General features: G+C 43.4%; 2 protein-coding genes across 3 annotated transcripts; both read right to left on the reverse strand.

The window, feature by feature from the left end:
* Window positions 1-9472: 9472 nt before the first annotated feature.
* LOC148529268 (uncharacterized) lies at window positions 9473-17931 on the reverse strand. Its single transcript, XM_088468296.1, has 3 exons — window positions 17353-17931; window positions 13204-14122; window positions 9473-10322 (listed from the first exon to the last, which is right to left on the reverse strand). Exons 1-3 carry the CDS (start codon window positions 17693-17695, stop codon window positions 10118-10120), a joined length of 1467 nt encoding a protein of 488 aa, XP_088324422.1. The 5' UTR covers window positions 17696-17931; the 3' UTR covers window positions 9473-10117.
* Window positions 17932-27372: 9441 nt separating this feature from the next.
* CCS (copper chaperone for superoxide dismutase) lies at window positions 27373-118749 on the reverse strand. Of its 2 annotated transcripts, XM_088468407.1 has the most exons (9): window positions 118509-118749; window positions 114448-114520; window positions 99180-99317; window positions 80319-80496; window positions 66318-66378; window positions 60087-60161; window positions 31038-31141; window positions 28224-28361; window positions 27374-27616 (listed from the first exon to the last, which is right to left on the reverse strand). In XM_088468407.1, the coding sequence occupies exons 1-9, from the start codon at window positions 118542-118544 to the stop codon at window positions 27610-27612; spliced, it is 810 nt and encodes a 269-aa protein (XP_088324533.1). In that variant the 5' UTR covers window positions 118545-118749; the 3' UTR covers window positions 27374-27609. The 2 variants fall into 2 exon arrangements, with proteins under 2 accessions (XP_088324531.1, XP_088324533.1); XM_088468405.1 differs by having other exon boundaries at window positions 27373-28361; window positions 118509-118748.
* Window positions 118750-131558: the final 12809 nt, after the last annotated feature.

A 131558-nucleotide genomic window follows, 5' to 3' on the forward strand; every position in this document is an offset into this window, starting at 1 on the left:
GCATTAGTAATATTAGCAATTGATCTGTGCCAATAAATAATATATTATGCCATTTTGTAAAGAAGGTAACTGATGCGACTACTGATTTGAATAAAAAAATTTTTTTTTTTGCTTTTGCATCTTTTTCCCTTTTACATGGTGTATACAACTTTACGGGTTGTTAATGACAGAAATCCAAGCCTGTCCCCTGAAACAGTGTAACATGTGGGCTTAGCCAGTGAGCGACTCCTCCACGTAGGTCCCAGCCAATGAGCGGCTGCTAATGATTGGCCGGCGGCACGCGATTGAAGCCTGCTCGTTCCCACGAGCAGACGGTAGCGCAGTGTAACAGCATGTAGTAACATGCTGTTACATTGTATCCGGGGCCACGTATTGGATTTCTATGGAGAACATCGTGGGACAGAGAGGTGAGTATTGGATCTTTTTTTTTTTTTTACAGGTTATTCCAAATGGATACTTTACGTTGACAAGTGGACGTAAACATCTGGAACCAGGTGAGTATGTATGTGTATGCATTTATGTAATAAAGCTTTATTTTACAGGTGTATTGCGTGTTATTTAACCATTTCTTTACAGGTGAACTACAGGAACCAGTGGCCCCTTAATGCCCCGCATGCTGGTACTTGTGGTTCTCCAAGTACCAGCATACAGGAGAGGCTTGCTGGTACCTGTAGTTCCACTGTAAAGACAATGGTGAAAAATCTTAATTTTACACTTCACCCAACACAATCAACCCACCACCCAACACCAAGAGGTGGCGGGGATAGCCCCGGGCTATCAGCCTAGGCCAGGGGTGCCCTGGAGAGGGTGACCCCTTTATTGGGGGGGGTTTTTCACCAATTCCCCAGGGATCCCTGGCCTGGACTGACTAATGGTCAGGGCTGATGCTGTGGCTGGGAGGCCCCCCCAGGGAACCCCTGGGTGTGGCATCAGCCCCGTTAGAAAGGGTCTTGGGCTAGTTTTAAATATATGGTGTAACCCACGTCATTTTTTTTCACTGTATATTTAAAACCAGCTCTGTCCATGCAGCCTTGTGTTGGTTCTTACATTACAGGGGATCCCTACACATTTTTTACCCTGTAATGTTAAGAACCTGGACAGGCTGGCAAGCCCGGGGCTGGTTGGTGATTTTGGGGGGGACCTAACTTCATTTTTTTTTTTTTACATATTTTTAAAAGGTTTAACACACAAGCAGCAAGCACATATCTCACTGATATGTGCTGGATGCTAGTTCAGGAGAGATTTGGCAGAGAGAAAACACTGCAATCTCGGGTGATTAACCACCTGCAAAACAAGTTACTTGGGAAAGATATCTCGTTCTGCTTCACCATCGGCAAACTCGTTTAGCCTCAAATCGCCTGTTGGTAAATTGGTAAAAGGGATTAAATCACCCGAATTTGGGCAAATTCCAGAGTTAAATCATTTGAAAATCGGGACCATCTCGAATCTTCGTAAATTTACCTCCTAGTGTGTACACACTATTGCATGCTCCCTTGTGTCATTTGTCACATCTTCAGATCCGCCTGCAGTGTTGGCCAATCTGAAGATCTAGTGGCCGACGTCATGGTTCAGGATGTGGCTGGGGAACGACTTAACGGGTGGTTGTGCAGTGTGTACGGACCGCCTGATACATCGTCCAGTCGCATCTTGCATCACTAGGTACACACTTTGTCTAGTGTATACACAGCATTAATGCCAAGATAAAGCCGCGCTTTCCTGACATGGTTGCATCCGTTACGACCACATCAGAAACTCCCACTGTTGACGGACGGTAATCTTCGAGCAGCTGCAAGGCTTAGGAGGCAGCACCTACCCCTCTGCTTCCTCCAATCCTTCACAGACCCTCATCTCTCCCTGGGCACAGTACAGGGAAATCCCACACATGGCTGTAGGATGAGTCTTCTAAACCAGCGTTCTTGGCAACCTCGGCTGCCAAACTCTTCCCCACAGCCACATTGACTGACTGATCGGCTTCCCAGGAACTGCATCACCCTCAGTCACTGCCCCTCTGCCAGGCAGAGCCGTAGCAGTGATGCAGGACTGTGAAATCCTGCAAGAAGTTTATTTTAATCAAAATATAAAAAAAAATTATAATTTTTTTTTTTTACTTTTCCAAATATGTACAAACTTTTTGTTATCCAATTATCAAATTAAGTTAATAGTTAAAATTCTCCTGAATCAAGGGGATATATATATCACCTAATCTGGATATTGCCAATTATAGTGCATCAGGTTTAAATAGCTATTTAAATAATTTAATATAAAATATTAGCCAGTCAAGTGGTTAAAATGTTGAGTAATATATTACTCATCTAAAAAAAAAGGGGAGGAATGACCACTGTACGTTTCCCTAAAGCTGGGTACGCTCTAAACAGTGTGTACCCAGCGATGCAACTGACGACCCCCGTGCCGACATATTGGGCAGTCGGTACATATTAGATGATCTGTCGCTGCATGGGGTCATCAATCGCATCATCAGATTGAGCTGCATATAGGGCCGACATGACGATGCAGCCAACAACCCCACGTGAGTGCGCAACAGCCGATACAGCGGGTACACACTAGATGATTTTGACGATTTGTCAGCAAATGTGTACCCAGCTTAAGATACAGAATTTTTTTTAAGATCTTTAGAAAGTTAAAATGTTTCCATTCTAACTATTTGCAGGAGATAAAACCTTATTATCACAAACAAATGCGACTAAAAATACACTTGCATAAAAGGCCTGTTAGTTTGACCTTAGTTTTCAAGAATATAATTGTAATTATAAATTAAATGCCAGAAGTTCAAATTGAGAGTTATAGTAAGAACTTACCTTTGATAACTCTTTCTTCGAAGTCCACAGGGAGACCTTGGGGTGTAGGTTGGATCTGGATCCCGGGCACCACAGTTAAAGCTTCTGCTCCCAGGATGCACTGGTCTATCCTTCCTATACCCCACCCCCGAGGCACCTCAGTTTGTAAGTAGCCAAAGGCCGGAGGAGGATAAGAGATAAAAATAAATGAAAAAAAAAAAAAAGACTGGTACACACAAGAATCACACTCACAGGGAAGGAGACGGGAAACAGGTGACCAGAAATATAGCCCATATGAAGCCAAGTGCGACAGGGCGGGTGCCTTGTGGACCCTATGGACTCCGAAGAAAGTTAACAAAGGTAAGTTCTTACCATAACTCATTTTCTTCTTAAGGGTTCATAGGCTCCACAGTGAGACCTTGGGGATGTCCCAAAGCAGTCCTTTTAAGGGTGGGGACGCTCCTGCACTGAGAAAAGAACTCGGCGCCCAAAGGAAGCATCCTGAGAGGCTAAGGTATCAAATGCATAGAACCTTAGAAAGGTCTGAATGGTAAACCATGTGGCCGCCATACAAAGCTGAACAGCTGAGGCACCACGGCAAGCCGCCCACGAGGGGCCCACAGACCGAGTAGAATGAGCAGCAACAGAAGTCAGAACAGGCAGGCCTGCCTGTGTGTAATATAAAACAAATTGGCTGCGCAGTCTAGTCAATTAATAATAAAAAACATTTATTGACATTTCTCAAAAAAAATCACAGTACATATTCAATTAACCATATCCAGCAGTCTAGCACAGCAGTATCGGCTGTCCTGCTATTCAATAATGAAATTTGCAATCTAAAAATATGAAATATAAAAAAGTAAATGAACACACAAGGAAAAAAATGTGAAAATAATGATGAAAATATTCAAATTAGCTGTATAGCTAAATTATTGTAGTCCTGGAACGATATCACTAATGTTCACTTGTAGATGGCAAAGTGAATAAGTAATGGATAAGCAATGTTATCTTCTTGGATAAGTGCCGTGATTGTCACAATAAGTGAAATTTAGCATCCTGAACTTTGGCCCCCTTTTGTTCAAGGACCGGAGGTTGAGGATAGCCTGATGAGACCCATTCGGCTTCTGAACCAGAAAGAGTAGAATAATAATGACCAGTCCCTCACTGAGATTGTGGGACTGGCACAATTACCCCTGCTTGTAGCAAGGACTGCATGGCTTTCTGGATTAGTAAGGCCGTGTTCGGGTCTGAATGAGGGCCTGTGTAGAAAAACTGGTGGGGAGACAATCTGCGAAATGAGAGGACGTACCAATTTGAGACCACTTCTCTTACCCAAGTATCTGTGGTGTTCTGACACTAGTACTGGGCGAACTGGAGGAGTCGGCCTCCCACTCTGGGATATCCCAGAGGGAGGCCCGTCCCGTAAGGCTGAGGGTTTATCCTCGGGCTTTGGTGGTCCAGATCCGCTTAGTCCTGGGTTTAGCGGCTCTAGTGGAAGCAGACTGCCTAGGAAAAGGACAACCCTTTAGGGTTTCCTAGGCCTAGTAGAAGTAGTTACAATCTTGTCAAGGTCTGTGCCCAACAAGATCTCCCCATTGTAGGATAACCCCTCTAGATCTTTCATGGAAGCCACATCAGGCTTCCATGAGCGTAGCCACAGGGTACATCGGGCAGACACAGCCGCAGCTCTGGATGTAAGGAGACTGGCATCTAATGTCACTTTTCCAAAACAGGAAGCTGCATCCATAGTGTAAGCAACAAAAGACTAATTCCTAGAAGCATCTGAGGGAAAAGAGTCTTCAAGTGCGTCAGCCAAGCCCTCTATAGCCACCCATTCAATAGCCATGGTTGGACGGGCAACAGTCCCCCCAAAAAAGTATCGATTTCAGGCTTCTATTTTCTTATCCATAGGATCCTTCAAGGAAGTAACTGTAGGAATAGGCAACGTAGCGTTTTTAAACGCGTAACATGCAAATCCACTGCAGTGGGTGTTTCCCATTTTGCACAATGAGCCACAGGAAAAAGAGTAACCCGAGGTCAGTATGAAACCTCTTACCAGGCGATTGCCCGGCTGCATCCATGATTTCAGCTAGATGATGCTATAGTTTATGTCGTTTAAACAGAGGGTGCTTGGATTTAGGGGCTGGCTCGTCATCTTCTATTAATAAGATGCATCTGACCGCTCACACCAAGGCCGGAATTTATGACACTCTCATCCTCCTCCGGAGGGGCGTCAGGGTTAGAGAGATCAGCATCCGTGCGTGGACTATGATGATAACACAGGAATTGTAAAGGAATTACTGGGTAGAGGTTTCCCACCTTTCAACATGGTTTGTGATGTGAGCGATATATACACATATATATCCCCCCTATCAAATCCTCCTCACTTAAGCCTGCAGCCCATAACTTGCCTGATAGCAGTATGGGAGCAGATGCCTGTTAATACTCCTGCCTTTGCTAGACATAGCTGCAGAGTAAATGGCACGGAGTATAATGCAACCACCGTGTATGTAGGATAGCGTTCCCGCTAGGCTGTTTTAGCAGGGTGCGGCACCCTGCCCTCCTCCTGGAGGGCAAAAAGCACCCTGCCCTCCAGAAGGAGGGCAAAGAGCACCCTGCCCTCACAGGCTGCGGGTGCAGTCTTCACCCGCGGGACGCAGTGTCCCGCGGGTGGAGAAATGTGCGGTGACCCGGTCACCGCCGGAGAATAGACGCCGGGCGCATGCGCCCGGCATCTGTTCTACCTGTCTGCAGCACTTGGGGGCTGCCCGGCATGTCCGTAATTGCCGGGCATGCCCCCAAGTATGATGAAAAAGGGGATGCGTCTTATAGACACGCCCCCTTTTATGGCCACGCCCCCTTTTCGCCCACGCTCACAAAGTTGCCCTCTCTAGCTCCGGCACCCTGCCTGCCGCCGGAGCTAGACTGAACACTATAGGATACTAGTTGGAAGCAATATACTGGTCCTGTCTTATGCCTGGGTAAGCTGCAGGAGCACACAGACTAAATATGGCACAGTGCAACGAATGTATGTGACGAAACCTCACAAATACTTAGTTCTATAAAGGTGATGCACAGGAAAAAAAAAAAAAAAAACAACAGAATACACATGCATGTTAAAGTAATAGTCCGAGAAAGAACATTGGTCCTGACTGATGCTTGGATAAGCTGCAGGAGCCCACTGCCTAAATATGCGACATACTGGTCTTGTCTGACACTTTGGTGAGCTGCAGTCGCCCTTTGCCTAAATATGGCACATTGCAGCACACAACAGTATGTCAGGCCTCACAAATATATATATATATACACATACATACACACACACACACACACACACACGTTAAAAGCCACCTTAACTACATCTGTATTAGGGCAGAATTAGAGGAAGGTATAGATATATACTGACAGTTAGGAAACAAAGACAAAGACAGGCAGCACTAGCGTAAGTCACATACAATGCAGAAAGTATACTGCAAAGTGGCACTACAATCAACTGCCCAGATTCATTGTCTGGGAAGGCTATAGTGCTGCCTACAACAACCCAAGGGAGAGGTATGCAGGGGGACTGGACCACACGCTGGCCAGATATCTGCGATTAACCACCAGAGAAAATAGCCACCGGAGACCTCAGAGGGGTCATGGACACAGGAGGAACAGCTCAACAAAGCCAGGCCGCAGTGGAAAGGCACGCTGAGTTGAGGAGCCACTACAACAGGGAAGGCCGACTCCCCTGGCTGAATATTTACCCCTTGGACGCTGGCTTCCCGCACCTATACTGTCCCTGGTGGTCTAGTGGTAGCGCAGGGTATGGGGGGGCCTGCATTCACCTCAGCGCCTCCGGTCTGTTCCGAGACTGAGCGGCAGCACAGACGTCCAATGGACAGTCTGAAGGTAGTTCAGAAACTACCAGATAATAACATAAAATAGCTTTAGGGGCTAAGTAGCCCCTTTGCGTTAACAGTGACCCGACTCCGGCTGGGCACCAACTCAAACTGAGGTACCTCTGGCACGGGGGTGGGGTATAGGAAGGATGGACCAGTGCATCCTGGGAGCAAAAGCTTTAACTGCGTGGTGCCCAGGATACAGATCCAACCTATACCCCAAGGTCTTCCTGTTGAGCCTATGGACCCTGAAGAATAGAAAATACTAATAAAAAGAATTTGCAATGTGCTCTTACACAGCTATAATTTTATATCAGAGAACACATTTTATAAAAGACTAGTAAACTGCCATGCCAGACTTAAATGCATGCATGTGAGTATAGGATATATTACTGCATTATCTGATTAATCCATATAAAAGAAAAAAAAGGAACCCATTATCTAAAACAGGGGTTTTCAACTCTAGTCTTCAAGGCCATGTTTTGTGGATTTCTTTAATCATGCACAGTTGATTTAATCTAGGTCAATAGTTATCCCACCTGCTTTCAGACAGAAATCCTCAAAACATAACCTGTTGGGAAAACTTGAGGGGTGAGGTTGAGAACCAATGCTCCAGAAGGATCTGAAAGTTTTTTTTTCTCTAAACACTGCTGCCCAACACACACACAGCCATGACATCACCATGATCCTATTGCTTCTCCTTACAATTACTGGGGTAGTATTGTGAGGTAATGTTGAATGATAATGATGATCCACTTCAAAGAAAAAAAAAACCCTCAAGCAATCCATATGCATACCTCCCAACATGACCCATTCCAGGAGGTACGAAATGCTCTATTCCTGGATTTCCCTCTTAGTTTATGATTACACTGTACAACAAATAAAAACTTTTAATTTGTTTCCTTTCTAAAAATAGTCATATTACTAATTTGAGGTGAAGAAAAACTAAAATGATTTCAGAATGTTTTGACTATCTCTATTTTTTGAGCTACACTACTTGCACTATACTGTATGTACATTAGTAATATAGTTATAGTGAAAAGATATTTAAAAATAATCTGATAGTTTCTTGATAAAAAATAAATAAGTTGTTTAATTCAATTACAAATAAGAACACAAAACAAAACAAACATACAGCATACGAAAATACTATGTAATATAGTGGCCTATTCATGGGGGTGCTTTCTCTTTGCTTGTCGCTTGTACTCCTCTTCTGGGGCATCTCTTGTCACTGTACAACAGTAATGATTCACCTGCCCTGATATCTTTGTTCCATTGCTGAAATGTCTTGGTGGAATCGCTCACTATGCTTGTCACTCATTGCACCAGTTATCTTGTGTGGGTAATCCCATGAATCTCATATTTGAATAGGGGAGGGGACAAATAACCTAATCATTTAATTGGGCCATTAGGCCCCACCCCCTTTGCGCGGAACGCAGATTGCTGGTAAGATTCTCTCCGTTCTGCCCACTTCACTAGGAATCCCCCTACATCGTCATAAATGGGCTATATCTCGGAACTCAGAGCTGAGAGTTTTAAATGTCATATTCATTCTATACATGCTGAAATCAATTAGAAGTAACTATTTGCACATCGGAAACATTTTCATTGTTGTGCAGTGTTACCATCACCTGTGATGAAACACCTTTCTTATCAATTAACTGTTCAACACAGGTGAGGGCAATCATAAATTAAGAGGGAAGTCCAGGAGCAGAGCATTTTGTCCCTTCTGGAATGGGTTATGTTGGGAGGTATGCGTATGATACATTGTGTACTTACATTTTCTTTCAATTTAAAATCACAAATGACCAAGTCTATTTTTACTCCTGTTGTAGAGCAAATATATTTGCAATAGCTGCCGTTTAAAAGGTGGTTTGGAGGAAACACTTCTATTTGATTACAAAAAAAATAAAAAGTAAAGCAACCAACTGAAGATTCCATTACACATGCATTAACTAGAGATTTGTCCTTCACATCTTTGCTGCAGTCACGCCAAAAGGCCCCCCCTCAGCACACCAGGTTTCGTGAGACTCTGCTTGGGCATCTTTTTTTGCCGAAAATGCGACTAGGACGAACGAGCGGACTGTGCCAATTAATTTGATATGCAACACTTGTGTATCGGCTTCATATATTGACTCAGGTGCACACAGTCTGCTCGAACATCCTAGTCGCATCGCAACTGACACATTTTCATCAAAAAAATTAAAATAAAAAATGAAAAAAGAGCACTAGCATAGGACCTCGCGGCTCAGTCACGCCAGACAAGTCGTGCTGCTTGGCGTATTGAGGCTAGATATATGATGTCACATCTTTAACATGTTACACAGTATTCCTTATGTATATATCCCTAGCATATTAACTAAAACGGCTTGGTGACTAATAAGAGATCTATATGTCAGCCTCTAAAATAAATTACAGCGAGATAACCAATGGGCTACAATGAGAATAAGATGGAGCAGTACAGCAAGCTCAGGAACAGTATCTCACATGGAGCAAGAAACAACCAACCTGAAGGAACAATTTAGGATATCCATCATTTGACAGTCTATTCTGACTAATGAAAATTAATATCTTATTGGTTGCTTTGAGTTTACAGCACAGGTTCTACTTTAATCATTTGTAAAAGTAACCCTCAAAAGTCAGACAGAAGTTCTGAAAGCTACGGAAAGACGTTTTGCTTGGTTTCTGAACTTACTGTAGGACTACGTAAAATGTAAATGCCCCCATCCCCCCCACATACAGACTTGAAACATTCAGTAACAGTTGACTTCAACAAAACATTTGAAATGTCACTGCTTGAGGTTAATTTTTTTTTAATGTGCTTAAAGAGTCATGAATAAAAAAAAACTTACAGAAAATGTTGTTGCAAGCGAATTGTAGCACTGAAAATAAAGCAGTAAGTGATACAAGGTCTTAAATTACATTAAAAAAAACACCTTGATTTGTAAATTTTACAACATAACCCCATAATAATTGGGCTCCTGCCCATTAAACAGACTCTAAAAGTTCTTTGCAAAGCATAAAATGAGAATATATTGTTCTGCATTTTGTCAACGCTTGTTAACACCATTTATTAATTATGTCTCCAAGAGGGAATTTATATTCTACATATAGTATGAACAGAGTTTATTAACAACCTGGTGAATTCAAATTTATCAGATAGCCAAAGAAAAGCATTTGTGACCAAGTGAATGAGAACACTTCAACCTACACTTTTGGATGCTAGTGCATTATATGTTGAAAACAAAACAAAAAAATGAAAACTCTCATGTTTCTATATAGCTGAGTGGGGTATATCAAGAATTCTACTTGATGTGTTCCCACCCCCTCTCCCTGGAATAGAAGGTATGCACATCAATAGGAGTACAATTAAGCAGTTAAGTAGGTAGGTTAAAAAAAAAAAAAAAAAGTGATAACATTTCTAATTACCAAGGAACACTATTACAAACGGCGCGTATAGCCAGATATTTGTGCTGCTCTCATATAATCATTGTAAGCAGCATACGGAGAATAATCGGATTGCATTTCAGATGTGCGGCGGTAGTCCAGCTGCGATTTAGGCGGCGATTGGTGGAACGGATCCTGAGACTCTTGTGTTAAACGGCGATAATCAGATAATTCAGAGAAACGGCGGTCAGAAGCAAGCCTGTTGTCGAAACATAAAAGGAAGCTTTAATATGAGGGGAAAAATAAATAAATGCAATGAAAACCACAAGAGTTATACCCATATAATAAATAAATAAATATATATATATATATATATATATATATATATATATATATATATATATATGTGTGTAAACCTAAAATTAATTAATAAAATAAAAAAGGTTCTACATGGGCATTATCAACCTATAATTTGCACGGGTTTCAAGAAGTTGCAGTTTTAGTATCCTTTATTTATATGGCGCCATATAAATCAGCGCTTTATAAAGTACATTCTTTCCTAATCACTACTTTGTATAGCGTAATTTCTACATTTTGCACTTTTGAAATTTTTTAGGTTTTAAGTTGAAAAATTTAAGGACATGTATGCTCCAATAACCAGTTTGTTAAAAAATATCTATCTTAGATATACAGCCAGTGTACAACATATATTGAAAGAGCAGTCTCCAACAGCTATTTTTCTATTTAAATATCTATTTGTATATCTTGGCCAACAAGTGCGTATTAATAAGGTTTTTTGGCCTTATTTTAACGTCACATCCATAATCAGGATGTGTGAATACATAGGGCCAAATGTAAAAGCCTGCGATTTGCAGGAGCTGGTGAGATAGGAATTAGATTCAAAGCTGTAATTATTTTAAAAGCAACACAAAATTAGTTTTCCCTTTAAACCAATTTCCGCTTTAAATCAAATCACTATCTCGCCAGCTACAGCATATCGCAGGTTATTATATTTCACTCAGAATGTTAGATTTTTAGAAGCGTTCCTTTTTAGCATGCTGGGTAAATGAGAACAGAACTCCAACATGGATCATCTAGCACTACTGAAATTTAGCCCTCCATGGGGGCAACTCAATTTAGAAAGATACGGAATAGCCCTGGGAAGGAGTTCCCGGACTTATTCAATTGACCAAGCTGTTCAGTCCGACTACAGAATTTCTTCTCGGACCCTTCTAAGGTGAAAGAAGAAATTCGACTTAAGTGCAGGCTGCGATGCGGTTTTTCAGCTTAGCGTGCTCGAATAGCCTCACGGCCGGCACTTTAGATGGAGAATGCCAATTAGCGCGACTAAACACCCAGCTTAAGGCTCGGTAACTGGCATTCACCGGCTTAAGTGGTTGTAGTCGGACTTAACAGCGTGGTTAATTGAATAGCTCCAGGAACTCCTTTCCAGGGCTATTCAGCATTGCTATGAATTGAATCGCCCCCTATGTGAGAAATCCTCCAGCTGAGCAGGGATTCAGAGCTGGTTAATATATGCACTAGTCAAATAGATGAAAACATGCACTGTGTGTTGATTTAATTATGTGTATTAACCAATGTAATCTACTGTACTTATTGTACCTGAATGCATGAACCGAATGCTGCTTGCTCATTTAATTTAAATATTTAAATTGAACGTCTTAACAGCAAGACCCATGTCTTGAAAACAAATTACTAATTCGAAAAACAAAACATGCTCTTACCTACATTATAAAAAGGTTAAAAACCTAAAATAGCACGTCTTGTATGCAAGAACTACTTTTATATGGTCATACAAGCTGAACTGAAAAAAAAACAAAAAAAAAACAAAACTAATAAATGTTTGACATCTAAGATTTCAAATATATGTTTATAGGCTTCCTGACATGATGACTATGCCATGTAAAACTCACTAATGACATCTTGCTAAAGGTGCCCACACACTGGACGATTTTAGGCACGAGAAAGATGCATCGGAACGATAAATCGTTTAAAAACGTGCAATCGTGCAGCTTCCAGGAACAATAACAGTCCGATGAAAGGTCCCATGGGTCGTTTGTCGTATCTTCAGATCTTACCTACTGCAGTTAAGATCTGGCAACCTCTTTATCGATGCACTGGAAATCATCAAGGACACACGATAGGTCGTTAGTCACATTGCAAGATATCGTCTGTCCAGGAGTGCCGGTGAGTTGCCCAGGGAGTTCAAGGGAAATAGTTGACGACATTGCATCTTTCGCGAGTCGTCCTGTGTGTGGGCACCTTAAGAGATCTTATGTTTGGGCAATATCTGTTATTTTTTTTAAGGGCTCCTAGTAACAAGTAATTTTGTTTTTCTGTTGATATGAAGTTTTATCAACAACTTAAACTTACTACAAAGTCAGCGTTATTAATACATTAAGGTTGTATTACCCACCATATCAAGGGAAACCATAGCAAATACAAATAAAATAAAGGTTTCCCTATAGGGAAAAAATATTTTACAATGTCCTAGGAGGAGGAGTCATGACCATTCTCCGACTCCAGCTGCTTTCTTATGAAAGCCGCAAAAATAGCAGGTGTGCGCTTAGCCATTAGTGGTAATGATGCCGACACCACAAACCCTATACCCCTTAGGGGGCGATTTGTCAGCGCAGGCACTCAACGAAGCAATTCCATTGTTGCTCTGTTTGGGTGCAAACAGCTGCCGGAGTAGGCATTTCTGCCGGCTCCACCTGAGGAGACTAGCAGAAATGTGAGAAAAGTCATTGTTTGGACACCTAACCAGGACTTTAGACGGGTTTAGCCATTATACACGGCTAAACCCTGTCTAATTGGGCGCAACAAGCACAATAATTAAGGGGCACCAAAATTGAAATTGCTACTTTGGGCACCATTTATTATGGAGGTCCCTAAAAAAAATGAATCGTCCTCCCAAAGAGACAGAAAGAGTGGATGTTACAAGAAGTTACTTGTTTGAACCTGAAGGATACCTTAAAATGTTTAACTATTCCTTACGCTGTGCATTGTTCATTTCATCTCAGTAGCCGCACATTTAATATTTTCAACTTATCTAACTTTCAGGTCAAGCAAGTATACCTGCAGTGTTACAGCCCTGCAATAGTTGCTGGACTACATACCTTTGATAATCCTCTGCTGATTTATTGTAGGTTTCGGCGGCAGAGCTTAGCGGCGGTGAAAGACGAGAGCGCTCGTATATCGGCGCTTCTGTTGGTGCAGGCTGAGATGGGTAAGCAGCCTGTGCTCCTGTGGTTACTTGAGAAGGCTCATAACCAGAACTCTGCTGCGGACGATATGCACCAGCTAGAGCAGGTGACGACGCAAACGTGTTAGTGGCAGTCTGAGATGGATAAGCGCTAGCTGAGGTCTGAGCACTGTAGGACGGCGCCACCGAGGACATTTGTGACCCATATGTGGTAGACATGGATGCTCCTTGTGTCCCATAGCCTGTAGAACTTTGGGAGCCATAGGAAGATGTGGGTTCTGTGCCATATGCAGAAGACTGGCTGTTGTACCCAGTCTGATATCCATAACCAGATGCAAGAGCAGAAGCTCGGCTTCCATATGCAGAAGACCATGATGAAGTTGGTTGCCCCTCAAAGTTAGATGACAAGGAACCATACCCTGATGTCGGAGAACGGTATTTTGAAGCCAGTGCCTCATAGTATGCACTTGCGGATGGCCTCCGCAGCGGACTTCTGTCACGGGAATAGTATAGTGGGGAAGGCGGACGTGCTCTGCTTTCATAGGGATATCGTGCAGAATCTCCTGCATAGCGCTCAAGTTGTGATTTTAGTGCATAGGCTGCTTCAGCTGCTCTCCTGCGGTCATATGCATCAGCGCGGATCTGTGGTATATCTCTATATTCATGAGACCTACGTGGGCGACTGCCATGAGAGCTACCATTAGAGTTCAGAGGCTTCGAGGTTTTATTGGACATCTCCACGTTAATCCGTTTGCCTTTTATCTCTTTGCCATTCAGATTCTCGATAGCTTCCCTAGCTTCACTTTCTCTCTCCATATGAACGAACGCATAGTCTGATGAAGTAGCATACAGGGGGAGGAAAAGAAATATGTTACAAAACTTTAATCATTTATTACCAATAAAGTTCTATTTCAATTTTCAAATATATATGTTAAATAATAAAACTAATGGGGCATGGACTAAAGACTACTGTGGAATAAAATATGCCAGAAAAAAATATATATTGGTCCCTGATCCAAGCGTTTTTTCTTGATAGCAAAACATTTAAACTCCTGATACTGCAATTTAAAAACTAAAGTAATTCTATATGAGCGATAAACCTAGGCTTCACAACAATTAAGAATTCTAAAATATTTAAATAATTTCAAATGGAATCAACTATAATGCAGATATTTAGCTTGGTAAATTTAGGGCCCGATTCAGCAGTGGATGCAATACCGATATTTACGCAGTTCAAGCGATATGCCAGTGCGCACGCATCGCGAATGCTTTGCGATTACGTACATACAGAGGATCCATTTGCACAGTGAGTGTCATGTGGTCAGCCTTTGGGAGAGAACAGTTGGGGTGGTTAGGTAAACACAGGCGTGACAGTTTATACGCCATTTCATGGGCATACATAAATTAGCCATTGCGATGGCATTCACAGCATGAGAGCTCTCTGCATGCAAGGAAAGCTTCAGTGTTTGCAGCTGGTTTAACTTAAAGTAATGCTGCGTGACTGCGTCGATGGTACCGATGTTAACGCAGGAGACAATGGACAGATATGAGAAGGCAGCAGTAGGAGTCTATGCCGGCTGTGCTTTTGGCAGGCATTAGCATATTATCACAACTGCAATCGCATAGGCGTCCACTGCTGAATCAGGCCCTCAGTGTGATACACTTGGACAGTCTTATCCTGCATGAATGATGAACGCGAATACACACACAAATAATTAAGCTGTAGACATCTGCACTGTAACCGCAGCAGATAAAGAAATGTTATTCCTAGGTCATTTTTGTATAGCAGAATGTCATTTGTTACTGAAGAATATTATTTTATTTGCTAAACTGGCACTCCAAGTACCATATATTGGGCTCATTTCAATGAGAATTGAATAGAGCCGGAAAGGAGCTCCCGGAGATATTCAGCGCGCTGTTTTGTTGGAGAGTACCTATTCTTACACTCCTCGCGCCTTAAACATTGTGTTTAGTAACGAGATCCAACATTCTACCAACTAAACTGCCTGGCGCGATGCCGTTTCCGCGCTGCTAAAGGCAGAAAACAGCATCGCACCTTTAGTTTTTCCGGATTTCTGCTCGTACCCCAGGAGGGATGCGAGAAGAAATCCTTAGCCTGGGTTATATGATCAATGAATTGAATAGCTCCGGGAGCTCCTTCCCGCACTATTCAATTGCATTGAATCAAGCCCATTGAGTGCCAAACGATTTACTGTAAGTCACCTTAAAAATGTGACAGGATTTGGCTAGCAAACATTAATTTGTGCAAACTCTTCCATTATCAGCCCAGACAAGCCATACCAAAGAAATATGCATGTTATGGACACTTATAGAACATGCAATATTTTTTTTTCTTTTCTGCTTAATGATCCTGCACCTTTCACAATTTCTTATGCATCCATAAATATGCACACCGATGGAAGCAAAAATTAGAGAATAACTAACAAGTCAAATAATACAAACTAGTTCTGATTTTGGTCAGTTTAGATTTTATTTGGACCAATGTTTAAGTGTCAGTTTTACCAATTGCTGGTTCCAGATCATTCACTGAAAAGCTGTATGTATCCTAGACAACTACAATAAATATATTTCCTAGAAGTTCGGTGTTAAATAAAAGGTACTTGTGTACTTTACAAACTCATTGCAGAGAGAAACCAATGAATGTTTTAAATGGTACTTGTGTACTTTACGTTCACAAGTACTGAAAGTTGTCCGCTCACAAGATTATATCCCCCCTCTATGCTCACTTGGATGGTAGGGAATGACGCTAGACACTGGCTGATGACATCAGGGTCCTCTCCGTAAAGAGGATTTAGACATTACCATGATGGGATAATAATAATAATGAGTATAGGACACTTGGGTTCTCTCTGCAATGAGTCCGTAAAGTACGCAAGTAACAAATAAAATACTATTTAACATTATTCCCTCCACTATTACACATATTGACAATTGCAGTGGGCCTTAGGTATTTAAGAAACAAAAAGGTGTATTTCAGTATTCCTTCCTGGGTTCTGGTTGCAATTTAATAACAGGTTTTCTTAGGCACTTCTACCCTACTTCTCCCAAAGAGTAACCCCCAATGGGATAACTACCCCAAAACTGCAGAGATGATCATGAACTGTCTAAGGGAACGATAAGTAATCATGGGGGTCAAATCAACTGAGAGCAACAGGCAGTGCTTACATCACCTGGACATACAGTAGCACTATGATCACGCACTTTCCTTTGCAGGCCTATGGGTATGTGAAGGAAATGGCTTAAATTCACCACAAAGTCAGGGCAGCTTAGGGAGCCATTTGTACTGCACATCAAGGGCATTGTCTCTAAGGCGGCCCATACACTAACATTTTTTTTACACTATGTGCACTATTTAGATCGATTGCAACAATCAATCGCGCATATCGTGTGTGGTTTGGCATGCTGTACTACAGCGATGCGCGTCCCTGCCGTCGTACATCGGCATTGTAGATCTTATGGAAAAACCATAAGATCTGCGATCAGTCATGCTGTTAAATAGGTGTACAAAGCATCTTGTAAGATACATCATTTACCATTCACAGCAGCATGCGATGCATCGGGCTGAATTTGAAAACGTACAGAGTCGTACGTTTTCAAATCGCCCCGTGCATGGCACGTATAATTGTACTGACCTCAAGAGTATGCAGTTAGAACAAAAATGTTACCAGAATTATAATAATTTACAAAACGCACAAGACAACACAATTAAGGACTATTTCTAGGGCTCACAAATTGCTTGAAGAGATTGGAGTATTATTATGGAGGTATTAAACATTTGTCTAATTTAGCTTTCTATTGCAAAAGGTAAGAGGGGGGGGCGACGACGACGACATGGTACTGCTGACATGGCAAGATTTCCCTAGCTCCCTGAGGAATGACGTTGGATTACGTCAGGATACATCTACGGAAGGGTATCTATCCACTACCCTGCTGCTGAGGGAGCACAGCCGCCATCTTGTATCAGACACATAAGGAGGCCGCCATTTTACCTCACTAAGCTGCTTTACAGCCGCCCTCTAGCTCCCCTCCCCGATATCATTACCTTTCACCACATCGCACTCCACCACCCGCCCGTACACCTCGAACATGAGGCGGATCTCGGTAACGTCGCAGCTAGTGCCGACGTTGCCGATAAAGATCTTCCACGTGTTCTGGGGCCTGGGCTTGGACAGCTCCACCACCATCTTCTTGCCGTTCAGCTCATAGCCGTTCAGGCCAATGATCGCCTTCATGGCCCGGTCCACCCCGCGCATGTGGACGAAGGCGTACTGCTTCATGACCGCGCAGCTCACCACCTGCCCGTACTTCTCGAACAGCACGGTCAGCTCATCCTGCGTGGTCAGGTCATCCACGTTACCGACGAAAATCTTCATGGTGTCCTTCATCTCGGAGGCTGACTCGCGCGGAAATGCTCGAATGCAACCAATCGCACGGAAATACCCGGCGCCGCTCTTCTCCACTGAACAAAAACTGTAGTGTTATCCCCCCCTTCCCTCAGGGAGCGATATTGCTGGCTGTAGATTATCCCCCTGGCCCAGACACTGGAACGGCAACAAATAAATTTCCGCCTAGCTTTCACTGCGCATGCACCTCCGCCCGTGGGTGACCGGATATTGCGCAGGTATTTCCGGCGGGGGTCATGTGACTGGCTTGTTACGTCACAGTAGGCGTGCACTACCCATTAGAATGGCAGCCGTGGGGATAATTACATAAGTTGGGTTGGGTTCTGTGTACAGAGCTCCTGTCGCCATGGAGACGTAGGGCGCGATATACGGTGGCTGCAGAAGTTAGAAATTCCCTTCCTCCCTCCCCGGCCTTCGTAAACCTCTAATAGAACTGGCATAAGCCGTCACTAGTGTAATTTAGTGGTCCGGGGTGCTCACCATTATAGAGCCTGTTCTCTGAAGCGGGTCTATGATTTGTCAGGAGCTCCAGGACGGACAGGACCGGCCCTCAAAGGAATCTGTCTCTGTCACTCCACCAAGAATTCCTAAACTTCTATTTTTTTACTACAAAAAGATTGCATGGAGTAGGCACATTGTTTTTTTTTTTTGGAAGGATATCTTTGGTTGCTTGGGATGTTGTATTTTCCAATATTAACCATTGGCCAAAGTTGTTCAAAACATTACAACAGCAAAATTTGGATTTGCCCGTGTTTATAAAGTGGCATAGATCATTGGAGAATTCCAGTCCATATATGGAACGCCTCTAAAATTTTTGCAACAGGAAGAAACGCTCTTTATATTATACTAGCGACCCACCCTGACCACACAGGAGCAATTTAATCTTGCCAAAGCCCCTGCATCTCATAACCCATCCTATGCCATATCACCACCGCTGCTGCCTTGCAGCTGGCTGGGGAAAGGCAGGAGAATAATGGATGAGATTTGTATTGCAGCTAACATAAGCATCATCAGTACCATGCCCCCCGGGCTGGGGCACCTGTGCATATTTCCACAGCCTCCATGCACACCCCTCCCCAGCTACCGATGAGCAATGTCCTCTTTGCACAATGTACCTTGTCTTTCTTGGACGTCCTGTTGAGCTTCCTCACCGCGGTGCCTCTGTCCACAAACAGCGCTGATCTCCACGGGAGATGCCTCCAGTTGATTAAGGGCATGTTGCTGAGTGGGAACATTACGCTGGAGAGGGAGTACTTCATGGAGTGGTGGATGGTGTCCACCTGCAGGTTCAGCATAGGGATGGACATCAGAATCTGATGTGTTTACTAACCCTCAATGTTTTTGTTCCAATGGTAGTATTTTTACCCTTTGATGATGGCGGTCGTTTTTATTTTTAAATTCCTGATAGCTATGCCTCCCCTGGCTCCTACCTGTCTACTGTGTCTGCATCAGTGCATCTTCATGGGTTTGTCAGTGACCGTCTCTCACTCTGTCTGCCTCAGACATGACCCTGCTCAGTCCCTGACTCCTTCCCCTATCTAGGCTGCCACTAAGCAACAGGGCACATTACCATCTCGTATTGGCTCTCATAGAGTTAGTCAGAGCACAGCTCTTAGCTCTGCAGCAGCAGTCACTCACAAAGCACAAGTTTTTTCTGGGACTTGCTTCATTCCAAGCTTCAGTTTCAGATACTCTCTTGCTGTTTCAGAACCCTGGCCAACGACTATACAGCAGCTTTGTGCAAGATTTTTTCTGTGACTTCACTAAACTAGTCACTGCACGGCTCCCTTTTGTCACACATGATTCATACACCCAAACCTTCCTCGACCAATGCTGTATAGAATAGTCCAGTGGTTCTCAAACTCAGTCCTCAGGACCCCATACAGGTCACGTTTTGCAGGTCACCCAGCAGGTGCACAGGTGTACTTATTACTCACTGACACATTTTAAAAGGTCCACAGGTGGAGCTAATTATTTCACTTGATTCATTGTGGAGACATGGAAAACATGCACTGTTTGGGGTCCTGAGGACCGAGTTTGAGAACCTGTGGAATAGTCAAAACTCCATCAAAAACTGTCCAGTGGTTCCGGAGATTAGCCCGAACAAACACACAGACCCCTACACCAGGGATTTTATTTTATATACCTTTAGAGATATTTATATAGTACACACATCACACAGCTCTTTACAGAGAATTACCCAGTTCCAGTGAAGCTTAAAATCTCTCCCCTACAATGCAAATATAGAGGGAACGTACAAACTCCACACATATATTGATCGAGTGGGAATCAAACCCAAGGCTTGTGCTTGCTATATAGCCCTGAGGAAGTTGGCTGCAACAACATAGTTTTGATGGTTTCCAGATCATTTATGCTTGTGGAAGTCCATCTGGATCTTCCTGGAGTTGCAGTAACTGCTGGGAGCTCATTTCTGGAACTGGATGTAGTAGAACTACCAAAACATATTTAAAAAAAATAGGCAAAAATCAGATAAGCACTGAAATTGTAAAATGTATGTTTTTATCTTTATCCTAACAAACAATAAATATAATATACTATGTTATTGTAGGCTTTGACTGTGTCTCTAGGTACTTCTGGAATGTTCAAGTATTACAGTTAAATGTAATCTCCAGGATATATTACAGCTAAGGATTAGAGCCTGAACATACAATTATTTTATTATTAAATACCATGTGTATTAATTGTATTACCAGTACTGGACATTTGAATGTGTTAAGCTCATGTCCACTGTCTTGTACACAATATATAATCTTAGACATCGGACATAGTTTGAGATTGTATCATCATACGCGGTCAGCACCAGAGAACACTTAATTTTCTTTGCATACTGCCCCTAGAGTTCCTAGCGCCAGTAAGTCACATAACCCCCAGCCGCCAAGCAACTCTGTCAACCAGAACTGGGGCTCACGATCTCGGCAGCAATAAGAAGACATGCTACAAAGCATTGGATGCTAAGAGGTAAGATAGGGAGAGTTTTTAGGAAAAGTCAGTACCTCCATTATTGGACTCCTGTGTCATTAACATTGGCTGCCATATAGACAATGGAACGGATCTCTCCACCTACCCCTTTAAAAGGGGCTATAAACAACAATAGATTATTAAAAATATTTTATTTACTGCATGCATTGTGGAACTCAACACATTTACGACACATATATATATATATATATATAATAAAAGCGCTCATTTATAAATATTGCAACTTATATTTTGTCTTAAAACTGAGCTACTAATTAGACATATCAGCACGGAATATCTTATTTTAATTAGAAATGACAAAGTGTAAGTGGGGGAACAACTCTTTATCGTCACACGTGGTGTGAAAGTATGATCAGTGAGAGACAGTGCTCTCAAGCTAAAAATCTAGTGGATCCTTTAGGGAGCACCCTTTGTACAACAGTAGGAGACTGATATAATCCCAATAATATTGCAGAGAATCCTTGAGGATTGCTAGGTTTCCTTAAAGGAGCACCTTTAATACAAATAGCACTATGCGCTACTACACTTCTCTATCAGAAGATTGATAGGACTCTTCTCTTGGGAGATGTATTCCACATATGTGGTGTGCAGTCCAGCCAGACTATAAGGGAGCTGTATGTACTAATCAAAAGTCAGTGGTGGCTTCCTTTGGACACATGTGTAAAGTGAATTCAATTCCACATTACAGTTTATTATGAAGCTGTAGAAGCGGCAACAATTCTTTCTGGAGACCAAAAATGCATTGTATAATAATTTGGCTACTTTGTCAGCAGGGATCATCAACGTCGGACTCGATTGTCAGTCCGCGCCCTTTCAAGTGTATCCCATGATGGTGGCCCTGGTTCAAGTGTCTCAGAAACTGAGATTTAAAAAAATATATAAATATACTTGTGCTAGTCACATACTGTATCAACACCACAGATTTATTTGGCAACCATACAAATTATACCTTGTTTTTCTATTTTCAGAAAATACTACTGATTCTAATACGTAGAAAAGAATGCCCATTCTCGTGCCTAAAACATGGTATTTAGTCGCGAGAACTGGCATTCTCAGACTTAAGTGCCTGCTGCGATGCTGTTTCCGCCACGCTAAGGACAGAAAGCAGCATCACGCCAGTAGTTTTGTTGAATTTCTGCTCCTGGGGGGTATGCAGTCACATTGCCGACAGACGGAAATCCCGGGCGTCGATGTCCGCCGCCCGGCAAAATGCCAGCGACGATATCCTGATAGTGAACATCTGATGGAGAATCTGTGCAAAAAAAAAACTTCTGTGGAGGATGCCTCCTGAAAGTGAGGGCATACCAGAGAGACCACTTTTCGGACCAAGGCATCTGTTATTGTCTGACACCGGTAATCCGCAAATTGAAAAAGTCGACCTCCCACCCTAGGATGCCCCAGGAGGCGGCCCGCCCCGTTAGGCCAAGGGTTTGTTGCCCTGCTTAGAAGCTGGACTTTTTGGCTGCCCAGACCTCCTAGTGTGTGGTCTTGTGAAAACTAGCCGATTTGGAGAAAGTATTCCTTTGCTCTTCCCTGGGGACGAAAGGGGCAAAAGAAAAACTGCTTAGATTTTACAGCAGCCGTAGAGGGCAGCCCTGCTGATTTTGAAGCCGCCAGAGTAGACATTTTGTCTTAACTGCTCCAAAAAGTATCCTTCCCTGGAAAGGTAAGGTTTCCAGAGCCTTCTTTGATCCTGTATCAGCATTCCAGGATCTTAACCAAATGGCCCTGCATGCTATTACTGAAGCTGCTGATGCTTTAGAAGCTAAAATTCCAGCATTCACTGCAGCTCTTCCAAATACTAAGCTGCTTCCCTTATATGGAAAATATACATCATCTGTTTTCTGGTAGAGAATCTTCCAATGCCCATGTCTATTCCTCAAAAGCTCTGGCTACCCAAGCTCCAGCCATAGCTGGACAATTACCTGCTCCAGAAGCTGAAAAAAAATTGTCTTAAGACATGTTTCAAACTTTGTCTGTATCATCCTTCAGAGAGGATGCCGATGGAATAGGCAATGTAGCATTTTTAACTAAGTGCAACTAGGTACATTCAGAAGCTGGGAAAGGATACAACGATGTTAATCTTTTATTTACATAAAACAGTTTATACGGGTTACCCCATTCCTCAGTGAGCTGCTCAGATATAGGAAACTCTGTTTTGACCCCCTTTCGGTGGTGATTAAATAATGGAGCCTTCTCATTAGGAGCTGGTTCATCATCCTGAATATCTAGGATTGATTTAACCACCTTCCCCAAAGGAGGAACATCCACTGTGGATGGAAGGTCCTCTCCCGAGCTGGACTCTGGAGAAGAATCCTGTACATCAGCTGATTCCTCTGATAATGCACCTGAATCCAGAAAATGAGCAGATCATCTGCATTTAGGCACTTTAGTAATTACCTTCTTGTTTTCAATATTTAACAATCCCATACTCTGACTAGAGTGTCCGTAAACATTCCCCTAGTAAGGATCCATAGGAGGTACAAACATAGCATGCTGTTAACACCCTATACAAGAAGGCAGAGTGGGAACAGTCATGCGATCCACAACCTACTTCATTACATGAGAAAAAGAGGATATCCAAGATGGCTCTTGCATAGGCAAATTGGGCTGATGTGGTAGCTCTTTATAACAGGCAACACACAAACAATCCTTAATAACGTCCTGAGAGGACAAACTTGTCATACAGGATTTACATGAAATCAACAAAGGAGCCGCTGTCTCTTGTTTACCTTTATCTCTTGACATATTCAAAGTAAAGGAAACAATACAAATGCAATGTGACAGCCTTCACAAATACCATTAAATGTGAAGTACCCAAAAGGAAAACCCCCACCCCAGAGGGATGGAAAGAAAACAGTGCTAGTTATATTTGAGAGTCAGAAATTAAGGACAGTATCAATACAGCAGCTAGCAAACAGTCACATACAATGCATATGTAATATAATCGCAATATACTCTGAATCAACTACTCAACTGCAAGCAATGGTAGGATACAGAGAACTGTGTACCTTAGCCAAAGGAGAGATATACATGGAGACTGACCCAAACCCTCCTGAAACAAACAGTAGCAAACAGATGGTGGGCTGTGAGAGTCTAAAATACACGTGGAGGGTAGGCAGGGCGACCCAGACAAGCAAAAACCTTATGGAAGGAAAAAAAGCATCGGGGGTGGAGCTGCCAGGGGAGTATCTACCTCCCCTAAGCTGCATCAACCAGCTGGGTACGCTGGCCTCATGGCAGCAGATATCGTCTGATGCCAGGGATCGGCAGCAGATGCATAAGGCCCCGGCGGTCTAGTGAGGACGTGTACAATCCCGGGCCCTGACAGCAGCGGCTTCTGGTGTGTCTCTGACACCAGAAGCAAGGACTGCTACAAGCAATTCCCCATAAGCGAGGACTCTGCTTACCTGACAATGCCGTGCGCAGTTGCAGTCCAGGTCCCAGCGTTACTGCTAGCAAGTTAAGCTGAGACCCTCTGAAATCACCAGCCCAGTTACTGGCGTTTTGGCCCAGCGGAGGTAGATGGAGTTGCAGTATCTGCGTCTTAATACAGATGCTGAGTACTGCTAAATCAGAACATAAGAAATAAAATAAAAGCTTAGGACTGCCTGAGCAGTCCAGTTAGAAAAGGTGCATCTTGATCCTGCAGCACCAAACGTACAACTGAAGGCCTGTGGCTAGGGCTGGGTTATATATGGAGGAGAACCTAGGGCATCCTGGGAGCTGAAAGCTTTAACTGTTTGGTGCCTAGATCTCTCCAACCACATTACCCCCATGGTATACCTGTGGATCCCTATGGACCCTGAAGTGACACTTGTCACTTCAGGCCTACATTCCTCCTTCTCCATGTCTGATTGTGGACAGGCAACTTGAAGTCGCATCTGCATGCAGACGATCAAACTAAGTATCGTAAAGTCAATGAGTGTAAGCAAAGGGCAATTGCTGCTATATAAATTAAGGTTTTAACACTGTCAATTTTTTTTTTTTAAGAAGAGTATGTGTGGTATGCACTACAGCGGGTAAAATAAGTATTGAGCACATTTTTCTCAGTAAATATATTTGTAATGGGGCTATTGTAATGAAATTTTCACCGAATGTCAGCAACACCACATGCACTCCACACATGCAAAGAAATCAAACCATAGATGTCCATAAATTAAGTTATTTGAAATGACACAGGGAAAAAGTATTGAACACGCTTACTGAAAATTTAATACTTCGTACAAAAGCCTTTGTTGGTAATGACAGCTTCAAGACGCCTCCTGTGTGGAGAAACTAGTCGCATGCATTGCTCAGGTGTGATTTTGGCCCATTCTTCCACACAAACAGTCTTCAAATCTTGAAGGTTCCGTTGCCCTCTTCTGTGAGCTCTGATCTTTAGTTCTTTCAATAGATTTTCAATTGGATTCAAGTCCAGTGATTGGCTGGGCCATTCTAGCAGCTTTAATTTCTCTCTGAAACCAATTGAGAGAGTGTCCTTGGCTGTGTGTTTGGGATCATTGTCTTGCTGAAATGTTCACCCTTGATTCATCTTCAGCATCCTGGTAGATAGCAGCAGAATTTTTTCAAGAATGTCACAGTACATTTTTCTATTCTACCTTCCTTCAAGAATATGAAGTAGGTCAGTACCGTATTGCTGAAAAACAGCCCCACACCATGATGTTCCCTCCTCCAAACATCACTGTTGGTATGGTGTTTTTGCAGTGCCATTTCTCTTCCAAACATGGTGTGTATTATGGCATCCTTCAATTTTGGTCTCATCTGACCAGACTATATTCCAAATGTTGTGCAGCAAACTTTAAACAAGCTTAAACATGCTTTTTCTTCAGCAATGGAGTCTTGCGTGGTGAGCGTGCATACAGGCCATGCCGGTTGAGTGCATTCATTATTGTTTTCTTTGAATTCCAGGTCTTTCTGAAGCTCTCCACAAGTGGTCCTTGGCTCCTGGACAACTCTTCTGATAATTCTTTTCACTCCTGTCAGAAATCTTGCAAGGAGCACCTGGTCGTGGCTGGTTTATGGTGAAATTATGTTCTTTCCACTTCCTGGTTATGGCCCCAACAGTGCTCACTGGAACATTCAGAAGTTTAGAAATCCTTCTGTAACCAATGCCATCAGTATGTTTTGCAACAATAAGGTTGTGAAGGCCTTGAGAGAGCTCTTTGCTTTTACCCATCATGAGATGCTTCTTGTGTGACACCATGGTAATAAGACACCTTTTTATAGTCCATCAGTTGGGACTGAACCAGCTTATATTAATTTGCACTGACAAGGGGCAGGATTGCTTTCTAATTATTGGCAGATTTCAGCTGGTGTCTTGGCTTTCCCATGCCTTTTTGTACCTCTTTCTTCATGTGTTCAATACATTTTCCCTGTGTCAGTTATGGGACAATCTCAGGCATGGAGATGTATATAGAAACACCAGTGACTAGTATAAAATCCTGTGAACACACCTGGCTGGTTTGCAACCTGTACTAAGGCACATCTGGCTGGTTTGCAGCCTGTACTGGGGGGCACATCTGGCTGGTATAGACAGCCGGTATATATTTAATTACAAAAAAAATAGAATATTCAGCGCTAAACCTCTCTAGACATGTGGGATGCACTAAAGGTGCCTTAAAATTGGTATATGTGTCATATATTCTGCATAAAGTAATATCGACAGACTGTGATAGCAAGTACAAAAAAGTGTTTTACTCTGTTAATGAATAGAAATCATACAGTATATTGCCTATCACTTTGAACAATACATACATGATCAACTTTAAAATATATATTTATATATATTTTAAAGTTGATCATGTAAGTGCTGTTCTAGCACTTGACTTGTCAGTAAATCAATATCCTCTATATAGGCGCACTTAGCTGTACTGAGACCCTTGTTAGAGATAGGGATTGGTAGAATTGTCAGTGACTGCATGTGTGGGAGAGAGAATAGCGGCGTCCCGCTATCTCTTCCAATACGTGCAGTATAATTGTTCTGATGTAGAAAGTCTAGTTTTAGTCAGATAATGGTTATGGGATGCTGTTGGTTGCCAGGGTGGAGGAGAACCACTCAGACTAGGGTGCATGAGCTCCGGACTAGGGTTGTATTGGCTAGAGACGGAGTGAGTGATACGTCTAATTAAAGTCTGTACCCTGCACTCCGGCTGTGTAGCCTTACAGTCCCCTGTCTTGGGAGGTGGAACCGCTGGATGCGACAGCTCACGATCTCAACCTGCTTCCGCCTCCGTTACAGAGATTCACCTGTCTTCCTGTCGCTGCTCCGTGTCCTCTGGTCGGCGGATGCGGGTGCCCATCTTCGGTGTCCTGGTGCTCTGTTACTTCCTGGTCACGTGTTACTTGCTGCTCACATGGTGTGGCTTTGTATGGGTCTCAGTATGCAGTGCCTCTGTTCAGGGAGTAACGGGGACATGGAACCAATAGTAGCTTGGGTGTATCTCCATTTCGACCAATGTATGGTCTTCCTCTGGGAGTTGTAATTACTGTACATGCTTTTTAATTGTATTTTTACAAAATCTCTACTAAATCTGGTCTTTCTCCATGGGTGGTTTTTGAAAATTTTTATTAATATTAATGAATAATTTGTTGCTGATCAAATGCTCTCTGACATTTGGGTATGATATTAAAGAAAGGAACATGATGATGTTAGGCTAATATATAGAAAAAATACTTAAGTACAGTATAAACGAAGTTTTTTTTGTTCTGTTAATCAAAGATCCATTTTATTAATCTAGAATACATTACAATACTCGGATTTAGAAATTTAATTTAAAAAATACATCTTAATACAACTTAGACAATGCATTGCATTATGGAGGATCACATATCATAGACACACACATTAGCTTAAGAACACACTTATAAACGACACCTCCATGTTGCTCTTCAATTTATATTCTGTCATTAAAGAAAAAAAAAAAAAAAAAATCAGCTTTAACAAATGGAATTGCAATGAAATTCTATAGTTTACATTTCTTGTTTAACTGAATGACTTAATCCAAGCACTTGTTCAAATAGAATTAAAAAAATAGGTATATTGAAAAAAAATATATATAATTACTCTTCCATTTTATCCTGTTTCAAGAAAGTTAAAAAAAAAAAAAAAAAAGGTAAATTTTAAATACTTTTGGTTTATCTTTTTTTTTTTTTTTTTAATTTGCATGGCAGAATGAGTGGGACTATAGAATTTTCTTGTGAGCACACAAGAAAATTGTGCGTTTTAGACTAGGTGAAATTGGTATAAAGTAAATTAAACTGTCTCTTATGTCCACTGCTTCAATAGAAGTGAAGGATTTCCTTTCAGTAAACAATGTCCCTCCAAACATAATGGGTGAGTTTTCCCTCTCTAATGGTACTCCGTAAGTACCAAGGAACCTGGTGATAATAGTCGCAGACTGTTTTTGTGATTACTCAAGTAATCTGGGTGGATATCTTATGAATTTACTATAGGATTATATTAGGCAAGATTAGAACTCTGTACAGGTTAAATTACAGGTGAGCGTACGTTGTCTGCAAGTTTTTTCGGCCTGGTCCAGCAATTGGATAATCTCTTTCCTCCCAAATGGTCACTCCATCACAAGAACAAATTGTCTTTGCATTTTCAAAAAGACCTGCAGAGCGTGCAATGATACCAAAAGCCAACCTGGTAAAGATGACAATGATGTTAAGGTACAGAACTGTGTACAGAGCAAAAACACAATATTTAAAGCAGAGATGCTCACTGATTTTTATCCTGCCTCCCAAGGGTTGTTGATTTCTTGCAACCACAAAGAGAATGTTTTGCCTATTTGGGAAACATGGAGTCCGAAAAAAAAATTGAGTCTGCATTTGGAGTTCTATGCCCCTAAAAGTTGCACGTCTTTGATCTAATAAAAAAGGCAGACAATAAACTTTCTTTTGGAAAGGTATCATTATTGCAAAGACAAATAGTTTGCACAGAAATTTCCCAATTTGAAGTCTGTCATATACTCTATGAAATCTTTATCCTTAGGGACATTATTTACAGTGTTGGTTTTTGATACCATCATAACATTTAATTTTCAACCCAGTGCGGAGTTAATTTGTCTTTACGTTACAACGATTTCCCTTTAAGCTTCTGAAATGAAAGCTTGTTTTTAATAATACCTCTAGAAAGAAATCAGTAATACTGTTTAGTTGAATTTTCTAACGTTGTCTCATCCTATTTTCTTTTTTTATTGAAAGTGATCAGATTATCAATTAATTTGGTCATTTAAATTTAACTAATGAATAAACGGTCATCTATACATTTTGTTATTATTTAGCAATTTGAATTACAAATTAAAAGAAGATTGAGATGTAGCATGTGTGGCCATCTTATGTGCTTGAAGACTACCTGGACGATTCTCATTTACATTATTGTCATGTATCACCCAATGTGTATTACCTTTTATTTCCAAAATTCCTTCGTTCAGATTATAGACATGGAGGGGTATTCAATATGAAACGAAAACTTCGCTGTCGAAGTTTACGTTTCATATCGGAGATTTTACCTGCGTTAAAGTATCGGGCGCGCGCCCGCTTATCCCCGTATTCAATATGAAATTAACGAAAACGGGAGCCTGCGAACTTGGATTTGCGTAAAGTTACGAATCTTTCCTTAAAAAAATTTTAGGACCCCCCTAAAGTTGTAAAAACATGGGGGATCACTATGGGTACCCCCGTTTTAGCCTTTAAATGAAAGTCAGGGATTTAAATAGCCGCAGCAGGTGTTTTTTCCCGACATTGAAGAAGTGTTGCAGAAGAGCACTTAGGTTATTTTTTTCATTTTTTTAAGTGGTGCCATCAATTTTGGGGTACATGAAAATGGGTACTAGCATATTTTTAAGTCCCTAAAGTAAGCTTTTAAAAATTCTGCATTTGTGCACCTGCCGCTATACATCTATTCTACAAAACACCTGCCGCATACTTGCAGAACAGCCCTGAACCTATTTCCCTATTGTTAATCATTTAAGAGGTGCCATCAATTTTGGGGTACATGAAAATGGGTACTAGCATATTTTTAAGTCCCTAAAGTAAGCTTTTAAAAATTCTGCATTTGTGCACCTGCCGCTATAAATCTATTCTACAAAACACCTGCCGCATACTTGCAGAACAGCCCTGAACCTATTTCCCTATTGTTAATCATTTAAGTGGTGATATCAATTTTGGGGTACATGAAAATGGGTACTAGCATATTTTTAAGTCCCTAAAGTAAGCTTTTAAAAATTCTGCATTTGTGCACCTGCCGCTATAAATCTATTCTACAAAACACCTGCCGCATACTTGCAGAACAGCCCTGAACCTATTTCCCTATTGTTAATCATTTAAGTGGTGCCATCAATTTTGGGGTACATGAAAATGGGTACTAGCATATTTTTAAGTCCCTAAAGTAAGCTTTTAAAAATTCTGCATTTGTGCACCTGCCGCTATAAATCTATTCTACAAAACACCTGCCGCATACTTGCAGAACAGCCCTGAACCTATTTTCCTATTGTTAATCAATTTTTTCCCCTTTTTTTTTCACCCCAATTTTTAAATGAATTTTTTGGGGTGTCCCTATTTTTTTTAAAAAAACTTTTTTTGACACAGTTCTTTTTTAAATGTCATTCCCAGGGGTGCAGGCCATTTTTTTTAAGCCTGCACCCCTAAACCCCAATTCTGAACTTTTTTTCGACACCTATTCAATGGTGAAAAGTTATCCCCGTTTTTTATCAAAGACTTTTCTAACCTGCGAAAAGTCTTTGAAATTGAATACTGTGTAAAACTAAAACCTGCGATAATGACGTCATAAGTGCGATATTAACGCAAAAACGATGTTATCGTTCCCATATTGAATACCCCTAATGATGTACACAAACTTAAATAAAGTGTTTCAAACCTCAAAGAGACACAAATCTTAAACTATTTTAAATGTTTCCTATTTAACAAACATTCTAAACACTTATCTACTTAACATACCATATTCAATAATTCTAGAGATAAACCTGAAGTTAACTATACTCCTGCACCGGTTCTGTCTTAACAGTGGGCATCATAAAAAGTACTTTAGATATTTGTGAAGAATGTGATAAGACATTTCCATTAAATATTAAAACAGAAAAAAAAGTTTTCACCAACTGCATTTATTATGTACTTTAATGTTTCAGTATATTTAAATGAGATGACACAAGTCATGTAGTGTACACTTGAGGAACTGGGAAAGGATATGGTTTAATAATAACAGGAAAAAAAACTCCACACAATATAAAAAGGAAAAAAATAGAACAATGTATAATGGTGACAGTGTCCTACATTCTAGCATTTTATTTAAATTTCTTACCCTTTGCCAGAGTTGCCTGTGACTTTAGAGCAAGGGTGATTGCCACATCCAAGGTCGTCTTCTCCTTCATCCACCATTAATGAGCGGCCAATGACATTCCATACCTTGAAAGCAATTAAGCAATAAGCAAAAGTGTTTAGTATTATGGCAGTTTTCTTTTACAGGGGTGGTTCAATAAATAAGGTAACAAGACCACTCTACTTCATTCTAATTCCCTGCCAGGCCAGAGCAGGTAGATCACTGCTTCCCCTCACGCCATTAGATTGTGCCTCATATCAGTCATACTGTCTCAACATCAGTTGAAAGATGGCAGGGCTGGCGGAAACATGGTCAAACATTGATGTGCGTAGTGTGATCAGTTTTCTGCGTCTAAAAGGCACATCAGCAGCTGAAATTCATCACCAACTTGTCAAGATGTATGGTGATAACGTCATGCCACGGAAACAAGTTTGGTGCACTGCCTTTGATAATGGCAGGACAGGCGTTTAAGATGAGCAGCCATCCTTCTGGCTAAGCACGTGCACCAAAGATGAAGATATGTGCTGCATATAAGGGACATACTGTGAATGCTATAAGCTATTGTGACACATTGAGCTGGTTGCGGAGGTCAATTCATCGAAAATGACCTGGGTTGCTGCGAACAGGTGTCATATTGCTGCACGATAATGCCAGGCCACACTCAGTCAACCGCACGTGTTCATTTTTAAAGCACTAGCATTGGGACCATCCTCCTTACAACCCCGACCTGGCACAGAGTGATTTCCATCTATTTGGACCATTGAAGAAGCACCTGGTTGGAAGGCGACTCGCAACCGAAGGTGCAGTTCAGCAAACAGTCATGTTCTGGCTTCAGGCACTTGACACTGATTACGTCTATGCCGGGATAGATGCCTTGGTGTACCATTGGAAAAAATGCTTAGACAAGTATGGGGACTATGTGTAAAAATAATCTCTACCAAGGCCATACTATTGATTATATGGAATCGGTATGTCATACCGCCGGACGTCAGCACGGCGGATGAAAGGCTATCCCTAACCCTCTCACCCGCCTAATTCTCCCTTAGGGGTGCCTAACCCTAACTTCCCCCCTAGTGCCTAACCATAACCCTCCTGGGGGGGTGCCTAACCCCAAGTCCCCCCGGGAGACCCTAAACCTAACCTAACCCAATATCCCCCCCCCCCCCCCGCCCAAAAAAAAAAAAAAAACACAGAAGGTTTAAAAGAAGGAAAAAAAATAGATCAACTAACCTGATCACGTGTAAGGATGTTCTGCATTCATAATTTTTGAATTGGTCAAATACAAAATTACACACAATACATACAAAAAAAAAAAGTAGACATATGTATGAACTTTTTAAAGGGAGTTATATTTACACATTTTCTCTTCTGTTTTACTGCATATGGATTGAATGACTTTTGCTCTGTTGTAAAGCTCATAATGACTGTCTAGGTTTTAATGCTCTGATTTGTTGAGAACTTCACAAGTAGAGTAATTGCCACATCCAAAGGGTCATTGCTGCCTCACAGCACTGGACTCAGGAGTTCAATTCCTGTCAGGGATCTAGATCTGTGTAGTTCAGTTTGTATGTGCTCTCCCTGTACGCGTGGGTTTCCTCCAAGTGCTTATGGTTTGTGGAAAGGTTTGGGGCTATGACTGTGCTAGTAACAAATAATCAGGTATGACAGATTAGTATTGGTGATTGATTAGATGGAGATAGGGTCTGGCTGAAATAAAGAACTGTTACCATTCAAGTAATTTCCTTTACATAATCATTGGCAGCCATAACATATGGGTTACATCCTTAGAATACAGTGTGAATCCGCCTTCCCTTTGGTGTCTAATAGTACTAAAAGCACCTCACTAAAACAGCCTGCCGAGTGCCTATCCCATGGGTGGGGAAAACTGCGGTGTTGCGATCACCGCCAGATAGTCACAGAGAAGGGAGAGCTTGGGGGCAGTCCGGCATATCCGTAAGTGCAAGGCACACCCCCAAGAGTGTTGAAAAGAGAACGCGCCTTAAAACACCCCCCCTTCTTTTCTTGTGACCACGCCCACTTTTCGGGCAGGCGCTGGAGTGCCCTTTCTTTAGAGCTGGGGTAGCCCTTGAAGTAATACCCCGTGGCCCACCGACCGGGGCACCGTGGAGTTGTTCCCCGTGGCCCTCAGACCAGGAAGTAGCTGATCGTTTCACGTTGTCAGCCGTTACCGCGCACCTCCTTACCCCCAGCTGCTGGCATCACACTGCAGCGCAGCACACAGCAAAGTGCGGCTTTACTTTCCCAGGCTGCTACACTATGCCGCTGCACCATTGAGTGTCACTGGACACGGGGTGGTCTGATCACCATTGCTGCTGACCGGGAAGCAGGGAGACAGCGCTCCTTAAACAAGTGACACGCGGTATATGTGCAGGTGGCAGGGGATGCTGGTGCTGAAGGGGTATGGCAGAGATTGGTGGCGGGGATGCTGGCGCTGAAGGGGTTACCTACCAAAGCTACAGTCTCTGCTGCCAGGAAGTGACAGGATGTAAAAAAAGGTAAAAACAGACCATGTTTTGTTCAATAATATAATAAGGTCTTAAGCTGGCCACACACTAGACCAACTTACATCCAACCAGTTGATTGGTTGGAATGAAAATCTGGTAAGGAATAAAAGCAAATGACAATCAGCAATTTACTCCCAAACGCCGGAAAATGGACAAAAACTGTTGTTTGAACAAATTGTTTAGATCAAACATTTAAACTTGTCTGAACGACCATTTTCATCTGTTTTCTGGCATTTAGGAGCAAATTGCTTATCATCAGTTACTCCCATACGTTACCAGATTTTCATTCCAACCAATCAACTAGTTGGATGGTTGGATGAAAGTTGGTCTAGTGTGTGGCCAGCTTTAGAATCCTCTAAATGTAAAAGTCTAAATACTGCAGTATAGCTTAGTGGCCCTCGTGCTTCGTTGAATTTTTTTAATATGGCCCACACGGTCTTAAAGGTTGAAGACCCCTGCTTTAGAGTGACCACTAGGGTCCATGCAAGTCTCGTTACACACAGTGCGCACTCAAGCTGCATAAGCAAATCGCACGCCCATGCAACGGCATTCAAACGGACAGTCACACCTGCGTTTCACTAACCACTCCTCCGTCACCACCCGCATGGCCTGTCACTCACTCTGCAATGGATTCCAGTGTGTCCATAATCTCAGTGCGATCGCCGCGCATGCACAGTGCACATGCAACAATCGGAAGACCTGCGTACGCGCAGGGCCTGTGTAAGTTCTCTCTCTCTCTGTACCCTTGGCAAAGGTTCAGCCTAGCGCCCCCCTTACATACTAAGGACATGTACTTCCTGCGCACTATTGCTTCCTCTGCCCGTGGAGCTGGCACATGGTGGGGATGGGGTACAAACTGTGTGGGCGATGAGTCAGTGCCCCACCCCAACCAAAGAAAATTACACCTTTCACATTCCCTCAGTAAAGCTGCCAGTTACAATTAAGGCCCGTATTCAATTAGTTTCGCACCCGCGATACTTTTTAGTATGCCGCACTTTTCACCGACTTCGCATGTTTTAGCAGCGGAAACTTAACGTGTGCACCCCCGCTATTCGCCGTATTCAACTTCAAAGGATGCGAAAACGTGACCCTGCGAAACTCAAACAGGCGAAAAGTGCTGTTAGAAATGGGGAAATCAGCCTGACACCCCCCAAAAGATGCACTAACATTGGGGATCAGTATAGATGTCCCCGATTAGCCCTCCTGGAGCTATTTGGGGTACTTAAGTGCTTTCAGTTGGCTCTATATAGCGTCTTTGCACAAGTGGTGAAGAATAGCATTAAGCAGTTTTTTGGGGAGAAAATAGTCCTGTCAAATTTGGGGTACATGAAAATGGGTGTAAGTATGGTTTAAAATTGCTAAAGTTAAGTTTTAAGTGCCGCCAAAAACATCCCTTCAGCAAGCACCTGCATGCCAAAAAAAACACCTCCCCCATACTTGGAGACCTCCCAAAAGTCTATTTTGCTACTTTTTATGTGTGTACCCCCACCTCGTACATTTTTGCCCCCATTTTCAAAGTCAATTTCTGGGGTGTTAATCACTTCTTTTTTTTTAGGGATTTTTTGACGCAGTTATCCTTTGAGGGGCTGTCCCAAGGGTGCAGAGTGGTTTCCGCACCTTTGCACCCCAAAACCGCAATTCTGCACTTTCTCTGCCTGCTATTCATAGGCGAAACTTTTCGCCTATTACACGGCATTGACTTTCCACGTACGCGAAAAGTCTTTGCAGTTGACTACGGCGATAGTTTTCCGCCTGAGGAAATTATGTCATCCACGATACTTTTTTGCGGATTCGGACTTTTCGCGGGCAATTGAATACGGGCCTAAGTTGCATTATAAAGGTGTTTTATATTTATATATCTATATCTATTTTTTAAATGTTCTTCCCTGCTGCATAGATACCTCTCTGGTTCTAGTTTATATTTAACCAGCGCACTGCCACACACAGCATACAGTATATTATATAATCACAAAATGTTTATTATATATATATATATATATATATATATATATATAAACACCACATGTATTTTGAGTGACTCAACATGTGTTAATGTATATTATATATATTAATTAACAAGAAATCTGTATTGTGTGTGTGTTGTGTGTCAGTTAGTGTAATGGTGCTACAGACAGTATATATTATACTGTCTACAGCGCCATTACACTTACTGACACACACACACAAACATTGCTTGTTAATATATTATATTACATATTGATTACAGACTGACAGTCCACAGCAGTGCTCGTTCCCTCTCCCAGGCTCTCAGCCCAGCCGGCATCCATTCCCGGCTCCTCGCCTCTGACTCAGAGGAAGAGCAAAGGGGAAGTGTAGAGCTAGGGGGCGGGTGATTGTCTCATTGGCTTGCTTTCACAAACAACAAGTGAAAGCAAGCGCTGGCATCCTGAACCCAGCCGGACAAAGGGCAGAGTAGACGCTGCGGGGGTAGTGAGGAGACAGTGTGCTGCACTGCCGGTGCACACTATCTCACTCTCAGTCACTGACAGAGCAGTGGTTACGGCTGGCTACTCCAGTGCCACGTCCGCTGCTAGGACTTGACACGGGCAGCCGTGCAGGGTCGGTGCCACCATTATGATCCATTTAGATTACACTAACAACATAAGACAATTTATGGGCGGTGAGCGACCAACCATTGTCTCATTTTAAGATGCATTAATATATCATTTTAGTGTGCTCTGGGAAAAGTTTTTGCCTCTTGGATCTTTGTAAACTTCCTTTATGAATATTAGTTTTTCCATTCTTTTTACACAACATAGACTCCATTGTTGGTTTAATAAATATTTCTTCATTTAATTGGCAAGTCCTTTTTTGAGTTACATTTTAACAAAGTTCGTCAATTTGAGTATTATTCTGGGACCAGTTTTCTACGGAAGTCTGTGGCCACAGATGAGCAGTATCACTCCTGGGCACGGAATGTTGCTTTTATTTGTATGTTGATATGTTTATTTAAGGTTTATACTAGTAAAGGGACCCGGTTCACCTCAGTCTGCCTGGTACTCCGTCCCATCCCTGCTCTAGCCACTGCTCCATATCCCACTCTGGGCCTGATTCAGACCCGGACGCTATTTGCGGCCGCTCGCTCTCAAAAAGGGGCCGGATATTTAAATTGAGCGCTCGCTCTTTACGGTGTGAGGACGCCTCTATGTCTGTGCGAGCGTCCGCTAAATGCGCTCGCTATTTTTTCAAGACGCCCCTTTGCCGTTCGCAAATCACGTCATCTCCTGTTTTTATTAGATTAATCGGGAACATCGAACAGCATCTGAACTGCTCGCAGTGCTTGAGGTAGGAATTACTTCCCGCAATCACTGCGTGCAGTTCAGGCTAAAAGACAACCAAGTGACGTGATCAATGATGCTCCTTTGCTAATTATGCACTCCCATGAAACGCCTTTTTGACCGTTGGGCACGCCTGCGTTCGCACAACCACTCCCCCGTTTTCAAGCACCTTCCCCCGTTGCCACCCACAAACGGCACATTCAAAATAGCAGCCCCTCTGTGTTTTACGAGCGCACGATTTCTGACCGCAATGACTGGTTTGCGCATTGAGAACCATACACATGCGCAGTTGTGCAACCATCGCCCAGAGCGAGCGTGCGGACGCTTACGAGCGGGTCTGAATCAGGCTCTCTGTCCCATTCCACCCCATACTTACCCCATTCCTGGCGAATCCTCCTCCTCTGTCCCGTATTCCTAACAGATGGAACTGAACATGCATGGTGGAGATGGGACCGCCCTTAGCAGATTATTATATAGGAGGAGTCAGTGTCTCTTTATATACTTGATTCAAAAGTTAATTGTATTGGCGATTTTGTTTATTAAGAAATTTATATATTTGTCAGCACCTTTATATTTTGTCTTTGAAGGGGGAATTCCAGGCTCCTCTTTAGAGGCAGCAGACAAACAATTAAATATTTGTATATGTAACACCTGTTTTATCTAATTCAACTTTGGACCACAGTACAATAGTACATATAATAATTGTGTTTTCTGGCTGTAAATAACACTTCAACAAAAAAATGGTTGTCCATCTCTTCCCACTCTTTATTAATGAGATCTTTAATCACCCGGTGTACTAGATATTCACTTCTGGCTGGCCACCTTAACTCTATGAGATAATTTGTCTTTCCGCTAGTATCCCATAACATGATTTTCTCCCTTTACACTATAAAACCTCTCATTATCATTACATAATAATAGTTAAAACTACTTCTTATTAAGAAGTCTATGCAGACTAGTCTGATTATATTATAAAAAGAAAACTGCTAAAAAAGCTAGTACGTGAATTCCCTGCTGACCATAGTCTCAACGGACATCCATACACGTAATTAAAGTCTAAAGGTGCCCATCCACTAGCAGACATGAAAGCGACTGCACAATTGCGACATTGTAATCATGTAGTCGTTTGTCAGTCTGTGATGAGCCTGCACTGAACGAGCAGTTGTTCAGTGCAGGCTCAATCATCTGCAAACATGCTCAACCTGACGTTATCGTCAGGTTGACCAGCATGTTTGAACGATGATAGATGTCTAAACGATCAGCGGGCACGTGCATCGCATCACTGGTCGTTTTAGATATGTTTGCAAACGATTTATGAACGATTGAATGATCGTTATCGTTGTAGTAGTGGTAATTTTTGGTGCAGCTCCAACAGTTAGTTTTTAACAATTAGTAATGAGTATCCACAGATCTATGAGGTTTCAATTCTCAATCCTCTATTCTATAAAGGAAGGTTTGTTCACCTTGCCATATGACCAAATTCAGTGGTGCAGAGGTAATGATATAGATTGCTGTTAATACAAATAGGGCTAAGCAAGTTCTAATCAGTCAGATGGACAAAATAGGGTTTTTTAATTTCTAATTTTTAGTATAACAAGATGAATATCTTTGGTGTAGTTCTAACATTTCAGTCCTTCTCTAATTCAGAAAGAGGAGAACTGGTATAAAAGGAGAGACCTTGTCCAACCTCACTATACTCTTTGATAAAGCTTCCTGGACTGGAAGCGAAACGCATCAGTGGATTGATACTTACTGCTACTATTTTGCTTTTAAACCTGCTGGACATTGCCTAAGGATTGCCTCTGATTCATGAGAGCCGCCAGCGCTACTTTCTATAAGCACCGTGAGTACGCTGCACTTGGATCGTGTGCGGAGTAAGGTGAAGGCGGTCACGAGTCGATTTCATTATAGCCTCTGAGCGCGCTTGTCCTTGGATCACCTGTCAGCGGTCTTCAAACGGAAGACGCTATACCAGCAGCACTATCTACTGAGCCCAGTAATTGACCGATTGTTATCAGACATGGAGATCACAAAAAGGGTGACTCAGCTCTCCAATGCACAGAGTTGTTTAAACGCCTTAATATTACTGGACCTGGAGGTCAGAGAAGGTGAACAAAGACTTTAATTACGTGTATGGATGTCCGGTAAGACTGTCATTTTCTGGATATATATATATATATATATATATATATATATATATATATATATACATACATACATACACACACACACACACACACAGTCAGGTCCATAAATATTGGGACATTAACAGAATTTTCATATTTTCTCCTCTATTCACCACCACAATGGCTTTGAAATGAAACAAACAAGGTGTGATTTAACTGCAGACTTTCAGATTTAATTTGAGGGTAATTACATCCAAATCAGGTGAACGGTGTAGGAATTACAACGGTTTCTATATGTGCCTCCCACTTTTTAAGGGGCCAAAAGTAATGGGACAAACTAAACAATCCTAAATCTAACTTTCACTTTTTAATACTTTGTTGCAAATCCTTTGCAGGCAATTACAGCCTGAAGTCTGGAACGCATAGACATCACCAGATGCTGGGTTTCATCCCTGGTGATGCTCTGCCAGGCCTCTACTGCAAATGTCTTCAGTTCCTGTTTGTTCTTGGGGCATTTTCCCTTCAGTTTTGTCTTCATCAAGTGAAATGCATGCTCAATCGGATTCAGGTCAGGGGATTGACTTGGCCATTGCATAACATTCCACTTTTTAGCCTTACAAAACTCTTTGGTTGCTTTTGCACTATGCTTCGGGTCATTGTCCATCTGCACTGTGAAGCGCCGTCCAATGAGTTCTGAAGCATTTGACTGAATATGAGCATATAATATTGCCCAAATACACTGCAGAATTCATTCTGCTGCTTTTGTCAGCAGTGACATCATCAATAAATACAAGGGAACCAGTTCCATTGGCAGCCATACATGCCCACGCCATGACACTACCACCACCATGCTTCACTGATGAGGTGGTATGTTTTGGATCATGAGCAGTTCCTTTCCTTCTCTTCTCATCACTCTGGTACAAGTTGATCTTTGTCTCATCTGTCAATAGGATGTTGTTCCAGAACTGTAATGGCTTTTTTAGATGTTGTTTGGCAAACTCTAATCTAGTTTTGTGGCTCACCAATGGTTTGCATCTTGTGGTGAACCCTCTATATTCACTCTTGTGAAGTCTTCTCTTGATTGTTGACTTTGACACATATACATCTACCTCCTGAAGAGTGTTCCTGATTTGGCCAACTGTTGTGAAGGGGTTTTTCTTCACCAGGGAAATAATTCTTTTGTCATCCACCACAGTTGTTTTCCGTGGTCTTCCAGGTCTTTTGGTGTTGCTGAGCTCTCCGATGCATTCTTTCTATTTAAGAATGTTCCAAACAGTTAATTTGGCCACACCTAATGTTTTTGCTATCTCTCTGATGGGTTTGTTTTGATTTTTCAGCCTAATGATGGCTTGCTTCACTGATAGTGACAGCTCTTTGGATCTCATATTGAGAGTTGATAGCAAACTAATTCCAAATGCAAATGTCACACCTAGAATCAACTCCAGACCTTCTACCTGCTTAATTGATAATGAAATAACGAGGGAATAGCCCACACCTGTCCATGAAATAGCTTTTGAGTTGATAGTCCCATTACTTTTGGCCCCTTAAAAAGTGGGAGGCACATATTGAAACTGTTGTAATTCCTACACCGTTCACCCGATTTGGATGTAATTACCCTCAAATTAAATCTGAAAGTCTGCAGTTAAAGCACATCTTGTTTGTTTCATTTCAAAACCATTGTGGTAGTGAATAGAGGCCAAAATCTGAAAATTCTGTCAATGTCCCAATACTTATGGACCTGACTGTGTGTATGTATGTATATATATCTGCTCCCACAGGCTGCATAGCCGGTGGCTGCCATAGTCTGTGTTAAGATTCAAAGTGTTCTGATTATAAGTGTAAATACAATTTGATAACTAAGTCGGAGTTACGCTGGAGTTAAACTGGAGGAAAACTGAGGGAAAAGAAACTCAAAACCAAAACACTTTCTGAACAACAAGAAGCAGCATACTTATGTGAATGAACAAAATCAACATCTTCTGCTGTATGCATATCCAGGCAACTACTTACTGCACTCACTGCTTGGACACTGCAAGTACTCCCCTGTCTGTGTACTGCTCTTGTTGATTGATCTTTGTTGATCAGAACACTACGGACTGGATCAGCTCGGGTACATTGTAATTTTGTCCTCATTCATTTTGTATTGCCTTTTCCAATTGTGTCACATCTATCCACTTTAATCATTTGTTTATAAACTAATTCCTGCACCCACTACTCACATACCTCTCCTTTATAAATCACTTTTGGAGCTGCGCTCATACATTAGCAGCACTGTTCTTTACATGTATTTTTGAACATTTAACAACTTTAATCCACACTGACTCTATATCTCACAGCCTCCACTCCAGTTTACATCTCAATTATTACCTTGTCCACAGCATGAACACCCTTACTTCACACAACCCCCATATTCTATGTCCACATAATCCTCTACTTTATCCATCCCTCTCTTCCCCCTCCTGTTTCCTCCACTTGCTGTTCTTCCTTTTTTTCTCTCATCAGTCTGCTTCCAACCCTCTGCTTCTTTCCCCCACCTCTCCTATACCTCCACTCTCAACCACCTCCCTCCATTGTCTTGTTACCCCACTACTAAGCCCCATTCCCTCCTCGTTCTGTCTGTCACCTCCAGGGCTGCCAAGAGAAATTCTGGGCCCGGGTACTGCAACATCCTGTGGGACCACATCATGTATGGCTGCACCCATTTGTGAGTGGGTCTAGCATGTGAGATGCACCCACTCACAGGAGCATGGCATAGCACCCAGCAGCTGGAACTAAAGTAGTCACTACTGTATTAGGATGGCAGGACAATCCCATAATAGCTGCATTTCTTGTCAGGCTGTATATAGATGCTAAAATGTAACACACAAATTAAAGTGCATCTACTTTACTTTGTACATCTCTCATGTAAATAACACAAACAATCTATTTTCTATCATAGAGATAGATGTATGAAGGACTTAATTTTTACATAACATCAGGTCGTCTTATACACACACATTCCGCAGCACATATCCTAACCCACTGCTCCATGCTCCTTCTTCACTATCTACCCCTCTGTGTCGCCCCTGTCTGTCTGCCCTTCCCCTTTAGAATGTAAGCTCTCACGAGCAGGGCCCTCATCCTCACGTGCTTCTCCTCCCCCTACTTATAGTATAATTTACTCCTAACTCCCTACAATGGCACCTACCACCTGGTTGCTCATGTCCTGCTGCTTGTGTTTTGCAGCTGAGTTTATAACCTTGTCCTTGTCCTGCATTGTTTTGTATTACTATTAACTGTTTTTCTTGTGTGCTCATTTATGTACTGTGTAAGGCGCTGCGGAACCTTTGTGGCGCCATATAAATAAAGGATAATAATAATAATATATATATATATATATATATATATATATACACACACACACACACACACAAGAACAAACAAAAAAAGTCAGTGCGCTAGTGCAAAATAGTCAATGACATAGGACAGGATACCACAGTCCTGAAGTGATTTCACAGAGACACACTGGACTGTGTCTTTTTGGTTTCAATTGAAATCTTCATAGTGCACAGGCCAGCAGCAATCAGCCGGCGTCTTCCCCTCACACAGACCCAGATCCGAAGGGGTAGAAATCTGAAATATTAGAGCACAAAAAGGGGGCGCCACATCGTGCATCAAATATAGACAAAAGTTTTATTACATAAAAAACAGACTCCAGGTCAGTGTGCGTACCAAAGTAGGCGGTCTAAAACCACCGCAAGCATAAACAGTGAAATAACAATAAGGCTGGTGTTTCACCCGAACGTCTCCAGGATCTATTCCAGCCAGTCAAGCAGTAACAGAGGGTCACGCCAGGCCAAGCCCCAACATGTTTCGTCCTTGGACTTCGTCAGGAGGCTGTCTGGCGTTGTTCAGAAGAGGGTTTAAATAGCAGTTCTTGTTCCCATTAAGCAGGTGTATCTTCTTATACAAATTAATTAACTGCTTGTCACAGATTGCAACAGTGTTAATTTAAAAAGTAACAAACTACTACAGCACATGTATGAACATATTTGCATCATTACAAAATATGATTAAAACACAAATATGCTATCTAATAATAACAGGATACTAAAATCAATGTATCTGAAAGATAAAAAAAATAAAATAAAAACATGTTAAAACTGCATACACCGATATATAAACCAAAGAAACTACATAAAATAAGGAATAATCAGTCCCATTATAAACAAGTGGACAAAGGTAAAACAATTCATTCCCTTAAAAACGGGGTAATATCATACCCCTCATTTAACCCATTGGGGTGCACAGTATTTAAGGTGATAATCCAAAAGGATTCTCTTTTGGCTAATATGTTTTCCCTATTACCACCCTTCATATCTGGTCGAATATGTTCCAGTCCCATAAATTTCAACGCTGTTGGATTATTACTTTGGCATTTTTTAAAATGCCTGGGTACACTATGGTTTTCTACACCATTTTTTATATTTCTAAGATGTTCTAATATCCTAATTTTTAAAACTCTTTGTTTTACCCACATAAAATTTTCCACACCCACATATTAATAAATAGATTACAAAAGTGGTGTTACAAGTAATGAAATGTTTGACCTTAAATTCTTTTCCTGCATTGCTCCTGAAAATTTTTTGTCTATTCAAACCATTAGGACATACTTTGCAGTTACCACAGGTGAAAAATCCCTCAGTTTTCATGAAGGATCCAGATGCATTTGTTCCCCTATCAACAATCATAGGAAGCAAACTAGGGGATAAAAAAGATTTCAGAGTGCGAGCTCTCCTAAAACAGGATTTTGGTACTTACCGTTAAATCCATTTCTCCGATTCCACAGGGGACACTGGAGCTTCATGACAGTGGGGTATAGACGGTGGGTTGAGTTGAGCCTGGCACTTTAAAAATCTACAAATGTGACTGGCTACACCCCCTCTATGCCCCATCAGCCCCAGTTTGAAAGAACTGAGCCCGAGAGGAGACGGAGAACAGACTGAAGAACAGAGAAGGAGAACAGGAAAAGAAACACAATCCAACATACTGACACACTGCAAGAACACAGCAGGCTGCAGGGATTAACAGTCACACAACCATAACAGACCAAACTGCAACAGAACTGAAGCAGAACAAGTAACTGATAAACAGGCAAGAAGCACTGGGTGGGCGTCCAGTGTCCCCTGTGGAATCGAAGAAATGGATTTAACGGTAAGTACCAAAATCCTGTTTTCTCCTTCATCCACTAGGGGACACTGGAGCTTCATGACAGTGGGGACGTCCCAAAGCCACCCTCCTGGGGGGGGGGGGGGGGCTGGGGGGCAAAGAGTGCTGAACGCCCTGCAAGACACTGCGACCAAAACTTGAAGCAGAAGCCGCAAAAGTGCCAAATCTGTAGAAACGTACAAAAGTATGAACCGAAGACCACATAGCTGCTCTACAAAGCTGTGAAGCAGAAACACCTCTACGTGCCGCCCAAGAAGTACCCACAAAGCGAGTAGAATGCGCAGAAATGGATACCGGCGGTGGTCGAGCAGAAGCAACATATGCCTGACGAATAGTCAGACGAATCCACCTGGCCAAAGTCTGCTTAGACGCAGGCCAGCCACGCCGATTGGCATCATAAAGGACGAACAGAGCCTCTGATTTACGTAGTCCCTCTGTATGGGCCACATAAATGCGAAGTGCCCGAACCACATCCAAGGAGTGAGAATCCCCGGAAGAGTCCGACAATGCTGGCACTACAATCGGCTGATTCAGATGAAACTCCGAGACCACCTTGGGCAAAAAGGAAGGGCGGGTACGAAGTTCCGCCCGATCCTCGTGAAAAATCAAGTAAGGGGAACGGCAGGACAAAGCTCCAAGTTCAGACACTTGTCTGGCCGAAGCCAGGGCCAATAAAAGGATCATCTTCCAAGTCAAATACTTCAATTCCACATCCTGTAAAAGGCTCAAAGGTGGATGACTGAAGAAAAGATAAAACAAGATTCAGATCCCAAGGAGCCGTGGGTGGCACAAAGGGGGGCTGAATTCTAAGTACCCCTTGAAAAAAGGTCTGAACCTCCGGAATAAGAGCTGGAAAAAAATAGAAAGAGCAAAAATCTGCACCTTAAGCGATCCCAAGCGTAGGCCCGCATCAAGGCCTTTCTGAAGAAAAAGAAGAAGACGCAGTAAATGAAAGGAGGAAGTGGAAGATCCACGACCTTCACACCAGGAGATATAAGCCCTCCAAATGTGATGATAATGTGCTGATGTTACCGGTTTTCGAGCCCTAAGCATGGTAGGAATGACCGCCATAGGAACACCATGGCTTCTTAGGACGGCGGTCTCCATAGCCACGCCGTCAAACGAAGCCGCCGTAAATCTGGGTACACACATGGACCCTGGCGTAGAAGGTCCGATCGCAGCGGAAGAGGCCAAGGTTCGTATGCCAGAAGGAATAATAGATCGGAGTACCAAACCCGACGAGGCCAATCCGGAGCCATTGGAATGACGGTGGACGACTCTCGTTTGATCCGTTTGAGAATCCGAGGGAGAAGCGGAAACGGTGGGAACAGGTATACAAGGCTGTACGGCCAAGGGATCAGTAAAGCATCTGCTCCCACCGCTGCCGGATCCATGGTCCTGGAGCAGTAAAGGGGTAGTTGATTATTTATCCGTGATGCCATCAGATCTATCTGTGGTTTCCCCTATCTGCAAACGAGCTGACAGAAGACCTCGGGATGAAGGGACCACTACCCGGGATGAAGATCCTGACGACTGAGGTAGTCCGCTTCCCAGTTGTCGACTCCCGGAATAAATACTGCCGAAATGACCTCTACGTCTTTTTCTGCCCACAGAAGGATGCGACTGGCTTCTCTCATTGCCAGACGACTGCGGGTTCCTCCTTGGCGATTTATGTATGCCACTGACGTGGCGTTGTCGGATTGTATCCGAACCGGAAGTCTTCGTAACAGAGGTGCAGCCTGTATCAAAGCTCTGTAGACTGCCCGCAGTTCGAGAACATTGATTGGTAAATGGGATTCCTGCTGCGACCAAAGCCCCTGGAAGTGATTGTCCAGAACCACAGCTCCCCATCCGAGGAGGCTGGCGTCCGTGGTGACCAAGGTCCAATTCCAAATTCCAAAGCGCCGACCCGCTAACAGATGCTCCGTCCGAAGCCACCAGAGCAAGGATATGCGGGTCGGGGGAGACAGACGCACCAGCCGATGAATCTGTAGGAGGGACCCGGACCATTGAGACAGAAGATCCAGTTGAAAAATTCTGGAGTGAAATTTGCCGAATTGGATGGCCTCGAAGGAAGCCACCATTTTTCCCAGGAGACGGATGCAAAGATACACAGACACTTTCCTGGGTCTGAGCACCAAACGAACCAGCTCCTGTATGGCTATGGCCTTGTCCCTTGGCAGGAATATACGAAGCAGAACAGTGTCTAGAATCATTCCTAGGAACTGAAGTCTTTGCGACGGTATCAACTGAGACTTCTGGAAGTTCACAATCCATCCGTGTTGAGTGAGAATCTGATGTGTAAGGGACACTTGGTGTAAAAGGACTTCTGCCGTCGGAGCCTTGATGAGTAAATCGTCCAGGTACGGAACTATCGTCACCCCCTGAGAGCGCAAGTGAGACACCATGACGGCCATCACTTTGGTGAATACCCTGGGAGCTGACGAGAGACCAAACGGCAGGGCCTGAAACTGGTAATGAGCTTCCTTGATGGCAAATCTGAGGAAAGCCTGGTGAGGAACCCAAATCGGGACATGCAGATAGGCGTCCTTGATGTCTATCGACACCAGAAACTCTCCTGCCTCTAGTCCCGCAATGACAGAATGAAGAGACTCCATTTTGAACCTGTGAAATGAAAGATACTGGGTCAAGGATTTCAGATTCAGAATGGGTCTGACTGACCCATCCGGTTTCAGAACCACAAAAAGGTTGAGTAAAACCTTTGTTGTCTTTGTGCAGTGGGAACCGCCACAAGAACCTCGGCCAGCAAAAGTTTTTTGATCGCTTGACGCAAAATTAGTTGCCTCAAGGGATCGACGGGAAAACCTGTTGTAAAATAACGCACAGGAGGAGTGAAGGCGAACTCGATCTTGTATCCCTGAGATACCAGATTCCGAACCCAAGTGTCTGGAGAAGTCCGTCTCCAAACGTCCGAGAAACGCTGGAGACGAGCCCCCACCTTCGGATTTCCGAGATGGGATGGGAGCCCGTCATGCCACAGGCTTGTCTGCTGGCTTGGGATATGGACGGCGGGCATTAGTCGCTTGACGTCCTCTAGCACGGCCTCCTCGCCCCGCTGAAGACGAACCTCGCGGTCGTCCCTGAAATCTTACAGATGCTCGAAAGGAACGAAAGGAAGGTCCCCTAAACAATCGACGCGGAGGAGGTGCTGATGAAGGTAGAAAAGTACTCTTACCTCCAGTGGCCAGCGAGATCCACTTGTCTAATTCTGGACCAAATAAAATATCACCTGTGAAAGGCAAAGCTTCAACCGCTCTTTTTGACTCAGCATCCGCTTGCCAGGCATGAAGCCAAAGTGCCCGGTGAGCAGAGACCGTCGAAGCAGAAATCCTAGCACCTACCTGGCCGATATCTCTGGAGGCGTCCCCTTAAGTATACTGCAGATTCCTGAATATGTTCTGCCAAGGTGATCAGATCTGCCCGCGGAGTGTTGGATTTAAGACCCTCAGTCAATTGTTCCGCCCATTTTTCCACAGCCTTGTTGACCCAAGAGCCTACCAAGGCCGGCCGGAGAAGTGCACCTGCAGCCGTATAAATGGATTTCAAAGTGGTTTCTAATCGCTCTGAGGTTTCTTTTAATGTAGTAGCTCCTGGAACAGGTAACGTGGTCTTCTTTGACAACCGAGAAACCGAAGAATCCACAGGTGGCGGGGTCTCCCACCTCTTTCTATTTTCCGCTGGAAACGGGTAAAGAGAAAAAACGCTTAGGAATCTGGAATTTACGGTCCAGATTCTGCCAGGCTGCCGTCATCTGTTCGTCCAACTGGAGAGAAACAGGGAATGTGACAGCAATCTTTTGTGACTTGGCAAATAAGGAGTCTTCTAACAATTCTGGAGCTTCCAGGCCAGAAATCTTAAGATCTTCCCTCACCGCTAGGATGAGTGCATCAATGCCTTGCATTGCCTCAGGTTCTTGTGAGTAAGTCTCTACGTCTGATTCGTCCAGTATCTCCCCTTCCTCCTCCTGGGACGAGTGATCAGCTGCAGAATCCTCATCTGACTGGAGAACCGCAGGAAGAGCCCTCTTCTTAGATGGGCGACTTACCGTAGCCTCGGGAGCTTTAGACGCAGAACCCATAACCTGAGCAAGGCTATTCACCGAGCGGGCTAAATTCTGAGCCCACGCTGGTTCTGGTGCTAGAAAAGGGTGAGATGTGCTAGGTAGATCTCTGGCGGCCTCCCGTTCCCTACGGGCAGCGGCTAATTCAGAAGAAAGATCCTCCATGACCCCTGCCAAACTATTTATGAAGGAGGGAGTGACAGACTGAGTGTTAGCAGTCTCTGCTTCACACCCATCGCACAGGGAAGACCCTTCGGAGCGAGCATGGGTACATTTTTTCTTGCACTTAGTGCAGGCAAACAGTTTTTGTGAAGCAGCTTTGTCTGTTCTGGAAGTCATCATTTACTCACAGACAGACACCACATACAACTCAGTAATGCAGAAAGAGTATAAAGAGGAGCAGAATTTCAATAATAATGCTACTCAAGTATAAGGAGCAGACAGAGCAATATAGGGAGGAGCAGTATGTCAATAATAATGCTACTAAATTAGAATAGATAGGATAGTCAAAGCTACCCTACTGTAAGATTACAGACCCTTGCAGCTGAAGCTGTCAGTCTCCTTCCAGGGAGCCCCCGTTATCAGTACACGGTCTGGCTATACTGAGGCACCACTCCCTTGTGTAGAGCGCGCCAAACTAGTAGAGAAGGAGGAAGAGGAGGAGGGACACTCACTATGCAAGCTCCTCCCCCCTATCTATAATGGCCGCCGCTATTATATACGCGCGACTAACCTCCTTTACAGACCCAGCGGCTGTGAAAGCAGTCACAGTCGCGCCACATACTAAACGTGCGGGGGCCAGAGATATGACCGCCCCAAGCAGTACTGATGTACGCGCCGGTGCCTTCACACAAGCACCGGCACGGAGAGGTAGGACCGCCGCACTGTGCAGAGCGCGCCTCTACCTAAAAACCAGCGCCAGTGTTTTTCCTCAAACACCAGCGTGACACTAACAGCCGTGCGCTGTTAAAAGCCCAGCAAATTATTTATACCTCTCCTGCTAGCCAGGAGGAGAGGTGTGCATACTCACAGCTGCTGCGGCCAGAGCGCTGGGCAGTGAGGGGAGAGCGGGGACCCGGACACAAGCCGGTGTCAACTGTGGCGGGCCCCGCTGAGTCTGATGACTCCTTTAACTGCAGAAGAGCAGCCTCCCCTCTATAGGGTGACCGGACACAGGCTGTAGTAGCCGTGTGGTACCCTCTCTGGCGGCTCCCGCACTGCAAGCAGACTATCACAGCCAACAGTCTGCCTGTCCTCTTGCTTGAATTCTTTCTTTTTTCTTTATATAAATTAATATAAAGGGCTGGAGACAGCCCCTGTGCACCGGCTCTACTCGGGCACATTCTAAAAACTGGGGCTGATGAGGCATAGAGGGGGAGGAGCCAGTCACACTTGTAGATTTTTAAAGTGCCAGGCTCAACTCAACCCACCGTCTATACTCCACTTTCATGAAGCTCCAGTGTCCCCTAGTGGAAGAAGGAGAAAAATAACGTCATGTTTTTCTGGCATAATAGTAGATAAAATTGGATCCATTCTTATAATGTGCCAGTGTTTATTCAAAATTTTATATACCTCCTGACTAGAAGAACTAAATTCAGTGATGAACGAACATTTAGTATTCTCTGTATCCTTCTTCACTACACTTGTATTATTTTTATAACTAATTAGATTTTTTCTTTCTAAAGTCTGGCTCTTTCAATGGCAGCATTAATTAAAGCAGCAGGATAGCCCTTTTCTAAAAATCTCTGCCTGTAAACTTCAGCAAGTTCATTAAATTTAACAAGGGAACTGCAATTACATCTCAACCTTACTAGCTGTGAAAAAGGTACATTTTTCTTCCATCTATTATGATGGCAGCTACGATAGTCTAAATAACTATTGCAGTCTACCTTCTTAAAAATGTGTGTGTCTGTAACACATTATTACCCTGAGCACATGTTTCAATGGTTAAAACCAAGTCTAAAAATTCAATTTCTTTATTATTAAAATTCGATGTAAAACTAAGATTAAAATCATTAATATTCAAACACCTTACAAAATCATCAAAGCTATCTTTATCACCCCTCCAAATCACTAAGATATCATCGATATAGCGTTTAAATAAAATATTATCATGATAGGGGTTATATGTCAATATATGTTGTTTTTCCCACTCTCCCATGTATAAATTCGCCAGACTGGGTGCGCAGATCGTCCCCATCGCACAACCGCAAGTCTGGAGATAAAACTCATCTAGAAAGGTAAAATAATTGTGTTTGAGTGCAAATTCAAGACAATATCTTATAAAAGTAAGTTTAGTTAAAGTCATCATGGGATCCAGCTTTAACACATTAAAAATGTTGGTCAAGCATTTCTCATGGGGGATAGAAGTATATAATGATGCCACGTCAATTGTCCCCCAACAATAATAGTCTTTCCAATTAAACGTATCTAATATTTGCAGGACATGTGTTGAATCTTTGATATAGGTATCTAATTGGACTACATATGGTTTTAAAAAAATATCCACGTATTCTGAAATTCTGGCACTCAAGGAATTTATCCCAGACACAATCGGGCGACCCGGCGGTACGTCCCGATTCTTGTGTACCTTGGGTAAATAATATCTATTTGCTATACGCGGATATATATTAAACAAATAATCATATTCATCCTTAGTTAAAACTTGTGAATTTAACCCATGGTCCACCAAAACTTTTAATTAATTTAAAAACTCTTTTGTAGGCTCATACATTGATATGTTTTCACAATTAGTAAAGAAGGATTTTGAGCAATTATGCAGCACTACTGTTAATCAGAGGAAGAATTTAACAGCAGCAGAAAATCTTTCTTTGAAAAAATTGGTAGACAATAAAAACTTGGTTATTAAAAAGGCCGATAAGGGAGGGGGTACAGTCATTCTAGACCGGGCTGATTATGAGAAAGAGATGTTTAGACTTTTAGCAGATGATAAATCCTACATAAACTTAAAGGGGATCCTACAAAAGAGTGCCAGAAAAACCTGACGTTATTTTTAGGAGAGCTCGCACTCGGAAATCTTTTTTATCCCCTAGTTTGCTTCCTATGATTGTTGATAGGGGAACAAATGCATCTGGATCCTTCATGAAAACTGAGGGATTTTTCACCTGTGGTAACTGCAAAGTATGTCCTCATGGTTTGAATAGACAAAAAATTTTCAGGAGCAATGCAGGAAAAGAATTTAAGGTCAAACATTTCATTACTTGTAACACCACTTTTGTAATCTATTTATTAATATGTGGGTGTGGAAAATTTTATGTGGGTAAAACAAAGTTTTAAAAATTAGGATATTAGAACATCTTAGAAATATAAAAAATGGTGTAGAAAACCATAGTGTACCCAGGCATTTTAAAAAATGCCAAAGTAATAATCCAACAGCGTTGAAATTTATGGGACTGGAACATATTCGACCAGATATGAAGGGTGGTAATAGGGAAAACATATTAGCCAAAAGAGAATCCTTTTGGATTATCACCTTAAATACTTTGCACTCCAATGGAGTAAATGAGGGGTATGATATTACCCCGTTTTTAAGGGAATGAATTGTTTTACCTTTGTCCACTTGTTTATAATGGGACTGATTATTCCTTATTTTATGTAGTTTCTTTGGTTTATATATCGGTGTATGCAGTTTTAACATGTTTTTATTTTATTTTTTTTTATCTTTCAGATACATTGATTTTAGTATCCTGTTATTATTAGATAGCATATTTATATGTTTTAATCATATATTTTGTAATGATGCAAATATGTTCATACATGTGCTGTAGTAGTTTGTTACTTTTTAAATTAACACTGTTACAATCTGTGACAAGCAGTTAATTAATTTGTATAAGAAGATAACAAGAGATATGGTAAGAACTTACCTTTGTTATCTCTGTTTCTACGAAGTCCATAGGGTCCACAGGGTTGACCTTGGGGTATAGCTGGATCTGGATCCACGGGCACCACGCAGTTAAAGCTTTGCTGCTCCCAGGATGCACTTGGGTCCGTCCTCCTCTATACCCCGCCCCGGCCACAGGCACCTCAGTTGGTAAGCAGCTAAGGCCGGAGGAGGAGACTAAACAGAGAGAAGGAAGACTGGAACACACAAGAAACCATACTCACAGAAATGGGAGACGGAAAACCGGTGACCAGCCACACAGCCCATTTGAAGCCAGGTGCGTCAGGGCGGGCGCCCTGTGGACCCTATGGACTTCGTAGAAACAGAGATAACAAAGGTAAGTTCTTACCATATCTCTTGTTTTCTACTTCAGGGTCCATAGGGGGTCCACAGGGTTGACCTTGGGGATGTCCCAAAGCAGTTCAACTAAGGGCGGGGACGCTCCTGTGCTGAAAGGAGTACCCGGCGCCCAAAGGATGCATCCTGAGAGGCGAAGGTGTCAAACGCATAAAACCTCAAAAACGTCTGAATTGAAGACCAAGTAGCCGCCTTACACAGCTGAACAGCGGAGGCGCCACGTCTAGCAGCCCAAGAGGGACCCACAGAACGAGTGGAATGAGCCTTAACAGAGGCTGGCACAGGTAAACCCTCCTGCGCATAAGCCTCACAAATAACTGAACGAAGCCAACGGGCTATCGTTTGCTTGTTGGCAGGCCAACCCCTCTTGTGAAAACCAAAGAGGACAAACAAAGAATCCGACTTCCTAACCGAAGCAGTCCGGTCCACATAGATTCTAAGTGCCCGGACCACATCCAAGGAAGCCTCACCAGCCGAAAGATCAGGTGACTGAAAAGCTGGCACAACAAGTTCCTGATTAATGTGGAACTTTGAAACCACTTTGGGCAAAAACTCAGGACGCGTGCGGAGCACTGCCCTGTCCTGGTGAAAAATCAGAAAAGGAGGGCGACAGGAAAGCGCCCCCAATTCTGAAACCCTCCTGGCCGAAGCAATTGCCAGGAGAAAAATGGTCTTAAACGTCAGCCACTTGAGCTCCACCGACTCAAGCGGCTCAAAAGGAGGACCCTGCAAGACCCTCAGTACCACCGTCAAGTCCCACGGAGCCACCGGAGGCACGAAGGGAGGCTGGATCCTGAGAACACCTTGGAAAAAGGTGTGAACGTCTGGCAGTGTAGCAATCCGTCGCTGAAACCACACGGACAAAGCAGACACATGAACCTTCAGAGAGGCCAGGCGTAAGCCGATGTCCAAACCCGATTGAAGAAATTCCAAGATTCTGGAAACCCGGAACACCTGCGGATCATAGTTTCTGGATTCACACCATTGAAAATAAGTGCGCCACACCCTGTGGTAAATCCGCGCGGAGGCAGGCTTGCGTGCCCTAAGCATGGTACCAATCACTGAACTGGAGAAACCCCTAGACCTCAAGACGGCTGTCTCAAGAGCCACGCCGTCAAAGACAGCCGACCCAGATCCGGGTAAAGGCAGGGCCCCTGAGACAACAGGTCCCGACGCTGAGGAAGAAGGTACGGAGCGTCGATGGAGAGGCACCTCAGATCGGAGTACCAAGGACGTCTGGGCCACGCCGGAGCCACCAGCACGAGCGTGCCGCCGTCCTGCTTGAATTTACGCAGAACCCGAGGAAGTAAGGATATCGGAGGAAACAGATACGCCAGGTGAAACGTCCATTTCACCGACAGAGCGTCTACCAGACAGGCGCCTGCGTCTCTTGTCCTTGACCCGTAAACGGGCAACTTGTGATTGTGACGGGAGGCCATCAAGTCCAGCTCCGGCAGCCCCCACCTGTCCACGAGTAGCTGAAACACCTCTGGGTGAAGCGACCATTCCCCGGGATGCACATCGTGACGGCTGAGGAAGTCCGCCTCCAAATTGAGGACTCCGGGAATGAAGACTGCCGAGATCGCTGGAACATGACACTCCGCCCAAGCAAGAATGCGAGACACCTCCGACATTGCTGCCCGACTGCGAGTTCCCCCTTGGTGGTTGATGTACGCCACCGTGGTGGCGTTGTCGGACTGCACCTGAACCGCCCTTCCGTGAAGAGCGGGGCCGGACGACTGCAGGGCCCTGTACACAGCCCGCAGTTCCAGGATGTTGATGGGGAGAAGTGCTTCTTCCGCGGACCAACGACCTTGAAGCGATAATGAGCCGGTCACTGCCCCCCAACCCCGAAGACTGGCATCCGTCGTGAGCAGGACCCAGTCCGGGATCCAAAAGGGGCGCCCCTCGACCAGATGCACCGTCTGAAGCCACCAAGCCAAAGACTGCCGAACCTCCGCGGACAACACCAGCATCTGAGAGCGGATCCGGTGAGGTAACCCGTTCCATTCCGATAGAATCAGCCCCTGCAGGGGCCGGGAATGGAACTGGGCAAATTCCACCATGTCGAATGTCGACACCATGGACCCCAGAACTCTCATAGCTGAATGGACCGACAGGCGGCAACTGCTCAGGCAACTGTGTATCCGCAGCTGCAGGGAGGAGACCTTCTCTGGAGTCAGGAAAATCCGCTGCTGACGAGAATCCAGCAGGGCTCCCAAATGAACCATCCGCTGTGATGGAATCAGGGAGGACTTCTTCCAGTTTATCAACCACCCGTGTGCTTGAAGACAAGCAATGGTCAGGTGGAGATGTCGAAGAAGCACCTCCGGGGAGCTCGCCAGCAGCAGAAGATCGTCCAGGTACGGCAACAGACGTAGACCCTGACCCCGAAGGTGGGCAGCCATAACCGCCATCACCTTGGTGAACACCCTCGGAGCCGTGGAAAGGCCAAAAGGCAACGCCCGAAATTGGTAGTGATGTTTCAGGATAGCAAACCTCAGATACCGCTGATGTGCCGGTGCTATGGGCACATGGAGATATGCGTCCTGGATATCGAGGGAGACCATATAATCCCCGGGTTCCATCGCCAGAATGATGGAACGTAACGTTTCCATCCTGAACCTGGGAACTCTGAGGTATCTGTTCAGAGACTTCAAATTCAGGATAGGGCGATGAGAACCATTGGGTTTCTGTACCAGAAACAGAGTAGAATAGTACCCCGTCCCACGCTGAGACTGCGGAACGGGAACAATGACCCCTGCTTGTAGCAAGGATTCTATAGCTACCTGAATCTGACCAGCTTTGGTCTTGTCCAGAGAAGGACTCGTACAGAAAAACTGGTGGGGCGGCCTGAACCGAAAAGACAGGGCGTACCCCTGAGAGACTACTTCTCGAACCAAGGCATCCGTGGTGGTATTGTGCCAACACTGGGCGAATTGGAGAAGTCGGCCTCCCACTCTGGGGTCCCCCAGAGAGAGGCCCGTCCCATCAGGCAGCAGGCTTATCCTCCTGCTTGGAAGAAGGGCGCCGAGCACTCCATGCCTGCTTCTTGGGCTTGGGTGCGGCCTTGGTCGCCGAATGTCTCGGGAAGGACTGGCCCTTGGCCTTACCCTGAACCCGAAAGGACCGAAAGGCAGAGCTCCTCACCTTAGCCGGCGCAGAGGCCGAAGGGAGAAAAGCCGACTTGGACTTAGCCAAAGTATCCACTATTCTGTCCAAATCCGGACCAAATAGTAAATCACCATTAAAAGGCAAAGCCTCCAGACCCTTTTTTGAATCTGCATCAGCCCTCCAGGACCTCAGCCACAGGGAGCGCCGAGCAGATACCGCTGCAGCCGACACCCTAGAAGTGAGCAGGCTGGCATCCAAAGACGCTTCCCCAATATAGGAAGCTGCATCCCGCATCTGTCCCACTAACGCTCTCTGGATATCCGGAGCCTCATCAGGAAAGGTATCCTCCAAGGCATTGGCCCATGCCTCAATGGCTTTAGCCACCCAGGAGATAGCCATGGACGGGCGAGCCACCGCCCCGGAAAGAGAATAAATGGACTTTAAACAAGTCTCCACCTTCCTGTCCGTGGGATCCTTCAAAGAAGAGATAGACGGCAATGGCAACGTCGCGCTTTTGATCAAGCGGGTAACGTGGGAATCCACCGCCGGCGGAGTTTCCCATTTCCTGCAATGAGCTTCAGGAAAAGGATAGTTCGCCGCCAACCTTTTCTGTGGATGGAACCTCTTACTAGGTAATTGCCAGGCCGCCGCCATATGATCCGATAATTGATCAGACAGGGGGAACACAGTTGAGGTCACCTTGGCCTTTTTAAAATTAGGAAACTTCGACCTAGGAGCCGGCGCATCATCCTCAACATGTAGGATAGCCCGCACCGCCCTAACTAAGGCTGGAACATTAATGGAGGACAGCTTCCACCTCCTGCCCCATGACATCAGAGTCAGAGTCCTCATGGATTTCTCCATCATCTGAGGACACTTCCGAGTCCGACAACTGCGCAGCTAGTGAACTCACAACCGGACGTTTAGACACCCTTGGTGGCACATCCCCTTGCAACATAGACTGAAACGCCGAGGATGAAGCCGCCAGACTCTGTACGGAGCTGGATAGAACATCCACCCAAGGCGGAGGAGCCGTCGGAGCAACACTCTGCAAAGGCACTACAGACTGACACGTCCCTGGGGAAGACTGCACATACACAGGCAGTCCCGAGTAAGGACCCACAGTCTGGGCCCCGGGGGAAGACCGCAACATTTGTGGAACCCTCGGGGAATGGGAGATGGTGGGCTGCGGTAACGCCCTAGAAGGGACCGCTGATGGGACCGATAACCGGTCCGCAATAGACGCCAGCACCTGTGAAAACATCGCCCAAGGAGGGTCCTGTGATACAGGGGGGTTGGAGGGGCCCGGTACCAGCTGGCACCGCCCGCACAGACCATCCTGAGATAAGTCCTCCCCATCAACTCCAGCAGCACAGCGTCTGCAGGAAAATAACACAGGAGCCACAGAGCGCTCAGTCTCCTCATCCGACATGATACCGTAAATACACAAGAAATAGGTATCACCAGAGGAATTACGGTTTTAACACCCACGCACTCACCAGTATGCGAAACAACAGCCCAGATATGGTACTGTGTAGCACACAACAGTATGTGACTGACCCCACAAATACGTGTTTTATATATGTGAGGGTCTCAGAAAAACGCCCTTCCCCCACACACCTGCCGGGCCGTAGGAGAAGGAAAGGGATAGGTATAAGCTGACAGTAAAGGAGAATAAGTCACAGACAGGCAGCACTAGCAATAGTCACATACAATGCAGAAAAGTTATACTCACTGCACCTTCCGCTACAATCAACCGCCCAGATTCAGTGTCTGGGAGGGCTATAGCGCTGTGTACACTGTCCTTTAGCAGGGGAGAGGTACACAGGGGGACCGGTCCACTTGATACCGCCTGGGAGTCTGCGATGTGCCAGTAAAGATGGCCGCCGGAGACCTCAGAGGAGGAGTGGCCGTAAGATAAGAGCAGCTCAGCGACGCCAGACTCCTAGTTGAAAGGCGCGCTGAGCTGAGGGGAGGAGCCGCTAGACAGGGAAGGCTGCCTCCCCTGGCTAGCAATTAACCCCCGGGTTGCCGGTCCCGCTACCAGCCTGATACCCTGGTGGTCTAGCGGACACGCGGGGTATTCCTCAATTGAGGGGGAGCCCGCCGCCGCCGCTAGCGCCTCCGGTCTGTCCCCAGAGACCGGAGGCTCCTGACTGCATTAAAGTATCCGCGGGCCGCCGCACGCGGCGACCCGCGGCTTACCTGATCCCCGTCGCGTCCGGCAGCAGTCAAGGGAGTCCCCAGAGCCCGGCTAGTACAGGCTCTGGGGTCCCGCCGCGATCCCCAGAGCTGTACTGGCGTCGCGGCGCCAGCGGGGAGAAGGAGCGGCAGCGTGGACGTCCTAAAGGACAGTCTGATGCTGCCGCTCTAAAAGTGTAAAAAAAAAAAGAAGAAAAAAATAAAAAATTTCTCTTTTAAAATAAAGCTTAGGGGCTGCTTCTGCAGCCCCACTGCGACAGGGTGACCCGACTCCGGCCGGGCACCAACTAAAACTGAGGTGCCTGTGGCCGGGGCGGGGTATAGAGGAGGACGGACCCAAGTGCATCCTGGGAGCAGCAAAGCTTTAACTGCGTGGTGCCCGTGGATCCAGATCCAGCTATACCCCAAGGTCAACCCTGTGGACCCCCTATAGACCCTGAAGTAGAAACACCTGCTTAATGGGAACAAGAACTGCTATTTAAACCCTCTTCTGAACAACGCCAGACAGCCTCCTGACGAAGTCCAAGGACGAAACATGTTGGGGCTTAGCCTGGCGTGACCCTCTGTTACTGCTTGACTGGCTGGAATAGATCCTGGAGACGTTCGGGTGAAACACCAACCTTATTGTTATTTCACTGTTTATGCTTGCGGTGGTTTTAGATCGCCTACTTTGGTACGCACGCTGACCTGGAGTCTTTGTTTTTTATGTAATAAAACTTTTGTCTATATTTGATGCACGATGTGGCGCCCCCTTTTTGTGCTCTAATATTTCAGATTTCTACCCCTTCGGATCTGGGTCTGTGTGAGGGGAAGACGCCGGCTGATTGCTGTTGCTGCTGGCCTGTGCACTATTAAGATTTCAATTGAAACCAAAAAGACACAGTCCAGTGTGTCTCTGTGAAATCACTTCAGGACTGTGGTATCCTGTCCTATGTCATTGACTATTTTGTACTAGCGCACTGACTTTTTTTTCTATATATATATATATTATACACACACACACACACACGTCCAATACAAACAAGCTGCGGCACTCGGAGATATATGAAAAAGTATTTTTAGTACAAATTACATTTCGTACACATACCATGTGTGTGCGTGTGAAATGTAATTTATACTAAAAATACTTTTTCATATATCTCCGAGTGCCGCGGCTTGTTGGTATTGGACATGTGGATGGCATTTTTCCTGAAGGCACCGGAGTAGGTATACATATTGAGGAACAGAGTGCCGGTCAGTGTTTGGCATATATATATATATATATATATATATATATATATATATATATATATATATCACATACATACATATACATACACACACATACTAGCTATTGTAGCAGTTTTATTTTATAATCTAATCAGACTAGTCTGCATAGACTTCTTAAGTAGTTTTAATTATTGTATATTGTTACTTTTTATGCATATTATATAAAGAACTATTTCTAACTTTACATCTGGTGTCTTGATCTTGATTTTTGCCATGTCCAGTCAATTATTTATTAGCGCAACACCTATACCTTTTGTTTGTTTTTGTGATTGCCTTGGTAATCTCTTTGGGGTTTTACGCAGACCCTTTGGTGTATATTTTTTTTAATTATTATTATTATTCATTAGCGCCAAGCTGGGATTTTTTTGCTGTTTTATCAGCAATAAAGGACCTGGATTCTTCCCAGATCGCTCCTCAAATGACCAATCAAGCACAATAAACGAACACAGGGACCCACTAGAAACAGGCTTTACATCATCTAAGGCCATACCGATGTGTGATCTGGGTCTCTTCTGCTTCTGTATAATATATAAATCCTTTGTGAGAAACTTACCAATCTGGACTCACCAGGAGCAGGGAAATCGCTTCCTCGGTTGTGAGAAAGGAAAGAGGAATCAGAGGGAAGTAGGAGTCACATATATACCTTCTGTGATGTGGGGTTCTTTTTCTTGTCTCTACACAACTGATTAAGTAGTTAACTCATATGTCATGGAGTTGGGAAGGAAAATCTGTATTACTAATGTTGGCTCAATGGCCCTATTTGTACATTTATCCTAATCACCCAGATCTGTTCTTGTAAGTTTAAGTGCATCCCTGAAACAACATTGGAGCCAGAACTTTCTATTGAAAGCTAAAATGCAAAATATAATTAGGGGCTGTAGTTAATGGATGAAATATAACATTTCATGCAGTAAATATCTAGCAAACTCATGTCAGGTGACCCCTTTACCTTCACACGTTCATTCGTAATCCTAAATGCTGCTCGTCCATCTTCAGCCAAGATGTTTCCCAGGTCCCCGACATGCTGAACAAGAAAGGAGGAATGTATTACTGAATGGAAATTACAATGTGCAATAAAATGGTATTGCTATTAAGCTAGCCTGGAATTGTCCACCTCTTTCTTTCATAATATATTGTGTCACTCCTGGCCCACCACCCAGGGTCTCTCTAGCCCCCTCCCCTGTGTCTCTCCAGCCCCCCTCCCCCACCTTTCTCATCTTATTTAAACAAAAACACAGGATGAATCATTTATTGTAATATATAATGTCCTCACTGGCTTGAGAGTATACATGGATTGGCTGCTTGGGACCAGCCTTCCAGGACCTCACATCTTAGACAATTGCTGCAGACAAGAGTTTGGTGGAAGGACAAGCTGCATGATATTATGAGGGATGTGCTGTTATTGTTTGATGTTCTGGATGTCAGTCAGATCGCCCTAACCTGAATGGTATATGATATAAAGAGTATCTTCTCTGTGTGCACACAAACACATTTAGGGGGGAAATCCAATTACGAACGGGAAATTTATTAAAACAAAATAAATAAATAACCATGGCGCAGGGGTTTTACCCGCAGCTGCAGGGTTTTGCTATTCAATTAGGGAACTGAAAATTTGACGTGGCGATTTCTACATCAATCAGTCTTTTTTCTCGCACCTCCAGAGCAAGTCTGATTTTTCCTAAAATCATTAATTTTAGGAAGAATCAGCGGAACCCCGGCGGCAATTGGAAGTCTCCAATCAGCTTAATTAGTCCTTAATTACTCACCTTCTGAAGCGGTGTCTTCATCCTCCAGCATCGGGAGCCGGTTCTTCTGCAGCAGGGTATGAGAGTGTGTGTGTATGTTTTTGAGCGTTTGTAAGTGTATGAGTGAATGTGTGTGTATGTGTGACGTCCCCCCTCCCTGTAGCCAGAACCGGGAGAACTACATCTCCCAGCAACCCTTGTGCCTCCCAGCAGCCCCCTCCCCAGTGACAAGATGGAGGGGAGGCCACCGGATGAGGCTTGGAAAGGTATCTTTTGTTTTTTTTATAATTTTTTTTTTTACAATCCGCAGGGTTTTCGGAGCTGAAAACCCTACTACCCCTTTGTTTTAATTGGATACCGTGGGTATCGGAAGCGCGCATGCAAGCAGTAATCAAAAATTGGACACGAGGGGCGCAAGTTTTTTTTTTTTTTTTTTTACCTCACGCCCAGTTGAAGTCATATTAGCCTAATGAAAACAAAAATTTTCATGAGAAGAATTGGGCTTAATTTTTTCCACTATTCACAAATTAACAATATTTCAATTGAAACATGCTACCAAAAAGGAGATACATTTGTGCCAATACCATATGAACTAGCTACAGTCTTTCTTACTAGACAAATAAAAGTAAATGGACACCAGTCTCCTGGTAAAAAACATTTTCAAAAATACACAGAATATTTGCTGGGTCAGGTGAATATAGCCATAAAACATTGTTTTGTAGAAGAAACATTAATTTAATACCTCCTTCCTATACAGTGCAGACGGAAGGTATTCACAACGCTTCACTTTTTCCACATTTTGTTATGTTACAGCCTTATTCCAAAATGGAATATTCATTTTTGTCCTCAAAATTGTACACACAATACCCCATAATGACGTGTAAAAAGATTTTTGGAGATTTTTACAAATTTAATATAAACAAAACAAAAACACTAAGAAATCACATGTATACATAAATAAACAGCCTTTGCTCAGTACTTTGTTGATGCACCTTTCGGCAGCAATTACAGCCTCAAGTCTTTTTGAATATGATGCCGCAAGCTTGGCACACCTATCTTTGGGCAGTTTCGCCCATTCCTCTTTGCAGCACCTCTCAAGCTCCATCAGGTAGGATGGGAAGCATCGGTGCACAGCCATTTTCAGATCTCTCCAGAGATGTTCAATCGGATTCAAGTCTGGGCACTGGCTGGGCCACTCAAGGACATTCACAGAGTTGTCCTGAAACCACTCCTTTGATATCTTGGCTGTGTGCTTGGGGTCATTGTCTTGCTGAAAGATGAACAGTCGCCCCAGTCTAAGGTCAAGAGCGTTCTGGAGCAGGTTTTCATCCAGGATATCTCTGTACATTGTTGCATTCATCTTTCACTCTATCCTGACTAGTCTCCCAGTTCCTGCCCGTGAAAAACATCCCCACAGCATGATGCTGCCACCACCATGCTTCACTCTAGGGATGGTATTGGCCTGGTGATGAGCGGTGCCTAGTTTCCTCCAAAAATAACGCCTGGCATTCACATCAAAGAGTTCAATCTTTGTCTCATCAGACCAGAGAATTTTGTTTCTCATGGTCTGAGAGTCCTTCAGGTGCATTTTGGCAAACTCCAGGTGGGCTGCCATGTGCAATTTACTAAGGAGTGGCTTCAGTCTGGCCACTCTACAATACAGGCCTGATTGGTGGATTGCTGCAGAGATGGTTGTCCTTCTGGAAGGTTCTCCTCTCTCCACAGAGGAATGCTGTAGCTCTGATAGAGTGACCATCGGGTTCTTGGTCACCTCCCTGCGCCCTTCTCCCCTGACCACTCAGTTTAGACGGCCGGCCAACTCTAGGAAGAATTCTGGTGGTTCTGAACTTCTTCCATTTACGGATGATGTAGGTCACTGTGCTCATTGGGACCTTCAAAGCAGCAGATATTTTTCCGTACCCTTCCCCAGATTTGTGCCTCGAAACAATCCTGTCTCGGAGGTCTACAGCCAATTCCTTGGTCTTCATGCTTGGTTTGTGCTCTGACATGCACTGTCAAGTGTGGGACCTTATATAGACAGGTGTATGCCTTTCAAAATCATGTCCAATCCACTGAATTTACCACAGGTGGACTCCAATTAAGCTGTAGGAACATCTCAAGGATGATCAGTGGAAACAGGATGCACCTGAGCTCAATTTTGAGCTTCAGGGCAAAGGCTGTGAATACTTATGTACATGCGATTTCTTAGTATTTTTTTTAAATTAAATTTGCAAAAATCTAAAAAAAAAAAACTTTTTACACGTATAATACGCCAAGTGTAATTGAGAAAGCCCACAACCAAAAACACACATTCTTACTTAAGACGAAGAACGGGTTTTACATTTGTTTTTGTTTAAAAGCAGGGAAGACAACATATAATGCCCTCATGTAATACAATTATTATGAATGAGGAATTTATGTGGTAAAGCAAGGATAAATCAGACATGTTGTAATTTCTGTGAAATATGTCCAAGAGATCTTCCCTTATAGCCATCACTAAATACTGAGCTATATACAGGTTGAGTCTCCCATATCCACATATTCCGAAATACGGAAATTATTTTGGCATGACTGAGATAATGAAACCTTTTATTTTTGATGGTACAATGTATACAAACTTTGTCTAAGGCACAAATTATTAAAAATATTGTATAAAATTACCTTCAGGCTGTGTGTATAAGGTGTATATGAAACATAAATAAATTTCACTTCTGTACACAATCTTTGCTTGAGCCACAAAATTACTGAAAATATTGTATTAATTTACTTGCAGGCTGTGTGTATAAGGTGTATATAACATATAAGTGCATTCTGTGTGTACATTTGGTTCCCATTCCCAAGATATTTGATTATGATATGCAAATATTCCAAAATATGGAATATTCCAATATCCAAAATACCCCTGGACACAAGCATTTTGGATATGGGAGACTCAACCTGTAATGTGCGATTTGTGGGGACTACACTGAACTGCTGAAAGGATAAGGCCATCCAACATGAAAATAAAAAATAAAAATGGTTTTGGGTGCAGCTCCCGAATTTAGAATAATTTTTTTTGTTTTTACTTACATTACATTGTCCCAATGCAGAGCACAGACACGAAAGTCTCAAACAGTTCTCCCGTGCAATCTCTCTGTATAGCGGTTATAGTAAAACTAATGGAATCCTATAGATTGTAAGCTTGCGAGCAGGGCCTTCCTACCTATATATCTGTCTGTTATTACCCAGTTTTGTTCTATTAATGTTTACAATTATAAAGTGCAACGAAATATGCTGCGCTATATAAGAAACTGTTAATAAATAAATGTACATAGCGAGAGGCACTGAAAGATTTGTTAGCTTGAAAAGATCTGGCTTAGTAGGAGAGAAGGTCACAACTCCAATCATCACGCATTTTTAGGGACCCGAAGGATTGTGGTAACGTCAAGGCAAATGCAACCCAACTTTTTTTCTTTTTTTTTTTACTTTGTGCAGTAAACTCCGGTCAAAGCTACATTTTATTAGTTGCACTTAAATTAAATGTATTAACCATTTTTCTGTCACACCTCAGTTGTTCAGGTCAGAGCTCACATTTTGCATTCATCAAAAGCATGAATTAAGAGACTTCAAAATTCATTTATATAACCCCAAATTACATATTCTCTGAAAAAGAGACATGTTATGGAATAAAACTAATATTTCTGTATGCAATTTTTCTTCAAATATATATTTAAAAATAAATAAATACGGGTATACACTAGACAATGAGTGTACCCAGCAATGGCAGATGCGACTGTTAAATAGATCGGGCGGTCCGTACGCACTGTATGATCTGGTATACGACCGCCCGATAGGTCATTCCCCCGCCGCATCCAGAAGCATGGTGTCGTTCCTCGTATCCTCAGATTGGTATGCACTGTAGGCCGATCTGAAGATACGACGAACAATGCAACAGTGTGTACACACTGGACGACGTGGAAGATTTGTCGTTCCAATTTGTCCCAAAACATCCAATATATCATCTAGTGTGTACCCAGCTTAGCCGCGATGAACCAGAGTCTTTTACGGCAGCCCAGTGGCAGGCTGTACTTGCACATAGGGCTGCATACATAATTTAGCAATTTTGGCCCGATAGAGGGCTACAAGGGGTGCAAGAGGTGGGGTCGTTCCTGCTGGCATTTGGACAAAATTGCAACGGCAACACGCACCAGATTCGTACTCCTCATGGCTAATTGGATTTCCCCTTTAGAGGCGGATGCTGAGGTAGGATAAAGTAAAAAAGAGCAAGTAACTTTGTACCTTGGTAAAGCCATGCAGCACTGCAGGTGGTACAGATTTAATATGTGCAGAGAAATTTACATTTGAGAGGGGTGTGTCCAAACGTAAATGTAAATTGCAGTGTAAACATAAAGCCATCCAGCATGTGTGGACTACATGCACCAGCAGCCAGAATTTACCCTGCATGCAAAAACAGTAACTTTATTTGCATTGCAACATGGTTTGTCCAGGTACACAGCTACTTTCTTTTTTTTTTTTTTGCTTTGCTCTCAAGTCAGAATCAGCCCCTTAAAATGCAGATCATGACAAAGACTGCCACAGTTCACCAAGTTACTTCCACTATCCAAGCTACTTAATTAGCAATAATTAAGTGACCCTTTATTCCTTCACATACACAAGTCTTAAATATACACAATATACATACCCCCCCTAAAAATCAATGTACGACAGTAACAACAACAAAAAAAAAAACACAGCACGATGCACAGAAATACAAGCACATTATCAGAGACACACCGATAGATACAACGCTTTACTAGGTTTTCCACATTTTTTTTAAAATGTATTTATATTAAAAAAATAATAATATCCAGACCACATGCCCTATGCCCAAGCTCACATATATATCTGTGCTTTTGGCAGGGCTGGTCTGTTTACATTACTGTATAATTAGGTTACCCCGCTGGTCATAGTATGAGTAGTGACAAATCCCAGGGTGTGTGAGAGGGGGGTAGATTTTTGTGGGTGTGGGTGTGTGTGTGTGTGTCAAGGGGTGTTTAGGTAACAAATAATTAGAACAAAAAGTTCTCTAATTTAAAGATTAACTAAGTATGCCTTCCTTATCCCAGATGATAACACGTCTGATTTGTCTAGCTGCTACAGTATATAAATAAATGCTTCTTACTCTACGGAAGCAGACTTGTTATCCCTCATTTTTGCATTCATCCTTCTTGTTGTCACATCAAAATTATGGGTAGCCTACAATTTGGTAGCTTTGATGTCTTCTCAGTCAGTGACCAGCTAATCATAAATGATGTTTGGGTTGTGTAAACGTGTCATATGTGAGGACACGTAAAAAAATAATGTTGGCCACGGCTGCTCTAATTTATTTCCAATTTAATTTACTTTAATCAGGAGTAAATACATTGATTAAAGCAGCCGAGAATGAAGCTACTCACCCTGTCATGGTCTCCAGGACCTCCATGTGCATTACCATCAGGATTAAAGTGTGCACCACAGCTATTCCAAAATAAACAGTAATGGGTTATCTATGGCAATATGCAAGTCAGTATAGTGTTAGAAATACCAGAGTAAACAATGTCTCTAGAGTATATTAACTCTGCTATACATGTTTAGATAAACTACTATTTAAATACAATAAAGATAATGGAATGTCCAGGTGTCTAATATTCTTTCAAATTAGTGTTACTGTAAATAGAAAATAATTGCTAAAGAAAATAAACCTTAGCCATAAAGTTTTATGGTCTTTATTTCTGTAAAAAATACAGGGATGTAATTTATTTTGCAGAGTACTACTTCTCTGTACATTTGTATTGACCATCATTGGGAGAGAACATTCTGAAAGAGGTCAAATGAAATTGATCCTAAATTAAATAAATAATATATATTATTATTAAATAATTATTCTATCCCATCTTTGTTTCAATGAACCCATATTTAAAATTAGGTGGCCCTTAGTGGTTATTATAATACCAGCCTACACTACAGAAATACTTGTATTGCAAGGGAATGAGAGAAGTGCTCAATCTCCCTTATCCTAGCTATGACACACTCAGTCACATGAAAGTAGGGAGACTCCTCTTTCAAACAATGTGCTCTTTTAGTAGTTATAGTCCCGTAATCACCAGACTACAATGCTCTATATCAGTGGTTCTAAAATTCAGGACCTCATTCAGAGCTGGACGCTATGAGCCGTTCGCTCGTACGCATTCGATTGTTTTAAACCACGCATGCGTCCGGTTCTCATTGCGCATGTGCGGCCGGATCATTGCGGGTATTTTTCGTTCGCTCGTATACACAGCGAACAGGAAGTGACCTATGTCATTTGATTGACAGAATGTTCCGTTTATGGGTGGTAACGGGGGTGGAGATGAGAAAACGCAGGCGTGGCAAGGTGTTTTTTGGGCGTACATGTATTATCTTGTGCGAACGTCCAATTTGGACACTATTTTGTACACGTCACTGTGTGATCCCATTTCCGTTAAGACTGCTCGCTCAGCTTGTGGTCTTGTATAGTCTACCGCAATGACGATGGTCTCCTCGTTCTTCCCCGGACTCATCGATGGTGTTGCGATTAATCAAGTGAGGCAACAAAAACAATTAACTTTTAATAGCTAAACAGCTTGTAAGGTGTTTAGCAAATAGACCTTTTTTAGTAGCTAAAAACCGAACGCAGGTGAACTACTCAGCTGCTAATTTCTGGGGCATACAATCAATTAGCTAACAAATTTTTTTGTTTTTTTGTGTGCTTTTGGCATATTTGAAAGTGTTTATTTTTACTGCAAACAATATTTTACGCATGTTTGGTTTTTTTCAATTTTATTTTTTGACCAAAAAAAAACACTCGTCCTTTTGTTTTTGGATAATTGTTAATAAAAACTCAAATTGTTTTTAACCCTTTTTTTGACCAAAAAATAGTAAATATTTCTATTTCCGTTGTATTGTTTGTAAGTTTGTTAGAGGGATTACCTTTTAACCAGTTTGTGAATAAATCAACAATAGAATTTGGCAAATTTGGTTACAAAGTTTATGTTTTTTTTTTATTTTTTGTGTTTAAAGTTTTTTTTAAAGTAAACATTTTTTTTCAGGGAACAAAATATAGAAATCATTTTGGCCACACCCCAAAAAAATAAGTGGCATTTGAAACACAAATAAAACAAATAAAAACAATTCACAAGAAAGGAAAGGGAGGTTTTTGGCATGCAGGAATATGGGGCAAACACAGAGATGGATTGTGGGGAAATTAGCCAGTGCTGTCATCGCCTTTTAGGCCGTTTGGCTGGGGGTTGGAGGGAGCCTGAACGTGTCCGGGAAGTCCTTTGGCTGGGCTGGCCAGAGGCAGATGTTGTGGCCTCTGGACTAGGCATAGGGCTAGGCACATTTGGAAGGATGGCTGTTGTTGTGCCAGAGGTGGAGGGTCCTGATGTTCCTGCAGGAAGGGAGGCCGGCTCCAACATGTGTTGGCGAACGAGCTGCTCCAGGGCATTTGCTATTCTCACGTTGGCCCCAGTATTTTCTGCCAGGGTCTTAGCAATGGTCACATTGGCCGCAGCACTTTGCTCCAGGGCGTCCGCCACCCGTAGCAGATTGGCGTCCATCCTCAGCAGAATCTCGGTCTGCTGATCCGTTTTAACATTGAGATCAGTGAGGAGGGCCACTGCCTGCGAGGGGGAATGCCCTGGACTGTCTGCCACAGGGTCCCCAGCCGGATCTACTGCTTTCTCCCCTGCAGAGCCAGAAGAAATTCTGCGGCCAAAGCTCACCTCTGGAGCAGACTCATCCGCCTGTGTCTCTGTGAGAAAAAAGAGAAAAGAGTAAATTATAATCTAAATATTGTCAAAAACACAGTTCTGAGTTGTTAACATTACAACATTTACCTGGGGCAACATGAGGAGCCGCAAAGTCTGGCATGTCGTTATCCATGTTCGACACGCCAAACACCTCCTCATCCTGCACACACCCCTGGGCCAGCTCCTCCAAATCTGTGAGCTCAAGTGACACAGGGGTGGGACCCCCACCTGTCCCCCCTGCATGCCTAGCCCTATCAGCCAGTTTTTGTTTAAGCCGATATTTGAAGTCGCTCCATCTGTTGGTTTAAAATTTGGCATTATTCCGGCAGTATTTTGACCTGTAAACACTTTTTACTAAAATGTAGTTTTTATGTACTGGCCGTTTGACCTCCCGGGTTGAACGTTCAAACTCACCCATTGACAGCACTGGCTATGTCGTCCCACAGTTTCCATCTCTGGGTTGCACCCATATTCCTTGGTGCCTGTGCCAGGTTGTCATTGCACATTAGCACCAAAACCTCCATCTCCTTCCTTGTGAATTGTGGCTGCCTTTTTTTTTTGGACCTAGTTTGCCTACTAGGGCCAGCAGCCTCTTCCATGGCATCCTCCACACCTTTTTTTTTTTTTTAAATGTTAAAAAATTTTTTTAAGTAAAATGTAATGTTAAACATACGCATTTTCCCATCAAAATAAAAACACTTACATGGTGCCTGTTGGCTAGTACTTTGCTGCTCTGTACTAATTTTTTTTCCTCAATGTAGCAGACCGATTTGGGCCTTCAGTGACGCTTTTAGACATGCGTCAGCATTATTCGGCCGCATCATTCCTTGTGCGCTCCTATTGTCCGTCCTTAATTTTAGCGGGAAAATAAAGCCTGTTTATGGCTTGGTGTGACTCGAGTCGAGGTGGCATTTTATGATTGTTGGAGGCTTTGCGTAGTAGTGGATTGTTGGTGATTTGTGGTTGTGTAGAAGGAGTAGTTTTTTTTGCTATTATTGCTTTTTTTCTTACTTGTTTTGTTTCCGTTAGCATTTTTGTATATTTTTTGGCTTTATTTTTGAATTTTTGAGTAAGTTTTTCAAAAATCCACCTTAAAAAATTTCTAAATATTTTGAAAATTTTTTTTTACAGTTATTTTGGCAGTGACCCAGTGACGTTTTATAACTTTGGGATATTTGTCTGTTTTTGCTCAGTGTTTTTGGTTTCATGAATTTACAAATTAGATGTGTTGGTCTTAGCATATGTTTTGCTAAGTAATGTTTTTTTTTTTTCTGTGAACAATCATGTCTTACCACTAAATGTAGCGTACTATTTAGCGAATTAATGTGTTTTTTTAACTGTAACAGTAGCGTACTATTTAGCAAATTAATGTGTTTTTTTAACTGTAAAAGTAGCGTACTATTTAGCGAACTAATGTTTTAGTGGTTTTAACTGTAAAATTAACGTACTATTTTGCAAAATAATGTTTTTTAGAATTTTTCTGTGTAAAAACATGTCTTGCCACTAAATGTAGTGTAGTATTTTGAGAACTAAAGTGTGCTCCCTTCTCTATTTTTTTCGAAAAAGATATTTGATTTCAATCATAGTTTATTAAATTAATCCTAAAAAAAATTTCTACTTTTGAAATGTAGGTTGGTTTTCCCATGACACGTCCCAGGCCTGTAAGCATCTTTGGTTTGCTTAGAAAAGATAAGTATATTTTTCTTAACACATTTCTCTAAAACAATAACTTCCTGGCTTAACATTTCAGGTTGATGTTGGTCGTATTATATTGGCCATGGTTCCAGAACCCGACCAACCTCAACTTCGTCCCAGGCGTAGGCCTCGTAGGTGTGCAAGGCCCCAGATATATAGAACACGTGTCACCCTTTTTGGAATGCCAGATGATGAGGTGTTAAGGCGATACCGTCTTCCGCCACAACTCATCATAGACACTCTCTCATTAATAGAGAGTGATCTTGAACGGCAAATTGACAGTCCTACAGCAATACCACCACTTACGCAATTAATGTCGGTGTTACATTTTTGTGCCTCAGGATCCTTTCAAACCACTGTGGGAATAGTCGCTGGAATATCCCAATCCTCCTTTTCAAGGATCCTGAGGGCAGTGATGGAGGCACTTTTTCAACACCTCCATCATTTTATTAAAATGCCATTGGATATGGGTTCCCTTAATGTGGCGAAGGCTAATTTTTACCAAATTGCTGGCTTCCCACACATCATAGGGGTTGTGGATGGCACTCACATACCACTTCAGCCTCCAGCAAGGCTGGAGGCCATATTTAGGTCCCGAAACCACCATTACATTCATCGAGTGAAAGTGCTATGTGATGCCTCCCTCCAGATCCTGTCCCTGAATGCCAAATTCCCCGAAGTGCACATGATTCCTTCGTCATCCGGCAATCAGGGATTTGGCACAAATTAAACAACCTACAAGCTGGTGATGCGTGGCTTCTGGGTAAGTTGACACCTTCTGTTGAAACCAATGCAAAGCTTGTTACACAATGGTCCTGATGTTTTTTTTTCTATTTTCACAGGAGACAGTGGTTACCCTTGCATGCCCTGGCTGCTCACTCCTTATTTGGCTCCCACACCAGGGCCACAAAGTCAGTATAATTCCGCACTTACAGCTACCAGGCAGGTGGTGGAGCGCTGTATCGGCCTTTTAAAAGGCCGATTCAGATGCCTCCACCGCTCTGGTGGCGACCTCATGTATTGGCTGGCTATGGTTTCGAAAATTGTGGTCCTGTGTGGGATATTTCACAACATCGCCATAAGGAGTGGTGTCCCAATGCAGCCAGAGGATGCCTTGCCTGAGGACAGCCCCCCCGAGGTTGGTCGGAGGTCAGTATGTGGGGGGGCCATACGCGATAAAGTTGTGGCCAGATTTTTTAGGTAATTATTTCTACAAAAAATTTTTATTGCCACAATGTAGACATGTAATATTTTAAAGTACACTTTTAACTGGGTTTTTTTTTGTTTTGTTTTTAATCCCTCAAATGACCCTAAAAATCCATGCCTACTACCTGATCAAAACAAATGACTTTATGTGGACACATTGGATAGAACTTCGGGAACAATGATTTCTTCTCCTCATTTGTGGATTCATGTTGGCATGCTACTTCTTCAAACAGTTCCTGATTCTTGATTTAATTTTGGGGTTGTTTGGACTTGTGTGTGTGTGTTTCCAATGTTTGTTTTTATTGTGTCAATTCACTTGGCGTTTATTATTTGTGTGCATTAAATTTTATTTTTATGTTAAAAAAACATTTCCTTTGTAAATTACAAGCAAGTGTAACCTGGTCCAAAAAATGCAAACTTGCTTAATGGCTAATCCTGTAATTTCTTAAATTGAAAACGTTTTTACCCTGCTTTGTGGCTAAAAACAAACACCAAAAGGTATTATGGTGCATCAGTATGTTTTCTAATCTAGGCCTAAGCAGGTTTGTTTTAATTTTTAAATTACCCCCAAAAATGAAAAAACTATTTTTGCCGTTAATTCTAAAAAACCTATTGGTATTGTTAGGTGTTTAATGTGCCAGCTTACATACTTACTTGAGCTTTCTACAATCAAATTTACATTTCTTAAAAACTCAGGGTAAAAGTAGACTTACATAAGGTTCAACAAGCTAAGATTTACAGACAATGAATGAGACTTAAATTAATCAAAATACATTTTAGTTTTTTAATAATTTTTTGGCCTAAAAAAAAAAGAAAATAGTGGCGCAGGAGCGCCAAAATATGGTCCAAGGCCACAAGCATGGCAACGACATGGCCCCTCAGAATCACCAAGCCAGCAGATAATTCAGCGTTACGCCTCTGGTCCTCTGTGGGTTTAAAAAATGTGCGGATTACTAAAATTACACCTTAATTTACATGTTAAAAAACCACTTAAAAATCAGACTATACAAAAACAAAACATGACCAAAACAAAAGGAAGGCAAAACGAAAAGATTCTAAAAAAAAAAAAAAAATGGACAAAAAATAAGAAACAAAAATATAAAAAAAACTAGATTTCCAACTACGCAAAAATACGTCATTTGTTGGTACCGTAAACAAGAAAGACACAAGTATGAGTGTTTGGACATGTGTCATATGTGTAAGGGGAAAACATCCTGGAGATTGTTTCACAAAGATATATATAAAAATCATTAGAAATACTTTACAATTTTGAACTGCACAGGCAAAAAGGACAACATCAACCAAAATTAAAATAATGAAAAAACAACCATAGTTTAAAAGGGAAACATACCGGTCAAAATGCTGACTGGGCCTGTAGCCCCGAAATCCTCATCAGAGGTGGGCCAGTGGATCACGGATAGAGGAGGGATAATTTGGGGGGGAAGTTGAGGGTGAGGAAAAGAGGGGGGGGTGGAGGGTGAAGTTTGAGGGATGTGAATGTGAGGAGAGGGAGGGGACTCACGGTCGGCCAGGTCTGGGGTGGAGGGGGAATTTGGGGAAGTGTGGGCTGAGGATGTTTGGGTGGGAGTGGGGGATAGGGTACGAGCCCGACGTCTGCGCCGTCATAGTCTGCGCTGAGCCCCTAAATGATGTTGAAAAAATAATTTTTATTTCAATTTTCAATTTTAGTGCAAAAATTTTAGACACCAAAAAATAAAAATAAAGAAACAGAGCTATACTGTAAACATGCACACGCAGGTAGGTCCAAAATAAAAAAAACAGGGCTATACTGTAAACATGCACACGCAGGTAGGTCCAAAATAAAGAAACAGGGCTATACTGTAAACATGCACACGCAGGTAGGTCCAAAATAAAGAAACAGGGCTATACTGTAAACATGCACACGCAAGTAGGTCCAAAATAAAGAAACAGGGCTATACTGTAAACATGCACACGCAAGTAGGTCCAAAATAAAGAAACAGGGCTATACTGTAAACATGCACACGCAGGTAGGTCCAAAATAAAGAAACAGGGCTATACTGTAAACATGCACACGCAGGTAGGTCCAAAGTAAAGAAACAGGGCTATACTGTAAACATGCACACGCAGGTAATTCCAAAATAAAGAAACAGGGCTATACTGTAAACATGAACACACAGGTAGGTCCAAGATAAAGAAACAGGGCTATACTGTAAACATGCACACGCAGGTAGGTCCAAAATAAAGAATCAGGGGTATACGGTAAACATGCACACGCAGGTATGCTTAAATTTTAAAAGTACAAAAAAAAAAAAAAAAAAAACTTACTTTGATGTATCTGCAGACGCAAATTGGCCAACAGGCGTGGGTATCTGCACCTCTGATCCGACCACCTGCGTTCCAGTTGGCCGATATTTCTGCGATAGCCGATGGAACGCAGGCGGCGGCGCACCTCCGCGTAGGCCAGACGCTTGCGGAGGTTGGTGATGGGGGGCGAATGGTCAGTGATTCTCTGGTCCATCACCTCAGTGAGGACCAGCAGCTCACGCCTACAAAACGCGGAGGCTCTCATGATGGCAATGATATTTATTTTTATTTTATTTTACACAAAACAGTTTTAATAAAGGTCCTAGAAAAATTTTGATTGGCTAATGTACTTTGTAAATTAACAGGAACCATTCTATTGGTTATTGTATGAGTCATGTGACCTACACCCTCACAAATATAATGTGAGTTATGATAGGCTTTATGCAGTGACATGCGTAAGCTAATTTAAATATAAAAAATAAAGTTGTAAAATCGGCCTAAAAAAAAAACCGCAAAACAATAGTAGCATTCAAACAAACTTAATTTTGAACAACCATCGCCTTGGTCCAACCGTACGTATTCTGCAGAAGCAATGACACACACTAACAATAATAAAGTTTATTGACATTGAAAAAAAAAACGGATTGCAAACATGTGAATAACAATTAAGGTAATTAATATAGTGATTGCCATTAATCGATTCAAGTATGTTTGCTGAATGAAATAGCAGGCAATCGAAAACTGACAGGGCCACTTCCGGAAGTGACTTGTGCGAGCGTTCCCTGCAACCAAAGAGGAGACGGATGGTCGCTATTTTGAACGTTCGCTAGCTAGAGGAGGGGTTGGGAGACTATGGGGCGGAAAATTAGCTACGAGCGAACATACGACCGAACGCTTGAATTTAAATATTTCCACTCGTATGGCGGACGAGCGAACGGCCACTTGCGTCCGGCTCTGAATCAGGCCCTCAGTCCTCAGGACCCCACCCAGTTAAAATTTTCCAGGTCACCTAGCAAGTGCACAGGTGTATTCATTACTCACTGACACATTTTAAAAGTTCCACAGGTGGAGCAAATTATCTCTCTTGCAATTCTGTGTTGATCTTAATCGTTTTATTCGCACTTTGTGTCGTAAATGATACTTTGCCAAGAAACATCTTCCAAAACAGGGTGATGACTCTCTACCTATCCTATTGGATAGTACTGATGATTCCGCAATAATTGCTCTTGAAGAATTATGGTGTGAAAATAATATTGGGGATTTTAGTATTAGGGAACCTGATACCCCGATTAAGATCTTTGAGTTAGGAAAACATCAACAAAATGCTTTAAAATATAAATCGGAATTCTTCCCTATTAGAGATAAAAGCAATAGTATAGAATCATTTTATAAAATTACTTTGGAAGATTTCAAGGAGTTATGTTTACAGAAACATGGCAGTACGCGACATATGTCTAACTTATCTCGGCAAGAGAAACAGGCCCTGAATACCCTTATGAAAGACCCCTCGCTCATTTTTAAGGAGGCAGATAAGGGCGGGGGGTCTTGTTGTTATGGATCGCACTTATGTCTCTGAGGCTCAGAGACAACTGAGTGACTCTACATTTTATTCTGGGTTAATGGGAGATCCTACTATTTCTTACGTAAAAGAGTTTAGATCATTATTGGACTCTGCCATTGCTTTGGGAATCATTTCTAAAACTGAATCACATTTTTTACACATCCCATTACCTACTGTATCCACTTTTTATTTTCTCCCCAAGATTCACAAGTCCATCACATCACCTCCTGGTCGTCCTGTAATTTCGGGTGTCAATTCCTTCACTTCTAATCTATCCTTCTATGTGGATTTCTTTCTACAACCACGTGGGAGTACACTTAGGTCACATTTAAGGGATACCACTCACTTTTTGAACCAAATACAAAACATCAAATAGCAATCTTCCTATGCGTTTCTCATCTTAGACGTCACAGCTTTATACACTCACATTCTACATATTAAAGGCCGTGAGGTAATCGCCAAACATTTGGCTGAGGATGGTGATTTAAGTGACATATTTTGGATTGCATTTCATTCATTCTTTCACACAATTATTTTTTATTTCTGAACACGTTTTATTTACAGGTGATGGGCACAGCCATGGGTACCAGGTTCGCGCCCAGCTATGCTAACCTCTATATGGGGGGACTTTGAGGAGCACCATGTGTGGGGTGGCAGGTGGGCTGCGAGCCTGGTATTCTATGGCCGGTATATTGATTATTTATTTTTTATTTGGGATGGGGGATTACACTTCTGCACAGTCATTCGTTTCAGATCTTAATCACAATTCCCACAGCCTGCAATTCACTACTTTTCATACTAGTAGGATTCATTTTTTGGATGTGACTCTCGAGACTGTGGATAACATGATTGTGACTTCCAGCTATATGAAACCAGTTAATACTAACGCATATTTACATTTTAAGAGTGCACATTTTGCACCTTGGAAGCGCAATATTCCTAAGGGACAATTCATGCACCTCAGGCGTAATTGCACTGATACTATTACCTTTTCTAAACAAGCTGGTGAGATGATAGAATCTTTCAGACAGCGGGGTTATCCTGACTCTCTATTGGACTCTGCATATTCTGATGTTATGAGAATGGACAGAAAATAACTACTTACCTCCAGAAGATCTAAAGAGAAATTAAATATGGTGGAAATAATGATAAAGATTTGTCCTTTATATGCAAGTTCAATAATAGTTCTCGGGAAATCAGGGATATTGTAGTACGTAATTTTAGGGTATTGAAACAAGATCATGTTCTGAGGGATATTTTGCCTCCAGTCCGCAGAATTATATACCGTAAGAATAGGTCCCTTAAAACCATCTTCGCTCCCAGTCATCTGAAGAGTTTAAAGAATGATCAGACTACACATAAAGTTGGTTGGTTACCCGTGAAGCCGAATGGATTCTATAGGTGTGGGAAATCTAGGTGCACTATGTGTTGCCATATGGATAGACGCACTGTAGAAGTTGGTATACCTAATTCTAGCGACAAACATTCGTTAAGCAGTTTTATGAATTGTGATTCTAAATTTATTATCTCTCTTGACCTGTCAGTGTGGGTTTAATTATGTAGGTCGAACCATTAGACCGCTCAGAACCAAGTTCATGGAACACCGTCGTGGTATCATTAATGGCAATCTTTTACATAGCGTTCCATGTCACTATAAGAATATACATAACGGTGACCCCAAATGTTTGAAGATTGTTGGATGGTTGCATTCCTCCAACAGCAAGGGGAGGGAACCGGTTCAACAGATTATGTAGTAGAGAGGTCTATTGGATGTTGAAATTTAATTCCCTGTACCCTGGTGGCTTGAACGAATCAATGGAACTCAATTCTGTAATTAGTTGATCATTACATCATTTATAGAATTTTATTCATCATGTATATAATTTTTTATTTATTTTTTTGTATTTATGGTTTTTTTTTTATTATTATTTTAATGCATTTTGTCCATGTATTTTTATTGTCATCTTTACACTTTTAGATTAGTTTTATTATAGTTTTCATTTCTGTGTACATCTGGATAACCCATATTATATTTATATATTTGATTTCCCTTAGAGAATTTAATATCAATATTAGTTTTTACTTTATGTCCTTCTCTGATGATCATATGCTGATTGGTATGTCTTTTGACATGGCAGTTATGTCAATAGAGCAGAGTTATCTATTTATTTTTCTCATAGATATGTTTGGTTTATACCTTCGATAGTAAGATTTAATGGCTTGTTTAAATATTAATTTGTCACCCGGTCATGTGACTTCGGCCATATACTCACCCTATTGTTTAATTGTAGTCATTTGTCTCTCCTTTACATGTGGTCACATGATTTGTTATCATGTGACTACATGTGTTATTAGTTTAATGTGGAGAATATTCTTCTACATTCCCCTTCACGTGCAGTCGCGTGATTTCCCATCACGTGACTGCACGTGACTTTCATTCACATGCGGTCACATGATTTATCATCATGTGGCTACATGCGTCATACACTTAGTGCGGAGAATGTTTACCCGCATCTTCCTTCACATGCGGTCACGTGACTCTCCGTCACGTGACTACAAGTGACTTCTTACGTGTTCATACGAGTCATGTAGTAGCCTTGCTTTAAATGATCCTAGTGGCCTGTGGGTACCCACGTGATAGTCGGGTCAGGTGATCGAGTGACGTCATCTGGTCATATGATTGTATATACGGAGATATTATAATTTATAATAAAGTTTGGTAGACTCTATAAATGTTTTTTATCAGGTGTTGAGTAAGATTGCCTTCATTTTCTATTAATTACATAAATGATTAGGTGGATTTAATGCAGTTTTGATGGACGGTGTTGGTTTTAATTATGCAATTAATTAACCTCAAGTGCAACCATTTGGTTGATTACCTCTGGTTATAAAAGAGGGCTAACTATGGACACTGTTTCATACTCCTGAAGAAGCTGGGTGGTCTTCTTTACCCAGTGAAGCGCGTTGAGACCCCTCTGAACTCCTGTAATACTGCTGGACTATAATTTGTACTCTGCTCTACTCCTCCTGGACCCCTTTGGCATATACTGGAACTTTCCATGTGGATTGATTACACAGCTCACCAAGTGTTGCATCTGGAATGCTAAGAACTGTGCTGGTGATTTACACACCACCTCATGGTAATTAAGTGTTGCCTTCATATATCTATTCATCTGTATGGGACGTATTGGAGGTTGTCCTAGGTCCAGCTGTTCATTACACAGGAACAGACATTCATTCATCTTGTTCTATTGTGAACTTTTATTCATTCATTTTTTATATGAGGTATTTCTGTTTTTTAAAATAAAACTTTGTGGTTTATATTACACCGTCCATCTTATTCAGCGCTGGTTTTTTGTGTATATAATTCTGTGAGGAGACCTGGAAAACATGCATCGTTTTGGTCCTGAGGACAGAGTTTGAGAACCTGTGCTCTATATTACAGAGAGCATTAAAAAAAAAAAGGGATGGAGTTGATTGTAATGCCCAGATCTCCCTGATCCTGGCTTCAATAAACTCAGGGGGTGCCCTGATTTGATAAGTTATGTTGTGTAGTTTTCAAAACCATATTCTTAATAGGCTACAATATTATTTCCTATTGTGTGTTTCATTAATACAAAATGCAGATTTTATTATGAAATCCGGTGACTGGAATCTTTACTTTTGTGGTTTTGGAAAGATGGATTAATACTGAAACAAAAGCCACACGTACTGTGGTCGTGGGTAGGAAAAAAAATATACGGCTTTGATTTTAGATCACTCCCTTGCAAATTCAATTCAAAACACTTTTTTTGCCTTGCAATAATAGAAAATGTAAAAAAACTAATGGTATTTTCTGACATTTGAAAGTAGTCTGGAAACAATAGGGTATATTTTGTGTGAATACTGCATAAAAAAATTAGTGATATTGATGTTTGAATGTGATCAAGGTGAAAAGTGCCAAAATAGGCTCAGCACAGGGGTGACAAACGTTATCAGTACAGGTTGGGTCTCCCATATCCAAAATGCTTGGGACCAGGGGTATTTTGGATAACGGAATATTCCGTATTTTGGAATATTTGCATATCATAATGAAAGATCTTAGGAATGGGACCCCAATATACACACAATGCATTTATGTGTTATATACACATTATACACACAGCCTGCAGGTAATTTTATACAATATTTTCAATAATTTTGTGGCTCAAACAAAGTTTGTGTACAGAAATTAAATTGTTTCATATACACCTTATGCACACAGCCTGTAGGTAATTTTATACATTATTTTTAATAATTTGTGCTTTAGACACTATTTGTGTACATTGAACCATCAAAAATCAAATGTTTCATTTTCTCAGTCATGCCAAAATAATTCTGTATTTCGGAATATTTGGATATGGGAGACTCAACCTGTACAAGAGTTCAGCAGTGGAAAAATGGGATAAGCCTTAGATGTCAAAACTGGATAGTTTATTCACTTTGACTACCAAGCACACATAACTGTGTTGTGTATATATAGTTACATTACTTGTGTATTACGCATATGTAATTTTTACATTAATTTTTTAAAACTAGTTTAATAAATTGTATTACTTTCTCTACATGGGTTTCATTATTTAGCCAGCAGCATTTCAGCTGCCATAGTTTAAAACATTCTCTTGCTTAACGCTATTTATGCCCTTTTTCTGAGCAAAATACTATAAGAAACCATAGCAACCAAATATCAGCATCCCTTATTCTCATAGCACGAATAGATTTCTGATTGGCTGCCATGGGTGGCAACTTGCTCGAATATTTGCAAAATGCTCTATTAATATATTCATACATGGCTTTAAGACTTACACCATGACAACACACAATGTGGTTAGATCAACTGCATGATTTGTACATAATTGACTCTGATTAAAGTAAGTAATTACCTCTCATATCCTCCAGAGAGATCACCAAATTCATGTATGTGAAGGCCGTGGAGACCAGAACTTAGGCCATCAATAGTCCCATCAATGACACAGGTGTTCTCAGATACCTGAAGAAAGCGAACAACTCCCTGTACCGAGCCCTCTCCTGACATCATGACTACAGCTGCCCCATGGTTTTCTATAATGAAAGCACGAAATATAGATTTACTAGGTGGAAAAAAAAAACAACAACCATCAAATAAAACAAAGAGAAGTCCAGCCCTCTGGCACAAGACAAGTAAAGCATTTACCACCTGGGTACATACTGAGTCACATTATTTAATTTCTAAATTACCAATGCAAGTTTTAACATGTTCTTTGGAATATTCTAATAGAGAGTATCTAGCAAATGTTTGCAAGCAGAAAAGCTTTTCTTTTACAGAAATATAAATTTTTTCCTCTTAATGTCCTGCCAAACTCCCTTAAAAATTTGCATTTCTTAGCTTTTTTCATGACTTGGGCGGAGGACTTATTATTACCTAATTACCACCCTTGATTGTGTAAATTTGAATCCTATTAATACTTGTGTTTGGTAGAACGGGAGAGCCAGACTGGCTGGAAAATATTTGATGCTGTCCTACAGATGGCAAGCTTATGAAAAGGGCCCTCTCAACTTTCTGTCTGTTAACAACTAGTTTTGTTCTGTTCTATTACTAGGTTACCAATTATAAAACTCAAAAGAATATGCTAGCGCTATAAAAATAGGTTAATAATAATTAATAAATGCAACCCAAATCAGAGAGGGTGGTGTGTGGGGTGGTTAGCATCTCCTAGTCTTGGACCACATCTCGATCTGTTGAACTGAATGCATGACCGGATATCTCCATTTAATCCTACATGCTGGGTTATACAGAAACAGACATGCATGGAACTGTCCCTATTTAAGATTTATTCAGGATGTCCAAATACTGCAGATAATTTCATGCTTCCACTTCTAAAGCTACAATTACTCTGAGTGTGGGAGAAACTCTTTGATATTAAGAACCTTTTACACTCCCATTAACAGACTTCTTTATATTGAGCCTGGCTCTCGAGTCCAAACTTTAATTTTATATTAAGATACCATTTAAAGTAAGTGTTATGGTAGACTTAACTTTGTTAACTCTATTTCTTCGAAGTCCATAGGGATACCATGGGGTGTGTGTGGTTGGAGTGATCTGGGCACCAAACAGTCAAAGCTTTAGCTCCCAGGATGCACCGGTTCTCCTCCACATACACCCCGCCCCCAGCCAGACAGTTTTGTAAACAAGGCAGGAGAGAGCAGAAGGAAGAACAATGTACACAAGAAACACACACAAAAGATGAAGGAATCCGTGAGCAAAAGGACCAAAAATACCCAATGGACCCAGGTGCATCAGGGTGGGCGCCCTGTGGACCTTATGGACTTAAAATAAACTTAAAAGAAATAGAGTTAACAAAGCCAAGTCTACCATAACTTAATTTCTTCTCCAGGGTCCAAAGGGATCCACAGCAGAAAGGAGAATCCGACACCCAAAGGAAGCAGCCTGAGAAGCAAAGGTATCAAAGGCATAGAACCTGAGAAAGGTGTGGACGGAAGACCATCTGGCCGCCTTGCACAATTGTTCAGCAGAAGCGCCATGTCGAACAGCCCACGAGGTCCCACAGACAGAGTAGAATGTGCTGTAATCCTATTAGGAACAGGATGATCAGCTTGCGTGTAGGCCTGAGAGATTGTCACGTGAAGCCAACGAGCCAGAGTCCGTTTGTTAGCCTATCTTGTGAAAGCCATACAACACAAAAAGAGAATCAGATTTCCTCAAGGACTTGGTACGATCCACGTAGATCTGAAGAGCACGAACCACATCCAGAGAGCTTCCCCTGCAGAGAGGTCCGAGGACTGGAAGGCCAGAACCACAATCTCTTTGTTTAAATGGAACCGGGATACCACTTTAGGAAGGGAACCAGCCCAGGTACGGAGGACTGCTCTGCCGGGTGAAAGATCAAGTAGGGGGGGAGAGACAGGAGAGCGCTGCCAAATCAGAGCAGATAGCGAGGAGATAGAGACTTCGTTGTCAGCCATCAGAGTCCAGAGGTTCAAACAGAGAAGCCTGTAGAGCCCGGAGAACCAAGGACAAATCCCAGGGGGCCACCGGAGGGACAAAGGGAGGTTCAAGAAGGAAAACCCCCTGAAAGCATGTTCTAATATCAGACAGGGGAGCAATCCTTCACTGGAACCAGACTGATAGTGCAGAAACCTGAACTCTATGGGAGGCCAGGCGGAGGCCGAGCTCTAACCCAGTCTGTAGAAAGGCAAGCACCCGGGAGTCCCTAAAAACAGGATTTTGGTACTCACCGTTAAATCGGTTTCTCCGATTCCACAGGGGACACTGGAGTCAAGACTGTGGGGTACAGATGGGTGCAGAATGGAGCCGGCACTTTAAGAATTGGACTTGCACGGATTTTCCGTGAAGTATGAGCCTTGCTTGCTCAAGAGCCCTTAGAACCTCCCTAAGTTCCAATATGTTTATTGGAAGCACGGACTCCTCTATTGTCCAACTTCCCTGTAAGAGGTGTGAACCAATCACTGCACCACAACCCCGTGGACAGGCATCCGTTGTCCGAAGGACCCACTCCGGGATCCAAAAGGGGCGGCCCTTGGTAAGGTGACTTGGGTGGAGCCACCAAGTCAGAGACAGACGTACCTCCGGAGACAGTACCAATGTCTGGGTTCGTATCCCGCATGGAGATCCGTCCCATCTGGAAAGGATCAGTGTCTGTAGAGGTCGGGAATGGAACTGGCCATACTCCACCATGTCAAAGGTTGACACCATGGAGCCCAGTAACTGCACTGCTGAGTGAATCGACACTCGGTGACTGTGCAGGCAATACAACAATGCCCCCAAGATGTAGCATCCTCTGAGGGAGTCAGTGAGGACTTCTTCCAGTTAATCAACCAACCGTGGCTTTGTAGCACTGTTATTGTCAACTGTAGATGATGAAGTAGTAATTCCAGAGACCTGGCTAGCAATAGTGGGTCGTCCAGGTAGGGCAACAAACTGACCCCCTGCAGCCACAGTTGGGCCACCATCACTGCCATAAATTTCGTGAACACTCTGGGTGCCGTGGACAGTCCAAACAGAGCCTGAAACTGGGAGTGTTGTTGAAACACTGTGAACCTGAGGTACCTCTGGTGAGCCAAAGCTATTGGGACATGCAGGTAGGCACCCTGAATGTCCAGAAACACCATAAAATCCCCAGGTTCCATAGCCAGTATAACTGACATCAGGGTTTCCATTTTGAACAGACGCACTCTGAGAAACTTGTTTAAGGACTTGAGGTTTACGATAGGCCTGTATGCACCATTCGGTTTTGGAACCAAAAAAAGTGGAATAATAGCCCATTCCCCTCTGGGGAGTATGTACCGGAACTATAACTCCCTGTAGGAGCATAGATCGTATAACATTCTGCAGTTCCAATGCCTTTTCCTGATCCATCTGAAGTCCTGTAGGGAAGAATTGATGAGGAGGTCTGTATTGGAAGGAAAGGGCGTACCCTTGAGAGGCCACTTCCCTTACTTACCCAAGTGTGTGTTGTGGTATGCCACCAACACTGGGCGAACTGAAGAAGTCGGCCTCCCACCTTGGGGTCCCCCAAGGAGAGGCACGCCCCCTCAGGCTGAGGGTTCAGCATCGGGCTTGGCAGCTGGATGCCTGGTTCTCCAAGCCTGCTTCTTGGGCTTTGTGACCTTCTTAGCTCCTGGCGGTCTGGGAAAGGACTGAACCTTGGCCTTACCCTGAGGACGGAAAGTCAGTCCTTTCGGAGTTCCAGATCCTGATGGCATTGGAGCCGAAGGTAAACAGGCAGACTTGGCAGCAGTCAAAGTGTCCACGATTTTGTCCAAATCTGGCCCAAATAAGATCTGGCCATTAAAGGGTAAACCTTCTAACCCTTTCTTGGGATCAGCATCCGCTCTCCAATATCGCAATGAAAGAAAGAGCGTCTAGCTGACACTGCAGCCTATGAAATGTGAGATGTTAGGAGACTAACATCCAAAGCAGCCTCATTCACATATGTAGCAGAGTCTCTGAGGTAACCTACCAGTTCAATTTGTTCACTGGTAGCCTCTACAGACAAGGACGCTTCCAAGGCATTTGCCAAACGTTCCATGGCCCTGCCCTGCCCCCCCAAGAGGGAATAAATGGACTTTAGGCACACCTCCACTTTTCAGTCCGTAACATCCTTTAGTGATGGCATGGACGGCATAGGAAGTGTCGCACGTTTGTCAAGGCGTGTAATATGAGAATACACCTGAAGAGTTTCCCATTTAGAGAAATACTTATCCTCAAATGGATAAGTGGCTTCCAACCGTTTCTGCGGTTGAAACCTCCTGCCTGGAGTTTTCCAGGCTTCTTCCAGATGTTCAACTAGTTGATCCAACAGGGGAAAAGCAGTCGCTGAACTTTTCACTTCCTTAAAGAAAGCATGTTGGATTTGGCTGCTGGGGTATCCTCATCCCCAATATCCATAGCCACACGGACTGCACGAATGAGGCTGTGTACATAAATTTTTGACTTAGGCTCCGCCCCCTTTTGAGGGAGCTCTGTATCAGATAAGTCCTGAATTTCCCCATCATCAGTCGACACATCTTGATAATACGTGGACTGGGAAGACAGTACCTCCTTCCTAGCAGGGCGCTGAAAAGACTCCCCTGTAAAACCTCCATCAGGTTTTGCACCGTATTGGAGAGAGTATTAACCCAAACAGGCTCAGTCTGGTAGGGAGTAGGTTGCAAGGGCATATTATGAGCCACAACCAACTGTCGGGGAATCCCCTGTGACGTAGATGGCATAGCAACCTGCGGAGCGTACCCCAATTGTGGGGCCACTGGAAGTTCAGCAAGCGGACCCATCAGGGTAGTTAGTGCTTGTGCAAAACAAGCCCAGGGCGGCTCTTGAGAAGAGCTGGGCCCAGCAGGTAATCCTGCATTTCTGGTACACAGGGTACACAATCCTCCCACAATAATCTCTCCCTCCTTTTGTCCAGCAACCTGTTGCAGGACTGTGTAAGGGGGTTATCAGGGTGAGCAGAATCACTGCCAGAGATAATGGGCGGAATTCAATTGTTTTCGCGGCCTGCATCTCCTGTCTAAAGTGACATGAGATCGTGGGCCGCTATGCAATTGTTCCAGATTTTCGTGCTGATCGCGCCCAAAGTGGTTGGGTTTAGCCGCGTAAAGCAGCTAAACCCAACCAAAGTGCTGGGCGCGATCGCGAAAAGTGATGTTTGGGCGCCCAAACATGTCACTTTTCGCACATTTCAGGTCTCATCCCCCATGGGCTGAAATGTAGCGCTGGCAGCTAATTGAGCCCGACAGGAGCAAGAATTGAATAGCTCCGTCGGGCGCGATGGGGGCAGGAATCAATTGAATTCCGCCCATTGAATGTATGTGTCAAACTCCTCAGCTCAACTTAGGCTCCGCCTTCACCACTGAACTGTGAAGTAATTTGTTCCCTCAGCAGCACTGTCACCGCAAGGGCTAGTGAAAGAGAAAGTACAGGGATAGCTAAAATGGCTGTCCGACTGAAACTCTTTCTCTGACAGCGCTAGCAACACACACATACAATGCCAGGAAAATCTGCACTATTATCAACTAACTAGACCTTGTGTCTAGTAGGAATAGTGCTACATACACCGACCTGCTTGGAGGAGGGGTATGTAGGGGGACCCAGGCTCTGCAGCTCCCTGTGAGACTAGCGTTTTATGCACATTAAAAATTGCCGTCAGAGGACTCACAGGGGTGTGCCTGAGGGAGGAGAGCTGCCTGCAACCGCCAAACCGCTATGGAGAGGCGTGCAGTGCAGCGGGGGTGGGGACGGCTGTGCCATACAGGGAAGGCCCACTCCCCTGGCATGCTATTAGCCCCTGGGATGACACAACGTCCGCTTTTGTTAGCAAAAAACCCCCAGACACCCGCCGCGATCCCTAGCGCAGTGCCAGCATCTCGGCGCCGGCAGGGTGTCGGAGTGGCAGCATAGGCGTCCGCTGGACAGCCCATGCTGACCACTCTGCAGTAAAAAAACAACTACTATTTTCTGGGCTGTCAACGCAGCCCTCTTGAAGTGACACGACTCAGTGCCGAGCACCTACGAAACTGAGGTGCCTTGGCCTGGGGGCGGGGTATAGGAGAGGAGCCCGGTGCATCCTGGGAGCACAAATTTAACTATTGAGGTGCTCGACGACTGACGTCATCAACCTATACCCCAAGGTCTCCTGTGGAGCCCTATGGACCCTGCAGTAGAAATATAATTGATGACATTCTTTTGTGTAGTATCCATCTTTATTTCTGTTTGTGGAGTCTGTGTATGCCATTTATTATCAGTACTCATTAAGTAGGGTGAACACAATTATATGTGATGCCCCTCTTTTTCCCTTACTGCTAGAATAAGGGCAGGTGCAATAGACATACTTGATTTTGTTGCTTTAAATAGATTCAGGCAATACGGTCATATGATTAAATGGGTCATGATTACCAATTGCAACAATTCAGGTATGCATAATTATATTTAATGCCTCTTTCTTTGCTGCTAGAATAATCCTATTCCCCTCTATTGCTACACAAGGGCATGTGCAATTTAGTCATTTGATTTCAGTCACAATTATGCTTTAAATTTTACGACTTTGTATGTCTTAAACAACGGTCATAATTTGATTACCAGAACCAATATTTATCTTAGGAAATGCACTACTACTTCCTCTCTTATTTTTTCACCCATATACAGGTTGAGTCTCCCATATCCAAATATTCCGAAATACGGAATATTTTTAGCATGCCTGAGATAGTAAAACCTTTGTTTTTTGATGGATCAGTGTACACAAACTTTGTTTAAAGCACAAAATTAAAAATATTGAATAAGATTACCTGCAGTCTGTGTGTATAAGGTGTATATGAAAAATTAATTTCATGTATTTACGCAAACTTTGTTTGAGCCACAAAATTATTGAAAATATTGTATAAAAGTAACTGCAGGCTGTGTGTATAAGGTGTACATAACACATACATGCATTATGTGTGTATATTGGGGTCCCATTCCCAAGATATTTCATTATGGTATGCATATATTGCAAAATACGGAATATTCAGATATCCAAAATGCCCCTGGTCCCAAGCATTTTGTATATGGGAGACTCAACCTGTATATCTTTTGTATATTGTTTGTTTACGGTCTCTACCGCGATTTACTGTTTTATAAAAGGTATGTTTCGACTAAAGGTTATATTTTAATCATAACCGTATCATATTATCAACTATATAAAGAGTGCCCCACAAAGGGAGTTTCTTAATTTTTTTGCCTGTGCAAAACTAAATTTAATATAGTTACATATCAATTCCCGGGAGCACCACCAACTTTGTACTATTGACAAGGATATTACTCCAGTTTAATTTCATTATTGTTGGTACATCACTACTATATCAAATAGATCCTGTGCATAAATCTTCCCCCTAACCCTTTTCCCTTGAATCTTACGTAAGGCGCCCTGCGTATCGTCTTGACCACAGAGTGAGAGAAACCCCTGGCTCTTAAGAGGGATGACTCAAGAACCACGCCATCAAAGACAGACGAGGTAGGTCCGGGTGTAGGCAAGGACCCTACACTAACAGAACCTGCCTAGGAGGAAGTAGAAAAGGAGTGTCTATGGAGAGACACCGTAGGTCGGTGAACCAATGGCGCGTGGACCAGGCTGGGGCCATTAGTATCACCATGCCACCTCATTGCTTGAACTTTCGGAGGACCCAAGGGAGGAGGGAGATCAGAGGAAAGAGCTATGAGAGATTGAAGTCCCACCTCACTGCTGGAGCGTCCACAAAGGCGGCTGAGGGGTCGCTGGTCCTGGACCCATACCTGGGGACCTTGTGGTTATGACGTGAAGCCATGAGGTCTACTTCTGGTAGGCCCCCATTTGTCCATCAGGAGTTGAAAGACATCCGGGTGGAGAGCCCACTCTCCGGCGTGTATATATCCTGACGGCTTAGAAGTCCACTCCCCCGTTGAGGACTCCGGGGATGAACACTGCAGAGCTTGCCAGGAGAGGACAATCGGCCCAGACCAGGATGTGTGCCACTTCCCACATGGCTTGCTCGACTTCGCGTATTTCCCTGATCGTTGAAACAGGCTACCGCAGTCGCGTTGTCGGAATGGATTTGGATCAGCCTACCCCGGAGAAGGTCTTGCGCCTGAGTGAGTGGGCTTTACACTGCTCGAAGCTCCAGAATGTTTATGGGCAGGTGACTTTCCTGGTTTCATCACCGTCCCTGAAAAAGTATGACCACCGGTTACCGGCCCCACATGCGAAGGCAGGCATCTGTAGTGAGAAGCTCCCAAATTGGAATCAAGAAGGGGCGACCCTTGTTCAGATGGGACAACTGCAGCCACCATGAGGGGGAAAGCCGGACCTCCGGAGAGAGAGGGATCGTCTGGGACCGGATCAGCTGATACGGTCCATGCCACCGGGAGAAAATCAGTTGTTGAATGGTCCTGGAGTGGACCCCAGGACCTGCATTGCTGAGTGAATAGATACCCTTCAACTGTGAAGCAAGTTGCACACACGCAATTGCAGTGACAAAATGTTTTCCGCTGGCAGAAAGATCCTCTGTATTCGAGAATCCAGGAATGCCCCCCAGATGTACCATTCGCCGTGTTGGAGAGAGATAAGACTTTTTCTAATTGACGAGCCAGCCGTGTGTTTGCAGGCAGTCCACAGTCAGCTGGAGATGGAGTTGTAACACAGCCGGTGACTGTGCCAAGATTAGGTGGTCATCTGGGTATTGCAGAATCCTGAATCCCTGACGCCTGAGGTGGGCCGCCATAACTGCCATTATTTTGGTAAAGACCTGAGGGGCTGTTGATACACCAAAGGGCAGCACCCGAAACTGGTAATGTTGCTGCAGAACAGCAAACCGTAGAAACAGTTGATTGGTTGGAGTAAGAGGCACATGCAGGTATGCATCCTGAATGTCCAGAGAAACCATGGAATCCCCAGGCTCCAATGCCAGGACAATTGATTGTAGAGTTTCGATAAATTTGTTGAGGAATTTGAGATTCAGAATAGGCCGATGAAACCTGTTGGGCTTCTGAAAATCAGTTCCTCGATGAACCAGTGTTATCACACTTTAACTCAGCAGGGAAGTGAATGGCTTCCTGGAGGGCCAGGGCCTTGATAGAGTCTGACAGGGCACCTGTACAAAAAAAATTGCTGGTGAGGACGCTTCAGAAATGGGAGAGCATATCCCTGAGAGACCACTTCTTGGACCCAGGCGTCTGTTATTTGACGCCAAGAGTCAGCAATTCAGTCAGCCTCCCACCCTGGGATCCCCCAAGGAGGAGGCCCGCCCCATCAGGTGGTGGGTTTGTCGTCAGACTTGGAAGCTGGACGTCTGGCCAACCAAGACTGCTTGGCTCGCGGCTTGGTGGTCTTCTGAGAACTAGGCTGCCTGAGGGCGAGTGGACCGAAAAGAGGATGGCCTAGGCTTAGGGGCAGCTGCTGATGGCAGAAAGGCAGATTTGAGGCTTCCACAGTAGCCACGATTTTGTCCAACTCTGCGCCGAACAGCCTGTCTCCAGAGAAGGGTAAGGATTCGAGGGCCTTCTTGGATTCCATGTCCGCTTTCCAGGACAGTTGACAAAAGACCCGGCGGCCGACTACCTAGGTCGCAGATGCCTTAGAGGCAAAGAGTCCAGTATCCAACACAGCTTCTCCCAAATAAGAGGTCGCTTCCTGAATATGGGAAATGTAGGCCAGTTGTTCCCTGGTCGCGTCTTCCAGTGCTTTTGACCATCCTTCGATAGCCTCAGCTACCCAGGTCGCGGCCATAGGCGGCCGAGTAATAGCAGCGGAAAGCGAGTAGACTGATTTGAGACAAGTTTCCAGTTTTCTATCCATGGCATCTTTAAGAGAGGATGCAGACAGTCAGAAGCTCTACGCTGCTTTTACAGAGCGTGCCACATGCGAATCAACAGTGGGAGGGACTTCCCACTTTTTGCCCTCTCCCTACTGGTGAGTGTACTAAGTCGCTAGCCTTTTTGGGACCTGGAACAGTTTGCCAGGAGTACCCCAAGCTTCTCCCATGAGCTCAGTGAGCTGTTCTGATTGAGGCAATCCAGCCTTAACCACCTTTTGACGTTTATACATCGGAGTTTTAGGCTTAGGGGCCGGTTCAGCATCCTCTATATTCAGGATTGATTTAACCGCCCTCACTAAAGAAGGGACATCCACTGTTGAATGACAGTCTTCCTCGTCCGAGGACGACCCAAGGACAGAACCATGTGCATCATCTGCCTCCTCAGATAATGCGTCAGAATCCGAAAGCTGGGTGGACTGAGAGGATGAGACAGTCCGCCTATGTGCTTTGGTGGCTAACAGTCAGTCCGTCTGTAACATTTGCTGATAGGCAGCAGACATTTGAGCCATATTCTGAACAGAGTAGGCATAAACATCCACCAAAAGGAGGATGCATAGGGGGTACAGATATAGTAGGCTGTAATAGCTGTGGGTATCCCATGGTGGGAGGCATCATGGGGGCTGATAAGTGGTGCACTAGCTGCATCATAACCTGGGTAAGGAGGACACCCAAGATGGCTCCTGGACAGGGGCTGGTATGATGGACTGGGGAGGTGGTACATAACAAATAGCACACAGACCATCCGGCACAAAATCCTGAGGGGACAAGCCCACTGACCAGGATCTGCAAGTAACCAGCACAGGGGCCTCAGGCTCCTGTTTACCCTTAGAAGACATCATAATAGCCAGCCTGCAGCACACAATCAATATATGGCTAGTAATGCAGTGTGACACCCTTCACAAATACAAGTAAATGTAAAGTAATAATGAACCCCTAGACACCTGGTAGTTGAGGGTTAAACAAGAGCAGCAGGGATAGATATAACCGACAATCAGAAAGTTTTAAGACAGTATATCACAACAGCAAATCTAGCACAAGCCAAATACAATGCATATAATTCTACTTAGAATAATGGGCACTCAATCAACTACTCAAGCCTCAAAGGGCTGGTAGGATTTGTTCGCTGTATAACCTGGCCCCAGGGAGAGGTATACAGGGAGACTGGACCCGAATCTCCAGCGACCTCTAGCTACAGAAAAGCACTGAATAATGGCTGCTGATAGACTCATATTAGGGAGGAGGGTGAGGAGGAGCAGCTCAGAGGCAGGAAACCTCTTGTGAGAGATCGCGCTCTGGGCTGGATGAGGGGCTGCTGGGGGAGAGCCTACCTTCCCGCTGCTGCATCAACCGTCGGGTACCGCGTGCCTCTACGTGGTCCCCGAAGCAGCTTTCAACTGCCCTTGTGGTCTAGTGGGGGAGCAGATGAACCAGTCGCCCCACTACAATGTCCTCCGGCAGGTCTCTATCGACAGAGGTAAGGACTGCACAAAACGCAAGCGGGGAACCGCCTTACCTGTTCTTCTCCATATGTCCGGCTGCAGCCCCGGGTCCGAAGTGGAGCGGCTAGCAGAGCCCCCCTGGCCCCCGCTGTAATCACCGGACCACTCACCAGTGTCGCGGCGCCAGCGTAGGTAGTTGGAGCAGCAGCACCAGAGCCCATTGGAACGCCTTAATGTTTACACAGATAAATAAAACAAAAAAAAATGATCATAAAAATAAAGCTTGGGGCTGTCTAAGCAGTCCCCGCCTAAAAGGTGCGACTGGTCCTGCAGGCACCAAACTTACAATGGTCTGCCTGTGGCTGGGTATACAGTGCATCCGGAAATTATTCACAGCGCTTCACTTTTTCCACAGTTTGTTATGTTACAGCATTATTCCAAAATGGAATAAATTAATTTTTGTCCTCAAAATTCTACACACAATACCCCATAATGAAAACATGTAAAAAGTTTTTTTTGAGATTTTTGCAAATTTAATGAAAAAAAAAAAAAAAAAACTAAGAAATCACATGTACATAAGTATTCACAGCCTTTGCCATGAAGCTCAAAATAGGTGCATCCCGTTTCCACTGATCAATTAAGCTGTAGGAACATCTTAAGGATGGAGTCCACCTGTGGTAAATTCAGTTGATGGACCTGATTTTGAAAGGCATACACCTGTCTATATAAGGTCCCACACTTGACAGTGCATGTCAGAGCACAAACCAAGCATGAAGTCCAAGGAATTGTCTGTAGACCGTCGAGACAGGATTGTCTCGAGGCACAAATTGCACTCACACATCCCTTGTTTTGGTGTGTCTTACCTCTTCTAATCATAAAGGGGGTATAACTTCATACTTTTTGAACAAAACCCAGAGAAACTTCCTGCCCAACTCAGATGGGAAATTGACCTAAATAAGAGGTTGGAGGACGAGCAGTAGGAAGGATTTTATTTAATTGATTTAAAATGTCAGGTCCTATCTGTATTTTTGTATATGTTCATCCCTTGTTGCGTTTCCTCCAGGTACTATGATTTCCTTCCACAATCTAAAAACATATTAACTTCAAAATCTCAGTAAAGTGCTGCAGAATGTGTGAGCGCTATTATAATCTTTTAGTTATATGGCGCCACAAAATTTATGCAACACCATTCAGAGTAAAACATAGCATTATATAAATAACAGTTTATAAAATAAACTCTGCAGTCTGTTCAGATTTTGGTTGGTTTTTTTTAGTTGTTTGGCATGACCTGTATTGCGATATGTTATTTGCAAGCTACGGGTACTTTATATTTTACATTAATTTGGTTGCATTTAAGTGAACTTGTTACATACTTGAAGGATGTGTCTTCCCTCCGAGCGTTTAACTTTCTCTCTCGCCCCTTTTTTATGCTGAACGCCCCCCATCTCCTTTTTGAAAATCAAATAAAAACAAAATTTAAAAAAAAAAAAAAAAAACTTTGTTTGATTAGTTTTTTTTCCCCTTTTTCAAAACAATAATAGTAAACATTTGAATGTGTTGTCTACTAATTCGACAACTGCTTACTAATCAATCATGACCTTGCATATAACAAATAAGGCGTTCCACACCAAATACCTTTGTTACTTGGATCATAGCTCTACTGAAGCAGTATGGACAGGCTTGATACCGAATGCTCGAGCTGCAAGCTCTTTGCTTCGGAAAACGAGGAGGCCCTGTTTGCTATAAATAGGGGGCAGGAATAATTAAGGAGCAGTTTGCTCTGCTGTAGCCTTTTGGAAAGTATTTCTAGCAAACTTAACATAGCTCACATTAGGATTTATACTGCCCTCCTATGGTAACTGTGAAAGTGCCTGATGCTTGAGACTGCGTACTGAAAATGATTGAATGACATGTCCTATTTTGAACCAGTGTAAATAATAGGGGAATTATAGTACAATTATTTTGAAGTGCATTTACACTATACTTTCTATAGGTCATTTTTTGGTAGTATTTGAGTGTCAATCTAATTAGGTGCGAATTGCGAGAAGCGACTTTTGTTTCTTGAAACTCGCAGACTTTGCATCAAAGCACACTCCCGAGAATTATCCAATTAAAAATAACTATTCACACTACTCGCAACGGAGGGGTGCGAATTGACTGCCAAAAGAGATTTGAGACAAGTGCATGAAAAAGTGGGGAGACCATCCTGGAACCACCAAAATGGATATTTTCGTTAGCAGGACCATATAGAAGAGTGTGTGTCGGCATTATTATTATTATTATTATTATTAGCATTTATTTATATGGCGCCACAAGTGTTCCGCAGCGCCTTACAAAGTACAAAAACAAATTGTATACAAGTGACTTACAGAACAATACAATACAGGACATGGATAATATATATTGCTACATTAGTGACCATATCACCCAGATAAGCAACAGAGCATAAGCAACCAAGTGTTAGGTGCCCTAGTGGTGAGTAAGAAGTAAATGACACTATAGTAAGGAGAAGCACAAGAGGGTAGATGGCCCTGCTCGTGAGAGCTTACATTCTAAAAAGGTGGGGGAAGACAAACTGGGTTGACACAGATGGGGTAGATGGGGACGAATGAGCATGTAGCAAGGAGTTAGAATGATAGCTGGAAGGCTTTGATGAAGTAGTGGGTCTTGAGAGCCCGTTTGAAGGATTGCAAACAGGTGGAGAGTCTGATGCGGAGTGGGAGAGAGTTCCAGAGGTGGGGAGCAGTGCGGGCAAAGTCTTGGAGGCGGGAGTGGGAGGAAGTAATCAGCTGGCATGAAAGGCGGCGTGCATTAGTTGAGCGAAGAGGGCGGAGAGGAGCGTGAAGGGAGATGAGATCAGAGATGTATATGGGAGAAGATTGGGTGAGGGCTTTGTGAGCGAGCGTGAGAACCTTAAATTGGACTCTGAAAGGGAAGGGGAGCCAGTGTAGGGCTTGTAGGAGAGGGGAGGCAGATACAGAATGTTTGGAGAGGAAGATAAGCCGTGCAGCAGCATTGAGGACAGACTGGAGAGGAGAGAGATGGGATTTGGGGAGGCCAGATAGGAGGAGGTTACAATAGTCCAATCTGGAGATGACCAGTGAGTGTATGAGGGTTTTAGTAGCATCCTGGGTGAGATAGGGTCTGATCTTAGAAATATTTTTGAGATGGAAACGACAGGACTGTGAAAGGTTCTGGATATGTGGTTTGAAGGAGAGGGATGAGTCCAGGATAACTCCAAGACAGCGCACCTTGGGACTAGATGAGATAGTTATTCCATCAATTGATAAAGAAATAGTGGGAAGTGAGGTGATGTGGGAGGGTGGGAAGATGATTAGCTCTGTCTTAGACATATTAAGTTTAAGAAATCGCTGGGACATCCAGGAAGAGACAGCAGAGAGACAGTTGGAGATACGAGTCAGAAGATAGGGGGAGAGATCAGGGGAGGAAAGGTAGATTTGAGTATCATCAGCATAGAGATGATACTGGAGGTCAAAAGAGCTGATGAGTTCACCTAGAGAGGAAGTATAGAGGGAGAATAGGAGAGGACCAAGAACAGAACCTTGGGGAACACCTACTGTAAGAGGCTGTGGAGGGGAAGAGGAGTCGTGAGAGGAAACTGAAAAAGATCGGTCAGAGAGGTAGGATGACAGCCAGGAGAGGGCAGTTTCACGTAGACCAAGGGAGTGAAGGATATTCAGCAGGAGAGGGTGGTCCACAGTGTCAAAAGCAGCAGAGAGATCAAGGAGAATGAGAAGAGAGTAGTGGCCTTGGGATTTGGCAGCAAGGAGGTCATTGCTGACTTTTGTGAGGGCAGTTTCAGTGGAGTGGAGAGAACGGAAGCCAGACTGAAAAGGGTCAAGGAGGGAGTGGGAGGAAAGAAAAGTGGTAAGGCGGTTGTAGACAATCCGCTCAAGGAGTTTGGAGGCAAAGGGGAGGAGAGAGATGGGACGGTAGTTAGAAAGAAGGTTAGGATCAAGGGTAGGTTTTTTAAGAATGGGGGAGACAAGGGCATGTTTGAATGCAGAAGGAACAGTGCCTGATGAGAGGGAGAGGTTAATGAGGTGGGCAAGATGGGAGCAGGCTGAGAGAGAGAGGAAGCGGAGGAGGTGGGAGGGGATGGGATCAAGGGGGGAGGTGGAAGGGGGGGAGGACCGGATGAGGGCCATGACTTCCTCTCCAGATACAGGGGAGAAGGATGTTAGAGTTGGTAAAGTTGATGGGGAGGGGTGACTAGGGAAAGGAGGAGGTGGAGAGCTGGGGGACTGATTGGATATGATGTCCTGACGTATGGAATCAATTTTAGATGTAAAGTAGGTAGCAAAGTCAAGGGCAGTGAGCAAGGAGGGGAGACGAGGAGGGGGTGGGCGAAGGAGGGATTTGAAAGTAGTGAAGAGACGCTGGGGATTAGAGGACTGAGAGGAGATGAGGTTCTTAAAGTATGACTGTTTAGAGAGGGAGAGCGCAGCACTATAGGATGAGAGCATAAATTTGAAATGGAGAAAATCTGCCTTAGAGCGTGATCTTCTCCACTGTCGCTCAGCAGTTCGAGAACACTTTTGCAGGTATCTGGTGCATTTGGAATGCCAGGGTTGAGGAGTAGATCTGCGAGTGTGAATAGTGATCGCTGGGTCAACAGAGTCCAGAGCAGAAGTAAGGGAGGCATCGTATAGGGAGGCGGCTTGTTCAGGGCAGGAGAGAGAGAGGATGGGGGAGAGAAGTGAGTCAAGCAGGGAAGAAAAGGAACCTGTGTCGATAGTGTCAATGTTACGCTTAGTAATGGAGGCTTTTGGAGGTAGAGGAGGGGAAGGAGAGAGGGACAGGTTAAAAGAGAGAAGGTGATGGTCAGAAAGAGGGAATGGGGAATTGAGGTGGTCAGAAATATCACAACGGTGTGTGAATACCAGATCAAGCACATGGCCACTCACATGGGAGGGTGAGGAGGTCCATTGGGAGAGACCAAGTGACGATGTGAGGGAGAGGAGTTTGGAGGCAGAGGATTCTGTGGGGATATCAATTGGAATATTGAAGTCACCTAGGATAATGGAGGGAAGGTCTGAGGAGAGAAAGTGAGGGAGCCAGGAAGCAAAGTTGTCAAGGAACTTGGAGGGAGGGCCAGGGGGACGGTAAATGACAGCTACTTGGAGGTGTACTGGGTGGAAGAGGCGTATAGCATGGACTTCAAATGAAGAGAATGTGAGGGATGGTTCAGAGGGAATGGGTTGGTATGAGTAACCAGGGGATAGAAGGACCCCAACACCACCACCATGGCGACCCCCAGGTCGTGGGGTGTGGGAAAAGGTGAGGCCCCCAGAGGAGAGAGCTGCAGCAGAAGCGGTGTCAGAGGGTGAAATCCAGGTTTCAGTAATAGCCAGGAGATTCAGGGAGTTGGAGATGAAAAGGTCATGGGTTGGGACCAGTTTATTACAGACTGACCTGGCATTCCAGAGGGCACAGGATAGAGGGACAGAGTTTGTTGGAGAGATTTGAATGAGATTATCAGGGTTGCTATAGCGTGGGGGTGAGATTAATTTGGGGGACCGAGCTGAATAGAGTGTAGCGATGGTGCGGACTCCAGTGCTAGAAGGGGAGCCAGTAGAAGGTGGGCAGGAAGGGAAATTAATGATGTGTGGATGGATGTGGGGTAAAGTGACATGGAGAGGGGAGTGGGAGGAGGGATTAGCAGTGAGGTTGTAGGACCCCTGTGGAGTATAAGAGAATGAAAGTGGAGTAATGGGAGAAGATGGGGAGGAAGGTAAACAGAGGAGAGGAGATAAGGGGAAGAGGAAGTGGAGGAGACAAGGGGGAAAGGATAAAGGTGGAAGCAACGGGCAGAACAAAAGAGTGAAGGTGGGATTTGAAGAAAACATGGTAATAGTAAGGATGATGTAAATAGGGGAAGAAAAGTTAAAAGTAGGAATGAAGACAGAATGTAGGAGAGAGCAGATTTCCAGAAACGCAAGTAATAGTGCAGTGTGGGAAAAGAGTCTGTACTGCAAAAGTTTATTATTGAGTATAAAAAAGTGGAGATTTGGTGGGAGCAGAAATTAAATAGTAAAATATACAGTGGTAGGAGCTAGATATAAGACTTAGAAAAAGAGCTAAGGTAAAAGTACATTATTATAGAGGAAAACTGACATAACACAGATAAGTATGCATTAGGATTATATGTAAAGCACAGAGCCAGCAGCAATAGTAGCAAGGGAGGCACAAGGTTTATGCAGCCACCAGACAGGGAGTTCAATAATGAAAGTCCTGGTTATGTGTCCACAGGAGCTAGTAGTATGGAGACTGTGAACTCACAATTGTTCATTCCACTTTGTCCAATTAATTAGGTTGTTGTTTGTAGTTTGGTGGGTTTCCTTCTGTTTCACTGCTGTTTAACGCTGATATAACGCCAATTAATCGATTTAAAAAGAAGTTGACACTTTTAAAATAGGACACTTCTAAAGATAGGGCACCCAGCCAAGGCTTAGTCCAGCCTTCTAATGAACCTTACATAGGAGACCTAGCATGTGAAACCACTAATTTCTAACAACCCCCAAAACACTCCCACTATTATTGCAAGCAATAAATTACCTTAAACAAACAAACAGAACATACCATTAAGCTAGCATCTGGGTCTATATACCTTGCATTGAACTAAGAAAACACAAACATAAAACTATATTCTAAACCAACAACTACAGATACTATGCAGTGACATACTACTTAATTTAACATTACATCTAAGTTAATTGTTCAAAGCAGTAGTCCTTTACAAGTATCATGCAGCAAGAATATGCTGGGAGCAGTAGTCCTTTACCTAGTACAGCTCGGGCAGGGACAAACAATTATAATGCAGCAAGAATATGCTGCTGGGAGCAGTAGTCCTTTACAAGTATCATGCAGCAAGAATATGCTGGGAGCAGTAGTTCTTTACCTAGTACAGCTCGGGCAGGGACAAACAATTATAATGCAGCAAGAATAGGAAGGTAATGCAGGTTTTTAAAGAAAAAAAAAAAAAATTTAATTAATAAAATATTGTAATTAAATTTGGGGTACCTAAACTATCTAAATAAGTTGATTTTGGGGTAATATGAGGAGTTTTTTTTACCCCAAAAAATTACATGTAATTATGGGACTAATTAAGCTAATTGGAAACTTCAAAATGCTTAGTCATTAAAGTGGGGGGGGGGGGGGAGGGGGGGGGCTTGGGTGTCCAAGAGGTTCAGCACAGTGTCCCAACATTTTAACCTTAAAATAAAGATTTACCTTCCCATCTCTCACCCCCAGGGAGGTGCGAGTGGAAAGATGAGAGTTCAGTCTGACTGATTCAGTGAGAGTTGCTAATTGGATTGCAAAATGAATTTGCTATGCAAATTCGAAGAGGAAATAGCAACTCTCACCTAATTGGATTGACCCCCTTTTCAACTAAATAAAAAAATACAGAATAATAAGGACTTCTATAAAATTATAACATACGTGTTTCATTGCTTCCCATTCCTTTTAACACTGCCCTACGTCCTGTGCTCTCAAGCAGCCTCTGCACCTCTAATGCTGGCAGCGTGGTCTCCATGGTTACAGCTCCTGACTCCAGGTTGACAGTCACGTTCTCCACGCCTGCGGATGGAAGCAAATAAAAGGGTAGGAACAGACAGCAGAGAACCAAACAAGAGTTGCAGAACTGAATATTAGATTACCTGAACATTATAAAAATTGTACTTCTCAGAATGTAAAAAGGCACTAATGTTTACCATTTAGATGGATTATACTGTACTTAGATTTCTACTGTACAAAATGCCATTTTGGTAAAACATTTGGTGAAAACAGATACTTTACACATGTTCAATATTATCTGTAGGTACACTAATTAAAGTGCACCTGTAACCTATGTATACAACAGGCAGACATACTGGGAGCTGAACCATTATGTAAAAATTATGAAGCTTATTTACAAGTGTGTACCACGAGACAGGTTATGGCCAGATAATTTACTAGACGTAATGGTGCATACACACAGTACGACTTTTATGAGCGATTTCAACCATATCGTTCACTTTTTTGCAGTCACCAACCTGACAACGATGCACGTTCCCGCATGAACGATAACGAGATCTATGGTCTTTCATGCATACAGGCCAACTTGGACGATTTTGTAAAGATTTGCCTGTAAAAAGATATCTATGATATTTAGCTCACTGAAATATCTATCAATCAGTGTGTACAACCAAAATCATTTGACCTGCACTACAGAAAGTTGGAGGGAAATCTATCAACGATATCTATGGTTGTTCAAGTTGTTCCGTGTGTATGCAGCATTATGCTGCCCATCCAGTAGACAATTGACAGGCGATTGCACGATAACGACGTCGAATCGCTTGCAAATCGGGCACTTCAATCATCGGGCAAACATGCTGGTCAACCTGACGATAACGTCAGGTTCAGCATGTTGCCAGATGATTGAGGAGTCTGCACTGAACGACTGCTCGTTCAGTGTAGGCTTATTACAGACATAGAAACAACAGCACGATTACAATCGTAATCGTGAAGTCGTTTCTATGGTCTGCTAGTGGATGGGCAGCATACGTCTCATGAGTATTTGCCAAGTGCTCATTAAAATTTCTTCAGGCCGCAAAATTGTTACATCATCTGTATTTAGAGGAAAGATGCCTTTGTTCAAAACGCAAAGGTGCCTATCCACTAGAAGACAGGCAAAAGACTGCACAATTACAACATTGTCGTTTGTCAGTCTATGATGTGCCTACACTGAACGAGCAGTGGTTCAGTGTAGGCACAATCAACCATCTGCAAACATGCTGAACCGGACGTCATCGTCAGGTTGACCAGCATGTTTGCACGATGATAGATGTCTAAAAGACCAATTTTTTAAACAAACTGCAAAATGATTTCCAAACGATTATCGAATGATATCGTTATCGTTCACTCACTTTAATAGTTTCATCGATAGGCACCTTAAGATTAGCGAGGAAACATTAGCCATGGCAGGACAGCATCAACCATCTACCAGTATTTGACATTGTTTGTGCCATCAACGTACTTAGCAATATGGCTCACCAGGGACAGAGAACAATACAGCCAATATATAGTGCAATAATAATAATAATGCTAATTAAAACAAAATAATTGTGCAATAATCAAACACAGACAAGCTCAAGGAGAAGGGGGGGGGGAACGGACACTCACTCGAATATCAAAATTATAATTGCAATACTAATATTAAAAAAATTAATATGTAGAGAATATAAAATTCAGATATACTTCAATTACTATCATAGTCAAAGCGGTCTATAGCTTTTATTTATTTTTTAAAATGCAGTTTTCAAGAGTCCATCAACAGTATAATTCCTCTTAATCATGCAACTAAATCAGTCACAACCTAAAGACATATTGGCAGGTTAATGGACTTCTGACAAACATAAAGCCCCATATTTGTGAATGATAACGACATCTTTAATCGATATATCGTTCAAATTGTTCAGTGTGTATGCAGTAAGCAATGAATGATGCGCGCTCCCGCGGGTCGTTAACGATATCCCCAGTCGTCTGTACATGCAGCGCAATCTGGGGATATCGTTAACATTGCCATGCTGCCAAATGCTGCATGGCCCTGCCCTACCACCTCCGACTGCTGGAACCCGCTCCACTGCCAATATCGCTCAATACACACATCGTCCAGTATGTACAGGGTTTTAGAGAAGGTGTGTGTATAAACAAGGCATTATTTTAGATTTATTGAGATGAATTGTGGACACCGTCAGATTTTTAGGAAAGCTTTGGACACAGCACACGTGAAGGACACGCAACAGCAAACAGACGGATCGTTTATCCCTGCACTGCAGTAAGCGGAAGACTGAGTGAACATACACGTGAAGGGAACCAGCCGGCAACGCTGCGGCGAAGATTGGAAGGTAAGCATAGATAGGGAAAGTTAGTTACGAGTGCCACCTTCCACCACACGGACACTGAAATGGCTTATATCGGAACCCTATACACTGCTTGTCCTAAAAACTTACAAAAGTGGCTATTAAACATCATTTAACCACCTTCTTTTTTACAGGTATTGTGCTACACTATCCAATTTCAAGCGCTTGATTTAGCTTTTATAAGATTTTGTCAATCGGTATGGTAGACCCACTAACACCTTGAGGTCGTAGTTCTTTGTTGCTGTCAGTGTGCCAGATCCCTGTGGTCACTTACTGGGTCTGGCTACACTGGAGTCCCGGTCAACAGAGGGTGGGAAGTCCTCTGTTGAGCAGCGGCTAAGGAATGCAAGTGGCACGGCTCCCCTAGGGGAGTGCGCACCGACCTAAAAGAAAATTAAAAAAGACAGGTGCGCCAATCGTGACGTCATGTTTGGCGTGATATTCAAACTCTTCCCTATAAGAGGGAGTCTCTGGGCACTAAACAAGTGCCAGAGTATAGGCTCCCAACCTTACTTCAGCATTCCTTTATCAGTGTTTGCTCCTGCTTAATCCTGACCTCTGCTTGCCATGACCCGAATCAGTCTCCTCCCTGGTACTCTGGTTCTGACCTCAGCTTCGTTCCTGGCCCTGATATTATCGGATTCCTTTTACTGTTTTGTCTGTCTGGTATACACCACTGTATCCAAAGTACACAAGCAACTGTACTAGGTAACCTAGTCCGAGGGGCGGGACCTGCGTGTCAGACGCAGCCAAGTCGAAACCTCCTTGCGGGGGTCCCTGGTGAATACCGCCGGCACGTTAGACTCCACGTCTCAGTACTAGGTCTCGCCAATCCCGAAATATAGACTAGCATCCACTACCCATCCGTGAGTTGTGACAGGTGGGGCCTGCTGGCGCTCCACTGCACCAACATTACTCTCACAATAGCATATAAAAGTCCTGCTGCTGGCAGCCCTATTTTACAGTAGCAGCAAGTCTGCAGAGCAAGGGATAGGAGGGAGATAATAGAACAGTGTGAATAAAGAAATCATAAAGATATGAGCTGCGCAATTCTATCACCCACAAACACATAAGTACGTGCATATGCAGCACCACAGGTGTCCGTTATAGCAACATAGCAAAGATTGCGTGGTGTAGGCATGCTCTGTGCTGAGTCCTGCTAGGTCAGGGCTACTATTGGGTATACATTTACCAGCAGGAAGCATGATTAAAGAACTGCTCAATATGTTATGGGCAGTGCTGTTTATACTTTGGGCACTTACTAGTCTGATGTGGACATTACTAGGTATTAAGAAAACACTACTAAGCATTCTAAATGGATTGTTGGGTATAAATTGGTATTACAGAGTATGACTTAAGCACAGCTAAGTATTGTATAGGTCGTTGATCCATACTGGGCACTACTGACTATGATTAAACAAACCTGAATAATATAACAACCGCTGAATGATCTCTGAGAGGTTTGATGAGAGCATTGTCAGGAGCGTAGGAAGAAAAATTTTCATGGTGAGCAAAAGGCCAAGGACTACTATAGGGCTTTTTCTCGTGGTTGGTATCTGGTTTTACAACAGTTGTAACAGTGACTGTAGATGTACAAATTCTACGTTAATTCAGCAGTGTTTCTGAGGTTGGCCAACCGCAGTTTCAGTTTATTTTACTATAAAAATGTATTTATACATTAAATTATTAATTTTAACTACCAATTAGTACAATACCTGTTAAAAAATTAAATTAAAATTGTTCATCTTACAAATTTACATTTTTCAAAGTCATCAACATAGTTTTTATTCAGACTTCGCCGACAGCCTAATCTCATTTGATTGGGAATATTTTTAAATCTATAGTCACTGCCTCACTGGTTATGGTATGTGCTAAATCATCTGGTATGGTCTACGATATGGCGACAATGAGACTGCTGCTAACATTTTAAACCGCCCGCAGGCCGCAATAATTCGCTCTCTCTGTTCCATTGTTATACAACTTCAAAGAACAGTCAATGGGAAGTGCAGCTTCCCGATCTCGTGCGTCTGCTTATGCTTACTGGAAATTGTTATAGCAAAATGAGTGGGGCTTCTAAGAAAGAAAGAAAGAAAAAAAAAAAAAAAAGAGTTTGCAAGAAGAAAAAGTACTCAGGACAAACATGAAGATAACTTCGTTTTCGGTAAATAGAAATAGCATGGGGTAATGTGGTTGGAGAGATCCAGGCACCAAACAGTTAAAGCTTTCACCTCCCAGGATGCCTCGGATCCTCCTCCATATATACCCCGCCCCCAGGTCTTCAGTTTTTTAAACAAGCCTCAAGGAAGAACAAATCGTACACCAGAAACTCACACAAGATGAGGGAATCTGTGACCGAAAGAAAAAATACCTAATGCAGCCAGGTGCGTCAGGGTGGGTGCCCTGTGGACCTCGAAGAAAAAGTTATCATTGGTAAGTCTACCATAACTCTTAATTTCTTCTTCAGGGTCCACAGTGATACCATGGGGATGTCCTAAAGCAGTCCCCCTAAGGCAGGGGTCAGGGAACTTTACCTTTTACCCCAAAATATATTTAGATATGCCGACGTTACCCCCTTGATTTGAAAAGAAGGAAATCATGTAGTAGTGCCCCCATAGTTATGCCCCTGTAGTGCCACTTGTACTAAAAAATAAATAAATAAAAAAACACACACACTTATCTTAATCCCCGCTCCTGCATCCGCCGCCGTCCTGTCCGCCCGGCTGCTCCTCGGAACTATGGGAGAGACGTCATAACGGAGAGAGCCGGAAGCTGGAGTTCAGAAGAGAACTCCAGCTTCCGCTAACACTGCGCTGCAGGGAAGGAACCGGGCGACCGCTGGTAATAATTTCTCAGCGGGCGTCCAGCTTAGAGCCTCCATGCGGCACAGCCGGGCATGCATATGAATCATTCATATGCATGCCCAGCTGTCCGTCCATTACCCCCAGGAATTTCATTTTTACCCCATGTGGGGTAATTTACCCCAGTTCCCTGACCACTGCCCTAAAGTTTGTACGCTCCACATAGATACAGAGAGCACGAACTACATCCAGAGAGGCTTTACCTAGAGGTCTGGAGCCTGAAAAGATGGAACTACAATTTCTTAATTTACATGAAAACGGGACACTACATTAGGAAGGAAACCCTTCCTTGTACGAAGAACAGCTCTATCCTGGTGAAAAATCAAGAATGGGGAGGGACAAGAAAGCTCTGCCAAATTAGAGAATTTGCGTGCAGAAGAGATAGCGAGGAGAAAAAGAGTTTTCGCTGTCAGCCATTTCAAGTCTACAGAGTCCAGAGGTTCAAATGGGGGAACCCGTAGCCCCTTAAGTACTAAAGACGGATCTCACAGTGCTACCGGTGGGACAGAAAGAGGCTGAACTCGCAGAACTCCCTGGGAAAAAAAAAATTCTAACATCTGGTAATGAAGCAATATTTCTCTGGAATCAGACTGACAATGCAGAAACAACACACAAACACAATCGGGCGCTGTGGCTTTGAATAGGGTTATAAATCTGAAATCCGTATGCAGCTCTCTGAGGGGTGGCTAACCCCTAGAATAGGAAAGACCAGAATTGCAACAGAAGAGAGTGCAATCGGATAAACAAAATGATTTAATAAATATTAAAAAGTTTAGTAATATCTATTAACAATAAGAACATCTATACAATGATTCATAAATTTAAACAAATTAAAACATTGCAACTAAATGCATGCATGTATCCAAGACACTGATTTGATAAACTGAAGTTCAAACCGTATATACATAATATATCAGAGGGTATCACATTGGTCTTGAATAAGAATCTGGGGAGAAAAAAAAACCTGAAAAAGGTAAAAAATAATGCATCTGAATTGTTCTCCAATGTATGAATAATTAACATCCATGCACCGATGTGCAATACCTTAAATATATATTATAGTTCCATGCGGATAATGAAAGAACAATACCAATTTAATCCAAAGTGTGAATTATTAAAGTCGCTTGTGACAGCACTGTTATATGGGCTGTTACACCAATAATATTGTGTACAATATGAGCTGACCTGTTTGAGGTATCTCCCGGTCTTTGGGCACCAGGAAGATAGTCGTGCAGGTGGTTGGCTGGTTTGGGGCGCTCTTATGCTTCCTACTCTGAGTGGCAGCGGCAACTGGTAACAGACCACAGTACTTTGCGGTCAGAACTTCTGTGTGGTGAAAAGAGAAATAAGGTGTTCTAACGCGTTTCTCGGCCCTTGTCTTTATGGCCTTTTCCTCAGAGGTAATAGCTCTGAGGAAACAGCCAGACAGACGAGGGACGAGAAACGCGTTAGTACACCTTATTTCTCTTTTCACCACAAAGTACTGTGGCAGCGGCAACTGGTAATAGACCACTCGGACGGAGTAGGAAGCATAAGAGAGGCCCCAAACCAGCCAACCACCTGCACGACTATCTCCCTGGTGCCCAAAGACCGGAGGTTTCACTCCAACATTGGAGATCAAGTTTTCCTCTACACGGCGAATATTCACCACCGGAGCGGCATTCCGGACACTGCCCTCGGTTTCAGCTAGATGTAAGTGGGGAGATACATCAAACAGGTCAGCTCACATTGTGCACAATATTATTGGTGTAACAGCCCATATACAGTGCATCCGGAATTGGAGAACAATTCAGACTCATTTTTTACCTTTTGGGGTTTTTTTCCTCCAGATTCTCATTCAATAAGACCAATGTGATACCCTCTGATTATATAAATATATCAGGCTGAACTTCAGTTTATCACATCAGTGTCTTGTATACATGCATTTAGTTGCAATGTTTTAACTTGTTTCAATTATGATTCATTGTATAGATTTTCTTATTGTCAATAGATTTACTACACTTAATATTTATTAAATCATTTGGTTTATCCAATTGCGCTCTCTCCTGTTGCAACTTTGATAATGCAGAAACCTGCACTCTCAAAGCATCCAGGCGGAGACCAAGATATAACACAGCCTGGAGAAAAGCCAGTAGCCAGGAAACCCTAAACACCTTCGGGTCATACTTCCTGTGGGAACACCATTGACCAAAAGAACACCAAACCCTGTAATAGATAAAAGCAGAGGCCGGCTTCCGTGCTCTATGCATCATTTGAATCACAGAACTGGAAAAACCGTTTGCTCTCAAGATGGAAGATTCAAGAGCCACACCGTCAAAGCCAGATGAGGTAAATCTGGATACAGGCAGGTACCATGTGTTAACAAATCCTGCCTTTGAGGATGAGGATACGAACTGCCTATGTATAGATTCTGTATGTCGGTGAACCAATGACGTCTGGGCCAAGCCGGAGCCACTAGTATTACTGTTCCGCCTTCCTGCTTGAATTTCCTGAGGACTCTTGGGAGGAGGGAAATTAGAGGAAAGATACCCCAGCTTGGAAGTCCCATCTTACTGCCAGTGTGTCCACGGATGCTTCTGATGGGTCTCTGGCCCTAGACCCGTACCTGGGGACCTTGTGGTTGTGACGTGATGTCATGAGGTCTTTGTCTGGTAGACGCCAATTGTTCACCAAGAGCCGAAACACTCCCGGGTGGAGAGACCACTCTCTGGCGTGCATGTCCTGACGACTTAAGAAGTCTGCTTCCCAATTGAGGACTCCCGGAATGAATATTGCCGAGATAGCCGGAAGATGACGTTCTGCCCAATCAGAACCTTTGTCACTTCCTTCATGGCTGCATGACTTCACGTGCCTCCCTGATGATTGAGATAGGCTACTGTAGTCTCGTTATCTGACTGAATCTGGACCGGCTTGCCTTGGAGCAGGTCCTGTGCCATGATAAGTGCTTTGTACACTGCTCGCATTTCTAGAATGTTTATTGACAGAGATTACTTTCCTGATTTGTCCATCTTTCCTGAAAGGTGTGATGACCTGTCACTGCCCTCCATCCACGAAGACTGGCATCTGTGGTGGGAGGCACCCAATTTGGAATCCAGAATGGACGCCCTTTGTCCAGATGAACCATTTTCAGCCACCACAGGAGGGAGAGACGAACCTCTGGAGGGAGAAGGATCCTCTGGGACCTTATTAGCGGATACTGTCAGTTACAGGTGGAGAGAATCAATCTATGCAGAGGCCTGGAATGAAACGGAGCATACCCCACCATGTCAAAGGTGGATACCATTGATCCCAGGACCTGCATCGCTGATAGAATGGATACCCTTAGCTTGCGTACTCGCAATGCTAGTGCCGCAATCTTGTCCTCTGGCAGAAACACCCTTTGGGCCTGAGAATCCAGAAGTGCCCCCAGATGTACCATCGGCTGTGTGGAAGAAAAATGATGTCTTCCAATTGATGATCCAGCCATGCTTTTGTAGGTAGGCTATGGTCAGATGAAGATGGTGTTGTAAAATAACTGGAGTTTGTGCCAATATCAGAGGATCGTCCAGATATAGTAGTATTCCGATTCCCTGACACCTGAGATAGGCAGTCATGACTGCCATTATCTTTGTAAATACCTGGTGGGGGGGGGGGGGTGCGCTGATAAGCCAAAGGGCAGTGCCTGAAATTAGTAATGTTGTTGTGGGACAGCAAACCGTACAAATTGTTGGTGGGATGGTGTAATAGGAACATGCAGATATGCATCTTGAATGTCCAGGGAAACCATAAAATCCCCAGGCTCCATTGCCAAAATAATTGACCGGAGAGTTTCCACCATACGGAACTTGGGTACATGAATAAACCTGTTGAGGGTTTTTAGATTTAGAATAGGGCGATGAGACCCATTTGGTTTCTGAACCAAAAATAGATTGGAATAATAAGCTTTTCCTTGTTGCAACACAGGAACCGGAATTATTACCCCTGCCTGCTGGGAGTGAATGGCCTCCTGAAGGGCCAAGGCCTTGACCACACCTTAAGTAGGACCTGTGCAAAAAAACTTCTGGGGAGGATGCCTCCGGAAAGTGATGGCATATTCGAGAGACCACTTCTCAGACCCAGGCATCTGTTGTTTGATGCCAGTAATCCGCAAACTGAAGAAGTCAGTTTCCCACCATGGGATCCCCCAGGAGGAGGCTGAGGGTTTGTATTCCGGCTTAGAAGCTGGACGTCTGGCCGGACAAGACCTCTTAGTTTGTCGCATGGATGTCCTGCGAATATTAGACTGCCTGGAAGAATATCGTTCCTTTGCTCGTCCCGGATGACGAAATGACCGAAAAGAAACCTGCCTAGATTTTATTGTACCAGTAGATGGCAGACCTGCAGACTTTGAAGCCGCCAGAGTAGCTATTATCTAACTCTGCTCCAAAAAGTATATTTCCATAGAAAGGTAAGGTTTCCAGAGCTTTCTTTGATCCTGTATCAGCTTTCCAGGATCTTAACCAAAAAGGACCCTGCGTGCCACTACTGAAGCTGCTGATGCTTAAGAAGCTAAAATTCCAACAACTACTGCAGCTCCACCCAAACAGGAAACCGCTTCCCGTATGTGAGAGATATACATCATCTATTCTCTCCATACGGAGGGTGTAACAAGGCACGCACCTCAGATCATCTCCACACGGACCAGTCTCCTCCCTTGTGAGTAGAGCCACCAAACAGTGTGGGTGGACGGCGGAGGACCACGTGACCTCACGGGAGCGTGGGACTTGCCTGTCCCACTGATGCTGGTGATTCCGGCAGGCAGCGGAGTGTATCGTCCATCTATTGGGAGCTGCACAACGGAAAGGAAAATGAAGCATCAGGACAACAGGGTAAGTTGTCGGAACAGAGGGCATGGGACGCCGCCCCTCCAGAGCACAACACCCGAAACATTGGTATCTATTTATATATATTTTTTCAGATCTCACATGAGTTCTAGACATTCATCTTCTGTATAGGAAATTATTTGGAACATATTGACTTTGTTCTTTCTACTTATATCATCAGGGGTTTATTACTAAAACCCTGGATTATTACACCACCTTCTGATCAGGAAATTGAACTGGAAATATAATCCCATATACCTCTACACCATTTCCCCCCCCCTCCCTTTTTGCAACATGCCACATATTGCAGATACATTAGGGATAAGGTAGCACTGTGACTATCCAGAGAATTTTATCTGCTATAGTTATTTTACCCAATATTTACAATAAATACCTTTTGACTGATAACCTTGGTTACTAGTTCTACATCTTAACACGAGCAGGGGTGCTTTACACCTGGTAAATACACATATAGAATATAGAGAATTAAGTCAAGCGCAGGTATTAGTGTTTAAAATTATTCTATGCTATATAATATAGGAGTTGGGATAGACTCCTGAATACCAGCAACTTATATATCAACTCCAGTGTGTGCAGGTTCTAACATTCTTATTTAATCATCTGTTCTCTGGTAGAGAGTCTTCCAATGCCCCCCGTCCATTCTTCAACAGCTATGGCTAACCAGGCTCCAGCCATAGCTGGACGAATAACAGCTCCGGATGATGAAAATATTGCCTTAAGACATGTTTTTCCCATCTGTAGAATCCTTAAGAGAAGATGCTGATGTAATAGGCGATGTAGCATTTCTGACTAATGGAGCGTATACATTAGACGATATGCTCCCTGAGCGATATCGTCTAGTTTGTCCCCGGCAGGGTGTGCTCAATGTCGTTCATGACATTGAGCACACCCGCTGGACGATATCATTAACGATATCGTTCAGCACCAGGCTCTCTCCCCCATTCCCCAACATGCAGCAACATGACGACATTGTCAGGTTGGCCTGCATGTTTACTCGATGAACGATAATGACGAACGACCCTCGGGAAAATGCGTAGTCGTTATCGTTCATCATTTTTATATTAAAAATGGACGATAAAGTTCAGTCATCTAATTTAATCGGCCAGTGTGTATGCACCTTTAGTGCCTCACGTGAGCATCCACAGTAGGAAGTACCACCCACTTAGTACATTCAGAAGCTGGAAAAGGATACAACAATGTTAATCTTTTATTCACATAAAACAGTTTATCCAGGTTTCCCCATGCCACTTCCATAAGCTCAGTGAGCTGCTCTGATTTAGGTAACCCGTTTTAGCCACCTTCCGGTATTTAAAATACTGGAGCCTTCTTACTAGGGGTTGGGTCATCATCCTGAATATCTAGGAATGCTTTACCGTCCTCACCAAAGGAGGAATATCCACTGTGGACCAGTCCCTGGAGAAGAACCCTGCGCATAATCTGATTACGTGTCTGATCCATATGCTGAACAGACCAATAAAAACTTTCACTTAGGCGCCTTAGTAACTACCGGTCTCCTTGCAACAGCTGACTGAGCCATACTCGGACTTGAGTGGGCATAAGCATCCATCCATGAAGGATGTATAGGAGGTGCAAACATAGCATGCTGTGGATACCCCATACAAGCAGGCAGTATGGGAGTAGCCATACAATCCATAAACTGCTTTATAACCTGAGACAAGGACGACACCCAAGAAGGCTCTTGTACAGGGACTGGTATACTGGACTGGTGAAGTGGTTCTTTATAACAGACAGCACACAAACCATCCTTTATAAAGTCCTGAGAGGACAAGCCCGCCAAAAAGGCTTTACATGAAACCAGCAAAAAGACCTAAAAATATCTGAGGAAGCCGCTGATTAACTAAAAAGGCGGAGAAACACGTTATATTATCCCCACTGTCCTTGGAAACTGTACAGTTGGACTGCCTGATAGGTGTACCAGATCCAGGAGAAAAACAAAACACCTGTTAACTATCTCCAGACGAGCTGTGTGATCTATCATACCAAGCAACAGCAGGAGAGGTATAAATAATCAAAACCCAATTTACTGGGACTATGGATTGTGCTACTATGTGGCTATTGTAAAGAAACTTTTCAGAGAATATATAATATCCATAAGGCTGGAAAGAGCTGGTAATATATTGGATTAAGTCTGGGTACAGCTATCACAAGTATTTATTGGAGATCACATACCTGTGTGAACAAATACAGAGACTGTAAAACAATATAATCTGCAACCAACGGGTTTGGGAAAAGGATGTTGTTATTAACCCATATTCTTTAAAAGACTGTAGAAAAAATATAAAAAGGTGTTTTATTAATACTGGAGTGTTATTTAAGCATATTGTTTGCATTTTTGAAATATTATATATCCAAGAAGTATTTATAAAGGAAATAGTAACTGGATAGTTACCTCATTAATTGTTGGAAGCAATTGCCCATTTCTTTTTTTATAGTATAGAAAAGTATATGAATTATTGGTTTTTAGCTATGAAATATTCTTAATTGTTTTATTTTAATAAATTGAAAATCTATTCCTACCAATCAGATAGCGCTTTCTTTTTGTGAAGTTTCATAAAAGTTGGTAGGATATAGAGCACTATATACCTGGTCCATGGGAGAGGTATACAGGGAGACTGACCCAAAACCTCCTGAGACCAACAGCTACAGCAGCGCACCGATAGTGGACTGTGGGCCTGATTCAGCAAGGATCGCTATTCTGCTAGAACGCACGCACCACAGTTGCTAATATTAGTGGTGAAATGCAAATGTTTACAATCGCATTGCGATTACAGCCTAACATAAGGACGCCCACTTCCCCTTACACACATCCGTATACTTGGGCAATACAGCGAAATAATCAGTAACATCGGGCCCATATGCACAGTTAAGGCAGGTCAGACCTCACTCAGGAATTACTAACTTCAGCACACGCAATGAGTCCTCATGCCGTGTATGGTATTGCAGTGGATAATTTATGCACGCCCCTGCAACGGCGTTGTAGCGTACTGGCACGCCTGCGTTCACCCGCCGCCCCCCCGTCACCAACCACAAACGGCACTGTCAATCAATGTGCTCTTGCTCTGCATAGCCTCTGCAAACGCATTTCCCATTACAATCGCTAGTACGCGCACTGCGAATTAATCGACCAATTGCATGCGTCTTTGCTACTGCGATCCTTGCTGAATCAGGCCCTGTAAGTTTCTCATATACACGAGGTAGGAGGAGCGACACAGACGCACTAAAACCTTTGAAGGGGCTGCGTCTGGGTCCGGGTAGGAGCTGCCGGGGGAGCGCTTACCTCCCCTAAGATGCAACCGTCCGGGTAAGCTGGCCTCGTGGCAACAGAAGCATATACTGCCGATCCCCGGCGTCAAATGATAAGGCCCCAGTGGTCTAGTAAGGACGCAGACGCTCCGGGCCCTGACTGCAGCGGCTTCCGGTGCGTCTCCTACTCCAGAAGCAAGGACTGCTGCGTGCGATTCCCCTTAAATTGAGGAATCACCTTACCTGACATCACGTGCGTCCGGTTGCAGTCCGGGTCCCAGCATAGCTGCTAGCAAGCTCAGCCGTGACCCGCCGAAATCATCAACCCTGTTACTGGTGTTGCGGCCCGGCGGAGGTAGATGGAGTCGTAGTATATGCGTCTTAATTCAGACGCTCAGTACTGCCAACCCAAAAACATAACATAAAAGCTTAGGACTGCCTGAGCAGTCCCGTTACAAAAGTGCGTCTGAATCCTGCCGCACCAAAAGAACAACTGAAGGCCTGTGGCTGGGGACGGGGTATATATGGAGGAGGACCCGAGGCATCCTGGGAGCTGAAAGCTTTAACTGTTTGGTTCCTAGATCTCTCCAACCACATTATCCCCATGGTATCCCTGTGGATCCCTATGGACCCTGAAGAAGAAACAGTCTTTGCCCACCCAAAGGAAATCATGGGAGGGCAATTGCCCCCTCTGGCCCCCCAGTTCCTACGCCCTTGCTCATTGTGGCTATGACTTGGTCAGGCTTTGCAAGATACAGTAACACTTCTGGGTGCAATATCTTTGTAAATGCTGGGTATAATATGTTGGGTGTAATGTGCATCACAAACTCTAGCTCCCTGAATAATCTCTACATAGTATAAAATAAAGTCCCTGGTAGGAGTCTGTTTGTTTGGGCTAATCTCGAGAATTACCAGATGGATTTTTCATGCACTATTGTATATAGAACATTCGTAAATTCAAAATTGCTCCTGTGCGAAGCCGCAGCGGGTCCTTAGTAATAAATGTACAATACTTACGGATTCATGCCAACCCCATAAAGCACCTTGCCAGCATTGTAATTATAATTTACACAGACTGTATTTTTAAAAACTTTCCCAGTGATCTGCTGTAAAATATTTGAAGACTGACATAATAAACTATGCATATGAAGAAAAGAAAGATTGGTGTCATTTATTTGTAAACGGCCAGAGCGCACATAACAGAGGTACCTAGGAGGATAGGCAAAGAGAAGGGGGACTAAAGGGGATGTAGTCAAAAGGTCAACAATGACAATATCGACATTCATAATCTCGACACCAATTGTGACCTTTATGATGTCGATAACGCCAGAATGTAAACAGGCAATGTTTCAACAGATGAAATGTCGACATACTGGCAGGAGGGTCAGGGTTAAACTACAGGGAGATTGCAGAGACCCAAAGCCGCGCTGGACTCTCTGCAACTATCGGGAACACGTTAAGTCACCGCTGGGCCACCAGGGACAATATACCACACCTGACTAAAGGGGTGTGGCCAGTGCGTTTCACATAAGCTGCAACAATCTGCAAATCCCTACACTGGATCCCCATAACTTCCAGAATCTAATCAATTTGATTTCTGTGTGAGGTCAACAGCCAACGTGGTGGGTGCCACTTCTACATCTGTACAATTTGGTTTTCGAAATACATGTCTAAATTGCCCAAGCATACAGCTGATTAATGATCATGCCAGAAAAACGAAACTGCACTATGTGTGAGCTATAAGTAAACACATATCAATATATTGAAGACACAAACATGAAGTCACCTTTAGCTGAACGCAATTGTAGTATTTGTTACTTACCTTTTACACCTTGTAATGAGCTCTTTACTGCATTGACACACTTCTCACAGGTCATCTGAACTGCAAACTCCAGCTACCAAAAAAAACAAAGAATATTACTACTGTTTGTTTGTATAGTGCTACCATATCACGGAGTCCTTACCAGAAAGCATTAAATCATTCAATTCAGTCCGTGCACAATGGGGCCTTATTGTCTAAATCAGGGGTGGGGAACCTTATTTCTGTCGAGGGCCATTTTAATATATATAACATTACTTGTGGGCCTGGTGCAGGCCACGCCCCCTCTGTGTGATGTCACATGGGGTGGGGCCACAATCGCTGGTGATTACAGCAATGCCCGGAGCATCCTAAGGACCCATCAGGCTGCACTGCTGCATATATTCTGGCTGCAGGGTGCCATTCTAGGCACCCTGCTAGCCAGATTAGGCTAGCAGAAAAAAGCTCAGAGGGCCAGAGCAAATGATTCCGGGGGCCTTATATACGGCCCCCGGGCCTGAGGTTCCCCTTCCCTGGTCTAAATTGTCTACCACAAACAAACTAGGGTTCATTTATGTCAGAAACCAATCAGCCTACCAGTATGGCTATGGGAGAAAACCCCACACAAGCACAATACACAGATAGTAACCTGATCAGAACCAAAATGTCATAACCCCAGTGCCATAGAAACATAGAATTTGATGGCAGATAAGAACCACTTGGCCCAACTAGTCTGCCCCTTTTCATTTATGCTTTTGGCAACTTCAACCCTATTTGCTCCTTACGTCTCTCAAGGATATTCTTATGCCTATCCCAAGGGTGTTTAAATTGTTCCACCTGCCATAATGGGGCAATGCTCACCACTGTGCCACAATAAGAAAAAGATTACAAAATTGTTGCCTAACCCAGAGGTTCCTAAACTCTGCCATTACAGTCCAGGTTTTAAGTATATCCATACTTGAGTCCAGATGGTTAAATCAAATGAACAGAGATACTAATTAGGTCACCTGTGCTCAAGCATGGCTATCCATAAAACATGTAATAGACAAATAGAGTGATCCAAAGCAGCGCGATCCCCAGGGAAATGCTTAAAGGATGTCCACCTTGATAAAAATTCCACTTAAAATAAAAGAGAAGATGTGCAGTAGGTCATACTTCTGAATACTGGAATGCTTTAAATGTTCTGGAGTCTGCCTTTTGAGACTCACCTCAACAAAATATAATGCTTTCACATAAAGGTATCTTTTTCTAGTTAGAATAACGTCCCAACTTGAACCCCTCAGAAAGAGCACTCACCTAGGATCAGGTGTAAGCGTTCCCATAAAGGTTTCTTTGTATATGTAACCAGTAGCTCTCATGTATGCCAGGTTGAAAAAAGGAGTTATCCACCAGAAGCCACAGACAATGGGATTTAATAGTAAAAAATGGAGAAGACAACTCCAAAAACAAAAATTAAAACATTTAAAACAAAATTCCCTCTTCCAAAATAATGGAACGAGGTAGCAAAAGAATGCAGTATAATGATACTTTACATAAACACCAACGCGTTTCTGACCATGGGTCCTTCCTCAGGGTGTAATTAATGTGAAAACCTAAAGGGTATATATACCCTAACCTAGATCACATGACATAAATGTATACCAGTTCTATACAAATTACGGAGATCCATTCCATTCTCTCCTTTCAATGGAGGAAAGACTGTATATATTATAATCAATATCCTATTGGTCCTAGCACACCAATCTATTATTAAAATTCCATAATTGTAAAATACAATATAAACATCCAAATCGGTTTATATTTAATATTAAAAATGTGTCCAGTCCGTTTTTATTAGTGAATCCAGTTCATGTTTTGGGACTCCTTGATCGTCTAAATGTTCTTTTGGGCGCCAAAACGCCTAGGGGGATCGAGCAAGCGGGCTGATGACGACTTCCTGCCGACGGAGATAGCGCTCCGGAAGCAGTCCGTCGGCAGGAAGTCGTCATCAGCCCGCTTGCTCGATCCCCCTAGGCGTTTTGGCGCCCAAAAGAACATTTAGACAATCAAGGAGTCCCAAAACATGAACTGGATTCACTAATAAAAACGGACTGGACACATTTTTAACATTAAATATAAACCGATTTGGATGTTTATATTGTATTTTACAATTATGGAATTTTAATAATAGATTGGTGTGCTAGGACCAATAGGATATTGATTATAATATATACAGTCTTTCCTCCATTGAAAGGAGAGAGTGGAATGGAATGGATCTCCGTAATTTGTATAGAACTGGTATACATTTATGTCATGTGATCTAGGTTAGGGTATATATACCCTTTAGGTTTTCACATTAATTACACCCTGAGGAAGGACCCATGGTCAGAAACGCGTTGGTGTTTATGTAAAGTATCATTATACTGCATTCTTTTGCTACCTCGTTCCATTATTTTGGAAGAGGGAATTTTGTTTTAAATGTTTTAATTTTTGTTTTTGGAGTTGTCTTCTCCATTTTTTACTATTAAATCCCATTGTCTGTGACTTCTGGTGGATAACTCCTTTTTTCAACCTGGCATACATGAGAGCTACTGGTTACATATACAAAGAAACCTTTATGGGAACGCTTACACCTGATCCTAGGTGAGTGCTCTTTCTGAGGGGTTCAAGTTGGGACGTTATTCTAACTAGAAAAAGATACCTTTATGTGAAAGCATTATATTTTGTTGAGGTGAGTCTCAAAAGGCAGACTCCAGAACATTTAAAGCATTCCAGTATTCAGAAGTATGACCTACTGCACATCTTCTCTTTTATTTTAAGTGGAATTTTTATCAAGGTGGACATCCTTTAAGCATTTCCCTGGGGATCGCGCTTCTTTGGATCACTCTATTTGTCTATTATATGCGATTTTGGAGGAGTGGTGCTCCTAAGAGTGGACTAAGCTGCGGTCTGTGGGGCGCAGGTTGCATTAACCAATAAAACTTTCTTTTATCCATAAAACATGAACTGTAATGGCAGAGTTTGAGAACCTCTGGCTTAACCTCTACAGCACAGTCCTCAGGACTCCAAACAGTGCATGTTTTCCAGGTCTCACAGAATCGCAAGTGAAATAATTAGCTCCACCTGTGGATCTTTCAAAATGTGTCAGTGAATAATGATTACACCTGTGCACCTGCCAGGTGACCTGCAAAACGTAGACTGTTTGGGATCCTGAGGACAGAATTTGAGAACCACTGCTCTACAGTATTCAACAGCCTGTGTTTCATCACCAATCAGTGGCCTTTATATTACTATAACTTTCTAGATATGTTAAAAAAAATATAGTTTAGATACCCCACCTGACTAACAAATGGCTAAATACAGTTACAAATTCGGGGGAGGGAGGGTTAGGGTTAGGCACCACTAAGGGAGGGTTAGGATACTTACCTGCATCTGTCGGGATCTTCATCCTGTCGGGCATCCGCTGTCGGGATTTGAACCAGCAGCTAAACAATCCCATTCCTTTGGGACCTTCTACCCTAACCCAAACTCTTACAGTCGGGATGCTAACCACAGGATTCTGAATGGTGTCAGGATTCCGACCGCCGGGATGCCAACTACATCTCATTAAATAGTCCCCATAAAGAAAGAGCAGAAAGTCGGGCCATAAGCAACTAGCAAATTTTAGAAAAATTCAAAATATGTATTTCATTACTTATTTCTGCTGATTCACTTCTGTATCTGCTGATGCATGCTCTTCCTGAGCACCAGTCATTAGACAAATGAAAATGACAAAGATGCCCGTATATTTATTTGTTAATATTTGCTAGTCACTTCAGTTATGTTAAATCATGTATTTATTACCATGGACAGAATTACTGCTGCATGTCAAACTGGTAATATAAGGGATAGCATCCTAAAGATAAATACAATGAATGACAAAGGAAAAAAAAAAAACATCATAAAAAAAAACCCGACAATATAGTTATGTCATTGCATCACAGACATGAAATGTGTCATTATTCCCCTCTCTGGTTACTGAAGTGCCCTACTAACAGGCCATAATAATAGTACTAAATCCACCTCATGGCTACATAGAGGAAGGGTCAGCAGTAACACACAATCACCTTGCAGGAGACCCCATAGCTCCCTGGCAGCTCCATGCTGATGATCTCCTGACTCTCAGCCTCAGCTGACCTGCTTCACCTTTGACATCACTGCTTCCGGGTTATGACGTCCTGATAGTAGATAGCTGAATAGTCAGCCCAGCATTACGGCGGTGATTGATGTGTAACGTTTTAAGCAGATAATTCGTTAGTTATATCCTCGCTTTCCTGGCCTTAGAAAATAATTATATTAAAACACGATGGAACAGATTTCTGGTTGCACGGTCACAAGAGACCCATCTGCACTTTGACTTACGGTCTCCGTTAGGTGTCGCGAGCTACCTCCAAAAACATGGCGCTTGTTATTTGTTTATTTACACTTCTGTAATCAGATTGCCGAGTGGCACTAAAGCGCTTTCTTGTAGTAAATTGTTATTAGACCCTTATACAGGGTAACGTAGTTGAACCAGATATACACTTTTTAAACCGTGAAAGTCTCGTATTACAGAGAAACGTCATCCAGCTCTCCCATGCAAATAATGACATAAACTTGCCACATTGAATTTTTTTTTCTGCTGGTAGGAAGATTGTGTAGTGCTACAATATTTTACAGTGTTCAAATAACTGTAAGTGCTGCTTACCACAATATTGTGTTAAACTACAGCGCAACAACAATTCAATTTATCATCGATTTTAACGAGGCTGAAATTAGCTTCTTATTCACTTCTTATTAACCCTGCGTCAGGCGCAGCTGGCCTGGCAGGCGCCACAAAGCTGTTCTCGCTAACCTCTCCACCTGCCCCTCCTAGTACCTTCCTATCTCTAGGTGCTGTTTAAAACGCCCCCTAGTCAGTTTTCCTGCCGTCTGCGTGGATGCAGTAGTGACCTTCCCGGCCTCTCAGGCTCATTGCGCCCGAACTCGTCTGACTTTTGAAGGTACGTATTTCTTTTTATTTTCTCACAATTTTGTGTAGTTTGCTCATTTTATGAATGAAAATTACAAAGGTTGTGGGTATTTTGCGGAAATAAGTAGGTTTGTCCAGGGTGGTCTTTTAGGCACACTGCGCCTCTTAAAATTTAGTATTTTTTGTTTTACTTGCTTTAAGGTTAATAAATGTGGTTTTGTGAATCAGATTTCCATATATTCTCTCTTTGTACATCCTAATGAAGGTCACTGATCACTTTAAGAACGTTAGAATTGAGTTAATTAGGTGCTAATGATGATTTTATAATAGGCGTCTATCAGGCGCACTGCGCCCGAACCTGGGAGTCCCAGAGGTGCGCCTGACGCAGGGTTAATGCTCCAGCTCATATATGTCTACCCTCCCGGAATGCGTGGGAGGCTCCCGATTTTTCGAGTAACCCCCCACACCCCCCAGAGGGGTAGGCACTTTTCCCGCATTCTGCCCACTTCTTAGTGAAGTGGGCAAAATGGGGAGAATTTCCGTGCGATCGCGGGTCTTCATGCAGAGGGCGAGGCTCATGATTTGCATTATTTGGTCCCGCCCCCAATTTAAATTTGAGCCAATCGCGGCACTTTGCAGAGAGGTGGCGGGGCTTAATGACGTGAATCGTCAGGCCCCTTCCCCCGTCGCCACCCTTCTGCTTCTCTTACCCAGGCTTCTCCCAGGAAGAGAAAAAAAAGGTAGGCAAGTATGCTCCAGCTACTTATCCACTTCTTATTCGTGTTCCAGCTCCTTATTCACTTCTTATTCCTGCTCCAGCTCCTTATTCACTTCTTATTCCTGCTCCAGCTCCTTATTCACTTCTTATTCCTGCTCCAGCTCCTTATTCACTTCTTATTCCTGCTCCAGCTTCTTATTCACTTCTTATTCCTGCTCCAGCTTCTTATCCACTTCTTATTCCTGCTCCAGCTACTTATCCACTTCTTATTCCTGCTCCAGCTACTTATTCACTTCTTATTCCTGCTCCAGCTACTTATCCACTTCTTGTTCCTGCTCCAGCTACTTATCCACTTCTTGTTCCTGCTCCAGCTCCTTATTCACTTCTTATTCCTGCTCCAGCTCCTTATTCACTTCTTATTCCTGCTCCAGCTCCTTATTCACTTCTTATTCCTGCTCCAGCTCCTTATTCACTTCTTATTCCTGCTCCAGCTCCTTATTCACTTCTTATTCCTGCTCCAGCTTCTTATCCACTTCTTATTCCTGCTCCAGCTTCTTATCCACTTCTTATTCCTGCTCCAGCTACTTATCCACTTCTTATTCCTGCTCCAGCTCCTTATTCACTTCTTATTCCTGCTCCAGCTCCTTATTCACTTCTTATTCCTGCTCCAGCTCCTTATTCACTTCTTATTCCTGCTCCAGCTCCTTATTCACTTCTTATTCCTGCTCCAGCTTCTTATATATAGTGATATTTATTGTGAGCCACTTCATGTTCTTTATGAATAGACCCCATTGAATTAAATCAAGTTAGATCATTAAGTTTACATTGTAAAAACAATAAATTGTGTCTCTTACACAAATGTAACACTTGGAACCCACAGAGGGTGGTCACATATATATGCCTTGACCAACAAGGATTTGGGCATGAATAGGTCGTTAAGCGGGCACAGGTAACAGATTTTGTCATTCTGAATAAGTATTTGTAGTTGTGCAAGGGTTAAATAGCCTTGGTCAACAAATGTGACATTTGGAACCCACAGAGAGTGGTCACCTACATATGACTCACTTGCAATTTGCCTTGACCAACAAGGTTTTGGGCATAAATAGGGCGGTAAAGCGGGCAAAAGCACCAGATTTGTGTAATTTTTAATAAGCAGCTGTAGTTGTGCAGGGGTTATTTTAAATAGGCTTGCTCAACAAATTTCACATTTGGAACCCACAGAGAGTGGTCACATATATATGACCCACTTGCTATTTGCCTTTACCAACAAGGTTTTGGGCATGAAATAGGGCGGTAAAGCGGGCACAGGGACCAGAATTTGTCATTTTGAATAAATAGCTGTAGTTGTGCAAAGGTTAAATTGCCCTGGTCTACAAATTTCACTCTTGGAACCCACAGAGGGTTGTCACATATATATGACCTACTTGCCATTTGCCTTGACCAACAAGGTTTTGGGCATAAATAGGGTGGTAAAACAGGCACCAGCACTGGCGTCACAAGGGGGGTGCAGGCCGCACTGGGTGTCAGCATTATGCCAGGACGTGGAGAGAGACTGGGCTGCCCCAGCAGCTGCAGGAGTGCTGGGGCAGCCCACTGTGTGCAGAGAAGGGGAGGTGGTAACGTCCCCAAGATCGGCACACATAAGGGGCGTGGCTTTGCGGGCGATGTCACGCCCCTTCCCCTGAAGCCACGCTCCCTTCCGGAGCATGCGCCTGCGGCACGCAGAAAGACTCAGTGCATCCACACCAGGTGTCACAGCTGCTTTTGGTGCCTTCTTCACATTTTTTACATTATGGTTTGCCACTATTTATAGTTATTTCATAATCTATAATTATATTATATTTTGAATTTTTATTGATTTTCTTTTTTTGTATGGCCATATATGAAATTATTTTAATGGAAGTTAAATAAAATAATTTTTAAGAGTTATAAATTTTTTCATTACCGACAGACATCGGGATTTAAAATGAATGTCTAAGGCGCTTATGCAATTGGAATAAGATGAGCAGGATATTATTACTATTATTCTGACTTGAAGACAACCGATTTGCACTATGGAGGCATGTTTTATTTTCTCCACATAACGACTACTGTCAGGATTTCAGATCCATCCAGATCGATTCATTGTTGCTATTGCAGCCACTTTAGGACCACGGTGTTGATTTGTGTCCATTGTACTGATCTCACCTATAAAGGGTGAGTATATGTCTATATACTTTCTTTCTTGGTTTTTATCACAGATTTACACTATATTTTTTCCATTCTCTTTTTTTCCCCAAAATAATACTGATCCTTGGGAGCGCCGGACTACTTCTATACAAAAAACTATCTTTAGCCAAATCTCTATTGAAAGTTCCAATTATTCCAGGCTGCACTTTCTTTCAGTTCATTTATAAGAGCCACAAAAGGTACCAGGCAAGGTAGCTCTTTTGGGAGTGCTACATCAGTTACCCTGGGTGCAATAAGCAACGCCTAGAAGAGATGACACAAAATGGGGGGAGTTGCATTGTACTATAGGTAGAAGCTGAGCCCTTACATAACTGTCAGTTCCATGTATTTTTCATCCCACCCACGGGCGTACCAGTGGAGGCAGCCATCTTGGGCACACTACAAAGTTTGAAATGTGTGGGATAAGCTATACAAAAATCTATGACATATACAGGCTGGGCGGTAGTGGAGCAGCTCCCACGCACGGCTTACATGCCTCAAGCCAGAACCCCAGACAGTATGTTTTTATTCTTGAATATAACTATTTTAAATTGCAATGTTTTTTATTACAAATAAAAGTTTATTCCGATTGGCATCATCTATCACAAGCTCTGTGGGAGACTGAGGGAGGCACCTCCCCTGGCTTACTGGCACCAGGGACATACTGCTGTAAGGGACCTTCCAATACTCGCAACTTCTCTATAATGGACACAGCCAAAGGTTTTTACTTGCGCAACATGCGCTTGCCCTTCACTGTCTGAAAACACTCTCCCACAGTCCCAATGGCCTAATATCAGACCTCCACAGGTTGGTCATCGCACCTCACATAAGACGTTTTAATTGGCCCTGTTGGATTTGCCTGTTTGGTGTGTACTGGACATGAAGGCTGACACGAGTCATGTTCACAGCACTACAGGTAAGTTGGAGCCCTTTAGGGCACCCTGCTTTATTGCAAGGCCAAATGGGTGTCCCTTTGCTCCCCACAAAAAACTAGTCAGACTTCCCAGAGCCACACACTGCAGAGTGCCTGATGCAACCCATGGACTTAGGGAACGCTCAGTGGAGGCCCTAATTCATTCCCTCTTTAGTACCTTGATGCTGATGCTTTAAGATTCAAAGAGAAAAGACTCTTTACGTGCTTACAGCATAATTTGGCTGTGCAGACTAATAGCTGAGTGGTCTACTGACAGTAATAGTGGGGGTTCAAGTCCCGTGCTTGGTTTGCAATTTAGTGTCTTGGATGTTGCAGCGAGCTGGTTTAAGACATTAAGAAAACTTACTGAACTTGCTTAACGTTTAAGGTGGCTAAGTGGACTAGTTGTCCAGTAACTTACTCGCAGTGGCATGACTCAACAATACAGGGACTGCATCAGTGAGACCAGATTGACAATCATGCCCATAAAATGTGGTTGGTGGAGGTAATATACATGGGGCACCAAGTTGCGGGACGGCTGAACTATAATTTTTTCATTACAGGAACACAGTAAGGTTTTCAAAGAAATAACCAGCCATACAGGATCTTAATATTTATGGTAGTTTTTTGTTGAAATAGATCTTGTAAGAGCATACACATATGCTTAGAAATTAAAGTAGTCGTGTAGTTTATCGGGAAACTAACACTTATTTGATAGCTTTTACATACAAGTCTGGAAGTTGGTGAACCAGACCTCAGATACAATCTAGGTTGACCCCCTTATCTGTAAACAATGGTCAGTGTGGACTTTACATTATAGAGAGGGTGCAATATTGAACACTCCACTGTCCACGTGCACCTAGTTGCCAGAGAACTAAACACTTTCTTGGTACTAGTGCGCAATAATGAAAGATAGGAAATTCAATCTTTAGAGCCCACATCCAGACTGACTTCCAGGGCTTTGATCCCAGGGTCTAGCACCACCTGAGCTGAATTCAAAAGGTTTGGACAGCTCACGGAGATCTGCTGCGGTGCTTGGCCTCCTTGCAGTAAGGTGGAATGTCCAGGAGTGGCCATAATCTGTGAGGACAGTTTCGGATTGTCCCAAAGAAGGAAATTTACAGGCACAAATGTAAAAAACTGATAAAATACTACTAAATTGGTTCTTAAAAAAAAAAATAGCAATGTGCATAAAATTGACACCCAGTACCAGCTCATGGTATAACCGAGCAGTCAACTTGGAGCTGACAAGTCTGCTCCCATTCCTCTACACAATTATAACAAGGACTGTTCCAAGGAGAGGGTCAGTGAGTACAGTAAGTGTGTAGCCCACAAATGTCCCTCTATTAACCAGCTGTACAATTCTTATGGCTTGGGCTATAGACGTTCAATTTTAGTAATAGCTGTTGAAATTTTGTAAAATATTGTATAATTATTACAGATGCCTCTTAGATAGCACTGATTGTAATGTGCAACGTGTCACTGAAAGTTAACAAGGACATACAGCGCGTTGCAAAAGTATTCACTCCCCTTTGCATTTTTCATGTTTTGTTGCCTCACAACCTGGAATTAAAATGGATTGTTTGAAAGTGTGCATCATTTTCATTCACAGAACATGCCTACAACTTTGAAGTTGTGTTTTTTTATATTGTGAATCAAACAACATTTAGGACAACATAACAGAAAACTTCAGCGTGCATAACGATTCACCCCCCTAAAGTCAGTACTTTGTCGAGCCACCTTTTGCGGCAATTACAGCTGCAAGTTGCTTTGGATAAGTCTCTATGAGCTTGCCACATCTTACCCCTGGGATTTTTTCCCATTCCTCAAGGCAAAACTGCTCCAGCTCCTTCATGTTGGATGGTTTCCGCTTGTGAACAGCAATCTGACCACAGATTCTCAATTGGATTGAGATCTGGAATTTGACTAGGCCATTCCAACACATTTAAATGTTTCCTCTTAAACCACTCAAGTGTTGCTTTAGCAGTATGCTTCGGGTCGTCCTGCTGAAAGGTGAACCTCCGTCCCAGTCTCAAATCACAGACAGACTGAACCAGGTTTTGCTCAAGAATATCCCTGTATTTAGCACCATCTATCTTTCCCTCGACTCGAATCAGTTTCCCAGTCCTGCTGCTGAAAAACATCCCCGCAACATGATGCTGCCACCACCATGTTTCACTGTGGGGATGGTGTTCTTGGGGTGATGTTATGTATTGGGCTTGCGCCAGACATAGCGTATTCCTTGGTGTCCAAAAAGTTCAATTTCTACTACGGGTTCCTTAGGGTCCACAGGTGACCTTGGGGTATAGGTGGATGACGCAGGCATCGGGCACCATATAGTTAAATTCTTTCCCCAGGATGCACTGGTCCCCCTCCATACCCCGCCTCCCAGCCAGGGCATTACTCAGTTTAGTGTGGTGTCCTGGCTGGAGAGGTTGAGGAGCACCAGGTATCGCGGGGGGCTATCAGAAGAAGCCCCTGAAGTTTGAAGAGTCTGCTGACTGGAGTCAGCGGGACTGAGCGGCAGCCCTGACAGTCCAGCGGAAGTCAGGACCGCCGCTCCTACTCATACTTTCAGTGGTGCACCCCTAGAGGGTATGATCCTCAGACGTTTAGGATTTCCAGGATACTGGCTTTCCTTCAGGCGTCTGGCTTCGCTGAAGGTACAGGTCTCGGCCCTGTCTGTGTGGTTTCAGAGACTGATTGCGACTCTGCAGGATGTGCGCACCTTTTTACAAGGTGTGCTGTTGATCCAGCCTCCCTTTGTGCCTCCGGTGGAGCCTTGGGATTTGACGGTTGTCCTTCGGGCCTTGCAGGGCCCACCTTTTGAACCACTGGAAACAGTGGATTTTAAATGGCTTACATTTAAGACCGTCTTCCTTCTGGCCATTGCTTCGGCTTGACGAGTGTCAGATTTGGGGGCTCTTTCATGTCGCTCTCCATATCTGGTGTTCCACCAGGACAGGGCAGTACTCGCCCTGGTTTCCTTCCTAAGATGGTGACAAGTTTCCACATTAATAAGGAAATTGTGGTTCCGGCTTTTCTTTGGCCGGGTCTTTCAGCAGGTGAGGCCTCTTTGGATGTGGTGCGAGCCCCCAGAATTTATGTGGACCGTTCTCTGTCATACAGAAAGTCAGACTCTCTCTTTGTTCATTTTGGGTTCCATAAAAAGGGTTGGCCTGCCACGAAGCAGACTTTGGCACAATGGCTTTGTCTATTTTGGGAGGGCCTTCCAGCTCCGCCTTCTGTATCTGCTCATTCTACGAGGTCTGTGTGCCCTTCGTGGGCAGCTCGGCTGTTCAGCTTTGTAAGGCGGCCACCTGGTCTTCAGTTCAGACCATTGTGAGGTATTATTCATTTGATACCTTCGCCTCTCAGGATGCTTCCCTTGGGCAGCAGGTCCTCCTTTCTGTACAGGAGCGTACCCACCCTTAAGGGGAACTGCTTTGGGACATCCCCAAGGTCACCTGTGGACCCTAAGGAACCCGTAGTAGAAAAGAGATATGGTAAGAACTTACATTTGTTATCTCCCTTTCTACGAGGTCCTTAGGGTCCACAGGGCACCCGCCCTTACGCCCTGTACGGTAGCTATGGTGTTGTCTGGTCTACAGTCTCTGTCTCCTTCCTAGCGAGAATGTGATTCTTGTATGTTCCAGACTTCCTTCTCTCTCTCACAGTACTCTCAACCGGCCTCTGGCTTGCTACTAAACTGAGTAATGCCCTGGCTGGGAGGCGGGGTATGGAGGGGTACCAGTGCATCCTGGGGGAAAGAATTCAACTATATGGTGCCCGATGCCTGCGTCATCCACCTATACCCCAAGGTCACCTGTGGACCCTAAGGACCTTGTAGAAAGGGAGATAACAAAGGTAAGTTCTTACCATATCTCCTCTTTTTAGCCTCATCTGACCAGAGCACCTTCCTCCATACATTTGGGGAGTCGCCCACATGCCTTTTGGCAAACTCAAATCATGTCTTCTTATTTTTATCACTAAGTAATGGCTTTTTTTCTGGCCACTCTTCCATAAGCCCAGCTCTATGGAGTGTACAGCTTATTGTGGTCACATGCAGAGATACACCAGTCTCTGCTGTGGAACTTTGCAGCTCCTTCAGGGTTACCTTTGGTCTCTATGCTGCCTCTCTGATTAATACCCTCCTTGCCCGGTCTGTGAGTTTTGGTGGGCGGCCCTCTCTTGGCAGGTTTGTTGTGGTACCATGTTCTTTCCATTTGTTGATGATGGATTTGATGGTGCTTCGGGGGATCATCAAAGATTTGGATATTTTTTTATAACCCAACCCAGAATTGTACTTCTCAACAACTTTGTTCCTGACTTGGTCTTCGTGGTGTGATGCATCTTGCTTAGTGGTGTTGCAGCCTCTGGGACCTTTCAGAAAACGTGTGTTTATACTGACAGATCATGTGACATATTTCCCACAGGTGGACTTCATTTCACTAATTATGTGCCTTCTTAAGGTAATTGGTTGTACCAGAACTTTTGAGGGGCTTCATAGCAAAGGGGGTGATTACATATGCACATGCCAATTTTCAGAATATTTTTTATAAAGATTCTTTTTTATATATAATTGTCTAATTTCACTTCACCAAATTAGACTATTTTGTGCAGATCCATCACCTAAAATTCAGATAAAAAATAAATAAATAAATTACAGGTTGTAATGTAACAAAAAAAGGTAAACAGAAAAGGGAGGTGAATACTTTTGCAAGGCACTGTATGTAGTAGCAGAACCACCCTCTGCATAATCACAGGCAGCCTATTTATGTACAGAAGCAACAGTCTTTAGCTATTCACACCCTGCTGACCCTTTCTCTACTCCTCCAAATGTAGACAGATGTGTGGCATCTGAGAACGTCGGTCTCATCCTCCCCTCTTCCTCTATTGGCTGGGCCCCAGCTGAAGTAATTGTGAGTGATCTTCTTAGGTCTGCATTTGTCTTCCCTCGTCTGTCTTACCAGTCACCAGTTTTGTGTGTACACGTCTCTTCTTAAGTGTTTGGCTCCTTCGGTCTCAAATTTTATTTGTAGTGTCAAACCCTTTTTTTTTTTGCTTGTGTGGCTGTCTTCATTGTAGGTAATTTATTTCTCTCCCATTATTTGCCGGCAGTACCCACTTTTCCCCTGTGCCCCTTATAGCCCTATATGTTTTCCAGCTTCTCCCATTACCATGCTTCGCTTCTGCTGCAGTTTATCAGAGTCCTGGTTGCTACTGAGCAAAGGTGATGTGGACAAGCAGAGATAGAACTTTTTGCAACACCACATAGCTAAGCTTAGCAGTTGCGCACAATCTCTGAATGTGAATTTTTTTTTGCTGAGCAATCATTTTTACTTTATTTCTCATTTGTCAGTCCCTGGTAATTGTTTACTTACAGGAGAAGCAAATCTACTTATTTCATTGTCAATGCTAATTATGGTGGTATCCAACACCACTCGTATCAGCAATTCTGATGAAACACAAAGTGTATTTTTAATCTATTCTAGGCTTGAATCTCCATTATAGTGCTACATTCACAGATTACACATCATCAGACCATGGCCCTGGCTTTGACTGTGTTTCATCCCATAGTCCAAGTACACACTATCAGGTTAATTGGCTAGTCTGATAACAATTGACCTAGCATGTGGTAGAGATATGAGAGGGTGATGTGAATGTTTCAATAATCAATGTACAGCCCTACATAATTTGGTGGTGCTGTGATAGTTGTAATAATTTTAAACACGACTGGATTAAAAAAAAAAAAAAAAAAAGCTTTCATACATATCTTAATAAATATCTTTCCAATGCTTAAGGTGGCCATACACAAGACCAACTTTTCTCCAACCATCCGACTTGTCTGTCCAACTAAAACAGTGCTCCACACATGAAACCAACTTTTTCATAAGACCAAATTGTGATGTCACAGAAATAGGTGGATATTGTCTTCCAATTTCTGCTTGTGTTGAATAAATGTGTCATGCTTCTATAGTGCACAAGCAGGCAGCATGTACATGCACAATTAGCAAAATGTCCGGGGGGAGGGCATAGGGGCCCAGGGAGGGGTACATCATGCTGGATATCATGTCTGCTTGCAGTGACACTCCCTTTCCACAGAATGTGACCCCTGGCATGGAAGCTGTACCCCTTAATGATCTGTGTTGTGGTTCCAAAGACTGTACCCCCTAATGTTATGAGCTTCAAGATGCCACCCCCACCAGATAGAACTGAGACCCCTGGCGCAGAAGCTGGTCCCATTATTGGTCTGGGCCGTGGGCCCCAGCATGTAAGCTGTTCAGTTATTGGTCTGAGCTGTGGCCCCTGGCATGGTAGCAGTCCATCAATTCTGTGGCCTCCATACCCCCTTTGGCCTCTAGAATGCCTTGTGCTGACACCTATCTCCAGCAACTGTGAGCTCCTATGTGTTAATATAGTGACCATCTCACTTTATGTATTTACCTGTAATGGGACAGGCGCCAAGAGACACGGGACATGCAGCAGCACCAATCCTCTGCTGGTGACAGGGGAAGCCCTGCAGTGGACTGCCGCAGCTCCTCCCAGCACCCGCTCCACTGCTGCTGCCAATCCAGTCAGCTCCTATGTGTTAATATAGTGACCATCTCACTTTATGCAGTGATGGGACTGCCGCAGCTCCTACCAGCACCCGCCGATCCCGGGATAACAGGGACAGCAGCCCAGAGGCTCTTCCACTTCTTACCATAATAGATATTCAATGTCTCTACTTCCCATCACCACACTTTCCTCTTTCGCTATCAGTTGTTTTCCATTAGGATGAGGCTTTCTTGTACCTGTTGCAATTATCATATTAAGGGGCATATGTATCAAAGTTGATGCAAGATATATATCACCAACCAATCAGCTTCTAACTTACATTGTGCAGGCTGTGTTTAAGAAATGATAGCTTGGAGCTGATTGGTTGGTGATCTATATTTTATAAATTTATCTCACATCAAGCTTTGATACATATGTTCCTTAGTTTTGTTATTGGAGAGGATACATGACATGTTCAGTCTGCTATTTGTATACCTTACTTTGACTTTCTGTAACAGAAAGTCTCAATGTGATTCTGCATTGCATAACCTGAGAATTAAATGCATCAGTGCTGACATTTTACTGCAAAAGTAAACTCAATTTGAGTTGTGTGAACATTCTCCATTGCAATGCAAACATGTGTCGGAAGCTCCCAAACTCCGCAATTACAGTCCACGTTTTAAGGATATCCCTGCTTGAGCACAGGTGACTTAATTAGTACCTCAGTCAATTTAATCATCTGAACTCAAGCAGGGATATCCTTAAAACTTGGACCATAATGGTAGAGTTTGGGTATCTCTGCTATGTGGTAAAATGTTTGTGGAATTAGTAAATTTTTGCAAACTTTTTTTAAACTCAAGCTCCTCCATATATTAACTGGACAATTCCTAATAAATAATGGTGCAAAAGGGTCAGAATTTTTCTTCAGATCTGAACGATAACTATTTGAAAAATAGTTCATATCTGAAAGTTATCTGACAAACTGGAATGCACATCGTTGCACACGTCAGATTTTTCTACTTCAGGGTCCATAGGGTTGACCTTGGGGTTATAGCTGGAACAGGATCCATGGGCACCACACAGTTAAGCTTTTAGCTCCCAGGATGCACTTGGGTCCTCCTCTATACCCCGCCCCCGAGCCACAGGCACCTCAGTGTAAGCTGGTGCCCGGCCGGAGTCGGTCACCGCACAGGGGGGCTGCAGGAGCAGCCCCCAGAAGCTTTTATTTTAAGTTAGATTTTATTTATTTTAATCTCCTTTTACTACAGACGGCAGCGAAGGGCTGTCTATTCAGACGCCCACGCTGCCGCTCTGATCCCCGACTGGCGCCGCGACGCCAGTACTGATCTGGGGATCGCGGCGGGAGGGCAGAGTCCGTACTAGCCGGACTCTGTCTACCTCCCAGGACTGCTGCCGGAGTCGCCGGGGATTCAGGTAAGCCGCGCGTCGCTGGCTAGCGGCGGCGCGCGGAATGCCTTAAATGCAGTCCTTTAGCCTCCGGTCCTGGGGACAGACCGGAGGCTGCTGGCAGTGGCGGCGGGCCCCCCCCCATAACCCATGGGACCACTAGACCACCAGGGATAAAGGGGCAAGCGGGAAGCCAGCATCCCTGGGGTTATGGCCAGCCAGGGGAGGAAGCCTTCCCTGTCAGCGGCTCCTCCCCTCAGCTCAGCGCGCCTTTCAGCACGCAGTCTGGCGTCGCTGAGCTGCAGACTCTTCGGCCACTCCTCCTCTGAGGTCTCCAGCTCCTCTGAGGTCTCCAGCGGCCATTTTCTCACAGTGGCAGC

This window comes from Taudactylus pleione, unplaced genomic scaffold (assembly GCF_031769625.1).
Source record: "Taudactylus pleione unplaced genomic scaffold, aTauple2 ptg000085l, whole genome shotgun sequence".
NCBI classification, from domain to species: Eukaryota; Metazoa; Chordata; class Amphibia; order Anura; family Myobatrachidae; genus Taudactylus; species Taudactylus pleione.

What these genes read in the sequence shown, in the direction of transcription:
- LOC148529268 (XM_088468296.1), bottom strand. Translation starts at nt 17,695, where the DNA reads ATGAAGGACACCATGAAGATTTTCGTCGGTAACGTGGATGACCTGACC. An exon ending in GGAGTGCGATGTGGTGAAAG is followed by an intron (nt 14,123 to 17,352) that starts GTAATGATATCG and finishes CTACTTCATCAG; the next exon opens with ACTATGCGTTCGTTCATATG. An exon ending in TCAGCAGAGGATTATCAAAG is followed by an intron (nt 10,323 to 13,203) that starts GTATGTAGTCCA and finishes TTTCGACAACAG; the next exon opens with GCTTGCTTCTGACCGCCGTT.
- CCS (XM_088468405.1), bottom strand. Translation starts at nt 118,544, where the DNA reads ATGGAGCTGCCAGGGAGCTATGGGGTCTCCTGCAAG. An exon ending in GCTATGGGGTCTCCTGCAAG is followed by an intron (nt 114,521 to 118,508) that starts GTGATTGTGTGT and finishes TTTTTTTGGTAG; the next exon opens with CTGGAGTTTGCAGTTCAGAT. An exon ending in CTCATTACAAGGTGTAAAAG is followed by an intron (nt 99,318 to 114,447) that starts GTAAGTAACAAA and finishes TTCCATCCGCAG; the next exon opens with GCGTGGAGAACGTGACTGTC.